Genomic DNA, 144,179 nt, shown 5'->3' with positions numbered 1-144,179 from the left:
AAAGAGGTGAGGCAGTTTCTGGGGCTGGCAGGTTATTACAGGTCATAAGTATTCAGACCCTTTGCTGTGGCTGAGCTCCAGATGCAGTCGGGAGAAAGTTCCACAAAGTCAACTATCACTAAGCACACAGCTAAAATAACAAAGGAGTGGCTTTGGAACAACTCTGTGACCATTCTTGACTGGCCCAGCCAGAGCTCTGACCTAAACCCAATTGAGCATGTCTGGAGAGACCTAAAACTGGCTGTCCACCAACGTTCACCATCCAACCTGACGGAACTGGAGAGGATCTGCAAGGAAGAACGGCAGAGGATCCCCAAATCCAGGTATGAAAAACTTGTTGCATCATTCCCAAGAAGACTCATGGCTGTACTAGCTCAAAAGGGTGCTTCTACTTGACACTGAGCAAAGGGTCTGAATACTTATGACCATGTGAAATATCACATGGTCATATTTCAGTTTTTCTTTATTAATACATTTGCAAGAATTTCTACATTTGTTTTTTCCTGTCAAGATGGGGTGCTGAGCGTACATTAATGAGAAATAAAATGAACTTTTTACTTTAGCAAATGGCTGCAATGAAAGTGAAAAATTTAAAAGGGTCTTTACCCCTTGATTCTAGACATTTCATTAGAAAAACATGTGTAAAATATTCATTTTCTGTGATATTGTTATCGGCTTTTTACGTAGACTAGATAAGGCTTCAGGCTATTGTCCCATTGTGTTTTCCAGTTCACAAGTCCCATTTATAGTCATCTACAGGCATCCATTTGCAAAGAAATGTTCAGGCGGAAATAAAAACCTTATACTTTAGTGTGTTCAACCTATATAACTCAGTGTCAGCAGCACTTAAAGTGATTCTGACTATCGAGGGAAAAAAGCTTCATAGTGTTACCTTTCAAAAGAGACCAATACCATGCATTTACTCCAAATAGTGCAAGTACAGCTTGCAATTTACTTTGGGTATACCTGGATAGGCGTTTTTCGGCAAATTTTACAGGAACGCTAAGAGGTTAAAGAGTCATTGATGCCACTTAAGGTCAGATCAGGGGAATTTGTCATTGATTAGCAGATGACACTTGAAGCTCCTTTGGTCCCACCAGTGCCCAAAGTACCTGAAGGAATCAATAGCGCACATATGGCTGTAGTGAGAGATTGAGAGTGATTCTACACCGGCAGCGTAATGAGAGAAGCAGAGACAGATGGACACTTGGAAGACTGATTGTCCACAGATGCTGCTCACCCTGAGGATATTTACACACTTACAAGCTTTGCGAGAAAAGACAAAAATATAGATGTATATATTTCTCCTCTGAGCACAGTTTTGAAGAAATCCACATATCTGATTATATATTTAATGTAAGACATTAGACTGTTCAATTTAACTAAATGTATGGATTTGGCTCCTCAATGGTGGAATGAGCTCCCCATTGACATCAGGACAGCAGAAAGTCTCTACATGAAACTAAAAAATATTTTCCGACGATACCTTGAATAAAGAAGGTAGCACACCAGTGCACTTAAGGCACTTACTTATAGCACTTTGTAGTTTGGCTTTCTTGAAGAAATTGTACTTTCTTGATTCTTGTTGTTGTGAGTTTGTACTTATGGTTGAATGGACTTATTTAGTGTAAGTCACTTTGGACAAAAGCACCAGCTAAATTAAATGTAATGTAGTCAACATCCCCTGATTGGCCCAGATTTCAAACTCTAAAAACATTTATTTTGGACATGATGAAAGATAAAAGCAATTAAAGCTGCAATCAGCGATGTACGGGCCCTTGCACCTTTGTTCACGTCGGGGCTGGCTGGACGCCGGCTCACGCGGCCAAGAATGTCTGGAACCGTTGGAGAAAGCGTCCGCGAGTTAGTCATGTGTTTCCTGCATGGAGTGACGCTGGAAATTATGCTTTGCAAACAGTCCAGCCTACCTGTCTCCACTGTGTGGAGCTAGACAACATGCATCACGTGGCTCTATATCATCTAGAGACAACATCAAATAAATGTCATGTAAATCAGACATTCAAGTCCAGTGGAGTTAAGAAACAGACAATTTGAGTGAAAATAATATGGACGTTCATGTTTATGCCAAAAAAATAGCAGGACAACGCAGGGAATCGAACCTCATCCCGGTAAACCAGGAGTACCATTACCAGTGCCTTTTCAATGAAGACATAAAAGTAATATACTTTTTGATGAATATTTAATTAGTGCAGTTTGCTTCTTGCCCAGTTGTGACGCTCGCGCCTCATTAATAGTGAAGTGAAACCTTTTCCCCCCCTGTTGCTAAATGAAGCTGAACACATATTAAATCTTCAACTGTTTGAAGTCTGAAGTTATTTGGCCAAGTCATCATCAGTCAAAGTCAGTTTTGTTTGTCACTTCTTCCATTAGTGCAAACATACAGAAGACTTGAAATTGTGTTTCTCTTCTGTCTGACAAAGTGAGTAGTGCAAAACAGTTAAAAAATACAACATGTATATATATATATATATATATATATATATATATATATATATATATATATATATATATATATATATATATATATATATATACACACAGGACTGTCTCAGAAAATTAGAATATTGTGATAAAGTTCTTTATTTTCTGTAATGCAATCAAAAAAACAAAAATGCCATGCATTCTGGATTCATTACAAATCAACTGAAATATTGCAAGCCTTTTATTGTTTTAATATTGCTGATTATGCCTTACAGCTTAAGAAAACTCAAAAATCCTATCTCAAAAAATTAGAATATTTCCTCAGACCAAGTAAAAAAAGAAGATTTATAACAGCAAAACAAAATCAAACATTTGAAAATGTCCATTAATGCACTCAGTACTTGGTTGGGAATCCTTTTGCACGGATTACTGCATCAATGCGGCGTGGCATGGAGGCAATCAGTCTGTGACATTGCTGAGGTTGTATGGATGCCCAGGATGCTTCAATAGCGGCCTTTAGCTCATTTGCATTGTTGGGTCTGTTGTCTTTCAGCTTCTTCTTCACAATACCCCACACATTTTCTATGGGGTTCAGGTCAGGGGAATTGGCAGGCCAATCGAGGACAGTAATGCCATGGTCAGTACACCAGTTACTGGTGGTTTTGGCACTGTGGGCAGGTGCCAGATCATGCTGGAAAATTAAATCCTCATCTCCATAGAGCTTTTCTGCAGACGGAAGCATGTAGTGCTCTAAAATCTCTTGGTACACAGCTGATTTTTGAGTTTTCTTAAGCTGTAAGCCCTAATTTATATTTTCAACTTTCACTCTTTCAATCTCTTTTTTTCCAGGTTCAAAACATGTTTTCAGATCTTTTTTTTTCAGGTTCAGACTTTTGGCCTGGATCTGGCGTGGTTTCAACTGCACGGGCGTGGTCTCATGAGTGACAACTTAACAATGAAGGCTGAGAACCAGCCTCAACTACGTTGCCTTCAGGTACCGTGAGCATTATGACTCACTATACCTTCATACAGCATTTTCACAGGATTGGCAGTAAACTAAATTGACGACAGTGACACAGTTATGTTTAGCTGCGGTTTTAGACCATACTTGGCATGAATGACAGTATAAGAGCAATAAACTATGCCAGGTTGTGCCGATCAAAAAACGACACTATAATATCTGACGTTTCGCACCACTGTGAACACAGCATACTATCCCTGCGACGGACTTTCATCTCTATCGTCATAACGTTAGTCTACCCTGTGCAGCACGCATTTATCCAGATTGCAATATAGTAATATTTCTACAGCATATTCTAACACCGGCTGCCTTTTCATCTTGCATAATTTACCAAAACCACATACGTGGTGAGCTACGTGCATTAACGTTGATGTGACAAAATAAAACGCAGGTAATGATGATTATTAGTGATATATTTACTAATCTGAGTGTTAAATTGATAATACGCTATCTGTTCTTCAGTTTGTTCTAGCTCAGTGCAGGAGACTCTTATGATTAGACGTCAGACATGATCAGCGGTTCAACTCTTGATGGGAATCGTCTGTCCACTGTTTTATTCCGACAGTCAACAAGTGATATCTTCGTCATAAAGATGAATAACTTTTCCTGATAATGCTGTCAAAATCCTAAATTAATGCTGCAGCAAGCCGCTCCATCGTAGTGTTTCAAAAGACACACTAACTCCTGTGTATAGTTATTCAATGCGTCATTATAGTAACACAATGAAAGTTAAGTAATGTTTAATCTGGATGAATGCTGCTGCACAGGGTAGACTATCGTTATGATGATAGAGATGAAAGTCTGTAGTCTTTAATATAAAACATTAGCAATTTGAAACAGCACAGTGTTGTATCACACGTTAATCTGTGTGGGTCATATTTCCACAGCTGACCGTCATCTCTCCGCGGTGTTTTAGTATATTTCTCTGACAGGTGTATGAATGCATAGACAGGCATCAACTTGACACCAACTTGACACCCTCACGGCCGGGTAGTGAAGTTTACAGCAAACTGATCTGTTTATAGTCTCAGAGGAACATCTGCCTCACGCAAAAATAATAAACCATTTAATTCAAAACCAGTTCATCCCACACAGCAGACGGCATCGCAGGGACAGTACGCTGTGTTCAGTGGTGCGAAACGTCAGATATTATAGTGCCGTTTTTGAAAGGCACAACCTGGCATAGTTTATTGCTCTTATACTGTCAATCATGCCAACTATGGTCTAAAATCGCAGCTAAAGATAACTGTGTCACTGGCGTCAATTTAGTTTACTGCCAATCCCGTTAATATGCTGAATGAAGGTATAGTGAGTCATAATGCTCACGGTACCCACGGTACCTGAAGGCAACGTGGTTGAGGCTGGTTCTCAGCCTTCACTGTTAAGCTGTCACTCATGAGACCACGCCCCTGCAGTTGAAACCACGCCCCCACACCAGATCCAGGCCAAAAGTCTAAACCTGAAAAAAACGATCTGAATCTGAAAAAAAGTTTTAAACCTGAAAAAATGATTTGAATCCGAAAAAAAGATATTTGAAACTGTAAAATTAAAGAGTAAAAATTGAAAATATAAAATCTGTTACTGAAAACTGAAAAAATATATAATTTTTCAGGTTCAAATCTTTTTTTCAAATGAGCAATAGATATGAACTGGATATAGCTCCATAGTTATGCAAGCACAGTCTGAGAAGCATAACAAAAGTGACCCCCCAAGACCTCTGATCATTTTCTTTTGTTGATAAGACAGACTTAGAAAAACAGAATAAAAGAATAACTTTACTGTAGTATTCCTTTCAAGAAGAGAGCTCGAGACATTTAATGACCTTAGATAATAGTGGTCAAATGGGCTGAAAGCAGAGGGGATTTTCTGCATTTGTATGTATGTGGGTTTTAGTAATTATCATGACAAGTAAGTTTCTTATTTAATAATAAAAAGCTGTAAATATTCAATATTTTCTTTCTTATTGACATATCCGCGCTCTCTATCCATTCAAAAACAGGATGTCAGCCTGTATGTGTGTGTGTGTGTGTGTGTGTGTGTGTGTGTGTGTGTGTGTGTGTGTGTGTGTGTTCACAGCGAGGCAATTGCCACCCCCATGTGTAAGTGTCTTTGTCTATTGTACTGCAGTAAAGCGTTTGAAGAAGTAGCCCTATGGCCTCAGTGGAGATCTCTCTCCTTATACATTCTTCTCACACACAGTAGCACATTATTATTATTGTGTTCACACTTAACATGGTTGGATGGGTTGACAGCTTTTGATACATTGCTGCCACAGGACACAAAAGTTGGGACTCCGGCACAAAAAGTCTTACCTTCTGGGGTATAAACACAATGCCTTATTTACACTAACATGGCTTCCCATGTAGTCATGAGTCTTTTAATATTGTACCAATGCAACTCCCATAACTTAAAAAAAAGAAGACTCTTGGTTACTAAAAAGTTTTCATTGCATCTGGAGTGTATGTGGCACAAGTTGAGTGCAGCAGAGAAAACATGACTTCATGGAACAGGCTGACGGCAACATAACAAATTAACCTAAACTATATCTTGATTATCAGGTGTTGGGAATTCACCTTGTTGCTGAAACAAAGCCTGAATTGGGTTAAACTGCGCCAACCCCCCCCCATCAGGCGTCAACACTGGTGCCTCATTGGACGAGAGCCACGGGAACCCCAGTGAGTTCCTATGAAGCACGCGGCCATGATGTCACCAAGGCTAAATAGGCCGGCGCATATCTTCACTCTGTACGTAAAGGAGGTGTATAACAATGTTATTTAAACATAAAATCTGGGTATTTGTCCTAAATTTGCAGCTCGGACTAATTATTAATAATTATAATGCATTTGATTTATACAGCGCTTTTCATAGTACTCAAACTCATCATAAAAGCTATACAATAAAAACAAATTAATGAAAATAAAAACATAGGGCACACAATCACATAAAAAGCAGTTCTGAAGAGGTGGGTTTTGAGATTTTAATATGTAAAGATCAGTGCAGTCTCGGATGAGTTTGGGGAGAGAGTTTACCTATAACTGATAAAATACAGTCCACTGACATGTTCTTGGTGGTGGATTTAAATTAAACAAAGCTCAAATTGAATTAATTAAATTACAGTATATATGTTCAATGGATAGACTAAAAAGAAAGAGGTTACATGTTACAAAGTTATACTTGTATACTCTTCTATGGTCTATCTACAGATTATTGTTTTTATGCATAAAATTGTGAGACAGCTGAATGAGACACGCCTCTACTTCAATCAGGAGAGACTTGTTCCGAATTCACAATGATTTTATTACGTTGGTATCACAAGGAATAGTACAACAATGAATATTGCAAAGTCTTTGGCGATCGGACTCTATCCTGAACCCGGATAAACAAGGGGCAGTGACTCTGAGTTCTGACCCGGCAGAATCCCCCTGGAGTCCAGACACTGGTGGTGGTGGTGAAGAAGGGAGTTGCTATCCTCCCGTGAAGTGAGGAGTTGACTACCTGCTGCCTGGAGGTGACTGGGGTGGAGGAGGGCCGCATTCGTTCCCGATCTGAAATGACAGACAACTGACAGCAGCAGAGCAGAGCACACCTTAAAGTTTGGCAGCAACGATCTGATTGGCTTAAAGACACCGTGACACATCTGGTTGGTTGCTTACAAGTGGACGCCCCCCCCCCCCCCCCCCCTTATCTGCAGTGGTAACATAACAGGCCAGGACAACTGACACAAAAAAAGAAGGAATTAATGTAGCCTACGTTTGCCGAATTAACAACAAGGCAAAATTGGTCAAAGACAGCGCTACACACAATTTTACAAAGGTTCTTCAAACTCAACAACTCACAAAATGGCATGATTGTGAAGGGATTTCCTCCTTTCTTAACTGTATTCTTGTGTCATGTCAAAAAAAATTTAGTCTGTCCAAAACAGAGAAAGATATTGTCATACTAGACTCTTTAAATGGTAAATGGACCAGTACTTGTATCGCGCTTTTGGTCTTGCGACCACTCAAAGCGCTCAAACACTACATGTCATACACATTCATACAGGGCAGGAACAGTTTGCAGGGTCAAATTGGGGTTAAGTGTCTTGGCCAAGGACACATCAACATGGACTAGTGGAGCCAGGGATCAAAGCGTTAATCATCTGATTGAAGGACGACCCTGCTCACCACTGAGCCACAGTCGCTCCTTCTTCCAATGAAATGTATGAACTCATTGTCCCAGTAGCTCGAGACTGACTAGCAAGTTCCAGATGGGCTCAGAATTTAGCATTTAGCTGGCCAACCGCAGTAATGTAATCAGCCGCTGAAAACATGACTTCTGTGCTTTAATATGCTCTTTGAGGTGAGGCAGTTCAAGTGGTAACAATTTCAAAGATTTCCTTCTCACAAACAAAGCACTTGTTTGCTGTGACCTGCTGACTCTGGAATATCAAGCTGAAAATTAACAACCTAAAAAAAGACATTCAAGTTACTAAAGCAGTTTAACATCCAACGCTGGTTGAATATGAACTGATAATGAATGTTTGGTTTTAAAGTGGAGAGGAAATGCAGCATGGATTCATGTTTCCCTTTCATCACTGACAGATGGAGGCCTTCAGGCCCAAATGCTGACAATGCACACAATGTTTCCTTCCTCTGGCAGAGAGAGAGAGAGAGACACACACACACACGCGCACACACACACACACTTTTAATTTTGTCTCCCCAAAAAAGGCGAGTGTAATCAGATGTATGTCTCCACAAGATGGGTAAAACATGCTGTCACTCACACACTTCTTACAGTCAGGATGACAGATCCGATGCAGTTAGTATGCGTCGAGAACTCTATTGTGTGTGCGTGCATGTATAGATAGCTGAAGGAGCACTGTATTAATTGTTCCTCATGTTCTTTAAATGAACAGCCATCTCTACTACTGTATTCATTGCTTGTAGAAGAATGCAGTCCATATGTGGAAACTGGTTGGACTGAAGTACTAATGCAACAAGTTTGATTCAACTCAAGTTTTATATTTGATTTGTTTTCTTAATTTACCAGCAATTAGGACCACAAACAACTTTCATTTATTGGAAAGATTTATTTAATGATCTACGGTTTCTTCCATTAACTCGTATGTATACAATTAAAGCTGGAAGTACTTTTTATATAATTTTCAGTCAGAGTCTAAAACTCTGACTACAGACCCGTCGCCCTGACCTCTGTGGTTATGAAGTCGTTTGAGCAAATGTTGTCTCACCTCAAAACCATTTTTGACCCACCCCTGTAACCCCTGTAGTTCACAGTTAACATGGCCCTCTGTTTTTTTCAAATCAATTGTTTTTTTTGTATAGCCCAAAACTGCCTCGGAGCGCTTTACAATTTGTACACATACGACATCCCTGTCCTGGGACCTCACATCAGATTAGATTTGTCGGCGACTATGGCTCAATGTTAAGCATGGTCGTTCTACAATCAGAGGATCGGTGGTTCGATCCCCAGCTCTGCTAGCCCATGTCAATGTGTCCTTGGACAAGACACCCAAAGAGCTCCTGTAACTGTGCCTACGCTGTATGAATGTTAGTTAATCCTGATGGGCAGGTGGCATCAGTGTATAAATGGGTGATTGAAAAGTAGTGTTGAAGTACTTTGAGTGGTCGGAAGACTAGAAAAGCGCTATACAAGTCCCGGTCCATTACTTTATATGACCCTGTTAGTGACGTCGGTCTTGTAAAAACTTATGCTCAAAATCCTGGGAGGTGGTGGAAAATAAGGTCCGGAATTCAAAGGAGTTATAGTAAAAGTATATTTAATAAAAAATGATAGACAGCTTTTGCTCCCGAATCGGGCCCTTTAAATCCACGGCGTACTTCAGAACACAGGTCCGAGGGGTTCGCTGGGCGGATGGAAAGAGGACGAGCGTTCGCGTACCGGTTAGTTTTCAACTCATTCGCGAGACTTAGAGTCCTTCCTATTGGTTAATGTTTGAATTACCTTTATAAACATATTATTGGCCCTGCCGTTTCAGGGGCGGAAATATACTTCTTCTTCCGTCTTCTTCTTCCCCAAAAAGGGTAGTGTCTATTGTCTCAAAAGTCAATGTTCGGCTCCGCCCCCTCAGGCGAACAAGAGAACTACAACTCCTTAAAGCGGTAGTCAATATATCATGCAGCATGCAGTATTTGTCTAACATTCATTCGCACATCAATCATTCTACAGTAATAAAAGTGACCTTCATATGCATACAATTACAAATCCCTCATAATAATATCCCTTATTAATTATAATATTTCATGCATTGTAATGTACACATAAACAACTTATCTTACATAGATGTGCAAGTCCAAATGTGACTTACAAAGCTTAAAAAACACTACAGTCTGCAGCGTTGAAACAATGTTCCAAAGATTTTACTTTATTAACGACAAACAACCCAGTTTAAAACATTACTTTAAGGTTGGAATACAAATGAAAGAAGAAATATAAAAGTGAAACTAAGGGATTGTCACAGATTGCAAAACTATTAAACTGTCTCATTGTTCACTTTCAAACATGATGAATTAAATATGTTCTCATATCCCTCTTTGTTGTTATGGTTTATATGTAGATTATAATCTGATCATAAGAATATGCAAACAATAGTTTATGAAACACCATACAACACAGTTTGACCTGGAAGTGTTGACTTGATAGTGTTTTATTGTATTGTGACAAAATAGTGATAATCAAAAACATGGCTCGTCAAGTTTTAAACTTGATCAAAGTTTCTGTAACTGAGTTCAAATCAAAGAATGAGGGCTAAGGCAGTACAACACCAAGGAGAGAATAAATGCAGCAGTTTGATCAGTTTACAGCAATGTAACTGTCACATGACCCTGTTACTCTCGTGAGTCTGGCTAGATATAAAAGAGGGCAACACGCTTGGCTTGATTTTTAATGTCCTTTATTTCTATGTGCACTCTCGCTGAGGGCACCCGCCTTCTCGTGCCGGCTGCTTCGGCTGTCTCGGCCGCGTCCACTCCGCTTCCAGCTCTCCCGTTCCACAGCCGCTACTACTGTTTATATTGGGGGGAGAGACACACAAACACAGATTGCCCCCAACTGAGGCCAATTACACCTCATGCCCACACCTGTTCCCTGAACCACCCCCTCGTTCCGTTCCCTCTGCAGCTGAGCGCAAACCCCGCCCCACTGTTCTGAGTTTTCCAGCACCTTTCCTTTGCATTTAGAGAATTTGAATAACTCTTATCATGGCGGCCACTTAGATACTTCCGGGTCACATGGCCAACTCCAACTGCAGGTAAATTACTGACTTCCTGTCTGACAGGAAGCAGCACAAAAAAGGCATTGCCAATGAATAATAGGTCAGTAGATACAACGTGACTTCTGTTAAATATTACACCTACTGTGTTCTATCTAAATAAAGAAACAGATAATTTTGTTGGGTGAACATATACATATAATTACATCTCTGTACCAGTAGGCCGTAAGGTGAGCCCTGTTATCATTTCATCCCGATCCAGTCGTGCATCTACACAATCTTTAGCTCATAAAAAAGAACGAGTCGTGCTAAGCTACCAAAAAAAAGTTTGTCGCTGAATTTCCAGTCGATTCTCGATGCGTCTGTTTTATGCAGAACTATTTTCTTCAGAGCGTAATAAGATCTTGGTCGCAAGTGGTGGCACGGTTCGACACGTGATCATGCTACACCAATAAGGTAGCTGCTTTTTGTCAACAGCATGGCAAGATGGCGGCTCCCATGGTTAGATACAACGTTACCGATAAAGAGGAAAACACCCGAACATCCTCAAAAGTGGGCCAAATGGATTCTTAACAGTGCTGTATACAGAGCCGAGAAGAACAATGAGGCAAATATACGATAATGTTATGTTTATGTTAAGTCATTTAGATCAAGTTGGAAATACCTGAGAATACACCTTACTGACGATCTTACATGGACTGTGAACACCCAGCACACACTGAAGAAATCAAGGCAAAGACTGTACTTCCTATGTCAGCTGAGGAAGTTCAAAGTATCAGCACCCATCAGCTGTGGATAGGTCTTTTTTTCACACTTGCACATGGACTGTACACACACACACTGCACTTTATACTCTCTCTTGCTATTCATGAAAAATATTTATTGATCTTTCTTTCTTCACAGAAAAAGCTTAACACCAAACAATTTCACTACATGCTTTACGTTAGTATTTCTATGTATGTGACAAATAAACTTCCTTCTTTGGATCAATAAAAGGCAGTATTTGTACTCATACCAATGACCATTTGTTTGTTCATTCATTCATCCACAAATGAAAATAACACTGATCAACGATAAAAACAATCTTTATTAAAACTATGAAATATGATATACAAAACTGTACATAACAGAATAAGGATTAACAGATTAAGGACACTCAGTCCTCATTGTCAGTGTCAGGCCAGTTATCTTCCAGTTCCTCAGTTTATTTTGTGTTGGCACAATTGCAACAACGACATAAATTTGTGCAACACAGTCCTGCAGAATAACAGGAACATCTGCCTGTCTCACAGGCAGTTTTGCAGCCGCAGTGTATCACAGGCAAAACACTGTCAGGGGCCGAATTTCTGGTCATCCAGGTGACGTGCAAGGTCCCATCCTCTATTTGCCAACCATATCCAGCAGGTGATGGAGCACTTATATTTTCCTTGACACAGGACCTCATTATTGCAGCCTGGTAGTTTGCCCTTTTGCAGTGCTGATGGAGAGCATCAGTAGTAGGGGGAATGCATAATTCTGGCAAGGCCGATGATGCCATACAGAAAGCCTTGTACCTAGCTTCATTTACATTTTTTCGGCAGCTGGCTGATCATATAAGTGACATACACACTGGCAAAGGAGTGCAAATGTTGACTGCTCCAAATAAAAGTTGGTACCTAAATATGAAGGTAGATTTGTGTCTTTATTAAACAAAAAAAAAATGTTTTGAGAACAAATTTCTGGTTTGTAACTAGAATTTCTGTCTACAATTAAAAAATCTTTGCTCTCAAAATAAAAACCTGCTCGCTCAAAAAAAAACCTGCGCGCTCAATCCCAAAAGTTACGAGTTGAGTTTTGGACGTAGGGGGCGGGGCATACACTGCTGAATGAGACAGGAGTTCCCATTGGTGGGCTCGACTGGGCTCTTGGTACACACACACTAATGGGACTGGAGGTTACGTGAGGAGGACACGGAAGTAAGTTGACATTATATTGCTCTGTTCGTCAACATTATTTCAAATGTAGCAGCACTTCTCTTTGTTTTCATGTTGTTAATGTCGTGGAGTCTCTTTCTTTAAAGAGCTACATGGAGGGCTGCTGTGTTGACATGAAGCCCCACGTTCTGCCGGCATGTAACGTTAGCCCACAGTGAGCTACGAGCTAACGTTACTTGCACCTTGACTACATTAGCGAAGGTTGTATGATACAATTTAAAATAAACCCTATGAGTTTTGGTTTCCCCACTGGGGTAGGTACGGTTGATGAGGTTACAACCATGTTACTGTCTTGTATTAAACTGGATGAAGATAAGCTGAAATTGAATGAGCCATTACATCCTTAAAACTCGTTAGCTAAAGACAGCAGCAGTCTCTGTCTGCCCTGCCGGTCTTCCTCTTTGTTGTGTGTGTGTTTTTGAGTGAGAGTGTTGTGTCACGGCCAGGCCGTGCCCCCTGCCTGCACTGTGTGTGGGAGGGGCGTGGTCTCCTGATTACGAACTCGCCTCACCTGCTCAAGTAACCAAGCTGCCTTCAATCCATCAATCACCCTGCAGTATAACTACCCCGGTTCTTCATCCACTCGTCGCCAGATCGTTGTCTGACTAATCTGGTAGAGACTGCGCCTGGCTGAGCGTCAGAGTGATTGTGTTTGCCTCACCTCTGACCCTGTCTTTTTGTTCACAGTCTCCTGTCCTCCCGGTTCACCGTCTCCTGTTCCCCGCCCAGATTCGTCACGCCCTTGACTGCCCCTCCATACCTGTTCCTCTGGCTATAAACACATTCTCCCTTCCACTCTCTGGTCGGCGTTTGGGTCCTCCATCATACACCGCAACAGAACGATCTGGCCAGAATGGATCCGGTCTGGTTATGCCATTTGGGCTTACTAATGCCCCTGCAGTCTTCCAGGCTCTGATCAATGATGTCCTTTGTGATTTCCTTAACCGATCTGTTTTTGTTTATTTAGATGACATCTTGATCTTCTCCTGAAACACTGAGGAACACGTCAGGCATGTGAGGCAGGTTATCCAGCGACTACTGGAGAACAAGCTCTACATTAAAGTGGAGAAATGTGAGTTCCATGTAGCTTCAGTGGAGTTCCTGGGCTACATCATTGAGAGCGGGCAGGTGAGGACAGACCCGAAGAAGACGCAGGCAGTGGCTGCGTGGCAGACACCCACTTCCCGGAAGCAACTACAACGGTTCCTGGGGTTCGCGAACTTTTACAGGAGGTTTGTCCGGGACTACAGCAGAGTGGCGGCACCTCTCACCCAACTCACTTCACCCGCCAACTCCTTCTCCTGGACTCTAGCGGCGGAAGCCGCCTTTGTTGAACTCAAGAGGCGGTTCACGACGGTGCCTGTGCTGGTACATCCGGATCCTATGCGTCAGTTCACCATAGAGGTGAATGCTTCTGACACGGGAGTGGGGGCCATTCTGTCCGAGCGCTCAGCCAAGGACCAAAAGCTCCATCCCTGTGCATTCTTCTCCCGCCGACTATCCCCCGCTGAGCGCAACTACGACGTTGGCAACCGAGAACTGTTGGCAGTGAAACTGGCTCTGGAGGAGTGGAGACACTGGCTGGAAGGCATAGCACAACCTTTCATCGTTTGGACGGATCACAAGAACCTGTCTTACATCCAGACAGCCAAGCGCCTCAACTCCCGTCAGGCCCTGTGGGCCTTGTTCTTCGGTCGCTTCAACTTTATGCTCACCTACCGACCCGGTTCCAAGAACCTCAAGCCCGATGCCCTGTCCAGAAGATTCTTGGCTGACAACCACCCAACAGATCCTGAGACCATACTACCTTCATCATGCGTTGTGGCAGCAGTGAGTTGGGAGATTGAATCCCTGGTTAGGGAGGCCCAGGGAGCCTTCCCAGATCCAGGTGGGGGTCCTGGGATTTGCCTTTTTGTGCCGGAACCAGTCCGCTCACAGGTTCTCCAGTGGGTTCACACCTCACGTTTCGCCTGGCATTGGTCGAACGTTGTCTCTCCAGAAGAGGCGGTTCTGGTGGCCGTCCATGGACAGTCACACGGGCCTTTATCCAGGCTTGCACAGTGTATGCTCTCAGTAAGTCCTCTCACCAGCCTTCCACGGGCCTACTCCGTCCCCTCCCGGTCCCGCGGCGTCCTTGAGTCACATTGGACTAGACTTCGTTACCGGACTTCCTCCTTCTCGGGGTAAGACCACCATCCTCACTATAGTCGACAGATTTTCCAAGGCTGTACATTTTATGCCCCTACCTAAACTCCCTACAGCCGCTGAGACTGCCGATCTCCTGGTTAACAATGTGGTCCGACTCCATGGAATCCCATCCGACATCGTCTCCGACCGTGGACCACAGTTTACATCACAGGTATGGAAGGCCTTCTGTCGAGCTATTGGGGCGTCTGTCCGTCTCTCGTCAGGATATCATCCACAGACTAATGGACAAGCGGAGCGAGCCAACCAGGACCTCGGAGCAGCACTTCGGTGTGTCACAGCCCGGAATCCCTCCTCCTGGTGTGAGCATCTCCCCTGGATCGAGTAACTGCTCACAACTCGTTGTCAAGTGCTGCCACAGGATTGTCCCCTTTGAGTGCTCCTTGGGGTATCAGCCACCCCTATTTCCAGTACAGGAGGAGGAGATTGCAGTGCCGTCGGTCCAGGCACATCTTCGTCGGTGTCGCCGGGTGTGGAAAGAGGCACGCGTGGCTCTACTGCGATCTGCCAAAAACAATAAGCGCATCACTGACCGGCATCGGACCCCGGCGCCGGAGTACCGGCCAGGTCAGAGAGTTTGGTTGTCTGCTAAAAATGTTCCCTTACAGACTACCTCGAAGAAACTTACTCCCCGTTACATTGGGCCTTTCGTGATAGACGCTATCATCAACCCTTCTGCCATTAGACTCAAACTACCTGCCTCCTTGAGGATTCACCCAACATTCCATGTCTCCCAGTTGAAACCTGTCTCTGTCAGTCCACTTTTCTGAGATTGGAGTGGGACACGGGAAGAAACTGAGGTTGTGATCATCTTAGCAATAGAAGATCTTTGACGTGTCGAGTCTTGGCTAATCAGCGTTAAGCTGTCTACAGCGGCTTCACTTCCCTCCCACCAGTTTTTTGATGGAAGCTAGTCAGCTTACTAACACGTTAGCTAACGTTGTTGGAGAGACAGCAAGTGAGATTACTGGCAGCGACGAGTCCGTGGCAGCGTGTGACGTCAGACAGGAGAGCGGCTCTACAGTTCTACCTACCGACACCTCACTACCAGTGTTGGGGTAGTTACTCAGAAAAAGTAACTAGTTACTAATGAAAATTGTAACTAGATTACTTTACTAGTTACTGCATTTGAAAAGTAACTTCACTACTAGTTCCTTTACTTTCCTTTTTTTAAGCAAATGTCCAAATTGACCGCAAAGATACCTGGACAAACATCATGGCCCTTTCATCACTTTATTTTCAATAAAGGGCATCTCTAAGCCTTTTCACATAGTGTATTGTAAACATGTAAAACAAAATGGCATATAAAACTCAGCCACTAACTTGAACGAACATTAACCCTGTTCACACTGTCTGACCAAAGAAATATGCCTCACTTTAAAATCCAAACAGGATACAAGAGGCTATGTATGGTGGGAACATTCAGGTCGGTCAAACAGCAGTAACACATTAAAAACAGGCTTTTGGAAACATGAGACCCCACTAAACCAAATGGGGGCCTACTCCTAAGAACAAAACCAGCTTGTTATAGGAATCACTGTAGTGGTTTTAGAAAAATAAATGGCACTTTTTCCCATAAAATAGAAACAGAAAATGCAATTAAATAAACATAATCCACTTCATCATTGCCTAAATAAACAGAAAGTGCACTATATCCTATGAAGTTTATAATTTTTCTCGATTCTTCAAAATAGCGACTGTATCGCATGAGTAAAAGTCTCTTGAATATTTTATCCGAAAGCCTGTTCCTCCTTGGGGTCAGAACAATACTGCCCAGGCTGAAAAGCCTTTCGACAGTGTTGTAACTTGTTTTATTACATGATTTACTCTTATTGTAAAGAGCATGTAAACAGGAAGTGCTTTTACTTTGAAGGCAGAAAGTACAATGATACGTGCTTATTGACGCTAACTAATGTTGATGTTACGTGTGGAAAATATATACATGTCGGGTGCAAGAGCGCGTTCTCAATCGCTTTAACAGTTGTAATACTGGTCCGTAGATTGTTCATGCAGGAAGTGTCGTGTGACTCGCTCGCCACTAAAAGAGAACTTTTCGGACTGATAAAAATGGCATGGGTAACGCAGGAAAGCGCGTTACTGAGGTCTAGTAAAGTAGTGTAGTTACCAATATTTTGAGTGTAATGCGTTACTTTACTTCGTTACCTATAATAGTAATATCGTTACTGTAATCCGTTACTTTGTAACTCGTTACCCCCAACACTGCTCACTACATATAAGTTCTACCTACCGACACCTCACTACATATAAGGAGAGGACAATGGAGATTTTATCAAACTTTTATTTTAATAAAAAAAACGAAATTACTTTCCTCCGTAGGGTGGCCGGGCTACTGTTTATATTTAAGGGTTTAAGATCTACGTGTAGGAAAAAGTGTATCCTCTAGTTAATTATAATCTATATAGTTATGCATTTATAATGATGTCACACAGAGAGAGGTGTGCATGTTCAGCTTTACTGGTGGAAACATTATTCAGTGTTCTAGACTAACAGTGACGTCTCCTCAAAGTAAAGTGGTATAACAGTATGGCATAATATGGTCAAATGAAAATAAAAAGGCTAGTACATTATACATACTATGGCATAAGTGTAATATTATGAAGTAAAATGTAGTAGTAGCAAAACAATATTCAGTATTGCATATTGTAAGTATTAAGTCTACAAAATATACATGATTTTTTTTATATATATATATATATATATATATATATATATATATATATATATATATACACACACACACAACCGTTAAAAAGTTTGGGGTCAAAGAAAAGCACTGTTTTTTTTTTTCAATGAAGATAACATTAAATTAATCAGTAATACTCTATACATTGTTAATGTGGTAAATGACTATTCTAGGTGGAAACGTCTGGCTTTTAATGAAATATCTACATAGGTGTATAGAGGCCCATTTCCAGCAACTATCATTCAGTGTTCTAATGGTACATTGTGTTTGCTCATCGCATAGAAGACTAATGGATAATTAGAAAACCCTTGTGTAATTATGTTAGCACAACTTAAAACAGTTATGCTGGTGAGAGAAGCTTTACAACTGGCCTTCCTATGTGTGGGCATGTGTGGGTTCCATTATATTCTCAAAATGGCCAGAAAAAGATAACTTTCATGTGAAACTCGCCAGTCTGTTCTTAGAAATGAAGGCTATTCCATGAGAGAAATTGCGAAGAAACTGAACATTTGTCTGGTTGACCCCAAACTTTTGAACGGTAGTTATATATATTTATATATGTTCGGCACTGACTCCCCCGTCACTGCACACACCCCCTCCCCCGCTGGTGTCACCTTTTTCACCCCTTGTTTGCAGGTCTGCATATAGGAAGGGGTTTGGTTTTGGTTAGACCCAAGCACAGACATGGGGACAGCAAGGTAGGGTGACGGTAATGGGTTTATTGAACAGAACACTGATGATTTGTATTCAATAACTAAATCAAATCGACCTACAGTTTAACAAGCAAAAACCTGCAAGCAAATAAATGACATGATACAACGTGATCATCACAAAGACATTTATTGATCATGTGTATGTAAACCTGCACAGACAACAAGTCATGGAACAAATCAAGCTAATACAAGAACTCATTTAAAGACTCAAGTCAGGCGTATTAACACATAAATAACAAATAATTTGATTTTAACAAAAACAAGGGAGACTCAAAAAAAAGAATGTGGTAAAATAAATACACTGCACAATTATTAAAGTAGTTTTTTTTTTTTTAGGATTAATTGTGTTATTGAACAACTACAGTGCTCTGTTAATCCAACATGTTAATAAACCTTAAATGTTTAAGATAGTAAAAGTGAGGTTTTTACTTTAAATGTTATTTAAATTGTAAATAACATTTAAATAAAGTACAAATTAAAATATAGCCTTATGATGTGCTTCAGCAGTCTTTATTTTTGCAGAACCATAGGTTGCTCTTCATATCTGTGACAGCTGGCTTTCACAGCACATTTGGAGTTGCCAGTCAGTGACAGACAGACCTTTTCTGCATCTGGAGTACATCGTCCTTTCTCTTGAAAATTCCCACCGGCTTTCTCACGAGTGTTGGATGTTTGGATACCGCTTTAGCTTTGAAGCCTTCAGTGCTGCGTTAGCTAGCTGAGGCTAGCGTTAGCCCACACTCCACAATCTGGGCTCAGGGCTCCGCCTCATTACCTCCGTTCACAAAGCCCTACTTCGTGAAGTCAGAATTATACTTGCACAAACATTTAGATGTTTGGGGTGATGTTCGGCAGCACTTTCGTCTTCATGTTTTCGTTTTAAATACTTTCGCTACAAGCTAGCTAGCTGCTGGCTGAGTCTTCTTCAGCATATTGGAGCCTGTTAAACAACTGACTGATGCATTGCCGCCACCAAGTGGTGGGAAGCTGTATTGTAACTGAGCGTCTCGTGGATAACAGTTATATCTCTGGTGTCTTCAATTCATTATCTATGCATTCCCGCGGCCCACAGGTGAAAACGGAACGTTTTTGGCGGCCCTCTATGTGGCGCTGGGGGGGGGGGTTAAGAATCACTGGTGTAGCGGATATCCACAGAATTCTCTTGATAAAACTGAAATAGCTATGACAAACTTATACACTTTGTCTAGAGACTGCCCTCAGGAACTTACACTAAGTGTTTATGGACAAACTCAAGGACTTGGAATCAATCATAGCACTCAAACTATTATCGCTGACCGAATAAAGCATCCTCCCATCTCTATCTTGCCTATCCATTCATTTATTATACATAAAGGTACACAAATATTGTATTTCTACATAGGTCTGTCATGATAACAATGTATATCTATGTTGTGTAATTGTTTAATAATAAAAGTCTTTAATTGATCAGCTTTTATTTAATGTTTTTTTTGTTTTTAACTGGAACGCTTTTTGTAGCTGAGATAGCCCACATTTCAAATATGGAAGAATTAAATAGACTATGTATGTAACTGATTAATTTGGTAAAATAGGGTTAATTTAAATAATCAAGATCGTTGTTAAGATGGGAGAAGTTGAGCTGTTTCTGCCATAAAACTGCACCCCCTTTCTCAAGAAGATACAGCAACGACAGGACTTCTCTCATCTTCCACACCAGACTTCTGTCCATCTGAAGATTTGAAGGCCCACTGCAAGCAGAAACATCTCCACAGTCTGGGAGGACCCCCATCCCCCACTCTACACAAACACTCATTTCCCCCTCAAGGGCCTCTGGGTTTAGCACCATATCGATCTAATCTATTGCCAGGCACTTTTAGGCCCATTTATGTTAATACTGATATGATCAATATTTCAGTTTGTGATTCATTTACAACTGTTTCTTAATTAGACCTTGACCTTAGAGTCAAGTATAGCAGGAATGAAATCTGTTAAAACCGCAGAGGGAAGAGGAAGGAGAGAAAGAGAGAGGAGGCCTGCAGTATTCAGCTGTCGACTATTCCATGCAGTGTTTTCACTTGTAGAGCCAAACTCACAGTAACTCAGATTAACTTTTACGTATCATGTATTTGTTATTTTGACATTTAATTTGCATCAAACTAAAATTAAATAATGTTTGGCGACAAACGTCTGGCTAACCTCCCGCCCGTTTGGTAGTCCACCAAGTCTATGGTTCTCTGCTCCACCCTGTCCAGCCCCCCATTCTTCAGTTCCATGACCACTCTGTCCCAGAAATAACTGTCACTTTCAAACCATGAAAAGGGATTAATTTTGAGATCAAATTGACAGTTATGTCATTAGTGGGGTGAAAAAAACAACTGCAACTAATGGAAAATGTTGTGTGCACACAGGACTGTGTGTAGGTGAACATTGCACATTACTACTAAACACTAGTAATCTATCCCCCTGTGTGCATCCCTGCTGTATTGCATTACCCATGTGAAAGAGCAGGAGTGTGTCTCCAATCCATCCACAATGGGTTCACATCTGTTGAATTTGGAATGACTGATCTCAAATCTGATAGCCCATTGGTGTGTGTCTATAGAGAGCCCCTAGAGAAGATGAAACCCACTTAGTTGGGAGTGTGTGCGCACGCAGTTTAGCCATTGGGTCTGTTGCCTTGTATCTGACCTCAGGGCTTGGCCTCTCAAATAGACAGTTTCATCAAATAGTCAGTGGGAATCAGGTTTGGACTATCACTGCTCTTATCTGAAAACCTCTTAAAGTTTAAGGTTGCCATGGCTGTGTCCTCATCCTGTGACCTGTCAAAGCTTCTTGGTTTTCACAAATACTGGAGCTGATTTATATATAATGATCAGTGGCGGCCAGCCAATAGAGGGCAACGGGGCCCCACCCACTTTGAGCTACCAAAAAAAAGAAATTATAATATTATGAATTATACAAATATTAATAGATTATACAAATTGTCAATATTTGTGTTTTTGAGCTATGGAATATACCCAGTAATATTTGTAAAATAGGATATCTGCGCCAAATATATGCTTTTCCTCCTCTGCTCATGCTCCTCTGCACTGCTCCAGTGCATGTATCTGCTGCTAGTGCACGTTGTGGGGCTAGATCGATTCTGCCCAAGGAAGACGGATCTAATACGCAGTTTAGCCAATCACTGATTAGAGAAATAAATGAATGACATACAATTTATCCAATCAGCGCCTTAAATACTTCCGGAGGGGCTATTCTCATCTTGCCCCACGGTGCGCTTTCCCGTGTCTCTGTTCTCTCAGGGCTCGTGTCTCGTTCAAATCTTGCATGTCTTCTTTGTCTTCTCGTCTCTTGTGTTCTCCCCGGGTTCTCTTAACTCGTAGCGGCATTTTAACGTCACCATGAGAATGGAACAGCCCAGCACTAGCACTACTCTTCCAAGAAGACTCAACCCAACCTCGATCAAATCTCTCCAAGACCTGTTTGAGAGAAGGACTTTGGCGGATAAACTCCTGGTGAAACAACTGGGCCCAGACCAGCCTCCTGAACTCAGCATAACACAACAGACCGTTGTGAGAGGCAAGCAATACATGCAGAGCTTCTGTACAGACTGGTACACGAGGAATGCTTGGCTAGCTGGATGCAGTCATGCTAACGCTGTATTTTGCTTTCCATGCGTGCTTTTTAAGTCGACGGGGTCAGATTCAGCATGGATAGATACGGGAGTAAGAGACATGAAACGCTTATCGGAAAACGGATTTTGTTGCGTCCCTTGACGGTGTATTGGAGGAGTATGGCGGCAAACCCCTTTCAAAATTAGAGCGCAAATGAGCTCCACGCGCGCAAATCAAACAGCTGCGCGCGTAATTTACTTTGACGAGCGCTTTTACATCACTACGTGAGCAAAATCCCCGCTCGCGTGAGCAAAAGTCTCTCTCAAAGCTTTAACCTGCTCGCTCGCGTGTCTGTTACCTGCTCTAGTAGATTTTCTTTTTGACAGTAAGTGGGCGTACCCAGTCACCATCGTATCTCTACATCTAATTGGTTACAATCCTCGTTTTCGGATTGGCTGGAAAGCATTTCGCAGCAAACGGGGAACAATGGCTGATGAGAAAACAAAAGTTAACGTTCTCTGAATACTACTGTTGTTGAGTTACAAAATGTAATTTTAGGATGTTTTCAGGCGAGAAGTTAGTTGTTTAAGCATCAAATCTGTGGTCGGTTTGTCAAGAATCAGCCTACTTAAAAAGATACGCCGACGGTTTGAGATCCTGCTCGCGGGACCATGAGCCCCGTCTGCACCGGGCGGTCAGCACTCTGCTGCCCGCCGAGAGCAGCCTGATCTCAGCAGGACTTTTTGAAATGATCTGCTGGCTCCGATTTCTCCGTAGCGGTTAAACATGAGATATAATTCGGTTTTGAGGATCTAATGAGCAATCTTTATTAGTTTATTATTTATTCACAGTAACGTTACAGCAGTTTGACGGAGGGAAAGGTTAAGATTTAAATTTAACTTTTACTTTGAACTACAGCGGTGTCTTATTACTTTTGACTAAATTGTTTGCAATTATATGTGTATATTTATAAACACAATATATATACAATTATATGTATTTCTGTATCTGTTATTTTGAGTGTGTATGTGTGGGTTTACCGTGTATTGATTCAAGATATTTTGATCGTCATATGCACAGATAACAGGCAGTTTCTGTACAACACTTCTTCCTAACACACAGAATTACCATTACAAGGCAACAAATAAATAAAAATAAGGCACAAAATATAGTGACAGTATTGCACAAAAATATGTATAAAGTGCACTATGCATTGCTACAATATTCAAAGTATGGCTGTGACATGAAGTCACAGCAGCAGCCTATCACAGTTCAGGTGTGTGTGTGTGTGTGTGTGTGTGTGTGTGTGTGTGTGGTTCACCAGCCTGATGGCCTGAGGGTAGAAACTGTTTGTAGTCTCGTGGTTCTGGACTCCTGTAGCGTCTGCCTGATGGCAGGAGCAAGAAGAGTCTGTGCTGGGTCAAGACAAAGCCAGTCACAGTCAGAACCTTTAACACCTGGACTGATGGGGCACAGGCTAGCCTGCAGGGCTGCTTGGAGGCCACAGACTGGAGCACTTTCAAAGAGGCCACTAACGACCTCCATGAATACGCAGAGACTGTGAGTGACAACATCAGCTGGAGCACGTCCATATATGCACCTCCCAGGACTGTGCATATGTTCCCCAACCAAAAACCCTGGTTTAACGGGGACATTAAACAGAAAATCAGGAAAAGCCTTCAAGTCAGGTGGAGTATAAGATTCAAAATTATGAAAGAAAAACATTATTTCGACAGCTACACCAAGCGTTAAACATAACTCTTATCAAGTACATTTCATTAATCTTTTCACTGTTTTTCCAGCAACTTCTTGTTTAAGCAGTGTCAGTTTAATTTGTTCATTTGTGAGAATTATTTGTTGCTGAGCCTGTTCCATTTCCACCTTAATAGAATATTGTAGGCATCCCCTTTCTCAGCTTGCCTTTTGCGCCTACATGGTGGTGGTGCTGGTGGATTCCCCATCTCTTCCAAGACAGGGCTCCGACTTGTGCAGGGCTCTTCAGGGCTCCACAGGGGTGAGGGTGATCATTTCAGCCGACAGGTTCAATGGTTCAGTGGGGTCAATTGATTCCCCTGTACCAGCTGGCAGTATACCAAACAGGGCTTGAGAACTCTCACCTCCAATAATGTCCAAAACAGTTTCTGTGAATTTCCCATGTTTTATGGCCTTGTTTCCTTTTTTGCCTCTGAATGGTCCTTGGTAGCCTTCTGCTTTAGGTTTTTCCACCTAAGCCGAACCTGTTCCACATTCCGCTTTTGGCCACTACCAGTGGCATTAACTTGCTTTGTTATGTCAGCCCACATTTTATTTTTAAGTTTGGATGACTGAGAACTCTGTCCATGGCCACTAAAAGCTCCAAAAAGGGCCTGATAATTTGCACGATCATCCTCCAGAAGTGCTGTCGTCTCTGCTGTGGTAAAATTGCTTCCTTTGTTCTTCTACATATTGTCTGAGAAAGCCCTATCACTAAGAAAGGCCTTTTATACCATAAAGCTGAATTGAAAGAAGGTGCGAAAGCACAGGTCACAGACTTTAAAACTGGGCTTGTTAAGGTCAATGACCTTTGCTTCTGCAACATGACATCCATTGTACATGTTTTGCGGCACCGTCAGAGACGATACAAGCATCGTCAGTATGTCCAACGAGCTAATCTTATTGAGCAGTACTTAAATGATGAGCTTTATGCACACTATAGATTTGGAAGAGAAGACATTTTGTATATATATATGTGATATTCTTCGCCGCCCACATCTACAACGTCCTACTAGAACGTTAAGATGCCTTAACTGTGGAGGAGCAGGTGCTTATTGCCCTACGTTTCTTTGCTTGTGGATCTTTTTATGAAGTTATTGCAGATGGCCTGGCTGTGACAAAGTCTACATTGGGACACGTAATGCATTCAGTGGCATCAGCCCTGGCTGGTCTAATTCATCAGTATGTGAGATTTCCGGACAATGAGCCAGGATGCCTAATACTATTGGTGTCATTGACTGCACACACATACACATTCAGGCTGGCCATGAAAGGGAATGGAAATTTGTGAACAGAAAGGGACGCCATAGTATTAATGTGCAGCTCATAGGAAATGCTGACCTTAAAATAACTAACTGTTGTGAGATGGCCTGGTTCTGTACATGATGCATGGATTTTAAGAGAAAGTCATCTCTACAGAAGATTTCAACAAACTGCTCTGGATGGTATCCTCCTTGGTAACAGTGGCTACCCACTTCTACGTTGGCTTATGACCCCCTTTGCTACTGTCACATGTGACTCACAGCAGAGGTACAACAATTCGCACAGCGCAACAAGGGGAACAATTGAGAGAATCAACTAGCAGGAAGAGCAGTTAAAGATGTCATGATCAATTTGTATTTCTCATAATGGGTTATAGCTCATAACATTTAACAGTTCACTAACTGTTTCTGCATCAGCATTGGTGATTACTGATAAGGCCTTTCCACAAACATATGTAAAGAAAAACAAATATTAAGGTTTTAGGGCTGTCCCTTTTGTTGACAACTGCTTCCTAAAAAGATATGTACAATACATTTTAAAATCTACACACAATGCCTTGCTAGTAAATGCATTAAAATGTGGACTGTGGACTGCAACATACAGATCTCACATCTGACCTTGAACATCCTCAGCTTTGCTCCGATTTCACACACACACACACACGAGAAGACTTTCTTTATCATCACACAAAATTATTCAAGCACGCTGATTATCAAGCGCTCCGCCCTCGCTAAACTATCAACGGATAAATTAAAATAAAAAGTCACGGAGAAAAGTAGTTTGAGGCTGACCTGTCTGCTGATATGTGGTGAGAAGTTAGCAAACAACAAAACATGTAATGTTGAAAGACTCTTCCAGAACAAACACAACATCTGATGAAAAGTATCAAGCTGCAGAAGAGCGATTTCTTAACTGCTGCAGCGAACTGAGCAAAGTAGATATACTTTCAGGAAGTGGATCACGTTTCCAAACTACACTACTGCTGCTTGCTCTGTGGCAGCTCATGAGACAGTGAAGCGTCCGCTAGTAAAGACGGATCGGTCCTCCTCCGTTTGCGGTGCTCTAAAAGTCCGGCAGAGTGAGAAAATATGTGTTTTAAAATGGAAACCTCACGTGAGGTGGACAGGGTTTGAACCTGCTACCTTGTGATTACAGGATGAACACCACATGAGCCATATATATATATATATATATATATATATGACTAAAAGTCTGCATAGTTGTCTTTTTAAATGGGCCTTAATGTAGCCGACGCATGACTTTTTTTTCTCCTCTTCATAAGAGTTTGATAGTTATAAACAGGTAAAATAGCAATGCCAAAATGTCTTTGTTCGTCTATAATTTCATGAATACAACAAACTATAGTTTTTTGTATATATATAAATAACACTTTATAAGCTGTGATATCAAATAGCTTTTGCGGCGAAATCAGGTCAGACAAAGAATAAGTGAAAGAAAGTCAAAAATAGGAGTAACGTTATATACAAAATATTTATTCACTGCTGGTAGTTAACTAAACAAAAAGGTTTTCTATGAAGTGGGAGACAAACAAAATGGCTTCTCTAAAAAATATTTACCAAAACAGATACAGAGGGAGCACCGACCAATAAACTAATGTTTCTAGACACAAAGTACCTACGTGTTTGCACACATGTACAGTGTACCCCAAACGTACCTACTTCCCTCAACCACTCACCTTCAAGCATAACAGTGCTAGTGTGTGCATGATAAGAAAGACCGGCCTCAAATTCTTCTGGCTTCCTGCTTTTAAAATGGCTGCCCAGCCGCTGATTGGCCTTCGCAGGTGGCACCCAATTAGCAGATTGGAACCTGCAGGGGGAAACAAGAGGGGAGGGGAGAACACAAAATACTGATGGGTAACACCAGGGAAATTTGTCTTGTGTTCAAGACAAACTATATACACTATACACTTGCCAGCATCACAATCCACATGAACACATACGTTTTAGCCAACAGATTGTCATTCTGAAACATCTGAAACACCTGGATTTCTGAGTTAAAAATATGATCTTCATGGCTGTTTGAGTAAGACATGCAAGCTTAGACTTTGACGGAACTCTCTAGAATCATGAGTTTGATATAAACAACAGAGAATCTAATGCCTTCCTCTGATAGAGGCACACAGGCACTTTTCAATGCTTTGAGGAGCTGCTCCTCAAACATAAACATTGTGGAAATGCAGATCTGCGTCGCGAGTTTCGGAAGTGTTAATAACCTCTTAACGTTCTGCCATCTCGCGGGCGTCCTTTACTGTACATTCTAGTGTACACTGTACATCTATTTATAGTTCGGTACGAGTGCCACATGTTTCTGGAAACCTACGATTCTTGTGATTCCAGCTGTGCACTCCGTTTCAAGATCAGACTACCACAGCAGCTACAAACAAGACTTTTGTCAGACAACAATAAACAAACAAACGATAGCAAAAGCCAGGCAACTCACCAATGACGCCTCATTTTGATCCATAAATCCATAACATTCCAACAACAACGACGTTGTTACGTCGTAAAGGTCCAATTAAAAAAAAAATCCCATGAAAGATTTAGTCCAAAACACGTAATTACATCCATAAATATCCACAAACTGGTGTTGCATCATTTCATATCAGCTGGAAGATATGAAACAATAACTTTTTGATTTTAGAAGAAAATAAAGTTTGCATGAGTTTGCATGCAAGTTTGCATTGAACCAATAAGAGCTTCATGTCCTGACTGACAGGCTGCATTACCCAACCAGAAGCTACGTTGAAGAACAGGCTCAGCCTCTCTTTTCTTACGTGGATCAAGCCTGTCACGTCATACGGCTCAGATGACATGCGTTTCGTACAGCCAATGAAATTGCCTAAACAAGAGGGGTTGGAGATGATCCGAACAGCCTTCAGCTTCACCAGAACAGAGCCTCAGTTTGTCATTGAATTAGCATGAAAATGCATTTATACTTCATTTTCTCTGTGTCAGCAATACTGGTAGTAAATATGAATAGTACCTGTATACATTTTCAAGACTATAAGCTTTTTTAATAGGTATATAGTATATGTATCATGAATATTTCCAGTCTCTAAATGGAAAAACAACATTTCATTAGAAAAACATGTGTAAAATATTAATTTTCTGTGATATTGTTATCTGCTTTTTACTTTGACTAGATAAAGCTTCAGGCTATTGTCCCATTGTGTTTTCCAGTGCATAAGTCCCATTTATAGTCATCTACAGGCATCTATTTGCAAAGAAATGTTCAGGCGGAAATAAAAACCTTATACTTTAGTGTGTTCAAACTCATAACTCAGTGTCAGCAGCACTTAAAGTGATTCTGAGGGGGAAAAGCTTTGGAGTGTTGCCTTTCAAAAGAGACCAAGACCATGCATTTACTCCAAATAGTTCAAGTGCAGCTTCCAATTTACTTTGGGTATACCTGGATAGGCGTTTTTCGTCAAATTTTCCAGGAACGCTAAGAGAGCAGCGTGTTGCTGTGAAGCCCCCAGGGAGCAACTGGGAGTTCAGTGTCTTGTTCAAGGAAACTTCGACATGCAAACTATGGGGAGACCAGGGATCAAACCGGCTACCTTGTGGTTTCAGGACGACCACTCCTCGAGAACTTTACATAGTAGAAAAGTACACGGACATAAAACGCTGTTAATATGGCGAAATGCTTGTACTTTCTTGGAAATGTTACACCGTTAACAGGTTATGCTTGCGCAGGTCACCGATTCTTGGCGTTTTGCCAAAAGCTGATCTATATGAGATCTCTGTGAGATCAGCTTTTCTGCTGTTGTGTCTCTCAAAACAGAATACAGATCTAAGGTCAACATTGAGCATGAATTGAGAGTGGCCTGCAACCCTGTTTTAAAAAGATTTGTAAAGGAAAGCAGGCTCATTGCAGCCACTAATACTGATACAACGTGATGGCTGACACATATCTGCATTCATTTAGTTTTTCACATGTTGCACGTTTGTTATTATCTTAAAAAGATATTCAGTGCAAAACAGGTTAATTGCAGCCACAAAAGGCAATTTTTTAGTTTTTACAAAGTTCTAACAAAGTGATTGCACATTTGATTTGTTTTTGTCTGATGTAGCAATCTGGTTTACTTGAAAGGGATTTCAATTTTTCATATTCTATTATTTGAAAAAACCTGGATGGAGTCACAAAAAAATATTTAAATAAATATTTAGCATGGACCTCTACAATTTTAGAGGGATCTGATTTATCTGTGAGGAGGCAGGCATAAAAGTCCATAACATGCAACTTTCTGTTGCTACTAAGTGGCACTCTGACTGATTCTAAATTGTCATATGGATGTCTTCAGGGTTAAGATATGAGAAATTTGGAGCAAATAAGACAATGTACGGCCGAGTTACAACAACTTCCCGTTTCATGATGAATGTTTTTGTCGTCACTCTACAGATACATAGTTAGATTTTTAAAATCTTTTGATAACTTTTTTCTGCAAAGGTCTCAAGCTCATACTAACCAAATTTAAAGTAAATCGGGTTCAATCTCTTGGAGGAGTTCGCAAAGGTATGGCGCCTTGAAATGGTCCAAAAACGTCATAAAATACCAAATGGACGACTTCCTGTAGAGTATAAGGCATACATCCAAGAGGATTTTGTGTACGTCCCATCACGTTACATACACCTACCAAATTTCATACAGCTAGATGAAACCCAATGTTGAGGCTACTCAAAAGGGGGCGCTATTGAGCCAATTTGTCATACCAACTTCACAGTCATTCATTCCAGCCGGCTCTCCCGCCATCTGATCCAGCTCACCACCAGGTGGTGATCAGTTGACAGCGCTGTTCCTCTCTTCACCCGAGTGTCCAAAACATACGGCCACAGATCAGATAATACGATTAAAAAGTAAATTATTGCTCTCCAGCCTAAGGTGTTCTGGTACCAGGTACACTTATGAGCCACAGTTTATGCTCGAACATGGTGTTCTTTATGGACAAACCATGGCTAGCACAGAAGCCCAATAGAGACAACACTCGGGTTCAGATCAGACAAGCTGTTTCTCTCAATCACTCCCCACCAGGTTTTTCTTTCATTGCCCATGTGAGCGTTGAAGTCTCCCAGGAGAACTATGGAGTCGGCAGTAGACACCCTGTCCAGGATGAAGGCGCCTATGGATACTCTGAACTGCTGTTCGGTGCCTAAGCGCAAACAGTCAGATTCCTTACTCCCCTTAACCCACAGGCGCAGCGAGACAACCCGCTCTTCTCCGGGGAAAACTCCAACACGGCGGCAATCAGCCGGGGACTCGTGACCCTGGGCACCTCCTGCACCAGCTCTGTCCCCGCTAGTCAAAATTGGACTTGCACATGTATATAATGATGTCTATGTGTATATTACACTACTTAAAATGGATTATTGTTTATCAGGTATGCATGATATAGTATTTATCAGGGTCACATGGAGTCTATACTAATGCCGTGTTCACACCCAAACAGTTTTCGCAACGCCACTTCGCCTATATCGCGCCGCAGGTGAAAAATTCGCTCTGTGGTTTATCCGTTTTTTCGCAACCATCACTGGGGAAAGGGGGCAGGGCTTATCTCTGTGTCTTGAAAACATTTACTATTTCCTTCATCCACCAGGTAAATAACCACTAGTTCTGCTTTATACTTGTTGAGGAAGTCCCACACACGTCGGAACATCAACCGCCCCCGTGTCTGGGTTCATAACATTATCCGTAGTCACACACAGCTCCTCCAGCTCCTCCAGGACGAGTGTCTGAATGAAGCCGCTTCCAGCGCTCCTTCAGCGGACCAGCAGCAGTTTGATTCAGTAACCGCAGGACGGCGGTGATGCCGGGCGGAGCTTCTATCTCCGTGTTTGTGAAAGCATTTACTATTTCCGCCATTCAGCATTGAAATAACCTCTAGTTCTGCTTTATACTTGTTGAGGAAGTCCCACACACGTCGTAACATCAACCGCCCCCGTGTCTGGGTTCATAACATTATCCGTAGTCACACACAGCTCCGACTCCTCCAGGACGAGTGTCTGAATGAAGCCGTTTCCAGAGCTCCTTCAGCGGACCAGCAGTTTCATTCAGTAACGGCGGTGATGCCGGGTGGAGCTTCTCAACGCTGATTGTAAAAATGTTCAAAGTTCATGACCAAAACTTGAATTTTCAGGTTAAAATCTTTTTTTCAAGTGTTCAAAACTATTGCCCTGGATTTGGCTCCATTAAAAACCCTCTTTAGTGAGAGACTCATACAAACTGGAAATAAAGAGTCGAACCTCCCATCTAAAACGGAATATCTCCATATTCCGTTTTATAGAAACCAGACAAGCTGCACACGTTTTCAGAAGAGAGCCTGGTGTTTTCATCTGGGAAAATACACTTTGGTAGACATGGCCCCTCATAATGCATTTTTGTACATGGGAAAGTGGAGCAATGCAAGGGGAATCATCTAAACTAGCAGTTTATAAGACATTTTTATTAGGGTTAATAGTTTGCTGCGGTAACACAGCAAACTATTAACGGCGTTAATTATTTGATCATGCATTAACTCGTTTTTTTGCATTGGGAGGGGCTTAATGCTGCCACACACAGGTACTGCACTTTAAATCTCTCCCAGACGGCGTAGTTCAGACCTGGGCATCTTACGGCTCTCCCAGTCTGGCCCGCGTGAGGTCAATCAAAAAAGAAAAAGAAAGAAATAAGATGCACGCCATAAATGCAATACAACGGCATTGCTTTTACTCTGAAGGCGATTTACGTATGCGTGCGCTTCCGCAGTCTCAGCGACCGGCTTGTTGCCAACAGACTGAAGCACGTATTGTTATGTAGTTTCTGTCCTCGGCGAGCACAGAGCTCTCACAGGAGCCTCGCGCTGCCTGCAGTCTCCAAGTCCAGAGTGAACATTAATCGCGCATGCGCAAAGCCACCGCTGAGATACCGGACAGCCGTCCTTCACATCTCCACCTCATTCAACCAGACTTCAGTGCACTTGTTCAAGCCAACACAGACTGGACTTTTCACACCGAGTAAGAAAAACTGAACTGAACAAGATCAAAAGCACTTATTGCTTTTGTATAATGTTAATCAATTGCTGGTCTTTAACATACATCTTTAAGGTAAGCAACAAACTGAACATGGACAAAAGAAGGAGGGGCTTGTCCCTCACAGGGAGCCTTACTACTGAACAGACTGTTTATGTTGTTCCCTGATAAAAAACTAAATAAAACTGTCATATTAGTTGCTACCTGCTGCTGTCTGGAAAGCTGCCAAACCACCAGACTTTAGAACAGCTTCTTTCCTCTGGCTGTGAGACTCCTTAACTCATCCTGCACCCTCCACACGTAATATAGTTGTTTGTGTTTTGTTTGTTTTTCTTGTGTCACAGAATGGGACTACATCTGCATTTTGTTGTGCATCTCTGTTGTACAATAAAATGTTTTTCTTTCAAACTGCACACAACATAAACTAGATGAGAAAAAAGTTTTGAAACTCACTTTCCTCTGGTTTAAATTATATTTAATTTGTTGCTTTGTACTAATTTTTTAAAGAGGAAACATTGTACTGTGGTCAAAGGCAAATAGTAAATGTTATTGTCTTCCCATACAGAACGGATCCCCGCATCAACTGCCTATCTGACAAACAGGATGGCATGTGATGCCAGACAATCCCACATGAAGAGCTTCCATCACAGTTGGCAGCTGGTGGTGATGATAGATTTAAATTGAAGCCACACCAGTGAACTAAAAAGCTGGTCTGCCCCACGTGTGACATCACTGCCTCTTTATTTCCTGTTCTGGCTGTCCCAGGGTCGGCTTCAAGGACGATTTGGACACTGAGGCTCCCAGGAAGCTGTCTGTTTCCTGACCTGAGTAAAAAAAAAAGCCCAGAGGTTAGGAATAAAACAGGAAGGAGGACACAATAGAGACAAAAAAAGAATTAATTTTGATGACTGGAAATGTAGAACATTTTGTTATTGGGTACTATACAAGTACAGATCCATTTTGTGCTGTAGGTGTCAGCCGCAGCTCTGCGGTCAAAGGAAAAGTGACCTGAATGTATCTCGTCTCACACATGGGCTACAAAGGAAATACACATTTACTTTTTTTGCTGAGAGTTAGATAAGTAAGTCTACCTGTCTCATGTCTGTTTCAAAATGAAGCATCATAAAGCAACAGGCTTTACTTAACATTAAGACTGGACACAGCAGTCTCCTGGAGTCCTGCTCATAACTCCTTTTTTTTTAGGGGGGAGTGTTATCCTTTTCCTGTGCGAGAGTTCTGGGACAGAGGATTTCGTATGTTGTACAGATTGTAAAGCCCTCTGAGGCAAGGGCTATGCAAATACATTGATTTGAATTCAACATGGCGATTCAACATGGTGGACTCTGGGAAGAGGACCCATTCTTATCTAATAAAAACACAATGATACTATGTTTCAAGTGAATATACATAAATGAAAACATAGTTATGAATATTATATTCCATGTCTGCCTGAAGGTCCCACAAACATTCTAGTCAGTGGCCCTTGGCTGGTGGTGTATTTCTGATGTCTTGAGATGTCTTTTGTTTTCCCCAATCCATCCCTGCTATCCCCAATCCCCCAATCCATCCCTGCTATCTCACTTGGCCTGGTATGCTGATTGCTCTGTGAGTGTATTGGGGTGCTGAATCTATAGAAGATGTAAGACAAAAAGGCCATTAAGCCATTAGACAGACACAACCCTTCTTTCTAGTAAGGATGGAAGGCACTTCTCTGGACACGTTGGCACCAGCGGCTGTGTGTGCAAGTCAGAGTGGAGGGAGTCGGAGCGGTGATGAAATTAATTCAGCTCAACACTGACCTCACGTGGTGGAGCAGATAATGACACAGCAAAGTGACGTTAATCATAGTTTAGTAAATGGTTTCCTCTTAATTAAACCCCCCCCCCCGTAGGGGGGGAAACTGAGTGATTGTTGTATAAAACTGTAAATCATATCTTGTTATACGAAAAGAAAAGCCCCAAACTGCTATATTTGGATGTATTGAACAACATAAATAATATAAAAGTGAAATATGTTTTTTTACATGAGAAAATTCAAATATCACAGATGTGCTCAAATGTGCCCCAATGCAAATTTTGGAGTCCTCGACTGAATTTTCTCTGACCCAGTGGTTGCAGAGTTACACCCTTTTTTGTTTAAGTGTGCAATTTTCGAGAAGAGGCCTAAAAATAGGTTGGTTTTCAAAAGGTTAGAAGCCAAGAGTCTACTCATCTCCATTTAACTCACTCAAAAGATCATTCTTTTCTATTCTCTCAATTGTGTTCAAAGTTCCTCTTAAGCTTCACTAGAGCACCTTCAACCACAGAGCCGCCTCTTTTTTAAATAAATTAAATTGATTTGTATATATGACTCAATATAACTAATCAGAAATTACTAATTTCTAATCATTTATAAAGCATTGTTCCAACATTAACACTAGTGATGTGTCCTTTCGTGTTGAGGCTTTGATGCGCGTGTCGAGTAATCCAGGTAGATTTTGGTGAAGCGCGTATCGAGGCTTGTGTCGATGACGTATGTGGTGACGTCCGAAGCCTCGCGAGCCGGCCGTACCACGTGACTGATTCAGAAAGTGGTTCGTATTTGGCGCGCGATTCGAAATATAAGGTGCGGCGAAACGCAATGGCTTCCCCAATCGCATTTTGTGAACGGGACTTTACTTTTGTGATGGAACCAGCAAGACAGAGGAGATTTTCCCCCGTCTGGGAACACTTTGAGCTGATCTCTCCTAATAAGGTATGCACATACTAATAATAACTATCATAATAAACTGTAAATAAATGTGACAACACAGCTTATCCCTTGTTCTAATGCATTTATTCTAATTTCTGGTATTTCGAAAGGTGAAGTGTCTGTTGTGTTCAAAGGAACTTGCATACAGCAATAACACGCAAGGAGACCAACCTAGCTGAACCAAGCTCAGGTAAGGCATAAAATTAGAATGACATGATATATTTACGTTATGTGGAGCTTTGGTGCAGAGGAATGAGTGTTAGACCTGTGACTACAAGGCAGCTGGTTCAATCCCCATAGTTTGTATTTGCATAATATATGTATTTTTTTTTCATCAGGAAAGAACAATGATGTGGATGAGGCCTTGGTCAATATGGTGATTGAGGATTCCCAGCCCTTCAGTATTGTGGAGGACAAAGGGTTCAGACAGCTTGTTAAAGCTTTCAATTCTACCTATGTTCTCCCCACTAGGCAGGTGTGTATGTGAGCACATGAAGCATTCTCCCTATTTCCCCATATTTGCCATTCTAAGAGTGTTATCTTCTTTCCTTTAGGCTTTGAAAGCTATGGTGGAGGACAGATATAAGGAAGCCAAGGAGAAAGCCAAAGTCAGTATGTCGAATGCATCAGCAGTTAGTTTGACATCAGATATGTGGACCTCCATCAACACTGATGTATATCTAGCATTGACATGCCATTTCATAGATGCAAACACCTCTTTGCATTCAGTTGTTCTTGGGGTGCTGCATTTTCCTGAGGCACATACTGCTGCAAATTTGGCTGCTGTAAAAGCAGAACTGCTGTCACAGTGGGGTGTAACAAACAAAGTGACTTGCCTTGTGACCGATGGGGCAGCAAATATGGGTGCTTGTGCCAAGGAGCTTCGTTTGCGCCACACAATTTGTGTGGCGCATATTTTAAATTTGCTCATAAAAAAGGCTCTTGCCCAAAACACAGTCTTGTCTGACATTCGGGCAAACTCCAGAAAGATAGTGGGCTATTTCAAGAGCAGCACCACTGCAAAGGTGAATTCCTTTATTTCACTGCAATATTCTAAATGACGCTGTTTTGTTTAAATTGCTGCAGACACTTGACCAAATCACTTTTTGTTGGCAAAATTTATAGGAGAGGCTGACACAGATGCAGGAGCAACTGGGCTTGCCAGCACTGAAGCTGATCCAAGAGGTGGATACACGCTGGAATAGCACGTACCATATGCTCCAGCGTGTTTACGACCTCAGGGAACCTGTAGGAGCATCTTTGGCAGGTCTACGCACAAACGTTGCGCCACTGTCGTCAGAACATTATGTCATTATTGCAGAATGTCTGAAAGTGCTGTCCCCATTTCATGATGCCACCGTTGAGCTGTCAGAGGAGAAGAGAGTGTCTGGATCAAAAGTCATTCCTCTTCTATCAATGCTGCACCACACGGTGGAGGAAGAAATGGGACGTGTCCAAAGTGCAGAGAGCATTGCAATGGCTAAAAGTCTGAGGAGACAGTTAAGGGAGAAGCTGTACACTATGCAATCGATGACCGCCATATCACTGGCGACACTGTTGGATCCCAGGTTTAAGAAGATAGGCTTCTTTAGCCCCAACAAAGCAGCAGATGCCGAGAGAAGGCTCACTTCTGAATGTGCTGGGATCCGAAACAGTGTGTCTTCCTCCTCCTCCTCCTCCTCCTCCTCCTCAGAACCACACACATCTGAAGCTTCTCAGCCTGTGACTCAAGGTAATGGATACTGGATACATTCTAATTGTGTTATTGTATGTAGTCTCTTACAGCCTGTTTGTCTTTCTTAGGGAGCAAACTGTGGCGTCATTTGGACACCACAGTCCTGCAGGCGAGGACCCCGAACGTCACTGCGGACGCAACAGTAGAGGTCCAAACGTACCTGGGGGAACCAAACATTGGAAGATTGGAGAACCCCCTTGAGTATTGGGAAGGACGGAAAATAGTTTATCCCAATTTGTACAAACTGGCGGTTGCTTTTCTCTGTACTCCAGCTTCATCTGTGCCCTGTGAACGGGTGTTTTCAAAAGCAGGCGAAATCGTCTCGAAAAAAAGAAACCGCCTGAAGCCCAGCACTGTAGAAATGTTGCTCTTTCTAAATAAAAATGGATAAACTGTTGTCCCGAGTAACATAAGCACAGTCTCCCCAATTTGTTTCCACTTTCCCTTTGGACCCCGCAATTGTATCATAAAGACAGACACCATATTAATAATTTCATAATGTATGTATTGGCATCACAAACATCATTTGTTCATTTATTAATTTCAAAGCTTCGGACTCCAAAGTCATGGTGTTGTTATAACCACTGCCTGTTTTACATTTATTATCCACTTGATGGCGCAGTGGAGCAAATGAAGCATCATGAAGCTTCGGTACATGAGCGAACCAATTCGATGGAAAGCTTCAACGCTTCAGGAAGCTTCATCTCGCCATCACTAATTAACACATTAGTATGCAATTCATAAATGGTTATAAATGTTGTATTCTTGATTAATAAGCTTGACTGTTATTCGTTTCAGGATTGGGTTTTCATACTTTATAAATGATGGATTCCCCATTTGTAAATTAAGTAATATATTACAAACCAATTATTAAGGCCTTACAGATGATTAATACAATCATTTATAAAGTGTTAGTAGATGATTAAGAAATTATTTAAATGTCAATTATTCATGCATATAATGATTTCGATATGCACTAAAGGTTAATCAGGGACTATGTTATGATGTGCTTTATAAACGTGTTTTAATACTGCAATTCATGATTCATTCAGGTAGTTACTAGTTAGTTGTTAGTTAAGTATTTTGAGTGACCCCATCTAAAGTGAGGACTATCTATGCTTTACAAAGCATTAATAAATGACATTGAAAGGCCAGCAGTGCCTCAAAGCTAACACAAGTCTCAGTTATCTTCCAGACAGAAAAAGGAAATAGACACAAAACAAAGTGATAAAGAACATATACATATTTATTGCAAGATGCAAACAATGTACTTATAATGTTCTCTGCTCATTTGTTTGCAAAAAGATTGCTTTCAACACATCAACTTGGGAAAATGGCAAATCCCACTTCCTACGTCATCAACGTGGGACAAAAGTTTTGCTCAGGAACTGGTGCAACAGTGGGTTTACGCTTTGGAAGACTCCGAACTAAGTCGAATGGGTGCACGGACCCGAGCCAGAAGGAATGCCGGCCAGGTGATGGGAAGCGATGCCCGTCAGTGGTACGATTGGCGAGTATGTTTCTCAATTTGCTGGCACGTACACATTATTGATTATGAGTATCTAGCTATCATCTGGATTGGTCTACTTGGCCTCCCCTCTCAGGACCTCTAGTTAGTAACTGGGTAGTCACTAACTAGAGGGCCTGAGAGGGGTAGGTGCCACTGCATCACTTCAGTTGGAAGTAGACTAGTAGGCCCTTTCGACCCTTTCGGAGTTTCCCATAGCGCATAATAGTCAAGTTTATTAATCAAGAAGAAAACTTTGTGTTTATGAATTCCATACTAATGAGTGTTAATGTTGGAACAATGCTTTACAAATGATGAATTAAGTTTTTACTCATACTATATACGAAGACAGACAAAAACCACAGAGAGAACCATAACGACCCCCAAAGAGACACAAAACAACAAGAGGCTAATCAAATAAAGTATGTGTGCTTTAATCCTATGGTGGGGACTATTGCATGTCTGTGCAAAGGGGCCCATAATGTTGAATATTCTGCCTGCCTATATATATATATATATATATATATATATATATATATATATATTCACTGAACAAATATTATAGAAATAAAAATGCACATGTATCGCTAAAAACTATATAAAAAATATTGCATTTGGCAGAGGAAAAAAGGTAAGGCTTAGGATCTATGGTCAGAGCCAATCAGAGGTAGGGGCAGATCAAATATCGCGGGATTTCTACAATCATCGCTTTAGTGCTGGTCACTTCTGACTCGGACTGAAAGCCTAGTAACTTCACTGCACAGACAACCTCTACTCTGAAGAACCCGAATGGCATTTAAGAATTATTACAGGTAGTTCCATAGACAATAGGTCATAAATATGAGCATCATTTGTGGTGTAAGGTTATTAAAAGTCAGCATTACACTAATTTACTGAAAAATATATTTGATCAAGTTGTGTTAGCTTTGTGGTCCATATTTGGTCCATGCCTTGATACAGAAGTATAATGTAAGATGATAATGCTGTACATTTAACGGTATCTGTAAATAGAAATTGATGGTACCTCTAGCTTCAAAATGGTAAGCTCACAAGGTAACACAATTTGAAATACTACAGAGAGGATTTACAGTGTTTCCCCATATGCTTGTTACAGTTACTGGTTTAATCAATGAAGAAATAAGTCATAGCTCAATAATGTGGCTTTAATAAATCATTTTGATTCTGAATTAATTTGGTTTTTGATTTTGGGGTGGTTTGTACGTGTAACACATTTATATCATATTGAATGGCCTTAAAATCAACTTGTAGGCATATTGAAAGTGACATTGACAGTGTAATCATAGTTCAATATAATAATAAAATTACTACATTCTACTATCTATTTAATTGCAATTTGCAGGTAAATAAACTGCACACAACTGTTTTGTTAAGCACATGGATCTTATTTCCCTTTCAGTTGGACCGGCTTGCTGCTCTGGGGTACTTTCCTCTTTTACTTTGGGGGGGGGGGGAAATGCAGGAACGCTACACAGCTGATGTCCTCACTAGCATGCAGATGAAGCTGAATGACTGCTTGAAGAAGACCTCAAAGAAGTTTATGGAAAATTATTAAAGTGTGATATTTCAGTCACTGTATTGACAATGTAATTGAATGTTTCGAGACAAATGTCTATATATTTGTTTGAAAATGTAATATTGGAGATTATTATTATTACTATTGTTTTTTCTTTATAGAGTACCCGTCAGAAGGTTTTTTCAGCCAAATCCAGAAACTAGTGACTAGTGTAGGACGGAGCAAGCTACAAGTTGACATTGTTCACCTTAACCTGTTATGTTGGACAGTTAATGCACTCTTTTAGAAACCAGGTAAAATAAAAACTTGGACTTAGTTCACTTTGAGATTCAGTCCATATTATATTTGGTAAATAATCCACAATGGTAACCCATAATGAATGGTGTTGGACGAGCTACCATTAAATATTTGGCTTTCTTATAGGCTTGTCACCTCAACAATTTATACTGCAGTAGGCCAATTTCACAATGAAAAGCAGTTTACTTTCACAGGTTATTTAGTAGGTTTATTTTGAAGTGTGTGGGCTCTGTAAAACACGATAAAAAGCCCAACTTCAAATTTGTTGTCCTAACACATTCTTTTAAGTTGAGTAAACAAATATCTCTGAAAAAAGTTGATTATTAATAAGGAGTGGAATCCACTGAAAATGTTAAATTGAGAAAACTTAGTGGTTTGGGCATCTGCTGAGGTAACTAAGGCCACTGCGCATGTATGTCAGTAAACACACACACACACATATAGACAGTGGGGAAAAAATGTATTTAGTCAGCCACCAATTATGCAAGTTCTCCCACTTAAAAAGATGAGAGAGGCCTGTAATTTTCATCATAGGTACACCTCAACTATGAGAGACAAAATGAGAAAAGAAAATCCAGAAAATCACATTGTCTGATTTTCAATGAATTAATTGGTGAATTCCTCTGTAAAATAAGTATTTGGTCACCTACAAACAAGATTTCTGGCTTGACCTGTACAGACCTGTAAGTGACCTGTACAGACCTGTAACTTTTTCTTTAAGAGTCTCCTCTGTCCTCCACTCGTTACCTGTATTAATGGCACCTGTTTGAACTCCTTATCAGTATAAAAGACACCTGTCCACAACCTCAAACAGTCACACTCCAAACTCCACTATGGCCAAGACCAAAGAGCTGTCAAAGGACACCAGAAACAAAATTGTAGAACTGCACCAGGCTGGGAAGTCTGAATCTGCAATAGGTAAGCAGCTTTTATCAACCGACCTATGTACAACTCTTCTCTGTATCGCGCATGGCAGAGTTCCGCTGCGATGCACACAGGTAAAAAAAAATACGTTGCGTGCTTTTCACAATGGGATTTGCTGCTTTGAGCCATCACTATTTTAAGCTATCAGCTATCACTTTTAAAGAAGTTAATGTATTGCAACAGGCTGCAGCCTGGAGCTCCAGAAATGGACGTTTTCTCTCATGAGACACGGCAGTGACAAAGCCTGCACACTTTGTGGTCGTTATTAAAATAAATGAACACGTTTCCTTTAAGTCGGTATTTATCAAACTGGGGTGGTATTATAGGTGGGGCGCAAGAGGAAATGCTGGTTTTTAAATGTTCACTATGGCGTACGGTGAAGCAGTGGCCATCTCCATTCCCAATTCCAGTGTTTTCTTATGATGTTGAACTGAGGCTAACAAAAGGGAATGAGTTGTTGAAGGAAAGTGGAGCACTTCTCACTCCACCAAGGGAAATGAGAATGGACATCTTGGACAACATAGCTAAGGCTGTTTTTTCCATCAAGGCTTATGCAAAAAGTCAGGAAATTGAATCAGTGGCTGCTGCTCTAATTGAGAAGCACCCATGTCTTAAGGACCCAGGAGTGGGAACAGGCTGCCATGGGTGGGCCATGAGTATTAAATATAAGCTTGGTAACTATCGTCAAAAACTACGGATGGCAGGCTATAATGAAGTCGGCATAAACCAGAAAAGAGAGGCAGAGGGGAACAGGCGTATAAAGAAAGCAAAAAGATGTGAGATGAACATTTTAGACAATCCAGTAGGGCAGACTAATGACTATAGAAAGTGAAAGAACTGCATTGCAGGAAGAAACTAAGAAAAGACATCCCAACAACGCTCATTGACTCCAAAATTGAAGTGACTTTTTCTCTGCGGAGGAAGGAAATAGTGGATGAAGAACCACTTGTTGCCAATGTCATGGAGAGGTGGCCTGGGTTGTTTTTGCAAGAACAGGTTGGTATTTTTTTTTTTTGTGTTAACAACATATTTTGCCTAATGTTCTCCCTTTTGAAAGAACCAACAACAAAAGGTTTGAATCAATTGTAAATAATATGTACATGAAAACTGTCACCTTTCTTAGATCTGTGCAGAATTCTTCAGACTTACACGAGTGGACCTGAAGAAGACCTTCCTGTTATCATTGGATGCACATGCATCGCAACTTATTAAGCTCAGAGGATCCTTCTAGATAACTTTGAACAGGTAATCAATGAAGTGGATTAACAGGGGTTCTCAATTAGATTTGCACTAGGACCAAAAACTAAATACCAAAAAACAACAGATCCGGACCAGAGCGGGTGCAGTCACACGTTTATTCACAAAAAAAGGCAACACAGGGAACAACAAGGACTTTCAGTGGCACCAAAGAAAAGAACTTAACAAAACCCACCCCCCCCCCCCCCCATGGACAGGTGCTTCGCACCCAAAAAGTACAGGGGGTGGTGCTCACTCTAACCTAGGGTATTAACAACAAGTAAACCTACGTGAGTGCAAGATGTAAACCCCAGGGTATCTTACCTGTCCTCGTTGGCCCTGTGCGCACAACAAAAGAAAGTAACAAAGACAAAACCAATGGACTGCTAACAGGAAATAGGGTAAACAAACGTGGAATGACTAAAGCCAAATCAACAAGTAACCAAACAAGCAAGCACTAACAAAACCTCAGAGCTCAAACAGGGCTTTGCCACGGCACAGCACAGCGTGCCGAGTCCAGCGTGCAGGGCGAGAGTGAGACTTGACAACGGAGGACTATTAACAGGGGGACTGGTTGATTGGAGATCTGGAACAAGTGGGTTGAGTGGATGACTGGAACCAGGTGTGTACATCTGTTAAGTATGAGAGACAACAGGAGGGGGAGACAAAGCAGCACAACACATGTGCGCATACCAGACCGGACACCGTCCGTAACAATCAATTATCTATTGCTCAAGTTTATTGTTCATCAATAAATCTATAGGTTACTTACACACACATATAGTATAAGGATTTATTTGAAGTGGCTCACTTGTGTTTTGTTTAGTTTTTTACATTGTGTGTATTTATCACCCTAATAGAATTTAGAACACTGAGAGTGCCACAGCTGACGGCATCCGGTCGCTGCTAATCGCCAAGGGCATCCCTAACTGGGCCGATCATCTTGTGGGTTTCGGAGCAGATGGAGCCAGCGTCAACTTTGGATCCAGGCAGGGCATCTACACAAAGCTAAAGAATGACATGCCATGGCTAATGGCATGTCAATTTTCAGATTGGTGGGTTTCTGTCTTTCTACACATCATTCTATCGAGGGACAGGGAAAAGACGACGGGAGCTGGACCAGCTGGCTGGCTGCTAGACCAGTGTTTTTCAACCTTTTTTCCAATTTCTACAATAGAAAAATCCTGTGGCACATCAACAACCAAAAATGTCACATTGTAGCATAATACAGCATATATGGTAGGTAATTATTGTGCTACCTACTGGCATGGAAGAGTATTCAGTGTTTCAAGTAAACCAGATTGCTCCATCAGACAAAAACAATAAAAATGTGTTGCAATGAAAATGAAGTTATATCTGTGCAAAAAAAACTAATATTTAGTTACTACTAAATAGCTTATTGTGGAAAACAATAAGCTATTTTTTTGCAAAACAAAATGAGTGCAGATATTGTGAGCCATCAAGTTGTATCAGTATTAGTGGCTGCAGTGAGCTGCTTTCCTCTACACATCTTTTTAAAACGGGGTTGTAGATTTGATACGGCCACTCTCAATTCATGCTCAATGTTGAGAGACGCAACAGCAGAAAAGTGATCTCACGGAGATCTCACAAAGATCGGCTTTTGGTAAAATACCAAGATTCGGCGAGTCGCGCATGCACAAGCGTAACCTCTTAACGGCGGACAGTGAACATTTAAAATCAGCATTTCCTCTTGCGCCCCACCTGTAATAAATACCGCCCCAGTTTGAATAATACTGACTTAAAGGAAACATGGTGTTTATTTATTTTAATGACAACCACAAAGTGTGCAGGCTTTGTCACTGCAGTGCATTTTTCGGGCTTTTGGAAGAATTCAGTGGCTTGCAAAAGTATTTATACCCCTTGAACATTTCCACATTTTGTCACATTACACGCCACAAACATAAATATATTTTATGTGAAAGACCAACACAAAGTGTCACACAATTGTGAAGTACAAAGAAAATTATACATGATTTAAAAATTATTCAGGCCCCTTTTCTCTGAGTGCAACCAATTGCCTTCAGAAGTTGCCTGATGACTGCTGAATGATTGAATGTTGACCCTGTGTGTAATCTAATCTCAGTACAAATACAACTGTTCTGTGACGGCCTCAGAGGTTTGTTAAGAGAATATTGGGGAGCAAACGGGACCATGAAGTCCAAGGAACACACCAGACAGGTCAGAGATAAAGTTGTGGAGAACTTTAAAGCAGGGTTAGGCTATAAAAAGATTTCCAAAGCTTTGAACATGTCACGGAGCACTGTTCGATCCATTATCCAGAAATGGAAAGAGTATGGCACAACTGCAAACCTACCAAGACACGGCCGTCCACCTAAATTTACAGGCCGAACAAGGAGAGCACTGACAAGAGATGCAGCCAAGAGGCCCATGGTGACTCTGGACAAACTGCAGAGATCCACAGCTCAGGACAAACTGCAGAGATCCACAGCTCAGGTGGGGGAATCTGTCCACAGGACAACTATTGGGCGTGCACTCCACAAATTTGGCCTTTATGGAAAAGTGGCAAGAAGAAAGCCATTGTTAAAAGAAAACCATAAGAAGTCCCGTTTGCAGTTTGCCAGAAACAATGTGGGGGACACAGCAAACATGTGGAAGAAGGTGCTCTGGTCAGATGAGACCAAAATTGAACTTTTTGGACTAAATGCAAAATGTTTATGTGTGGCGGAAACCTAACACATCACCCTGAACACACCATCCCCACTGTCAAACATGGTGTTGGTAGCATGATTCTCTGGGGGTGCTTCTCTTCAGCAGGGACAGGGAAATTGGTCAGAGTTGATGGGACGATGGATGGAGCCAAATACAGGGCAATCTTGGAAGAAAACCTGTTGGAGTCTGCAAAAGACTTGAGACTGGGGCGGAGGTTTACCTCCCAGCAGGACAACGACCCTAAACATAAAGCCAGGGCTACAATGGAAAAACATATTCATGTGTTAGAATGGCCCAGTCAAAGTCCAGACCTAAATCCCATCGAGAATCTTTGGCAAAATCTGAAAACTGCCGTTCACAAACACTCTCCATCTAATCTGACTAACCTTGAGCTGTTTTGCAGAGAAGAATGGGCAAAAATCTCAGTCTCTAGATGTGCAAAGCTGGTAGAGACATGCCCCAAAAGACTTGCAGCTGTAATTGCAGCAAAAGGCAGTTCCACAAAGTATTGACTCAGGGGGGCTGAATAATTTTGCACACTGCACTTTTCAGTTTTTTATTTGTGAAAAAAAAAAATTGAAAAACCATGTATAATTTTCTTTGTACTTCACAATTGTGTGGCACTTTGTGTTGGTCTTCCACATAAAATTCCCAAAAAATATATTTATGTTTGTGGCGTGTAATGTGACAAAATGTGGAAACGTTCAAGGGGTATGAATACTTTTGCAAGCCACTGTATGTTTCGCCGCTCTCTGTCTATGTCCACTGTGTGCTCACCTGTGTGCATCGCATCGGGACGGAACTCCACTGTGCCCGATACAGAGAGCAGAGAAGAGTTGTAACACAACCATGTAAAGACAGAAATTACATGCTGTTGTGTAGATACGATCAATGACATACGGCCTTTTAGTTTGTTTAATAACAGAACAAGGTGTAGACCTGTTCTATAGGAAATTACTAGACCAGCCACTATATTGCAGGCTCAGACGTTCAACAATGGAAAATTATTTGTGGCAACTAAATAATATTTTTTTGAAATTAGACATGTTCCCACGGCACACGGCACACGGCTCAGTGGTTGAAAATCACTGTGCTAGGCAAGTCTGTCCTGAGATCCACTAGAGTAGGTGGGACCAGATGGGTTGATCACCGCAGAAGAGCCCTTAAAGCACTTGAGACAAACATCCCTGCAGTCATCCCTCATCTAAGTGAGGTGGGAAGTGATCAGCGGCAAGATATAAAGAAAGCAGATGCTGCAAGAGTGAGAGGATTGTTAGGAACCGGACCACGGTGGCTGGACTCACAAGCAGACAACAAGGCAGTTTGATTCAAAAGAGCAAGTTTTACTAAGTACACATACAGAACGTCAAAAGACGAACTCGCACAGGACAGGGAGTTGACACAGACTAAATACACAGGGGAACGAGACACAGGTGGAAACAATGAGGGCGAGGCTTGCAATCACACAGGAGGGCGGCACACGAGGAGGGAGGAGTCTGGAACGAGAGACAAGGTGAGTGACAGACAACACAACATACACAGACAGTGAACACAGAACTACCCAGAGGGTCTGGGTGTAACAAGGATGGCTCAAGAAGGTTAGGTCCAATGCATTCCTCTTCCATACAGGTCTTTACATGGATGTTTTGGGTGAGTTGTCCCATCTATCTCTCCAATTCCAAAAGGACAGCATCTCGCTTCCCACAGCTGTGGAGGCTATTGAGACTTCCAAAGAGGTGCTAAAAGACATGGCGAAAGGTGATGGCCCAAAGCTGAGAGCAGTGAAGGTGGAGTGCAGGTGTGGTAGCTACAGCGATGTAGAGCTTTCTGACACTTATGCAGATGCTGAGGAGAGATTGAAAAGTTCCAGAGAGCCGCTCATCCATGACATTGTGGCCTGCCTTGATGACAGGTATCAAACAGACACAATCCTCATGGCCATGTGTAAACTGGACCCTAAGCACTGGCCTGAAGATCTGACTGAGTATGGCAACGAGGAGGTCTTGCTGCTCCTAGAGCATTTCAACGAGATACTGACAAAAAATGTCTGCGATGTAGAAAGCGTAATGGCAGAGTGGGCCCGTCTTAAGAAGGTCGTCAGGAATTACAGAGGTCTGAAGTGGGAGGAACTATGGGCACAGATTCTAAGGGTGTAGTCTGAGGAGTTCCCCAACATACTCCACATAAAAAATGGAAAAAATGGTTCCCCAGTGGGAAGAAAGCAAGGCGGCCTCACATAAAACCCTATGGGAAAAAGCAGCAGAACAGACGAGCAACTTCTCAAATGGCTGACACTGACACAGATGACGACGATGATGTACATATTTATTATTTTTCTACACTGTACATAATTTAATATGTACTTTTATATTTTCCCCTCAGCTCTGCTGAGTTTTTTGTTTGTAAATTTAATTTTTAAGAAAAATCTGAGAAAACACTTTGAATCTGTAGACTACTGCCTAATAGTCTTGTTATTGCCATTTGATGACAATTGCTCATATACTGTAAGCCTAAATAAGTAGGCCCTGGTATTCTGCATGTTTAACAACATGAAGAAACTCCTTCATCTCCAAACAGAACTCTCGAAATCTCTGCAGGAATTTCCCCCTACTAAGCCATCCCACATCAGTGCGTAGCAAGAAGCCAGAGTGGTCGCAGTCAGCCTTCTCCAGATGCGCACGGAACAGCCGTCTTTGAAGAGCTCTCGCTCGTATAGGCGATCTTCGTTGCCACATCCATGATCTCTTTCATGTGTTGCATTTTAGCGCATAATGCTTGTTGGTGTATTATGCAGTGGTAATTAAGAAAGTCGGGGAAAACATCATCCTCCCTGCATTTGGCAATAAATCCATTCAAGTGGCCGACCACTGCGGGCGCACCGTCCGTGGTGATTGACATTATTGTTGATTGATTGGCACACTGGGAGCTTGTCGATAACATATATATATTTGTTTTAATGGCATGCGATCTACCGTCTTGACGTATTGGGCACCCCTGGTCTAGATGGAGTCTAGATGGAGTCATATTCACTCAAACACTCAGGCAGTTGTTCGGGAGCAGACAGCTGGGCAGCAATCCTGGCTCGGACACCGTTCCCAGACAGGCAACTTTCATCGTTCTGGTCTATGTCCTCCTCGCTGTCATCTGGGCCTGGTACTGGCCCGTCCCCCTCCTCCAGGATGTCACCTGCTGCCAAACAAAGGTTGTGCATGATGCAGCAGGCACCAATGACCTTTGGGGCAAACAGCGGTCGGATCTCCAGGGCCCTCAGGAAGATGGAGCGTCCACTTCCTCTTGACCCAGTGTTTGCAGCAGGGACTACAATCCATCATGGCATCTGGGGAATAAACTACAATTCCCATAGTCAGCAGGGCAGTCGGGCCCCAGGCTGCTGCCCAGCTGAAAGAAATGAGGCTGATTACCCTGTGGATAGCTGGTGTGAGGGTGAACAAAGGACTGGAGCGCAGGAGAAGAAAGGGAGTTCTTATATTACATTCAAGACAATGAACCAGGAGAAAACTGAAGTACTTATGTTTGTTTTGTACAACAACTTTTTGTTGGAGTTAAGTTTACCTTTTGTTAACTCTTGGAACACTGAGGTAATTTTCAGTTGATTTTCTCGATTTGACATAATTTCTTAAATTCACCTTTTAAGGCACTTGCATATAAGATACATACCCATGCTTTACAACATAAATTGCAAAACAATCTCAGCTCTATATAATGAGGCACCATAGTCATAAGGCAAAAGTGTAAAGACAAAATATGACTAAAGCTGAAAAATGGAATCTCGATTTTTGGAAATTCTTCATATTGCTTGTGAAAACATAACTTTACTCAGGTGCTATATAGGTTTTGGTGATGGCAATTGGTTTACCAAAGGTTTTAGGTTCACAAATGCAGTGAAATATATTAATAAAATGGTAGATACATGTAAATAAATGTCTAAAACAAAAAACATTATCGTTTTTTTAGTAGAAATATGGTCTTTCACACCTTTTCACCAAAATTATAAAAATGGGACTGAGAAAGGACTTCATACTGCAGATAAAGCTTCATGGGGTGTGTGCAAATGAAAAATGACCATCACAACATTTTTTTTTAAATAAAAATATGCATTATAAATTAAAAATATATATTTACACAATATACATGTTCATAAATAGAAAACTGGCTGGCTGGTGGGGATGGCTGTGCTAGAGGGGGCTAGTGGTGGTGAAATCCTCTCTTTAAAATAAATGACTTTTGAACAGTTCAACGGGTGTGCAGCTGAGCTGTGTACCTACCTGGTATACAGTAGTGATAGGAATTCCGGCTCTTTTTAGAGAACCGGCTCTTTTGGCTCGGCTCACTAAAAAAAGCCGGCTCCCAAATGGCTCTTCAGATTTTTTGGTGCTTAAATTAATTTATTACCAACAATAATGTAAAATTATGCGCAATATGAATTACTAATGTAAAAAAAACATGCACTATATCAAATGTTTATTATATAAATACACTTTTATTCATGCACTCTACAGAGTGAAACAAAAACAAATTGAAAGTGCAAAAACAAACATTTCACTATTTACAAATTAACTTAACTAACTTAACTATTTTAAACTTTTATCTTTTTAATACTTAACACATTTAAAGTGAAACAACATACAGAAGCTTACAGAATCACACAACAAAATATAAATTAAAATGTGTAAAACAAAAAGAAAAAAATCAGCATCCAGAGTTTTGTCCTTCATTGAAGATTTACATTGAGAAAGACCAAGTGCCTCAGCTTTGAGGGGCTGATCCTGTTTCTTCTCCGTAATGATCTGCCCTGTTTTGGAGAAGCTTCTCTGTGAGGGGACTGAAGTTGCTACAATGCACAGTCTCCGTGCATCACATGAGTAAGGGGCCGTTCACACCAGACACGACTTTTAAAAGCGCAGTCGCTTCAAAAACGCGCTTGGCAAAAAACAGCATGTGGCGCGTGCCTGCGTGCTCAACCGGGCGATAAAACTTCATTTGCAAAATGGATTCAAGCAGACGTCGCACTCTTGCCCTTGCTGTGTTGTGGGATGAGGAGGAGGAAAAAGCCCCCAAAAAGCGGAGGTTTTGGGTTCACGACATTTAAAAAAAAAGGAAAGAGTACGGCGAATACCACCATCTATTGTGTCTCGATGACGAGAGCTTTCAACTGTACTTTTGGCTGAGCAGGAGTCAGTTTGAGCGTCTCCTGAGCATGGTGGGGCCAAGCATCGCGAGGCAGGAGACCAACTGGCGGGAGACTATCAGCCCATCAGAAAGGCTGAGTATTTGTCTCTGGTGAGTTTTTTTCAATAAATAAAAGTATATAGATTAGATTAATTAAACTTGAATGTCATTGCATAGAGTACAAGTACTGAGAGAACGAAATGCAGTGAGCATCTAACCAGCAGAGTATTCACAATGTATCGTGGTAATATATAAATAAATAAATACATAAGATATATACAGATGAGGTATATACAGTATGAAATAATATATATATATGCAGTATGAACAGTATTGATAGTATAACTGTTTGGACCACTACACTATCAACATCAAAGGAAACACGAAGCTACAAAAATGTATGCATTCTGTAGGTATAACTGAGCATTGTTTTGTGAATTGCAGATATCTTGCCTGTCGAGACTCCTTCAGAAGCCTGGGATTCAGCTATCGCATCGGCTTTTCAACGGTGGCTGGTATTGTGCAGTGTGTGGTCACAGCCATCTGGGATTGTCTGGTGACTGAATACATGCCAGTACCGACAACCAGAGATTGGAAGGAGATCGCTGGAGGTTTCCAGCAACTCTGGGACTTCCCAAATTACCTCGGCGCAATCGATGGGAAGCATGTCCAGATCCAAGCCCCAGCCAACACAGGATCCCTATTCAATAATTACAAGGGGCACTTCTCTGTTGTGCTCTTGGCTGTGGTAGATGCTCACTACCGCTTCCGCATCGTTGATGTCGGGGCATACGGGAAGAGCAGCGATGGAGGGACCCTGGCTGCGTCTGCCTTTGGGAAGGCCTTACATTCCCAGATCCTTTCACTCCCCCCAGATGTCCCTCTCCGTGGTGCTGCGGATCAGAGCCCGTTGCCCCACGTGTTTGTGGCAGACGAGGCGTTTCCTCTGCGGAGGGATCTCATGAGGCCCTACCCGGGACAGAACAACAGTAGAGAGAGGAGGGTTTTCAACTACCGGCTGTCCCGGGCCAGGAGAATGGTAGAATGCACCTTCGACATTCTTGCCAAACAGTGGCGGCTGTACCGGAGAGTTTTGGGAGTGTCTCCACAGGTGGCAGAGAAGGTCATCAAAGCCACCTGCATTCTCCACAACTTCCTGCACTGGGAGACGGAGGACCGTGACCTTCCCACCCTCTCCACTGTGGAGCAGAGAGCTGTCCAGCACCTGGAACGGGTTGGCAGCAACAATGCATCACGAGAAGCCCAGGGTGTGAGGGAGAACTTCACCTCCTATGTCTCCTCTCCTGCTGGTGCTGTCCATTGGCAAGACGGCATTATTTAAATATTGCTATTGAAAGGAATAAAAAAAATGTACACACAATCTAAAGGCATCTTTGAAATACTTGTATTTACATTCATTACATTGACATGAGATACTTTCATTTAAATTCATTACTAAACTTTTATATCAACAATAATTGATATACTAACAAAAAATAAACAAACAGCTACGACAAAAGAACATGTCACCACTGCATCCCTTCATTTCATTTACATTTAATTCACATATTTAACATTTAACGAGGTCCAAATTCTGCTTCATGGAGCATTCTCTGGAAGCCCATGCGGACTTCGGACCTTTTAACATTATCGAGCCTCTGGAATGCGGGTAAAAGGCTCAGCAAAATTGCTCGTCCTCATTAACGGGCTTGTTTAATGCCCTAAGGATGCTCTCTTGGTACTCCGTTAAGGTGCTATTTTTCCCAGGTGCAGCAGTGGAGGCCTTGCGGTAATAGGGATGGGGTCTCTTGGGGGTGGGTGTGTGTGTGGTGTGTGTGGAGACTGACTCTGCAGTGTCTAGGACTGCTTCAGAGGTGAGGAGAGGCTGGGTAGGGGGTCCTGGGCTGTGTGTGTCACTCTCCATGATTCCAAGAGACTGCTGCAAGCAAGTAAACACATTCAAAATTACCCATGGTGTAAAGTTTTGTGAATACAACTCCTCCTGTTAAGTCTCTTTACTATAGTGTCAGTTACCTGGGGTAATTGTGTCAGCTCAGTGTTAGATTCCACTGGTATCAGATGAGTTATCTGTTAAAAGACAAAGGACAGTTTGTTTAATAAATGGTTTTGCAGTAGTATTTAGACCTTGAATTGTAAAGTTCTTCGTAGTTGAAGATCGCTAATATGAATGCCTCGTCGGAGGTTGCCATTTTCTTTTGAAATTCCCAATGTCCATACCACACGAAAACAGGAAGGAAGTGGTAAAGTAATAAAGCCCGCCTCTTGCTTCATCCGATTGGCTGCCCTGGCCGAGTGTGACATTGATGAGCTGTGCGACTCCGCGCGGCGTTTAAAGTTGAGAATATTTCAACTTTTAAGCGCTGCATTTAAAAAGCGCGCATGAAGCGCGCATTTGTCCTTCACGTCCAAGAGCCGGCTCTCCGAGCCGTTTCGTTCGCGACCGACACATCACTAGTATACAGTGTCCGGGTCGTCGTCAGTCTTCCACGACGGTGGCTGGAGCGAAGCTGCATGTTGTCCACTGCTGCAGATGAATCCTCTCTGTAAAATAAATGACTATTGGTCACTACTAAGTTCACTGAAAGAAAGTTACGATTGCACACCAAAACCTGTAACAGAGGTCCAGCAGGGACTATGTTCAGAGCATGAGCTAACTGTGCTAACGGCTAATGTACGGCTATGTTACGCCAGACTCGAGCAGCAAGGGACCAGCTAAATGTGCTCACTCTGCTAGCGTAAATATGTTATTGCAACACAACGTGTAGTATCTAAATACACTTACACATCTTCAAATGGATCCCATCTGTCTGTATATTCCTCTTGGTCGCAGGAGTGGAAGCCTTCAAGGTCGTCCACGTCGGCAAGATCGGCGCCACAGCTTCCTCCGTACAATGTTGCAGGGCTCAGGCAGCGGAAGCAGGACGACTCCTCTTTCAGCCAGATGTGAAATTATATTTCTGCTATGTATTATCGCGACGCTATGAATATTTTAGAAACAGAGAGTGCGGACATAGGGTTTAGAATAATCTGAATACGTAACTTTGAATTAAAGAGATACATACAAACATAATCAAAGTCATAATCAAAGTCTCTGCTAGTGTTGCTTGCGTAGATACTTGGGAGCTGTATGGGCTGTGAGGGAATGATAAAGGTCTCTGATTCGACGAATAGTCCATTCATGCTGCAATAAGAAACAATGTCATTGGCTAGGGCGCACATTTGTGCGCCCGAAGATTTGCGTTTCATCCGCCAATGAGAAGCTGTCCTTGCCGTAACGACCGTGAAATGTTTGCTCGCTGCCATAGACCCTTTAAGAGGGGCGGCGCCCTAGCGCCCTCTATTGACGCACCGCCACTGCTCACAATCCCGACCTCTCAAGACATCACAGTAGGCCTATACAAAGTAAACTCAAGTCTGCATAAAAGTGAGAGGACAGGTTACAAAGAAGAATAGTGGGTATAACAGTTAACAAAAAGCGTAATGTTAAGACACACTTACAAAGTAAGAGAGACACGCTATTAAGGCCGGTCTCCTCGCCCTCTGCCGCATCTTGGCACTTCTTTCATCGATTTCCCTCCTGATTTGGGCAGCCTCCTCTTCAACTTCATGATAAACCGACCGATTACAACCGCAAGCCGGATTAGATCCATTACACACACATATATATATATATATATATATATGGAGGCGTGGAGGCGCGATACATCCCCAAACTCACCAATGATATAATTGACTGGCTGGATCAAAAGAAAGTTTGCACAGCTCTCTTTGTTGACCTTTCAAAGGCCTTTTGACACAGTGGATCATTCCATTCTGAAGCAACGTCTGCTTGATATAGGTTTATCCGAGCAGGCCGTTGGCTGGTTTAATAATTATCTGTCTAATAGAAAACAATGTGTTCGTTTTGAAGGCACCTCATCCACACTGCTAAATGTCTCCACTGGTGTGCCACAGGGCTCAGTTCTGGGCCCGATTCTGTTTGTTATTTATGTAAACACATTGGGCAGTAACGTCCCAAATGCCAAATTTCATTTTTATGCTGATGACACAGTTTTATACTGTTGTGGCACCACTCTTGCCGAGGCCCTTGGCAACTTACAAATTGCTTTTAACCTTGTGGAAAATCAGCTCACTGAACAAAGACTTGTCTTGAATGCCACCAAAACCAAACTGTTGATATTTTCCAATGGCAGGAAAGTGCCTGTATCTCCACCCAGCATTTTGTCATTGCAAGGGTATGAAATTGAACTTGTGAATTGTTACAAGTATCTCGGCATTTTAATTGATGATCGACTTTCTTTTAAACCACATGTAGAAAATCTGGTAAAAAAATTAAGAGTGAAACTGGGATTCTTTTTCCGTCACGAATCTTGTTTTTCTTTTTTTACCAGAAAAAGTTGGTTGCTACCACTTTCCTCCTTGAGTGGCCATCTCTGGCAGCACGCCGCCTTATACACTGGCATATTTTTTATTCATAAAGCTATCTTGGTCTATCTGCTCCCCCACTATTTATGAAACTACATCTCTAAATCCCAGAGCAATTACTGCTTACGTTCCAATGAGTTTTATTTATTAATCATACCCAAAGTTCATTCTGAATTTGGTAAGCACTGTTTTAAGTTCGCTGCACCTGCTGCTTGGAATGCATTGCAAAAAAACTTTAAAGTTGAAGGAGCTTATCAACCTTGAAACTTTTAAGACTCGTGTGAGGGAAATTGGAGCGGCTTCATACCGCACTTATTCTTGTTTTGGTATAAATCCGGAGTTTTAGTCCTGTTGCTTTATCTTTTAATGTCTTTTATCTGTTTTATGTGATTTATGTGTGTCTTGTGTATGTTGAAACTTTGTCTATGCTGCTATCTTGGCCAGGCTTCCCTTGGAAAAGAGATCATTGTATCTCAACGGGACCGACCTGGTAAAATAAAGGCTAATAAAAAAATAAAAACGTCATCAGTCGCGGCCCAAGTACTGTTCCAATTCAAAAGTCTGCTTCTCGCCAAGCACGGTGAAAATGCCCGGATGTGACTTGATACGCCCATTTTACCGGGGATGCATCAGAGCAGACTTGAGAGCCAATATCCAAGAATGCATTTCGGACCAGCAAACGGGGAACAATGGCAGATGAGAAAACTCATAACTGAAAGTTGACATTCTATGAATCCTACCATTGTGTACCATTTTATGTATTGAGTCACAAAATGTAATTTTAGGATGTTTTCAGGCGAGTAGTTAATTGTTTAAGAGTCAAATCTGTGGTCGGTTTGTCAATAATCAGCCGACTTAAAAAGATACGCCGACGGTTTGAGGTTCTACTCGCGGGACCGCTGAGCCCCGCAGCACCGGGCCGTCAGCGCTCTGCTGCCCGCCGAGAGAAGCCTGATCTCTTCTGGACGTTTTGAAATGATCCGCTGGCTCCGATGTCTCCGTATCGATTACACATGAGTTATAATTCGGTTTCGAGGATCTATCGAGCAATATTTATTATTTTATTATTTATTCACAGTCAATTAAATCAATTTGACGGAGGGAAAGGTTAAGATTTATAACTTAAGATTTTTATTTAACTTTTACTTAGAACTACAGCGGTGTCTCATTACTTTTGACCGAATTCTTTGCAATTATGTGTATCGATCTATATACACACACACACAATGATATGTGTATATATAAAACATTTATAAACACAATAATATGTTATGTATTTATAAACACAATATATATACACACAATGATATGTGTATGTCTGTGAAACCAGTGCAAAAAGAGCAGGGCTGTGATATTTTGTTTCACTGTACAAATACTTTACAGTGAAGAATCAGAGAATAAAACAGGATTATGGCAGCTGGTAATATACAATATAAATCTAAACAGCAATTTCTCAATTTATCTGCTGGCATAATCATGATCCTGTAATGGGCCTTGGAGGTGCTGATGTGTGGGCACACAGCCGGTCCCTCATGTGGGCTCCACTCCTCTCCTGGATGTCATCAAGTGGGGCAGGACTGGTCCTCAGGCTGGAGGTCTGGCTCTTCTATGACATCCCCATCTCTCAGGCACACATTGTGGAGGAACGCACAGGCCAGGGCAACTTCAGAGCAGAATTTGAGCCTAACCTTGAGCGCTTTGAAGAAGGTCGCCCGCCACCGTGCCTTTGACCCCAAATGTCCTCTCAATTACTGAGCGGGCTCTGGCATGCTTTTTATTGAAGCACTCCTGCATCCTCCCGTCTAATGGCTGTCTGAAAAGGGTTATAATACCAATAGGGAGCTTGAGACAAGGGTAGCCTCCATCTCCCAAAAGAAAATAACCAGGCGGGGCATAAAGAGAATTGAAATAAACAGGGCTGTTTCTCAAAATCCTTGTGTCGTGTACTGAACCTCCATAACCAACAAAAATGTTGGTTATGGAGTAGAACTGCTTGTAATTTAAATAATCTGCTTCGTTATTTTGGGGTGGTTTAATTCGTATGTGACAGCCATATAAGGCCCCTGCTGCCTCGTTGAAGGCCTCATGCTGCATGTGCATGTGTCAGCTGTCCAAATCCTCTGCCAACTTCCTCTAAGGTGTTTGGTTTGGGGAAGGAGATGACTTGATTTGTATCGGCGAATTTCTTTTGCGATCCTGTGCACAACTCTAAATATAGTTGATTTTGGCACATCAAAAGCCCGTGCCGTCACCCGGTAAGACACCCCATGAGCCAGCCAAAATACAAAGATGAGGATCTCCAAATGATGTCCCCAGCCATGATTGCTCTCCTGGTGCAGTATGGCCAGAAGATCGTTGAAGGCCTCTCTGGACATCCTGAAGGCCATCCTCATGTCTCTTTCTACATTCAAGTATAGCCAGAGGACTGGCACATGGCGGTTCAGCCTGGTGTAGGTGCAAGGGAATGCCTACATTTACACAGAAACACAACATTAAGGATTTAAGACGGTGCATAAAACACATTAAATTAAGTCAATGCAAGCATATTACAAAGTATATTCATCAATGTCTTAAAACGTTTGCTTTATGATGATACGTTGACATAAATAAGTAAATACATTATTTGAGAATTTACCAGTCGTCCAGTCTGCAAGGCAAGAGCCTGCAAAATATTCCAATCAGGCAGTCGACGCCTCCTTGGAAGCGAAATAAGCATTCCCAATCTCAGAATTTCACGCAACATTTTTGTCTCTCTATCAAGGTGACGTCACATGACACAAAGGGCTGTCCCATTCCTATTTATACCATTCCGAGCCTTTGCAGACTCTCACACCCAGGCATTTGGCAGCTGAAGTCAATTAAGTGCCTGAGGGTTCAGGGTTTAGGGTGGAGATTGAGATTGGGTCGATCTTTCACTTACCCAATCAGCTATTCAGTGCACCTGTTAGTCCCCCCCCCCCTCCAACCCCCCATTAGCTCAATCACTCTCACCTGCCTACTCTGATGCACCTTCTCCCTTTAGTATTTAAACCCCACACACACACAGACAGACACAGCCAAGGAAGGTACAAGAGGCTATGAATGAAGTAGAAAGATGGTCTTACGCATGGGGATTCAAGTTTTCTCTGGGGAAAACTAAAGCAATCTGGTTCACTAGGAAGTGGGTACTCAGATAAAGCTGTATGGACAAATTATTGAGGGTTTTTAGGTTTCTAGGTGTTTGGTACGATGATAAGCTAAAATGGAAAGCGCAGATTCACAGGATAGTTATGAAATGTAAAAATATTTTAGATGTGATGAGGTGTTTAACAGGGTCAGAATGGGGCACCAGCAGGCCTGCAATGAAAAATATTGATATTGCACCGATATCAGTTTTTGATTATGGGTGTGTAGTGTTTGGAACGACGGCAAAAACATCATTGAAAAAAGTTGGAAGTGGTGCAATCCCAAGTACTGAGACTCTGTTGTGGTGCTTTTAGAACAAGTCCTGTGTCTGCTCTTCAGGTGGAGGTCGGTGAGATGCCGCTGCTTTTGAGACGTAAGCAATTAATGTTGAGCTATTGGGCCAATCTGCAAGGGCATTCCGGAGACAAGCATCCAACCACAAAGGTGCTCCTGCCATGTTGGGAAAGCGAAAGGGATAAACGGAACTGCTGTAGTGGACAATTTGCAAGAGATATGGGATTAAATCAGTTAATATTCACTTCTATCGTATCGGTAACACCACCTTGGCCATTTCCCTCAGTATCAGTTGATCAATTTATTTTTTCTCATTTTTGAACAAAACCCAAGCACTTAAAAATATTGGTAATATTGCAGGAATGGTGGAGGATAGGCTAAAGACAACATATCAATAATTTACCCCAGCATACACAGATGGATCGAAAGATCCTAATACAGGTAGAACCGATTTTGCTGTCACCATCCCATCAGTATAAGATCAAACGGAGAACATCAGACAATCTGTCAGTGTATACAGTTGAGACATTGGCCATTTTAACAGCACTGCAGTGGGTGGAGAAGGTTCAGATAAGTAAGGTCATCATCTGTTCGGATTCTAGTTCAACATTATTGTCATTACAATCATTCACATCTCATAGCAGGCAGGATTTAATCAATGAAATATATACGAAACACTGGTCCGACTTAATCATTTGGGTATTTTGGTAGCATTTATGTGGGTGCCGGCACAAGGAGGGGTAAAGGGAAATGAAGTAGCAGATAAATTAGCAAAGCAAGCATTGGAATAGGGTGCTCGGGGCTTAAGGATGCATTAACCTTGGGGGCAGGAAAGGTACTGCAATTTCTGAAAGAAACAGGATTTAGTGTCTGCATGACGTAACACTGTAAGAACACGCATAAGTATCTCGGATGATCTTTTTTGTAGTCCATCTTTGGAACCTTGTAGTTTCACCACTGCAGACCGACGTCACTAACATCGCCTGCCGTCGCATCATAACTTGGTCAAAGTCGGATTCGCTTAACACTGCAGTTGTCGTTTCCTAACTCGTGAATTCTCCTTTCCATCTTTCCTTGATCCTGTGACGTTTTCCACAGAGGTCAAGGGAAGGTGGTTATGGTTAGATGTTAGGAGGTCATTTAATTATTCGACCACAACCGAATACAACACAGGTGATCCACAGAGAAAAGGAAGGAAAACCACAGAAGGCAGGGAGTTTCAAAATGAAACAAAACCAACATTTATCTTCACATAAAGGTGACTTCATGTTACCAACTTCCTGTATCTCTTATAGGAACATACAGTAACATCAAATCTAATTTGCATTTATTGATTATTTTCAGACAAATACACAACTATTTTTACTGATTAATGTTGGGATTATTCATAGATAAACCATTTCATGTGTATCTAAAACATACATTCCTTTGGGCACAGGCGGACAAAAGTTACACAAGCATGGCAATAACCACAAACATGTTAGCATGTACCAGTATACCAGTGGCATAGCAAAAAACGGCACAATACCTCCTGTCTCGATCTTTTTAAACCTAAGGATGTGCTTTCGGAAACTTTGTGTTCCTCTTTCGTTATATTTAAATCATATCATTCAGTATATGACAATGCATTATTCAGTCAAACAGTGCAGTTAATTAACATTGTCAAATATTCTCTAATCAACTGATTCAGTCAGAGAGCAAGTCCATTATGCTATCCTTTTAGCACTGCAAAGACTCACTGACTGCTGATGACACCAGTCTGTCCTCTGACATACTATTATTTCCTCATATTTCATTAAAGCTTTAGTAAGTGAAATATATATTTGTCCTACAGTGTTTTGCTTTGTACAGATTGTACAGTATTTAGAATGATTGAGAACCACTGTATAGTATGTTTGCTGTATATTTTCGATCAAATGCAGTGTGAAAATATCAAACGGGTAATTTAAATCGGGAAGTATCTGATAAAAGACATTGAGTAAACATGACTAACATGCACACACGATCACACACACACTGAGCCAGTACTCAACAGTATTGAGGTGTGTTATCTGTTAACTGTCATAGTTTACCGATTTTGCAGTTACTATACAAGCAATCCATACATGTTGTACACAAATCAAAAGATCATATAGCTTATGGTCATATAGTCATATGCTCACCAACAGATTTAAATTGTGACTTATTTAATTCAATTTTGTATATAATTATTGTTTTACTCAGTGCTTAAGTTTTTAAAGAACTATCTGCAAAAGCAGACAATGATACACATTAACATGTTAACACTGATAGCATGCTAGTATTCTGTGTCTCAGTTCTTTGTATTCAACCGGACATTTGCACAGTATGAACACATCCCAGACTCCCACTGCTTAGCATTAGTTGAGACATATTTAGGACACAGCTCTAGCTTTAAAAAACATGTGTAAACAGTTGATACTGTAATATATTTGAATTATATTGAATCAGTTACTTTAATGTTATTTTGTATTTATTGGGCTTGGTGGTTAGCTTGCCCGTCTTTCAATCAGAGTATCGATGGTTCGAGCCCTGGCTCCGCTAGTCCATTTTGATGTGTCCTTGAGCAAGACACTTAACCCTGAATTGCTCCCCGTTGCTGTGTCTTCGGTGTGTGTATATAGCAACAACAAAAAAGTAAGTCGCTTTGGATAAAACTGTCAGCTAAATGTAATGTTTTTGCAGAAATAGATCAAACACTGTTTCAAGATCTCTAATAATTCTTGGAATTGTAAGATTACCAGTTTGTGAAGGGACTGTTGAGATCTATGATTCTAGTTAAAATGTACATTTGCTCCTAACCTGTTTTTGGCACTGCTTCAGATATGAGAAAAGGCAAGGAGTGAGCGAGATAAGAGAGATAAAGTGGCGTTAACGCTGACAGGAAGGGGGGAGGGGGGACACAGGAGTCCGTCAATGAGATAAAAGCAGTAAAACAAGTCAGAAAACTAGCAGGAGCCATACAAGAGCGTTGACGTGTTTGTATAAAGGTCAGTCTGCAGAGCGGGACAATCATCCATCAAGGCTCCCTTTAAAAAAAAAATGCAGCAGCTGCAGCTTTTCTGATTAGCAGTCAGATTAAAGACACATATAGAACCACTCTGATCATCAGTCACACTGCTCCCAGCTACTAGCTGTTAAGTAAAGAGGCTGCGTGTGATTTATACCAATGTACTATGTATGTATTACCAATGTGAACCAACACAGCATCTCATGTTAGGCCTGTAATTGGTTTAGATAGGAGCTAAATGAGGATCTTTGACCAGAGACCCCTGCAGAGTCAAGCTTTAAGAAGAGGGAGGGGGAGGGACACTAATCCACAATTTAGTCCTTTTGTTTGTGTGTTCACCTGCTGCATGTGTGGCCGTGAGTCACATCAGAAGTGTGTTTGTGTGTTTTCAGTGTATATATATATATATATATATATATATATATATATATATATATATATATATATATATATATATATATATATATATTTTAAGACTGTTTGCCTGGTATCTTTAAGACAACTCTGTATTATTCTGTTCTGTAAACAACTCTAAACTTTTGTTACTGAGGGGGGAGGAGGTTATGAGTGTACTATACTGAATGAGAAACTATATTTACATAAAAACATTTAATGTCTTATTGTTTTTGATGACTTGCTTTTAACTTTTTCCTAGCTTTTTTTTTTTTTTCTTCATGAAGAAAAGACATCAGTTAAGACAGTTGACCATTAAAAACCTCACACAGTACGTTTTTAAAACACCATCGCTCCTCAAATGCCTCGAGATCGGAGATGCTATGATAAAAACCGAACTCGAGCCAAAGTCTTGACCGGAGGTTTGTCTTCCACACTGCCGCCGCTTCCTGCCCATCTCCCTGCTCTACCTTCATCTTCCTGCTTGTGTAGATAGCCAGTTTGGCTTGGGCTGAGAGGAAGTTGAAGAGCTGCCACTTGTTTTTACACCTTTTATTGTAGCCCGCTCCCATGATAAAAATCTTCTCTGTAAAAACAACGCCGAAGCGTATAAAAAACGATGCTAAAAGAAAGAGACTGGTGAGTCTCTTACACTCAGTAAAAACGTGGTAGACTGTCTCACGTAACCCACAAAATGGGCACCCGTTAAAAACGGCTGGATTAAGAACAGAAATAAAAACGTTGGAAGCGACGGCACCGTATAAGATCCTCCACTGGAGGTCGCCTGTTCGTTTTTTGAGGGGGGCTTTGTATAGGATCCTCCACTGTGGGCTGGGTCCATCCTGTCCCCATTTCTTTGCCCACACAGTGGGGGGGTCTGTTGCTCAGTCCGGCCTGGTTGATGTACTTCGCGCAGTTGCGGTATAGAGTCTCCTTGTCTGCTTTGTTTACTGTCAGTTTTTCAGTGTGTATGACTCTCAGGAGGGGGCCGGTCCTCTCTCCCAGCCCTGGGCTCAGGATGATGTCCGGGTAAGGGTCTGCAGTGCCCAAACTGCTTCCGGTCTGGTCGCTCATCAGGAGGTGCCATTCTTCTTGTGTCAGCCTCTGGGACCAGAGCTCGAGGATCCTCCCCACCACTCGGAGAGACTGCAGCCCCACTGCATCCACCAGCTGCTGTAGGATCAGGGTTCCAGACTGGATCAGTGCCGCCGTCAGGCCGTGTGTGGTGTGGTCGCTGACGTCCAGCCTGGCCCCATTGACCAGCTCAACAACCAGTGCAGAGAATTGGCTTTTGTGGTTAAAAAGGGCCTGAAAACACCCTGATAAAAAGGAGGCAACATAGTTAGTTTAAAAAATTTAGGATCTGTTAGAAACAGAGCATCATCCAACCCCAGGTTATTGGCACGCCTCAGGATGCTGCTGGCCACATCTCTCCACACCAGATCTGCCGGGCCTGTGAGGTAACTTTGAATAAACTGTAGTCTAAAAGTGACAGTCCGGCTGGCTAGGTGGACAAGGCCTTGTCCCCCCTCCTCTCTGGCTAAAACCAGCACCCCCTGCGGCACCCAGTGTAGACAACCCCAGAGGAAGTCCACCATCTTCCTCTGGATTTCCACAAGTAGGCCTGGGGGGGTGTCCACACAAGTTAACCGGTGCCACAGCTGGGATGCCACCAAGTTATTTAGCACCAGCACTCTTCCTCTAAGTGACATCTGGGGGAGCAACCATTTCCATTTTTTTAGTTTATCTTCAAGCTTTTCTATGACGGTCTCCCAGTTCTTCTTCACTATATGGTCTGCCCCTAGAAACACCCCTAGATACTTTAAACCTCCTCTCTTCCACTCCAGGTTTCGGGGGAGAACTGGGAGACCGTCGCGCCACTCAACGACAGCGAGGGCTTCACTTTTTCCCCAGTTGACCCTCGCTGCCGACGCTGAGCTAAAATCCTCTATGATACTCGCTAAAATGTCGACCTCATTCTGGGTTTAATAAAAGATATAATATCGTCCGCGTAAGCAGATAAAATCAATCCTTTATTAAAACCCGGATAAAACAACCCCTGAGTGCTGGCATGTATTCTGTGGAGGAGAGGTTCAAAGGCGAGAGCGTAGAGCATCCCAGACAGAGCACAGCCCTGCCTGACCCCTCTACATACTCTAAAAGGAGCACTCAGACTGCTGTTGATTTTCAGCACACTCTCAACATCCCTGTACAGCACCTTGATCTTGGCTATGAAACCAGCCAGACACTCATTAAAAACCTCTGAGACATCATATGCGATGGTGTCCCAGTAGGCCTTATAAAATTCTACAGTGAGACCATCAATGCCAGGAGCCCGCCGTCCCTGCATGCCCTGCAGGGCAGTCAGCAGCTCCTGCATCTGGAGGGGGCCTTCGAGCTGTGAGTTGGTCTCCGTAGAGACCTGGGGTAGTCCTCTGCAAAACCCCTCCAGGAGAGCTGGCTCTTCCTGGTACTCGGTGGCGTATAACTGTTGATTAAAAACTCACAACTTACGATCTAAAACTGCATCTTCTGTGCAGTTAAAATCCCTCCCCAAGAATAAGAAGTCCTCCGTGGAGCAACCATCTAAAACTTAATTCACTTTGAGTAAAAACTGCTTCCTCTCTGCACCGGATGTTGGAGCATAAACGTTGATAAAAACAGCAGAAAATTTGTCGAACCGAGCTTTGACTAAAAGAAGCATCCCCTTGATAAGATGCTGGACCTCCAGCGCGTTGGGTTTAAAAGCCCGTGAGAAGAGGAAGCCCACTCCTGCGCTAAGGGAGGTGTTGTGGCTTAAAATGACTTACCCTTCCCACTCCCTTCTCCAGTCAGACTCATTGCTAAAATCACTGTGTGTTTCCTGTAAAAAGAAGAAGTCTATTCTTTTCCCCCTGGCTCAAGAAGGCTTTGACATGGAGTCTAGCCGAGGCAATAAAAAGACCTAGGTCTGGAAAGTGGTCGCTCACTTTCACCTGCTGGCCCTTTGTTTGTGCTAAAAACGTTTTCAGTTTCTCGGCTGTGAGCATTCTCTTCTTCTTCTCATCCGTCACACACTCATTCATCGCCACCCCCCTGCTCGACCTCCTGCCCTTTACTGCACTTTTAGTTTGGACTTTGTTTGTTTCTTCCACCGCGTGTCCCTTCTCTCCACAACTGAAACAATTCATCCCCGCCGAAGTGGCAAATATCGTGTAGTCATAATCATCTACTTTCACAACGAAACGGAGGTTGAGCTCCTCGTCCCGGTTGTTCAGTATCATGTACAACTGTCTGCGATGAGACACCACGTGCTTCAGCAACGGAGACTTACATCCAGACAACATTCTGCGGATCGGGGACGCCACCTTCCCGTGTCTGGACACGGGAAGGTGGCGTCCCCGTCTCGACGACGGAGTTCACCTTCTCCACCCGGTCCAGAAAGACAACCACGGCCCCGCTCATGCGACCGGCCGACACGACACCGCTGTGACCGACCCTTTCCCCCACGGCGAGGCCGATGTCCTCCATGCTGCAGGCAGTGGTGGATTGGCCATAGGGAGTTGCTGCTGCGGGGGCCGGCGGCGGTGGCGTAGCCTCCGGGGCTTTGGCTGGAGGTGTCGTCGGACAGTGAAAGTGAGGCTACCGCTGCCATGGTGGTACAGTGTAATAAAGTGGAGCTTCTAATGAGGACCAAGACATGTCTGGTATGAACGGACTCACTCTACTGGTGAACTGCAGTATTACAACTGTTAAAGCATTGAGAACGCGCTCTTGCACCCGACATGTATATATTTTCCACACGTAACATTCAACATTAGTTAGCGTCAACAAGCACGTATCATTGTACTTTCTGCCTTCAATGTAAAAGCACTTCCTCTTTCCATGCTCTTCACAATAAGAGTAAATAATGTAATAAAACAAGTTACAACATACAGGAGGGGGCGGAGGAGATTGGTGGTGGTGATAGCAGGTGAGTGTGCTAGCTAACATGTTGATGTTGTGGATAAACACTCATTCACTAAATGTTCAGAAATGTTGTCTATGAACTTTATTTGAATAAATCTAGTTCTAAAGTATTGGAAAATTATATTAACCACCATTTTTTTCTGTCAGTGTTTATGGTTTATTGTCCATGCTTTTCTTTTTTGAACACTTATTTATGGCTGCAGGGGAACGTGGCGCAGAGAGAGAGAGAGAGAGAGAGAGAGAGAGAGAGAGAGAGAGAGAGAGAGAGAGAGAGAGAGAGAGAGAGAGAGAGAGAGAGAGAGAGAGAGAGAGAGAGAGAGAGAGAGAGAGAGAGAGAGAGAGAGAGAGACTCCACGGAGCGAGTTACAGGAATATGTGGAGTTTGTGTAAGCAGCAGCTCGGAGGGACAATGAGAGGCTTGTGTGAGGTAACTGCTCTGCTTTCACTCCTACTGCTTGTTGATGAGAAAATGCAACAAGAGCACTGAATCAACACCAGTTTTTAAATGAAGTCTCTGATACTCCTCTGTTTCTTAATACTGGTTTATTTCATGTGTTGCTAAATGTCTAGGTTTATTCTTGTAGTGTTTAACGTGAGAGGTGGAACAGTAAGATGGGGGGGGGGGGGGGCTCGGCAATTAAAGAAGTGACAGCTAAAGAAGAGGAGCTTCAATCGGGACATGTTGTGTATTCCTCAGCAGGAAAGCCTGTTCACTCTGTGGATGAACACGCCTGTGTGTGGTTTAAGCCCTTCACTTAATGATTATGTGATGTGAAGCTTGATTGTAGCTGACTTACTCGGCTTAGTGCACAGGAGAAGTTAGAAAAGACATAAAGGTGAAACATTTCTTTTGAAGAAATATTTACATATTTTGATGTATTGGTATCTCTGAAAACAAAAGCGCTCACAAAATTCCGTAATGCATCTTTAAGCTGGTATTTCATTGACTAACATGTTTTTAATATTAATTTACATTTCCCAGTGATGTAGTATGAACCCTTTTATTTTTAATTCTACTGCTATTAACATAGTTACAACATATGTGTAGTCGTTGCACTTTGAAAAACCGATGGGTGGAACTTATTGGATTGTACTGCCATCATCATTATATTGATACCTGGTTATGTAATTGTGTGTTTATACTATCTTAAACTAATGTTTGCATTACACCGTTGAAATCACTCACCGATACCAGATGAGGAATATTATTCTCCTATTTGAGACATTGTGAAAGTTAAGGTCCTTGACATAGTTTGTGAGAAGAGATAAATACGCCTGTGCTCTGTTTCGAATGTTAATGCAGTCATTATGGATAGAACTTGATGAACGAAATGGGTGGAAGTAATAAAAAGATGACACAATTGATGTGTTGGAAGCTGGTTTGACAGGCAGCAAGGACCAGTTTCACTCCTTCTGTTCTCACTTTTCACAATAAAAGCTCTAGCCATATACACTGTAACTGTTAACCAGAGGAAACGTAATACATTATCTTACAGTAGTTGAGGCTATACAACAGTTTACCTTGGACAGATTGACAGACTGGTCAATATGATCCTGCTAGTTGGTCCTCTGCCCTCAGGAATCTATTAAAACATGACACTATATATATATATATATATATATATATATATATATATATATATATATATACACATGCTGCAGTGGTTTTCTTCCCTGAGGTCAGACTCAGGGAATAAAACCACGGCAGCGCTGAGCTGAGAGAGAGAGGAGGTCCTGTTCAGCTTCGCTTTTAGTTAGTTTGTGCTCTGTGTTATGAAGTCTCGTCTGAGAGGTTTTTGTGTCATGCTGTGAGCTGAGCGACCTGGTAGCTGTTATGAGGGATTTTCTCGTGTTTGCGACCTGGTAGCTGTTATGAGGCATTTTCTTGTGTTTTGTTCGGACGGCAAAAATGTGATTGTTGAGCTAGCAGGCTAGCTGCTGTTTGCTTGCCTTTCTCTCCATTAAAGTTTTAGAATCTGCCTCGGGTCAATAAAAAAGGGGCCGCGGGCCGTAGTTTTATGTTATAATATATTATATGTGTATTTGATATATATATACTGTATATATGTAAATATATATGTACATATATATACAAATATGTATTAAAAGTGATCAAAAGCTTGAGGTTTCATGGAACGGCATGGAAGTGGTGTGTGACTATTTCATATGGTTCTTGATCATACAGCAAGCTGTTGTAACTCAACTGTACTTTGTCAAAACTGTTCCAAAGTTAACATGCTTTATGAGAGTCATGGCTTGAAGACTTCTGCATGCTAATATTAACTCATAGTCAAAGCGCCACCTACTGGTAAACTATGGCAATTTGAACTAGAAATGAACGAAGAAAATGGAATTGGCCGACTTCCGGTATGGTTTAGAGCATGGTCCCAAGAGAGTTATTTTTAAATTTATATGTAGTACATACGCCTATCAAATGTTGTATATCTATGTTGAACCTACTGCGAGGGCTGCTTTGTTGAATTTAGTTGAATTTTCTCCTTAGAAGTTCATTGGTCCTTTTCTTTTGAACAGGACCAATCTTTTGAGCTTTTTGATATATTGTGATGAAATTGAACCTGTAATGATCCACAGAGAATTTTGTAAAAATCGAACACAGCATTTAGGAAGATTTGAGGAAAAAATTGTTTTTCACAAAATTCAAAATTTTCACAATGGAAATTGTAAGTAGGCGGAGTTTAATGCGGCAGTGTACTTTTTTGTAGAGCAGTCACAACCGGACATGTGTGTCAAATTGCAGGTAAATTGGTGATAGGGGGCAAACACTGTGGGCTTCCACAACTCACAGGTTGTCAAAAAAAAAAGACGTTTATTTGGGGGGCGCTATCTGCCTTCCTGTACGGTTTAAAACATGGTCCCAGGAGATTTATTTTTAAGTTTACATACGTTACATATTCCTAGCAAGTTGTAGGTCAAACGTAGCGCTGGGGCTGCTTAATTGAATATTTGTAGGGGGCGCTATCGAGCCAAAGTTCCATTTTGAGTCATTCAAATCCCATCAGGTAACTACATCTTTGCCTTTAATTGTGTGTGCCAAGTTTAGTTACGTGTCGAGCATGCCTAGTCCCTCAAAAGTGACTTTGTTGTTGACCGCGAAGGATGGGTCGCCACGGCAACAGCGTTTCACGAAACATCAAAAGCTTTGTGGGTTGGCGTCATGAAAGTCTTATGTTTGTCTAGAAGTAATTGGAAGTTGATCTGATTGACTGCCTAAGAGAAGCAAGCCAAAGTATAGAAATATTTACTTCCTGTTGCCATTAGGTGGCGCTATGACTTTAATACAAAATTAGACTGCACATGTCTTCAGGCCTGGAGGCTGATCAAACATGTAAAACCTGAAAAGGATCTTATCATGTGGAGTCGAGTTACATCGGTTTATTCGGTCATGGCGAAGGATCAAACTTCTGCGTTCAACGGATCCTTACAATCTTCAAGGTGATGCATTATCAATGTCTGCGGGTCGCCGGCTCTCCCGGCCTCGAACATCCGCCTGGCACGTTCTCGGACGGACAAGCCGGCGATCCTTCGGCTTACCCTGACGTGCTGGAAGCGAGGGCCCAGTCACAGCTGCGAGCAGCTTTAATTTAGAGGGATATATATATATATATATATATATATATATATATATATATATATATATATATATATATATATATATATCAGGGGTGTCAAAGCGTTTTTCACCGAGGGCCACAAACAGAAAAATATATGAAAGTCTGGGCTACTCAGGTGAGGTATATGGCCAAATGAATCAAATGAGGTCAATGAGGTCAATGCTCGGGCCCAAATAATAAATAAACATTTGAATAACAATAGGTCCTCGACTCTGACTACGTCAGTGCTCGGGCCCTAATAATAAATAAACATTTGAATAACAATAGGTCCTCGACTCTGACTACGTCAGTGCTCGGGCCCTAATAATAAATAAACATTTGAATAACAATAGGTCCTCGACTCTGACTACGTCAGTGCTCGGGCCCTAATAATAATAAATATTTGCATTTCAATAGGTCCTCGACTCTGACTACGTCAGTGCTTGGGCCCTAATTATTTGATGGACAGGAAGCCAGTGCAAAGACCTCAGAACTGGAGTGATGTGATCCACTTTCCTGCATAATTATGATAACAATTTGTTGTATTTTTCATAATCTGAGCCATTGGAAGCATGTAGATGTTGAACAGAAGAGGCCCCAGTATTGACCCTTGGGGAATACCACATGTCATCATAGTCAGCTCGGATGTGTAATTGGCTACCGACACAAAGTATTGTCGGCCCTTCAAGTAGGATGAAGTTCTGACAGTGTCGGTGTTTAAGTGGATGTCGTTGATAGAGCAGTTTCAGTACTGTGGTGCTGCCGAAAACCGGTCATCAAAACAGTTATTTTCGACCAAGAAGTGTATGGTGTTTGAAGATCCTGGAATCTGCGCTCAATTAACAAGAATTAACAAGACTGTTTGAGGGCGGATCAACCTTAGAGAAACCGACATAGCCTGACATCAATCATCGCTTTAATTTAAGCTGGATAATAGGACATTTGATCAATTTTGTTGAACAAGGTACAAGAAATGGAGCCCTGGTCGTGTGATAGTAAAGGGGCAGCAGACACAGGAATCTCCTTCATGACCTAAAGAGGAATGTGGATTTCTGTCAAACATGGGGTTAAAAAAATATTCATATTACCTCACACATTAATGAATGTGAGGTTACCTTTCATTTATTGAATATTATATAAACTAGTGCTGTGTGGATGAAGATGAAGTGATGTTTCCTGCGGTAAAATGTGATACATTGCTCACTTGTTCTAGAGATAGCACAGCTAAGTATGAAACTTTGATCACGTGATAAGGTGGTAGCATATGGCAACTTATAAAAACTCCATCTGCTCGAGATGAGATTTCTACTGTTTCCAAGGTCAAGAACAAACTCTATATTGTTGTGTTCACCTTTTACTCTAGGTGTCTAAGCTGCGGACTGAATGAAGTGAAAAGAAGACAAGCTGGTCATCCTGGTTCATCTGACATCTAACTCTGAATCTCTCCAATCCATCACCAAAACAATCCATCCTCTGGAGATCACCAAAACAATCCATCCTCTGGATATCACCAAAACAATCCATCCTCTGGAGATTACCAAAACAATCCAAAGTGTTCACTGTCTCCTTTATCCAACATAGTGATTTCCTGTGACACTCACACTTCAGCAAGGACAGTGGATTGACAGATTCCTCTCATCCTCTTGGAATTTAAACACTTTCCTTCAGGGAAAATACTTTTGGATGCATGTCCAGACCATTTCCAACCTGGAATTAACCCGCTTTTTAACTTTCCACTAAATTTTTCAACAGCAATACTCCCTGATGATCACAAGGGAATATGCTCTGGTTCTGTTGGGCTCCTGTTTCCTGTTGGACTACAGCTCCCAAATCCCCCTGCAGGCTCTCCTCCAGAGCAGATCTAAGGCCAGGGTGATGTCAGCCAAGGGAGGGACTGGAGCCAAGAATGGGATGGCATCTTTGGGGGATGTGACATCATTAGTGAGCAGGAAGAGTCTAAGGAGACATGGGAGATTGAGGGTCCAGCGTATTAAAAGAGGATGGGTGTGGAACCAGTTCTTTATCCTGGAGGAGTACATGGGAACGGAACCACAGTATGTTGGAAAGGTAAGTAAACATTGTTTCCACCTGGGCCTTATTTCTCGTACCTGGCTCAACAAAGTCGAGCAAATGTCCTATTATCCATCTTAAATTAGCGAGATGATTGACGTCAGGCTAACTCTGTTTCTCCACAGAAGATCCGTGCTGAAACAGTCTCGTTAATTCTAACCAGATGTCAGTCATCAGGATAAATGTGCGCGCCCGCTCGTCTTCGGAAGGGATAATAATCAAGCACTGACACCACAATGTTCTAACAGTACAATGGCAAATAAACTCAGAGGAACCTTCTTTTTTTTATTTGTATTCTGAGAGAGAGAGCCAGCGCACTTCTGTTGTGTGTGTTCAGCTCCCATGTTTTCACAGAGGCGGCGAAACAGGCGTGCATTGCGTGGCCTTGACTATATGAAGTTGATCACTTTGATTGCCGACTGTCACTGGCCTCACCCTGCCCCTCTTTTCTTTTTTCTCCGCAGAGACAAATTAAAATATGCTTAAATAAAGCAAGGAAACAATAACACAAACACACGATTATAAACGTATTTATAATATGTCAAACACAAACATAAAAACAATAAAACAAAAATACATGTATAATCAACATACGTGTTGAATCAACGTATACGTGTATAATCAACGTATTTGTAATACGTCAAACACAAACATAATCAGGGAGGAGATATGTTTCTGATAAAACGTAATTGGGAATGCGTATTAGTTCTGGGGGAACGTAATTTTTAGGAGACAGGGTTGGTCCACTTCACGTCAGGGTTTTCTTCTTTAATGCGCGCTACGAGTCCTCGCTGCATCCGTGCAGATGCTGCAGCAGAATTTCCAGCTCATGCCGTTTTAACAGAAGAAGGTGTTGACAACATAAACAATGGCATACAAATCTTCTTTGGCACTCGTGCCTCTGTGATTTCAGCAGCATTGCTGCTACGCTTCAACCACGACTTCATTGTTTGAGTTTTCAGGCGGCAGTGATAGTTAGACGGGTAATGAAAGGTAGCGTGTGCCAGGTTGGGTCAAACCATCCTGATATGGGGGAGACTCTGGGTTTTTAGGATAATTAATTTAAACAGCCTACTTAATATAAAATTCAGTTTATGAACTTACACTTATGTTGTATTAAATATTTATTAAATAACTAGCTTTTTGAATGGATGCTAATTTTAAATAGATTTTTTTTTTAAAAATCTCACGTACCCCCTGAAGTGCCTTCTCGTACCCCCAGGGGTCCGCGTACCCCCATTTGAGAACCACTGGTCTATACAGTCTGTGAGACGGGCAATGGGCGTGTGGTGATCAATGTCCGCGGCTCGAGAAGCTCTCGTAAATAAATGATTCCTTGTCAGCAGAATCGATAGCGCTCGTACAGGACGTCATCCTGATGTGAGAACGGATCTTGGTGATCTCGAAGAACTCTCTCCCTATAAATCTAATATCGCTCCCTCATCAATGAGGAAGGGAGCTGCCTTTTTTGTCCGGTGGGAGTGGCCAGCTTATCCAGTGAATTTCAGTTAGCCTGCCCGGGAGCAGGTTTACATTTTTGGCTGTGTTGCTATGGTGATTCATCTAAACTTGCTTCGAAGAACCGAAAAGCCAGACGTACGTCATCTTATCCTGAAAATTAGCCAGCTAACTCAGTAAGCCAGGTATGAGAAATAGGGCCCAGATCTTTAACATTTACATTTGTCAGTTTTTTACAAGCTTCTAATTTGGTACAACTTTAAAACCAAAGGACCACTCTATTTATTTAGATTTTATTTAACCTTTATTTATCTATCGTAGTAAGCGTAGTAAGCATGAAACAAAAAAAAGTCAATAACAACAATAATATTTAAAATCAAGGATATTATTTATATATTAATATACAACTATATTATAGCAGTGTTGTTCAGTGCAAGGATGAGGGTCTCTAATTTGTACAGTTGCAGCTACGGATTTTTAGGGGTCAGTAGAGAACAAAGTAATATGGCTTCGTACAGAAACATTTTCAAATCTGCAGTTGTAGGCAAACCAACTTTCTCTTACAAACTGCAATGATGTGCAGAAAGGTAAATAAAAGACAAATGATAACAGTATGATTCATGAATCTAACTTATTGATGTTTAAGATGACTGATCGTGTAACTTGATTTATGCATATCCTTTCAGCAAAATAAAATTGTTTCTACAGTGGAAACCTAACATAACCCTCAATGCTCGATATGATGAAACTAGGGATGGTGTGGCAGAGGGGAGAGCAAGATATTGTCCTTCTTCAGCACTGTGCCCTGGAAGGTGTGCTCAGTACAAAGTGTTAGTGCTGAGTGTTTGTTGAAAAAAAGTTGTTATGACTGCTGCTGTGTGGCTTTGTTGAATGCAGGAGACTTTTTTTGGGCAGAAGCGAGAGAGGTCAGCATCCTGATGTATGAAGCTTTGATCCAGTCTGGTGGACTGGGCTTTTCCATCTGGGATCGTCTTTCAGATGGCAGTAAAGAACATCGTAATTATGACACTTATAAAATCAACAAACAAAAACACAAAAAACAGATATACACAACAATTGCTCCTCACATTGAATTAAAAAGAGTGTTCAACACTAGTTCTTCTCCAGCCACACAACATAGTATCTTATCGTAACACCATTTTTCAATAAAGTCTTGTTCATGCTGTTAAAAAACCTAAACTATACCCAGATTCGAGCCTTGACTCTTGAGATGAAAATAGGAAGAGCCTCCTGCCCTGCTCTGTCCTCTACTGTTTTTTTCTGCTCATATAAACAGCCAGTTTTGCCTCTCCAACCAGGTGGTTCAACAGCTTCCACTTAGAGGCGTTCACCTTTTTGTAGCTGACTCCTAAAATGAAGGTGGTCCTGGACCAGGTCTCCCCAAACCCTTTAAAAACCTCCCGCAATGCAATAAAAAGGTTACAGAGCCTTTTACAATAATACAAACAGTGGAACACGGTCTCTACCTCCCCACAGAACGGGTACATTTTACCAACGGTAGGATTGATGACAGAAACAAACACGTTCACAGCAATAGCCCTGTGTAGGATCCTCCACTGTAAATCCCCAGTTCTCTTCATGGGAGGTTTGTACAACACTCTCCAAACTGGTTTCACACCAATGCCCAGGTTCAGCATTTCCCTCCACACAGTGTCGGCTCTCTGGTCCAGTTTGTTCTTATTGAGCACTTTCGCACATTTTGTGCCCTGAGACCCCAGTCTCCCAGTCCAGGCCCGGTTACATCCAGCAGTCGCCTCAGGGTGGTGGTTCCGGAGGAGCACAGCATGCTGGTCAGACCCGGTGTTGTGCTGTCCTGGATGTCCAACCTAAAATGCAGTCTGTCACCTCCCTCCATACAACATCCGTTGGCCCTGCGAGGTACCTCTATAAAAACTGGAACCTGAACGTGGTTACTCTACTATCAATATGCACGAGTCCTTGTCCCCCCTCCTCTTTGGGTAGAAAGAGTATGCTCTGAGGGACCCAGTGCAGTTTATCCCAGAAAAAATATGTGAGGATGGCCTGTAGTTTCTGTGTGAGGCCTTTCGGGGGAGTGCATGCAGGCCAGCTTATGCCACGGAGCTGAAGCCACCAGATTGTTTATGATTAGAGTCCTGCCTCTATAGGACATCTGTGGTTTCAGCCATTTCCACTTAGCTAGTCTTCCCTGCATCTTTTCCACAACTCCCTCCCAGTTCTTTTTCACAATACATTCATTCCCCACATACACACCAAGATATTTAAACCCATCTACTTCCCAGGTCAACCCCCCTGGTAGACTGGGCAGCCCCTCCTTCCAGTTCCCCACTGCCAGCGCTTCGCTCTTTGACCAGTTAACCTTAGCGGCTGACAGGGTGCCGAAGTCTTTAACAATAGAGGTCAGTGTATTGACCTCTTTCTGGTTTCTAACAAATATGACAACGTCATGAGCGTATGCTGATAAAATAAGCTTGTTATTAGAACCCTTTAAGCCCTGACCTTCAATCTCCGCTCTGATTCTACACAACAATGGCTCAATAGCCAGCGCGTATAGCATTCCTGCGAGAGAGCAGCCCTGTCTCACCCCTCTATGTACACTAAAGGGGGCGCTAAGGCCTCCATTAATTTTCAGCACACTCTCAATGTCCTGGTACAACACCTTAATCATAGCTATGAGACCTGGACTGAGGCCAAAACTCTCCCTCAGCCGGTTGGCCAGTTCTTTAGACAGGATCTTGTAGTCAGAGCAGAGAAGGAACACCGGACACCAGTTCTTCATTTCCTGCAGGTCGCCTTTTTTCGGAAGCAATGTTATCACTGTCCTCCTGCAACTGAGCGGCAACATTATGTCTTCAAAACTCTCTCTAAAAACAGTTAAAAGATCCCCCCCCATATCGCTCCAGAACTCTTTGTAGAGCTCTACTGGGATCCCGTCAATTCCCGGGGCTTTGCCCCCCTTCATGCCCTGCAGAGCCGTGTACAGTTCATCCACCCCCAGAGGACCCGCCAAACCGGCGTTCACACCCTTCGGGACCCTTGGCAACTCTCCACAGAAAACAGTCCGTTATTTTCATTATATTCCTCAGAGTAGAGCTCAGAGTAAAAGCTTGCCGCTCTCTTCCGGATACCGTTTGTGTCTCTGATTTCTTGCCCCGCCTCAGATCGTATAGCATGGATGACCCTGCTCTGCCCATTCTTCTTCTCTAGTCCGAAGAAGAACTTTGATGGTGTGTCCATCAGCGCTGCATCCATGAAGCGGGACCTGACCAGCGCTCCCTGAGCCTTAGTGCCCAGCAGATCTGTAAGAGAAGACTTGAGATCTTCAATATGATCTTGATTTCCAATGGATTATGCCAAATTCTGCAACGCCATTTCAGTCTCTAGATCCTTCATAGACCTGGTAGTGTCCCGTGTGACATTGAGAGTGTAATGCTGACAGAGCTGCTTAATCTCCACTTTTCTATGATCCACTGTTTCAACGAGTTCAAATCATGCTTTGTTTCTTCTTCCTAAAAACCTCCTTAAAATGTGCATCTTCTAAGAGAGACGTGTTAAAATGCCCGTATGCGCTTTCAGGCTTTACGTTGGGGATAAAAAGGCCTCGTTGGCCGGGTCACTATGTGTTTCCTGTAAAAACATCACATCTGCAGCTTTGATTTTCATGAGCTGGTAGAGTAAGGACCTCTTTACAGAGTCTCTGACCTTTTAATGTGCATATGTTTAAAAGGCTCATACTTATAAATAATAATAAATAATAAATGAACGGACGCGACAAATCGTGTCGCGTCCGGTGTAAACACAGCATAACTTGAAAGACCTGCGTGTCACCTGACTGGCTAACTTGAAAGACCTGTGTGTCACCTGACTGGTTAACTTGAAAGAGCTGTGTTACAGAGGGAGACGGGACTGTGGTTTTTATGACAAAACAACTTTTCAAACTATTTTATTTGTTATTTGTGTGTGTAATAATGTATGATATATATAAGAATGTGTGTGAAACGTTTTTGTAGACTTTCAAATGTGAGCAGGTGTCTGTGGATGTCAGCTGACCAACGTTAGTTGGCTCCTCCTGCGTGTGTGTCACCCGTTGTTGTGTTGAAAGCCCTGATTGGCTAATTGGAAGCAGCTGTGTCACTAAGAGGGAAACTCTACTGTGGAATGATGTGGATTAATATCTCAATTAAATACCGATACTGAATAAACTCTAATCTATCTACTTAACTGACTGCGTGTTGAGACTCCACAGGCCTCTCAGAAGACACTCAGCACTCCCACTGGACTCAGAACACGAGAGAGAGACTGGATTGACGTTCAATTCACGTAGATTTATTTGCAATGAATCATTGTCACAAACAAAACAGGCTGGTTCCGGTAGTCTAAACCATCCTTCTAACAAAGCCCATCATCTTTCTAAAAAGCCCCTCACTAACCAAAGCCCCCGAACACCACCCGGACATAACAGTTATAACAAAATATCCAGTCCAGTAACGCTCCCCCGTTCATCCTCCTCATTACATAGTTCTCGTCATGTGTTGTTGACCACGTCCACCACTCAGTTCCCAGATGTTAGTGCATGATGTTATTGAGGCCTGCAACTCCCCCACCTCCCCCCCGTCTCCTTACTTGGAGCTAGGCCGCAGCCCGGTCACAGTGACTTTCCAGATAGGCTTAACTTTCGCCAAAACCATGTACGGTGTACAGAGAGGAACATTACGCTTACGTACGTGGGCCTGAGTGTTATTGCAGCTGTGGCTCGGCTGTTGTTCTAAGATTTTAACTCTTCTTCTACACCCCTGTGGATAAAACATCTCCCTTCATAGCTCTGTGATTACATAAACAATTTCCTCCAACATTCCCCCTTTGAGTAATGAATAACAACTCAACAAAACAACCACACGCGATTCTCTTCGTCCATTCTTCGGGGGCTCCGATCACTTTGCGTGAGTGGACCAGCCCCTTGCCTTGCCTTGCCTCGTCTCCTCTTTCTCCGACTCCCGGTCGATTTCTTCTCCCGGTGTCTCCCCAACGCACCTCTCCGTTTCTCTCGCCTCCGGTTCCTCCCTCTCTCTCTGTCCCTCTCCTCTTTTATTACTGATAGCTTCAGATGTCCCACCTGACAACTTCCCCGATTTCAGCCAGTTTAACATATTTTCATGGATGTTGCTGAATGAATGAAATGACGTTAGGTGCACAAGCTAGCTAGTGAGTACGTAAAAGACAGTCTATTTATTAAATTGTACGTTTTTAATTTTAAATCTTACAAAGGGACATTTCATAATTAAAACATCCTACTTCATTTTTTTATTTTTATTATGTTTAATATTAATTATTACACCATTAGACCACCATTACATTTTTCCTCTCGCGCACCCCCTAGAGGCAGCTTGCGCAGCCCCAGGGGTGCGCGCACCACACTTTGGGAATCCCTGCCCTACACGTAGCTATATGGTGTACATTTCACTGCTGTTGCTTAGGGTAACATGAATTCAATGGCAGAATATGCGTTTTTTCCCAGGAATTTAAATAAACGTAACTTTCCCACAGGTAAATTTATCCCTTAACTCAGTCTATGGCTATTGCATCCTCTTGCTAGGGTCCGCGTCCTCCTTTTGGGAATCTTAGGGTGATTGTGGCAATGTACTTCATGGCCAGGGCTTGTAGCCTCTGTAGGTCGGCTTAAAGGATGAGTAGATCACACAGGGATCTGCCCCTCGTGGATTACGACTCCACTCCTCCACGGCTGGTCTGCTGGGCTCCTGGTGTTGATGCTCCTGATCGCGTCTGTGGTCAAGTTGGCTGGTCTTGATGTGGTACCAGTGTTGTTTCCCGTCACCCTTCACTGCGGTGGGCGTGGTCAGCACCAACATGTAGGGTCCCGCCCGCCTTGGCTCGTCTCGCCTGGATGGACCGTTTTCTGCGGCTCTGGACCAGCGTGGTTCTCCTCCTAAACTCCTTTCACCTTCTGAAATTGTGCTAAATGTATACAAGTTGTACATTTGACATGGCTTTAAATTTCTTTGGGTAGTAGCTCCACCTGGGGAACCTTTATGAGGTCCTTTCAGGTACAGTGCAAGCATAGGCCGTCATGCCAGTATCTCATGCGGTTTTAGACGTGTAATGCGGTTAGTTTGCATTCTCCTACTCCTTAGTGAAAGCGGCAAAGCACATTCGATATTATAAATCAGTGTAATGTAAATGTGACCTTCACCCATGATACGACTACCTAATGGCATAAGGCTCACTTTTCCTCATTGTTTTTTACCCTTCTTAAGTATCGTATTCTACACATAGACATTCCTTATTTACATTGTAAGGCATAGTAAATTATTATAACTCCACAGTACCATTATCTTTTTGGGTCCTATAATAATAAAATCGATTTGTTTTTTCAATCCACTGGATGGCATTTAAATCACTCACCTGTGCTGCGATAAACATGATTGAAGTGAGATTAACTTTATTTTATTCAATAAAATATGTTGGCAAAGGTTTCCTTTGGGGACAATTTGCAGTTAAAACGGTAATAAATTGCAATACTCAACATATTGTAATATCGTAATACTATCGTATCGTGACTTAAGTATCGTGATACCTCTTGTGATTCCCACCCTTATTGATTACGCCAATTAAGGACAACAAAAGAAGTTTTGAACAGACAAAGTATTTCAAAATATGTTCCTAGATTTTCAAAGTTAGAAACTTAGCTCCAGTCATAGCCTCAGCTTCAGCTGCTGGTAGGCTTCCACCCATCTGCTACACATATCAATCACTTCTAAACAGGCCCGGTGTGGGTAATCGGAAGAGTTCCGGTGGGCCGCTTCACTTCTGGGCCGGTCGAGAATTTTATTTGTTGACATTTGTCACGTTAGTCCATCTTCTCTTTAAGTGGGCTACACACGTTCTGCATTCTGGCACCGGAGCCTCTGCATGGGTTGTACCATGCGAGGAAGTTCTCCCCTCCCAAATAGAGTTGGTTCGGTCCGTAGCCCGTCTTTTCCAAAAAGTTTTCTCAGATAGGCTACCGATAGCTGGGCCGGCCCGACCGCAGCGATACGCGTCAGGGAGGATGGACGGGAGGAAGAGGGCAGGAGGGGCTGAAAAAGCCAGGTTGAAAAAAAGAAAGGCATTGGAGGAGAATGCTGCCAAATGTGCCAAGCTTACCGATTTATTTTCAAGAGGACAAACACAAGTGGCAACTGGTAAAGAGAGACAAAGGCCTAATGATTAGCAACGTAACTATTCGTCTAACGTTGTAGCCTTGATTAATATCGTTGTAGCGTTGTCAACCTATTCCCAAGCAAAATATTAAATTGAATTAAAATATTAGCCTTTTTATATCACCCAAAATATGGCGACTCATAGACTTTGCAAATATTATGCAAATATTGATATATAATATTGATATTGATATTGAAGTATGCAGTAATATGACTTTTTCTTTGTAGCTTCGGAGCAGCAGATAAGACTCCTGCTGAAAATGATGAGCCCGACATTTGCAATAAGGAGGCCATGACTACAGGGACAGGTAGAGAGGATAACAGAGGAAACAATATGAATTAAATTTATATATTGTAAGAAAGAGCAGTATATGACAGTACTTGATGAACCAATATGCATTGTTTGCTCAGAAATGGGTGTAGTAAAGGAGTAAATCACCACTATATAATACTCACGCAGAAAAATTATAATGACCATGACAATGACAGCCCCCAATGAGGTCTCACTCCAACAAATCTGGCCTACTGCCTAATTCATGTTAATGTGCACAGAGAAGGAAATCCTCATGTCTATAAGCAACGACACAGTTATAGATACAGTGGCTGAAACCAGTGCACTGCTTAGGCAGTTACTGATGCTGTAGATGCTGTTGGTGCTATTCACAATGTAAGTGTATACTGTACTGTGAGTTGAACTGTAAACATTAGTTCAATACGCCTCTTTGTTGAAGAGTGGGATACGTTTCAAATGTTTTATTTATTTATTTCTGCTTTTGTTAATTTATCAACCTATACTTGTTGAATAGTGGAATATCTTTTGTTAACTTCTCATCTAAGTGGATTATTATTGTTGTATTTAACCTTTACATTATTTGTTGGACCATGGTATTAATACAAAAAAAACTACAGGATAGTAAGAGCTGAACTGTTGCTTCATTTATCCAATTTCCACTACCATGGAAAAAGTGGGCCGGTCTTGAGCCTGAAATTCCCGGGCTGAAAAGTGGCCCCACTCCAGCCCTGCTTCTAAAATATGTTGCTTCTTATTCGCTGGTCCGATTATATTTAATTAAAACACTAACAATATGCCTGAATGGACCTTCTGGAACTGGAATATGGCCTATCAGAGATGTTTATATTTGGATATTGTTTTTTCTTATGCACGTTGTTTTACCATACATATCTGGCGTATGACTGAATGATGACAGGAAGTGTTACAGAGCTTTGAGCGGTCCGGAGACTGGACAATAAACAATTACTCTAACAATTCTAACAATTATCACGTCTCTAAAGGAAGTGATCTCTCAAATGTACTGTTTCTCAAATCTCCTCATTAGCTTACTTCTTCTCAACTCTCTCTACATTCTGCTTGCTAAAAAGTTACTCAATCTGATACATTTTAATCCTAACGAAACATGGGGAAATCTTATTTGATTATTTCACCGTTTCATTGACTCGATGGCATATCAAAACACATTTTCAAAGAAATTGTAATACGAAAAATGTCTTAATTGTCTCAATATAAGTTATCAAATGAGGGATTTTCATGGTGATACCGCCCAGCCATGTTTTACCTCTTTTTTTTTAATAAAACCTGCTGTAACTCTTGTTTGTATTTAGAAATCATTACGATTGTCAGTATCTTTATATCTATATCTGTTCTGCGGAAATTGCCCATGACTGCAAAACATTGCTGACTGTGGGCAACATGTGTGGAGACCACCAAGCCTTTGTTACCTCCTCCCTGGCTCCATGGGAAACCTCATGAGCCACCAAGAACACCTGAGGAAGGAGTGAAACAGATGCAATACTTGCTGCTCCTCCCGAGAGGCAGTCGACTGAACCTCCACGAGAGCCCTCACGGGTTGTAGGATCAATGTCCTCAATTTCTTTACTGGGAGTATGCTCATGAACATCTCCTAAACGAGACATTATAAGACTTCAAGAGGACTCCAATAACGCCGTCAATTTAGCTGTGGAGTCCGCTGCATTATACCTATAGAGACAAAATCAGACACAATTTAACACCAGTCAATGAGGCTGGTAAAGTCTTAAAATGCAAAAGTTTTTGCAATGAGAGGTCTGTGCATAACTAATTTACCATCCGCACACATCTAACCTCTTTGGCGCCAAATCGCACCATTTAGGTGGCATATGCCATGTGCACATGCTAAATCCGTATATATGTTAATTATTCATTAAAACAATCTTTCAAACTATAGTATTTGACAGACAACCGTGGATCCCATCTTGAAAATAATGTAATCATGAGAAGCACAAGACTTCTGAGAACGTTTCCGTTTACTTAAATATTTGTAAGGATTTAGAAATGAGAGGGTAACTTTAGTTTATAAAATGCTCACGTTTGCGCAATGGGATAAAATTGTGGTCAGACTTAACATGGAGCTTAATGGAGGGATATAGATTTCATGTCGCTTTCAGGCTTGCTGACAAAAACGTATACATTTGTTGGATTCCACGACGCATGTGTACCACAAGCATAATATTTCCATAGTTTTCATATATAAATTATGCTTTAAAAGTAAATATTGTGGAGTGAATGGCAAAATACAAATATTTTTTCCACAAGAGTCTGAAGCTCATCCACACTCTAGCGATGACATCACCACTCTAACCTGCGCCATACACACACATTGTAAACTCTGAAATGGTCCCCAAATCTTCCTAAACTTAACAATAATTACATGACAACTGTGCTAGCTATAAAAAAAATGCCCAATTGGGCAAATAAACTCCAGACTTTTGTCAACGTTTTAAACTTCAAATAATTTCTCTTCGTTAAATTATGGCAAGTCACTATGGGCACAAAGATAAGTTGTTTTTTTTGCTCTCTTCACGCCGAAACCCCATTCAAGTGAATGGGACAATTTCTCGCAATTTTTCGCACTTTTCGGGAAAATGGCCAGTCGAATCTCTTAGAAAAGTCATAACACACGATTCCCAATCAGGCCGCACATTTTGATGTATTTTGACGCATGTGCTGGCAACGCTGCGGGAGGAGATAGTTTCTGGGACTATGATTAATAATAAGCCCGCAGGAGAACATGAAGTGTGCTTGCTGCAGGGGTCTATGACTCCTTGCAGCTGAGCCACACTTAATAACAATGTTAGTATTGGTGTAGCGAGCTAGACAGTTTATTCAGATCTGATTCAACTAATCAACAGCTATCTTGGAATGAAAAAAGTATGTCAAGCTGTCCAAATACACCAAAATGCTTAATAACTAAATAAGCTGGCCCAGGAGTTAGAAAATGTACCTTACTGGCTATCAAAGCATTCATACATGCAAAGCAGCTCACAGAAATGCATCCTAACTTGTGTATTGCTCTGCGGATCAGTGAAACGCTACCTGTAACAGTAGCTTCAGCCAAGAGGAGTTTTTCTAAATTAAAACTGTTAAACGAGGTTAGCCATGGCTCAAAAACGCCTCAGTGGTTAAGCATAAGGTTGGTGGTCAGGTTTCAGGATGTTATGACTTTTATTACATTATGTTACAATTGCATTATGTTTTGGGTATGTGCTTTTATTTTAAATGTGTAACACTACTGAGAAGTGTGGTGGTAATCTTTTGATCTTTGTGGATCAGTGTTTAACTTTGAACATTTTTATTGTAGCAAGGACTTGCTAGTCTTGAAATTTCAGGACATAGTAATCTTTGATCTTTGTGGAAGTCTAATATTTTTTCGTTTTTTTCTGGTAGAAGTAATACAAGTCTATGTTTTAGAGTTTTCAGATTTAAGTCAGTTAGCTTTCTCACTTAACTTACCTGACAAAGCTGAACCCCCAATAAAATGTTGAAAAATTAAGTAATTATTATGTATATCACTCAACACTACTGATATCATGGGGGTATAGTCTGATTTGAGGAGTATAATCTAGCCTAGGCCACTTGGAGTCAGGGGTCATTTTCTCAATTTTACATAATTCCTTAAATTCTCCTTTTTAAAGGCACTTGCGTATGATTGATACCGTGTGTAGATATGTGTTTTACATAAAAAACTTTTAGAACAAGCTCAGCTCTCTATATAATGAGGCACCATTGTCCTAAGGCACAAGTGTAAAGAGATAATATGGGCCTAAAACTGAAAAATGTACACTGGATTTTTGAAATTCTTCATATCTCTTGTGAAAACATAGCTTTACTCATATGGACGAACAGTTTTGGTGCTAGAAATTGTTTTAACAAAGGTTTCATGCTACTGTAAGCGACGTGGGTGTATCAGCAGGAATAAATCAGTCCAACACGTTTTGGGTTTTCCTCATAACTTTAGTCAACAACTCCACAATCCAACCGCACCGCACCGCCAAGTAGCATACTTTTCCTTTTTAAATGTCCATAACAGTCTTTCCCCTGTTCATGTTAACACGCTCGCTAATCTACCAGCAGAAACAAGCGAAAGTTCAGCCCACAGTTCCGTAACGTACTGGGGGACGCACATAGCGGCCGAACTTGGTCCTTACACCTTCGAAAGGCAGTACTACCGGAGACAGTTCACTGGTAGATTCTGTGGCAGTATTGTGTCCCACAGGTGTTGTGGTAGTGGCAGCCCCTTGAGATGGAGGACACACATGAGTCCGAGCCCTATCTGGAGGCACAGAGCATCTTGGTGGGGCTGGGCTCCAGTAAACATAAGGTCTGGAGCCTGAGAGTGCAGTAGGCAGTGAGTGGCCTAGGCTGTTTGCTGCTGTAGGTCCTCCTACAGGTACAGGCGGATCTTTCCCAGCTGACCAGGCAGAGCGATAAGGTTTTAGGCGGTTGTAGTGAATGACCTTAGGCTTAGCTCTTGGGTCCCGCTGATCCAACAGTTCATAGTCCACTCCGATGTCACCACTGCCTGAGCCTAAACTTCGCAGTATTTTGAACGGGCCCGACCACTTAGGTGACAACTTTTGTCTAGCAAGGGCTGGAAGGTCAACCCACACCAAGTCACCTGGCTCATAGACTGTGTGTTTCATCTGACGATCATAGTAGTGCTTTTGTTGAGCACCTGCTGCCTCGATGTTTTGTGCAACAGAGTGAAACGCAGCACCCAGTCTCCTTACAACAGAATTGGCATATTCACTCGGAGTACCTGGAGTGGCATTTGAAACTCCTGGGGCGTCTACAAGCAGGACATCAGCAGGTCGACGGCCTTCTCTACCATGTACCAGGAAGAAAGGCGTATGTTTGGTGGACGAGTGAACACTGGTGTTATATGCAAATTCAACCTGTTTCAGGTGGTCATCCCATTCACCGCCTCTTGTGTATAGGGTGTCAAGCTAAGCGAAGCTAGCGGGTAGCGCCCGTTAGCCTTTAGCTTCAGCTACTCACAAAGTTGAGCAGAATCCCAAGGGACGATATTCCACCAGAGGACACATTCCACTGCTGCCACCAGTGTAAGCGACGTGGGTGTATCAGAAGGAATAAATCAGTCCAACACGTTTTGGGTTTTCCTCATAACTTTAGTCAACAACTCCACAATCCAACCGCACCGCCAAGTCCACGTCTTCTCTCTACCCATCTCTTCTTCTCCCCCTCACTTTGCCCTCTCACCTCCAGACGCCCGAACAGCGCTGACTGTCGGGTCTGTGCATTGACTTTGCATGTAATCTGGTCGTGCGTCAAATTCGCGCCGCGTTCGTTGTGAACACAGCATTACGTGTTCAGACTTGGTCAGAAGGTTACCGGGCTAAATTTCTGAACTCACTTCTATTAAAAATCTACATGTAGAGAGGAAACCTGACCGAGCTCTATGGAGTTATATTTGTATATTGTAGCTTTAACTGTTGAAAGCTCTTTAATGTTCCGTGTCGCTCTGTGTATATTTTCCCTCTGCAGCTCCACACAGACATGGACATCGGAGACAATGCAGTCAAGTACACTCTGTCAGGAGAAGGAGCTGGCTCCATCTTCACCATTGATCCAATGACTGGAGATATACATGCACTGGTGGGGCTTGACAGGTTGGTACTCATCAATATTTATAACAATTGAGTAATAAGTGTCATGAATGCAATGCAGAGCTTCAAGTAGAGAAACTACTAGCATCACATAAAAAAAAAATATTTTTGCATAGAAGGAATTCATATCAACAATGTCTCCCTGTTTATTACATTGTAATCATTGAATAAAGAATACGGGTTATTATATCTATTATATAGTTATCTATTATTATATCTATATATCTAATGGGTTATTAGAAATGATCTGCTTAAAAAAATAGAGCATTAAAGAAACTAGCGTGCTGCTACCAACAATGATGAGCAAGGAAAAACAAACCCATTTAAGTATTACTCTACTTACATGTTGATGACATGGGAATCAATATGTTTGAAATGTCCCTGGATCCAGCTGCTGGAACAATAGGATGGCACCCAACTGTGACCAATGTCCTCGGAGCCAATTAGCATCTTTCTAGAATGAGGGGTCCTGTTTGTCTTTCTGGCCCCAGATCACTGGCTGTTTTAGATCCCAGCTGGGTTTTGGCCTGTGATTAGTACGGTACAGAATCCTGTCCTACATATAAAACATGATAGAAATGAGGATTCATTGTTGTCCAAGCTACCTTTATTGGTTGATCTGACTGAAGTTTGGTTTTAATGACCAAATTACAGTAACTTCTATCACAAAAGATATCTTAGAGCCTCACGACATAATCCTCATGTAGTCTCTGTTGATTAGACATATTAGTACTAGTGCCTTAACGCAGTGGTTCTCAAACTGTGGAGGTGCTGTTTTTTTTATTTTTGTAATCCTTCATTATCCCAGTGGAGAAATTATTCTCTGCATTTTACCCATCCTTTGTATTAAGGAGCAGTGTGCTGCTGTGAAGCACTGGGGGTTCAGTGTCTTGCTCAAGGACACTTTTACATGCAAACTATAGGGAGAACAGGGATCGAACCGGCTACCTTGTGGTTTCAGGACGAACACTCATCCCATGAGCTACATGAGATCTTCACATAGTACAAAAGTACAAAGTTCACGGACATAAAACATTGTTACACCCTTAACAGATTACGCTGACACATGCACGACTCGCCGATTCTTGGCGTTTTGCCAAAAGCCGATCTTCGTGAGGTCGGCTTTTCTGGTGTTGTGTCTTGCAAAACAGAATACAGACCTAAACTCAACATTGAGCATGAATTGAGAGCGGCCATATCAAATCTACAACCCCGTTTAAAAAGAAATTGTAGAAGAAAGCAACTAATTGCAGCCACTAATACTGATACAATGTGATGGCTCACATACCTGCACTGATTTTGTTTTGCACAGGTTGCACTTTATTAAGGGCGGCTGTAGCTCATGGGGATGAGTGGTCGTCCTGCAACCACGCCGGCTCGATCCCCAGCCTCCTCATGGGTCACATGTCGAAGTGTCCCTGAGCAAGACACCCAACCCTAAATTGCTCTGTGCTGATCAGGGCTGCCCACTGCTCCTTAATACTAAGGATGGGTCTAATGCAGAGAATACATTTCATGTATGTATGTAAAAGTAGGTACTATGACAATAATCAAATTTAATCTTCAAAATGTATTCAGTGCAAAACAGGTTAATTGCAGCGACAATAGGCAATTTTTTCGAGGTGGGGCATGAACATTATTCTTCCTCTAAAGTGGGGCGTGGCAAAAAAAGTTTGAGATCCACTGCCTTAACGTAACATGTGATATTTTACAGGGAGGAGAAGTCCTACTACATGCTGAAGGCCCAGGCTGTTGATCTCTACACAGGGCTCCCTCTGGAGCCACAGTCTGAGTTTCTTATCAAGGTGCAGGACATCAACGACAATGAGCCACGATTTCCTGATGGTCCCTACAGTGCCAGTGTCCCCGAGATGTCTCCAACAGGTAGAACTGCTAGAGGTTGAGTTAAGAGGGCATTTATTTATTTTGTATTATTATTTAATTTACTTTATTGGCATGAAAATTACAAGAAAACAATGTTGCCTGAGCATCAAAAAACAAAAGTACACACTATTAACTCAAGGACCAAGTAAATCTTTAAAACAGGTCTGGTGCAGCTAGAACCACTCCAGCAGCAACCCCTGGGAACCGGTAACTCAAAGAAACTGACTTAATTTACTGAATTTAAAGTTAATGAAAACTATTACAGCAAAATTGACAAGAAAAGTTAACTAAATGTTTGCACTCTAAACAGATCACTGCTGTATGTTATATATTATTAATATCTCTCTATATAGTTAGATATATATATCTATATAAATATATATCTAACTATATAGATAACTATATATATATATATGTATATAGATATCTATATATATAAAAAAAATCTGTGTCCAGTTATGAACCAGTTGGTATGTGTAATACATTAATGAAGTAAATGAAACAGATGAAAATAGTTACCACCATGTCTCAGTGCTTCAGAGTGTAGCAGCTGATGTGACCATCAGCCTTATGATTTTGGAGAGAGGGCAAGCTCAAATTGCGGCACGGCATCTTGTACAGGCACTTCCTGTGGCACCGCTCAGTTGCCACAGTGCTTGAGGCACCTGCCGCGGTGCCGGAGGGAGATGCCGCGGTGCAGGAGGGAGGTGCTGTGGTGCCGGAGGCAGATGCCACTGTTCCGGAAGCTGCCACTACTTTGGAGGCAGCATTTCCGGTGGCACGTCTCATGCGCTGCGAGCTGCCACTACTTTAGAGGCAGCATTTCCGATGGCACGTCTCAGGTGGCGGGACACTTACGAGTTGCCACTAGGTTTTGAGGCATCTGCCTGTGTTAGAGAGAGCGGTGCCGCAACTTGCTTAAGGTCCTGGAAGGTATATATTATCAGAGCTACCAACTCTCACGGTTTCGCCCTGTGACACATGCTTTTGCATGTTTTCACACGCACTCACGCCACACAACCAATTTCTCACGGCAAAAAAAATTTCTGATTTTGGACCGAGGCGCGTTCCTTCCAGCGCGCGTTCCTTCCAGCACGAGCTCGTTCCAGACGCGCGTTCGTTCCAAACGCGTTCCAGACGCGCGTTCGTTCCTGGCGCGAATACCATTGTAATCAAAATGTCAATCAACCTACCTTGGTCAAATCTTAAACACAGGTCTATTAATTAGGCTATATTGTGGTACATAGACATTCATTGAGGCACAACAATAGTTTTCTGGTTGAATGTTTAGCTCAAGTCTAGAAGGCCGCTGTGGCAGGTATTTGTGGCCACAGCTGTCATCGCTGCAGAATAGATTCAGAAGATGTTTTGGCAACTGCCTGTCACTATTTGTGGCTTCTGGTGAGATGCACAGATGCACAGTTTAAGGATGTCAGTCGTTTTGCATTCATTTGCAAGGTTCTTTATCATTATTTTTAACAAGGCATCCAATACACGTACATTGTACATTGTCCCTCTTGAACAAATAAAAAGAAAATAAATACAGTTTGTAACAGAAAGGGAAAATTAAGAGCACAGAACAGCCCTTTCTCTTTCACCAGGGCAACTTAAGGTTGTGATTCCATCCACACCTACTGTCCGCTGTACTGTTGAGAGTGTTGGAGGGAGACACTGAGCCCCATTAGAAGCCCATTGGTAGTAATGCTTAAGAAGATTAAAAAGCAAGGCCAATTAAAAAAATAACTTAATAATATCAGATAAATATTTACTGTTGTAAATATTTAAAAAAAGTTGTTGTAAGCAAATGTCATTATCTCTACATACAGTCATAAAAGACAATGACAAATAAGCATATTCAAATGTGGAACATAAACTAATAATGTTTGATTTCATATAATTTACAGGGTGGCAGTGCACATATCATTAATATTACTACTACTAATTATTATTATTAGTTCTGTTACAGTAGGATATTATGCATTGTATTTATTATAATAATACAAACAAGCTTGAAAGTCTTTCTGTTGAGTTTAAACCGATGAATAAAAACCTACCTAAAACGTTTATTTCTTCTGATCCAGAGAGATTAAATTAAAAAGAGAGATTAAATTAATAAATGCATTATTTAAAGACCAATAAAGACTTTGTACATAACTTGTAAATGCATACCTGGCTTATTTCTCAATTACAGCACAGTCATTTTTTTTTTTGGTCTGATTTAGTAAGGAGTTAAAAAAATGAATGGCTTGATTAAAATTGACAAAAGAATATAAATTATTATGAAGGCTGTATGACATTATTCACATTACAATACTTAAGTCTAACCAAAAAATGAATAGTCCTACATAATAAATATTAGATTTGGTTGGAGAAATATGAATGATGAGTTAAATTAGACAAAGAGGCAGATATTTGAGTCAATAGATATTCAATAGCCAGAATACCAATCTTTAATTTATCTAACCAATATCAATATAAATTCAGAAAAAAACATTTTAAAAGAGAAACATACCTGCATGTGTATTCTCCTGACAAAAGCGCTCACACAAAGGTAAACTCCCTCTTGTGGCCAAATGGGTCAATAACCCTCATCTTCAATATGTGCAGAAATACTGGTTTCAGAAGGAAACCTTGCAAATGAATGCAAAAACCACATGATGGAAATGCTACTTCTAGGGAGTACAACATTGACTACTGACATCCTTAAACTATGCATCTGGGCATCTCACCAGATGCCACAAATAGTTGTTTTCTTTATATTTGATTATTGTTTATTCAAGTGTAAAAATATTGTACATGGTTGTGGCAAGCTGCCACAAAAACTAGTGGCACATGATGCCTGGTGTCACAGGAAGTGCCTATACAAGGTGCCGGTGCCACGATTAAGTTGTGGCAATGCCGCAAAGTTGTGGCAAGCTGCCACAACAACTAGTGGCACCTTTAGTTGCCACTAGTTGTTGTGGCAGCTTGCCACAAAAACTAGTGGCAACTCTAGTTGCCACTAGATGTTGCCACAGGAAGTGCCTATACGAGGTGCCGGTGCCACGATTTGAGCTTGCTCCTACAGTGATTTTGTCATAATGATAAATATATATATATTTACACAGTGTTACAAATGCATTTCAACAAACTTGTGTGTGTTATGATATGTTGATTTACATTGACCTTTCTTTAATGGCATAGTAGTCACTAGAGTGGGCAGCTATTCATAAGCTGTTTCTTGAAGCATTGTGATGGTTTAGTTTCACATCAGCCACCACAGTGGAGCCTAATGCACATCAAGTAACAATTAAGGTGACGGTTGTTAAAAAGTCACAGTATTGATTTTATATTGGGAGAAACTTGATATTAATCTGTCTACTAAATTAAACATCATCCATCAATGGCTATAATATAACTACAAATATTACCACCACTGATACTCTGTTGTTATTGAAAATATGTTCATCTTTGTTACTCTAAATCAATAGATTTATGTTATTAGAGTTGTCATGGTTTTGCGTGGCTGGAACCAAGAGCAAAGAACAACGAAGCAGGTGTAGTTCAGTTATTTTATTAGTAAAATAACTGTGAACTACTAACACACTAATAACTACCATTAGTAGTTGTTTACTGATCCAGGGGAAAGCTGTAAGGGTCTGTGTCTGGCCTCGTATGTGGGCTGGACAGGCCGGGTGAGGTGTCGGGCAGGCCTGGGAGAATCCGGAAGCGGGCTGTTGGCCGAATGGGTCGGCAAGGGTGAGCCCATGGTTTCCGAGAGGAGCAGTGAGTCTGAGGCTGAGGGGAAACACAGGTTAGACAAAAGTTCCAACAAGCAATTGCCAGGAATTAGGTTTAGGCTGTCGCAGTAGTTCAGTGTGTGAAGACCGTCGATCTGGCGAGGACTGAGATGAAGAGCTGGGGCAGATATACTGTGGGCCCTGATGACTGGATGGGGGAGCCTTTGTGCCAGTTAATTGGTAGCAGGAGGGGAAGAGAAGGCCACGCCCAGGCAGGCAGGCGGGAGATGAAGGGAAAACTGACAGGATGCTAGGAGGGAGGAGAGGCACAGCAGAGACCATGACAAGAGTGTCACTTTCAGTTTTTTTTGTAATAGTGTGACAATTATTTGCTGTTATTTTTGTGGATAAAAAAAATAAATATATATATATATATATATATATATATATATATATATATATATATATATATATATATATATATATATAAAGAGAGTTCAACAGTTATATTGAACTGAGATGCTGAATGAGGGAGGGGCCAGGTCCAACATTAGAATATGATAAAATATGTGAACACACTAGTTTAACAGCATTGGTGCGTACTCATACGTCGTCACACTTTACTGGGATATGCCTGAGCAGATGCAGTGTCATTTGTCATGTTTTTGGTTCACCTCAGTTCTTGGTTCAATTTGGATTCAGTAAGTTGTATCGACTGCACACACACACACACACACACACACTCTAAGCCAGACTTAGTGGCCCATCTGTCAACTAAATGCCATTACTGAGAGGTAATTTAACAGCCAAGGTATTTAGGCTTTAAGCTGTTAATGCTTCAACTGAGGCCCAAAGTGCTTTAAGAGAACAAGTGTGAGCCCAGTATGCTTGTGTTGCAGAGAAATACAGCAACAAACTGTACAGCGGATTAGCTACGTTAGCAAACAGCAAGTGTCATATGATAAAAGCATAATCCTATCGATGAGGAATGGACTGCTAAGAATAGATGCAGCCATGTCTATGATGCTCTTAAAGGGGAAACCCTACACTCTCATACCGTACATGAAGCTCACTTTGCTAGTCATGTGGAGATCTACGTTGCTCAAAATAAACAACCATGATGATGTCATCGGAGGAGAAAGGGAGGTAGAAGTGAGTTCATGAAATGTTACCATGATGTAAATGTATGAGTGGCATCAAAGTTGGCAGATAAAGTTACCAGACATAAAATGTAAAAAACAAACATAAAAGGAAAGAACTTCAGAGTTATGAGATTTCACTCAAAGAAACTTTTGGGAAAACACAAAGCTTCCAATTATGTGTTTTATTAAACAATATCAGAAAGGGAATTTACTTTAAAATGTTCCATATAGTTTACCTGTAAAACACATTCATTTCCCAATGTATTTACGTGATATTAATTTGACCTTTTAAAGCGCTGAGACAGAAACACGCATGCTCCTGTTTTGTCGGGGCCCTTCTCATTTGTATTTAGGGTCACATACAGAATAGAGTTAGTAATTACTAGACTGGACATTCTATAACAATTACCCCTAAATACATTGTCACAATATTTCAATGTCTTAATTAATAAAGTTACACGACAAACATACCTAATGCATTGTACATTTTTTTTACACACTTACGACAAGCAAAAAGATAAACTCATCATCACATATTTTAGAGAATTATTTTCTCTAGCCCTTAATTAAGGTATATTGACTTTCCTGATGTTTATGTTTCGATACCTTATTTTTATATGAATAGTGTACTGTTCCTATTTCATTTGATTGACAGCTACATTTTACACACTGGTATCCTAATTGTGTAAAAATGTCAATTAACCTGCTGAATGTCTGTCTGTTCCCAATGTTCAATAAACACAATAACTTGCTATTGAGATGCTATACTATGATTAGTATTATCTAGAGCAGTGGTTCTCAACTGGTCTGGCTCCGGGACCCACCCTCACTCCTGAATGACAAGCCGCGGAACATTCTCAACTTCTGAAATGTATTGAATGAAAAGATGGTGCAGTTTGAACCTGAGATAGTACAGAATATGTATGCCAACACAAAAACAAAATTAATGATAAACCAAAACGACCAGCTGGTGGCGATGGTAGATAGGGAACTATTCCCTTTTATACTCAATTAGCTGCATTTTAATTAAAAAACAAAAAGTGCATCTTTAGGACAAGAGGTATTACAACATAAATTACAATTCAGCCATTTTTAAACAGACTCAACAGCTTTCATGGACAAACAAACAACAACTAATAAGTAGTGTTTTGGGTAGGGACAGCCAATCAATTTCAGCAAACATCCTAGTATGATTTAATGCAAAAAAAGGTATCAAAAACGCATTACTACTTTGCAGTTACACTTTTACCATTTATTCCAACACTGACATAAGGACATCTTATTGATACAATTCAGTATATATATATATATATATATATATATATATATATATATATATATATATTATTATTATATTATATATTATTGTTGTTATCTTAATTTTTCAATGAAGATAACATTAATTTAATCAGAAATACACTATAGATTGTTAATGTGGTAAATTACTATTCTAGGTTGAAACGTCTGGTTTTTAATGAAATATCTACATGGGTGTATAGAGGCCCATTTCCAGCAACTATCACTCCAGTGTTCTAATGGTACATTGTGTTTGCTAATCGCCTTAGAAGACTAATGGATGATTAGAAAACCCTTGTGCAATTATGTTAGCACAGCTGAAAACAGTTATGCTGGTGGGAGAAGCTATACAACTGGCCTTCCTTTGAGCTAGTTGAGTATCTGGAGTATCACATGTGTGGATTCGATTATAGTCTCAAACTGGCCAGAAAAAGAGAAATTTCATGTGAAACTCGCCAGTCTATTCTTGTTCTTAGAAATGAAGACTATTCCATGCAAGAAATTGCGAAGAAACTGAAAATTTCCTACAACGGTGTGTACTACTCCCTTCAGAGAACAGCACAAACGGGCTCTAACCAGAATAAAAAGAGAAATGGGAGGCCCCGGTGCACAACTCAGCAAGAAGACAAGTATATTAAAGTCTCTTGTTTGAGAAATAGATGCCTCGCAGGTACTCAACTGGCTTCTTTAAATGGTACCCGCAAAACGCCAGTGTCAACATCTACAGTGAAGAGGCCACTCCGGAATGCTGGCATTCTAGGCAGAGTGGCAAAGAAAAAGCCATATCTGAAACTGGCCAATGAAAAGATTGATATGGGCAAAAGAACACAGACATTGGACAGAGGAAGATTGGAAAAAAGTGTTATGGACAGACGAATCAAAGTTTGAGGTGTTTGATCCAAACACCTCAAACTGCGTCTCACAAAATGTTTTGTGAGACGCAGAACAGGTGAAAAGATGCTGGAAGAGTGCCTGACGCCATCTGTCAAGCATGGTGGAGGTAATGTGATGGTCTGGCGCTGCTTTGGTGCTGGTAAAGTGGGCGATTTGTACAAGGTAAAAGGGATTTTAAATAAGGAAGACTATCACTCCATTTTGCAACGTCATGCCATACCCTGTGGACAGCGTTTGATTGGAGCCAATTTCCTCCTACAACAGGACAATGACCCAAAGCACACCTCCAAATTATGCAAGAACTATTTAGGGAAGAAGTAAGTATTGCTTAGCAGCTTGACCATACGGTCAAGCTGCTAAGCAATTAGTGCCCATCAAGCCAATCCAACTTGTGGGAGGTGCTTCAGGAAGTGTGGGGTGAAATTTCTACAGATTACCTCAACAAACTAACAGCTACAATGCCGAAGGTCTGCAATGCTGTAATTGCTGCAAATGGAGCATTCTTTGACGAAAGCAAAGTTTGAAGAACAAAATTAATATTTCAAATAAAAATCATTATTTCTAACCTTGTCAATGTCTTGACTATTTTCTATTCATTTTGCAACTCATTTAATAAATAAAAGTGTGTTTTAATGGAAAACACGAAATTGTCTGGGTGACCCCAAACTTTTGAATGAGTGTATATATCATGAGTGTATATATCATAATATTCAGTATGATATATAAATAACATCATGAATATATTATAATAAAATATCAATATAAATATCATATATATATTAGGGCTGGGCAAAGTTGAACAAATTTAACTGATTAATCACATGATTTTTCTGCGATTAATCGCATTATGCGCCAAATTCAATAATGAATGAAAAACTAGTGTATTGCACACTTTTATTTTAAAGTAATGTTTTCAGAACAATATACAGACACTCTCGGAGCAACAGCTAGGTAACAACAGTATATATATATATATATATCTATATATATATATATATATATATATATCTCTGTTTTGAACAGGTACCAGGGCATCAGGGAACAACATAAACAGTCTGTTCAATAGTAAGGGTCACTGTTAGAGGGACAAACGACTCCTTCTTTTGTCCATGTTCAATTTGCTGCAGTTCTAATTCAGCAGCACTTGCTGGGCCCTATTTCTCGTACGTGGTTCAACAAAGTCGATCAAATGTCCTATTATCCAGCTGAAATTAGCGAGATGATTGACATCAGGCAAACTCGGTTTCTCCACGCCTGATCCGTGCTGAAACGGTTAATTAACGTTAATTCTAACCAGAAGTCAGTCATCATGATAATTGCGCGTGCCCGTTCCTCTTCCAAAGGGGGAGGAGTCAAACACAGATTTGATGATCTTCTAACGCTACAATGGCAAATAAACTCAGAGAAAGAGCGTTTCTTTTCTCCGTGGAGGAGCAGGAGATGATCATGACTACATATGATGAATTTAAGTCCATAATCATGGCAAAGTCTAATGGTGCGTTCACATCCAAAGCGTAGCTTGTTGTATTTATGAAATTATAGAACAAGAATAAAGACAATTGTTGACATTGTATTGCTATTTTACCTGTTTATAACTATCAAACACTTATGAAGAGGAGAAAAAAATAGTCTTGTGTTGGCTACAATGAGTCCTATCTATATATGTGGTAGAGAGTTCATCCTGTAACCACAAGGTAGCAGGTTTGATACCTGTCATCATCACGTGAGGTTTACATTTTAAAACGCATATCTTTTGCTACGTTTACACTGAGCCTCCACACTACGGACTTTTAGAGCAACGCTCTAAAAAATCCTGCGGGACTTTATACAACAGTATATAGAGCTCGGATACAAGCGGCCGAAATGAGCTTCCTCCGCAGGGTGGCCGGGCTCACCCTTAGAGATAGGGTAAGGAGCTCGGACATCAGGGGGGAGCTTGGAGTCGAGTCGCTGCTCCTTCGTGTCGAAAGGAGTCAGCTGAGGTGGTTCGGGCATCTAGTCAGGATGCCTCCTGGACGCCTCCCATTAGAGGTTTTCCAGGCACGTCCAACTGGTAGGAGACCCCGGGGAAAGACAGAGGACCCCGGCTGGCCTTGGAACGCCTAGGGATCCCCCAGAATGAGCTGGAAAGTGTTGCGGGTGAGAACCTGCTGCCACCGCGACCCGACCCCGGATAAGCGGCTGATAATGGATGGATGGATGGATGGATATAGAGCCGTGGGTTGCCGACCCCTGACCCAAATCAATCAGATTATATTCATTTAAATATGCCTGCTGGCAGTAGTATTATACAAATTAGTATATACTTGCTAGGATATATAAAAATATATATATATAATATATATAATAGGATATATGTACTGTATGCGCGTATGTATCATGTACTATATATGTGTATATACATGTATGTGTAGATTACCATATAACTAGGAGTTTGAATATATGTATGGCCGGATCAGTACCGTAATCATTTTCTACAATAATGATATGTATGGTGTACTAATAACACTGTCATATAATTATGAGTGCTTTAACACATCCATAAGTTTCTTAAGCGCTAAATAAACATTACGAACAGCACGGCATGCAGGGGCTTTCCCAACGTTCTCCGCATCGCAGACACTACAAACATGTACCACTTGCAAAAATGGGATCTCTGAGGAAGGGAGTTGACATTTTTGTCCGGTGGGAGTGGCCAATTTATCCAGTGAATTTCAGTTAACCTGCGCTGAGCAGGTTAAAATTTTTGGATGTGTTGCTATGGTGATTTTTTTCTCAACTTGCTTCGAGGAACCCGAAAAGCCTGACCTACGTCATCTTATCCTGACAATTATCCAGCTAACTCAGTAAGCCAGGTACGAAGAATAGGGCCCTGGACTGTGTTTGAAGGCCCACAACAGCAGATGTCTCGCAGCAGCATCATATTTATGCACTATCCGTGCTAAGTGTGCTGACTTTATTGGAAACGTTCCACTGCTGTGCAACACAAATAAAATTTTCCACGCACGTTTCTGCAAAATGTTTGTCTTCTGTTATGATGACAGTCAAAGCATGTGAAGCAGCACCCACAGTTCATCAATATAATGAACTGTGTAAGTAACTCAATATGTTAGAAAACGGTTTGTCAATACATTTTGTTGTTTTTGTTGCATGTTTTTTGTCTGCCGTAAGCAAAATGTATCTGGTTTCCTTTTATTTTGAAGGCGAAAATGAAGTTGAAACGGAAGTCACATAGTGCGCCGTTTAATGGCTAAAGCTACGGTCTTTACGGTCAATTTTGAATGAAGAAAGAAACGGTATTAGCACTCCCCCGAAGAGGCACAAGTTCTTACGTTGGTTTTGGAATAAATATAACACATTTAAAAAACATCTGTCAAAGTGCAAGACCATCTGTCGGAGGGGTACGCTACAAACTGTAACTCCGAGATAACTGTGGTTACATAGATGTCCAGTTGTCAGTAAGAGCAACTTTGTAGTGCGCTCCGTTTCATACAACTTGTGTATTCTCCTGACGAAGGACGTCCAATGCAAAAAAAGTAAAAACAAAAAAACATGCTGTTAATGCATGATGAAATAAAAAAAAAAAACTATCAGCCGCTGCATGCCGCTGTTCTTAAGTTTATTTAGCTCCTAAGAAACTTATGGATGTGTTGAAAGCACTCATAATTATATGACAGTGTTATTAGTACACCATACATATCATTATTGTAGAACATGATTAAGGTGATCGTGATAAGAATACAGAGAATCACACACAATTTATTTTCACTGCTTCAATTGATTGTGAATAATACATATATACTGATCCGCCCATACACATATTCAAACTCATATACACATATATAGTACATGATTCATACGTGCATACAGTACATATATCCTCATAAATATATATTTATTCGTAAATATAATCTGATTGATTTGGGTGATGAAGCACTTCAAATTAGCCGTTGCATTTTTTTCAACTCTGACGCATTTAACTTGTCTGATATATTTGCGACGCTTATGTCTCGCAGCCGGTGTCGCTGTTAAAGTTGCGTTCACGGCAACAATGTTGCAAAAACGTTGGAATATTCGCAACACGTTTGCTGTGAATGACTACGGTATTGACTTCCTCATATGCCTTTGTGATCATCTCCTGCTTCTCACTAGAGAAATAAAAAGAGGTTCCTCTGAGTTTATTTGCCATTGTACTGTTCAACATTGTGATGTCAGTGCTCCATTATAATCCCGAGCGGGCGCACGCATTTATCCAGATGACTGACGTCTGGATAGAATTAACGAAACGTTTCAGCGCGGATCAGCCGTGAAGAAACCCAGATAGCCTGATGTCAATCATCTCGCTAATTTAAACTGGAGATTAAGACATTTGCTTGACTTTGTTTAGCCAGGTACGAGAAATAGGGCCCAGGCCACATGCGCCAAACAAACAGTGGGGAGCATTTTACCTCCACTACCAGGTCTATACAATCTACATTTACAGTCCCTAGTTGTAAAATGCCTTTCAGCTTTCAACGCTGTATTACTATACCTTCTAAAATATCTCCAGATCAGCCTACACAATTCAATATGTCATTACATCAAAAGAGCAAACATCTTTGGTTTTATTAATAGAATAGAAGAAAGTAACCTATTTTTTCTCAACAAAATTCAAAAATAATCAACTTGATTTTGATATTCAATATAAAGACAGAAATGTATTATTCTGTTACACATACTGACATAACCTGTGTACATACTGTATATGTTGAAGGGATTGGAATCTCCTCTCCAGGAAATTCCTCGGGTGTTCAAGAATTGACAGTACAGGTTATATTACAATCAAGATTATTTATTTAAGCCATTATTACACACATACATGAAATGCATACCTAATACAAGGCCTTGGACTCAGCTCCCCTGATGGTCTGCTCTGCACACAGTCTGCACAGTCAGCACACCCCCAGAATGAGAGTGGGCCTCGTTCTCTAAGAACAATGGATATTTATGCCATTTCTGTGAGACACCTCCTTATCTGACTTTCATATTTGTCTCAGTCTTAGTAGCGAAAAAGGGAGCTAAGTCCGTCTGTAATTCAGACATCTAAAGGTCACAGGGTGAGCCACACTGAGCACAAAGGCGGAATCTCCCACACCCGACAGGAGCCAGACAACCGTCCCTGTGCCAGACCGATAATGGCCAAAAGCAAGCTTTATGTGTTAATATGCGGTAGCAAGGCATATAAGGCCACAGCGGCCTCTTTCTAATCTGTTTAGCCAAGGTCAAGAGCAACTGAGAACTAGACCAGTTACGATTTCCCATCAGCTTCGAGACACATTCTTTTAGTGCAAGCAGGACTTGAAACTTTAGTCAAAGTAAGGCAGTACAACATATAAATCATTAAATTCTCTTCAATGTGTATGTTTTTGTTAAGGAACCTATGTGACTCAGGTGACTGCCACCGATGCAGATGACCCCACATATGGCAACAGTGCACGTGTCGTCTACAGCATCCTTCACGGCCAGCCGTACTTCTCTGTGGACCGCAAGACAGGTGAGAGGACGTTCATGGCCACTATTACATTACTGCTGCCACAACAAACCAACAGTTATTCACAGCTCTGTGACTGCTGTGTGAACACACAGCTCAGAATAACACAGCGAGTGAGTTGGTCCTCAGTCCTGCTACTGAATGCTCAAACAACCACTAAAGATGTTCCGTCCTTTATCAGACATCTCAGCTGATCACATCACATTTAGCTGACGCTTTTATCCAAAGCGATTTACAAGTGCATTCAACCATGAGAAAAAAGTAAATTCAATTCTGTTTATTTTGTATAGCCCAGAATCACAAATTACAAATTTGCCTCGAAGGGCTTTACAATCTGTATACATACGACATCCCTGTCGCAGGACCTCACACCGGATCAGGAAAAACTCCCCCGAATAAAGATAATAATAACCCTTTCACAGGGAAAAAAGGAAAGAAACCTTCAGGAGAGTAACAGAGGAGGATCCCTCTCCCTGGATGGACAGAAGCAATAGATGTCATGTGTACAGAATGAATATTAAATAAATATGACAGAAATTATTCATATAATGAGTAGTAGGCATGGACCATGATTCAGATGACCACGATCCATGTCAGCAGAAGGAGGTAGAGAGGAGGGGCAGCAGCATGGCAGGAGGCAGGACCGGCTCCAGACAGCCACGAACCATGGAAACTTGAGGAGAGGAAGCACAGAGGCTCCCAGGAAGAAGTAGAGTTAGTAATGTGCATCGAAGAAACATGAATTTATCCAGAAGGAGAGAGAGAGAAGAGGAGAGAGGAGCTCAGTGTATCCTAAGTAGGGTTGGGTACCGAGAACCGGTGCCAGTCCGGTACCTACCGGACCGAAAAGCAACGCAGATTTCGGTCTGAGTTCTGTTGCACACGGTCCCATCATGATTGGACTGGTGTCTGTTCTTTTTTTAAATATATATTTTTATAGTTAAAAGGTTTGAAGCTGTAGTTTGAAGTGTGTTTTGTATGTACTTATTTATTTATATCTATAGTATACTTTAAACAGTTAATAATATTGTTCAATTTGAAGAAAAAAAATTGCCTTGGCAATAAAAAAGTATCGGTTCAGGCACCGTTTAGGCACCGGTATCATTTTAAAAGTATCGGTTTAGCACCGGTATCGGAAAAAACCCAAAAGATACCCATCCCTAATCCTAAAATGTCCGCCAACAGTCGAGGCACCAACCAAGACCTCTTACTGCCCCGCCATTCAAAGCAGACGAGAACCGGGCCTGTTTGAATATTAATAAACTTTAAATAAACTAGCAGTGGGGGCTCTGCAGAGTCATTTACTGCAGTTCACTTCTGCTGCAGGATGCTGGATATACTGATGTTACAACCAAACATAGCAGCTCTTCATCACAGAATAGAATCCGTCAGGCTGTGAAGCTGTGTCGTCTTCTCAAAAAATAGCTTCGCTCATGCTAAACTCTGTGAGAAATATGTTCAGATCCTGGGAGGTGCTGGGAAATGAGGTCCGGGATCCGAAAGAATTATAGTATAAGTATATTTAATAAAAAATGATAGACAGCTTATGCTACCGCACGGGCCCTTTAAATTCACGGCGCACTTCTGGACACAGGTCCGAACAGTCCGCTGGGCATAGGAAAAGAGACCGAGCTCTCGCCCAACAGTTAGTTTTCAACTCATTCGTGGGACAAAGTCCTTCCTGTTAGTTTAAAGTTTTATTACTTTCCTAAACATTTTACTGGCTCCGCCGTATTCAGGGGCGGAAATACTACGTCCTCTTCTTCTTCTTCTGTCTTCTTAAAAGGTAGTGTCCAATGTCTCAAAAGTCAATATTCGGCTCCGCCCCCTCAGGCCATCAAGAGAACTACATCTCCTAAAACACTAGTCAATATATCATGCAGCATGCAGTATGTCGTCTACATTCATTCACACATCAATCATTCTACAGTAATAAAAGTGACCTTCATATGCATACAATTACAAATCCCTCATTAATATCCCTTATTAATTGTCATATTTCATGCATTGTAATTTCCACACAAACAACTCATTTTATATAGATGTGCAAGTCACATGTGACAAACTAAGCTTAAAAAACACTACAACTCCCAGGTGCTCTCTCTTCCCTCTGACTCAGTGAAGCTTTTTACACGCATCATACGACACGTCCATGTTTAGATCTCTGATCTCGCTGTGAATCTCGTACGATCTCGCGGGCAGAAGGCAGAGGAAGCGGAAGTTCTACTGAATCTTGGAGACGTTGAGCCATATTTCTGTGCAGAATTATCGTGAAGAAATTAATATTTCAAAACGTAAACATTGTATACCGTGGAACTGCGGTCGCAGATTCCTAAGGGTTAATTAGGGTCTGAGCGACTGATGTTATTTTGAGTTTGTGGATAAAAGCTGCTCCTTAAGACACAGAATGTTTTCCACAGTGCAGCGTTGGTCATAGATTTAGTGAGTATTCTCAGCTAAAGTTACATCATTTTAGTCTTTTTGAAACTGCTTCTCAGTAGTGGACTTTTTTATTTCATGTTTGTGCATGAAAGTTGAGTCTGTTTTAAAAAGGCTGAAGTTACTGAATTGTTATGTGTTTTTAAACGACTATAAAAGGAACTAGTTTTTTTCTTGTTGGCATACTGTGATATCCTGTACTATGTCAGGCTCAAACTGCACCATCTTTTCATTAAATCAATTTGAGAAGTTGTAAATGTTCCTCGATTTGGGTCACATTTCTAATCCTCCGACCACTCATAACACTGTACACTTCATGTCATCACTTAACCATTCACACACAATCTTACACTGATGGCAGAGGTTGCCATGCGTGGACATCAGGACCCCTATATGGAAGGTTAAATCATCATTATCATTTTCATGAGTACCCTCTTCAACCCCTCCTCCTCTAGGAATCATCAGGACAGCTGTAGCCAACATGGACCGCGAGGTAAAAGGGGAGTACCAGGTACTTCTCCAGGCCAAGGACATGGGAGGTCACCTGGGGGGGCTGGCCTCCACCACCACCATCAACATCACCCTCAGCGACGTCAACGACAACCCACCGCGGTTTGCTAAGAGTAAGAAATAACAGTAGCTAGCAGCACTAGCTCTCAAATCATGCTAAATCTAGCAAGAAAGTTACCAAAGCAGCAACACTGACAGCATTCATGCCTCCCTTCAAATTATCATTATGAATGTACTACAAACATGGTTACTGATAGTACTCACAGCTGTTAAGCTAGCAGTTTGTGGAAGACTATGGATTACATTTTTGGACGGTCTTATTACTGTCCTGCAACAAACATAGATAACATTGTTTTATTTTGTCAGAGCATTTGATTCATTCAATGCTGTCAGGATGTAAGGAATTCAACAAATATCTCAAGAAGACTCCCATACCTGTCCTAAATTTGCACTTAATTGCTTTTCACTCTCCTCCCGTCTGTCATTCTCTCAGGTATTTTCCATCTGCGGGTTCCAGAGTCGGTGTCAGTCGGCTCAGCAGTGGGTCAGATTCAAGCTCACGATCTGGATGCTGGCAGCAATTCAGACATGAATTATGTCATTGTTCCAGGAGATGATTGCAACATGTTTGACATCCTCATGAATTTGACTATTAGAGACGGAGTTGTAATCTTGAAAAAGGTACATTCACTCGTTATCAGCTGCACATTAGCTGTTTTTGTCTGTACTGCACCAACTTGATATGCATGATGATTCTGTGTTGTCAAAAAATTGACATATCTAGCAGCGTGGCAGGTTATGCACTAATTAAGGTTCAAGAACTGGAGCCTTAACAAAGTTACGACTATTTGCTCTAGAAAGTCTACATCTTCTGTCGCAAACTAAAAACATCTTTTTTGACCTTGAATAAGGAAAGTAGCACTTAAATGGCACCTACTGATATCACTTTGTAGTTTAACTTTTATTGAAGAAATTGTGCTTTCTTGATTCTTTTTGTTCTGAGTTTGTACTCATGGTTGAATGCACTTATTGTAAGTCGCTTTGGATAAAAGCATCAGCTAAATTAAATGTAATGGAGCTGATCCCAGCTGATATTGGGCCAGGGCAGGGAACACCCCGGACAGGACTGACTGATAGCACGCTGACGTTCAATTCAATTCAGTTTATTTTATATAGCCCAACATCACAAATACAAGTTTGCCTCGGGGCTTTACAATCTGTACACATGACATCCCTATCCCGGGACCTCACATCGGATCAGGAAAAACTCCCCCAATAAAGATAGTAAAAACCCTTTCACAGGGAAAAAAGGGGAAGAAACTTGAGGGAGAGCAACAGAGGAGGATCCCTCTCCCCGGATGGACAGAAGCAATAGATGCCATGTGGCCAGAATGAATAACGTAACGGAGTTACAGCACATTCATTGAATGTGACAGAAATTATTCATATAATGAGTAGTTGGCATGGTCCATGATCCAGATAGCCACGATCCATTAAGCAGAATGAGGGGCATCCCAGGGGCAGTGGGAGGAGAAAGCAGGGCCATGGCAGCTGGCAGGCCTGTTTCCAGGTCGGTTGCATCAGCATGGCAGTAGGCAGAACCGGTTCCCGGCCAGTTGCATCAGCAGGGCCATGGTTGCATCAGCAGGGCCATGAATAACGTAACGGAGTTACAGCACAACGGGGTTCCAGGCAGCCACGAATCCATGGAAAAAGAAAGTAGAGTTAGTAATATGCATTGAAGAGACAATCATTTATCCAGAAGGAGAGAGAGGAGAGGAGGAGGAGCAAAAGAGGAAGAGAAGAAGAGGAGGAGCTCAGTGTATCCTAAAATGTCCCCCAGCAGTCTAGGCCTATAGCAGCATATCTAGGGGCTGGACCAGGGCAAACCTGAGCCAGCCCTAACTATAAGCGCTATCAAAGAGGAAAGTCTTAAGTCTAATTTTTAAATGAGGTGACCATGCCTGCCCCCCGGACTGAAAGTGGAAGCTGATTCCACAGAAGAGGAGCCTGATAACTGAAAGCTCTAGCCCCCAACCTACTTTTTAACACTCTGGGAACCACAAGTAACCCTGCATTCAGTGAGCGTAATGCTTTCGTGGGGTAATATGGCACTATAAGGTCCTTAAGATATGATAGTGCATCACCAGTTAAGGCTTTGTAGGTAAGGAGAAGGATTTTAAATATGATTCTTGATCTTGATCTTACAGGAAGCCAGTGGAGAACAGCTAGTACAGGAGTAATGTGATCTCTCTTCCGTGTCCTCGTTAGTACACAAGCTGCAGCATTCTGGATCAATTGGAGAGATCCAAGGGATTTACCGGAGCAGCCTGATAATATGGAGTTACAGTAATCCAGTCTTGAGGTAACAAATGCGTGGATCAATGTTTCTGCATCGCATTGAGACAGGATGTGCCGGATCTTTGAGATGTTCCGTAGGTGAAAAAAGGCGGTCCTTGAGATCTGTTTCACGTGAGAGCCAAAGGACAGGTCCTGGTCAAAAATAACCCAGAGATTCCTTGGATGCCAGAGCGATGCCATCCAGAGAAACCATATCATCAGATACTTGATTTTTGAGGTGTTCTGGTCCGAGTAAAATAACTTCAGTCTTGTCTGAGTTCAGCAGCAGGAAGTTGCAGGTCATCCAGGTGGGATGCTCCCCTGTAAGAGAAATTTAAATATTCCATATTTTAAAGCATCAATCGGATGCATTTTGAGATGCATTTTTTGCCAACCTGGGGAGAGCTGGAGGAACTTAACTTCAGCCAAATTATTATGGCCTCCTTACTAAGTATTATGCAAGCCATTTCATGCCAGCCTGTCACTGTGTCTAACATTTACAGTCAGACCTGCAAACTCATGAGGGGTGAAAAGATGACACCAGCGGGGCGGGGGGGCAGTGACGGGCGAGTCAGTGCCGAACAGCGTCACTCGTCAAGAAGCTGACAAACTATGATCATTATGATGACTGGACCCAAAAGCAAGGACACGGAGCAGGAGTTAAACACAATTATCTTTATTTGCCAGAGAGAGGTGTGAGAGCTGGGCTGGCGTCCTCTGCTGGCTGGTGGCTGGTTGGGGGCCAAGGCAGTTCTCCAGGAGAGTTCCGGGGGAGCAGAGAGGCTGTAGCTGGGGGAAGCACAAGGTTACAGACAGGAATGATATAACAAGTCCAAGAGGCTGTAGCTGTCGTTAAGGGAAAGAGAACAGACGATCTGGCGAGGAGTTGAGGGAGAACTGAGGCAGATATACTGTGGGAGCTTGATTAGGGAATGAGTGTGGGTTGATTGGCAGCAGGAGGAGGAAAGGAAGGCCACGCCCAGGCAGACACACATGTGACCATCTCGGTACCCCCCCCTCAACGGGAGCCTACGGGCGACCCGCCGGGCTTGTCCGGATGGGTCCGGTGGAACGCCGACGAACTCGGGATCCAGGATGAAGGACCGAGACACCCACTGCCGCTCCTCTGGGCCGTATCCCTCCCAGTCCACCAGGTACTGGTACCCTCTGCCCCGACGACGTACGTCCAAGATCCGTCGAACAGAGACGGCTGGGTGGTTGTCGACCACCCAAGCGGGACGCGGGGGATCAGAAGGAGGGCAAAGAGGGCTGGAAGAAACTGGTTTTAATTGCGAGACATGAAACGTGGGGTGGATCTTCATAGGGGGAGGTAGTTTTAGCCTGAGAGCAGTTGGGTTGATTATTTGTTCTATGACAAAAAGGCCAATGTAACGGGGTGACAGTTTCCTAGCGTCGGTCTTCAGCGGGATATTCTTGGAAGAAAGCCAAACACTCTGACCTGGTTGGTATGCTGGGGCAGGGGTCCGGCGGTGGTTAGCTATGCACCGGTTGCTGTCGGCAGAGCGGGGCCTCGCGGGTGTCTCTCCAGACCTTCCGGCAGCGGCGGTGCAGCATCTGCACCGATGGGACAGCCAACTCGCACTCCTGGGAGGGAAACAGAGGTGGCTGATAGCCCACAGAAGATTCAAACGGAGACAAACCTGTGGCAGCACTGGTCAGAGAGTTGTGGGCGTACTCCACCCATGCCAGTTGCGAGCTCCAGGTGGTGGAATTGGTGGCGATTACACACCATAGAGCAGCCTCAAGGTCCTGGTTAGCCCTCTCCGAATGGCCATTGGTTTGCGGGTGTAAGCTGGAGGAAAGACTGACTGTTGCGCCAAGAGCACGGCAGAATAACCGCCATACCTGCAAGATGAACTGTGGTCCACGGTCAGAGACTATGTCCAGAGGAATGCCATGGAGGTGGAAAACATGGCTCACTAAAACGTGGGCAGCTTAGGGAGGGCCACAAAATGAACAGCTTTAGAAAAACGGTCGATGATGGAGAGTATGACTGTGTTACCTTGAGATGGGGGTAGACCGGTTACGAAGTCTAGAGCAATGTGGGACCAGGGACAGCTTGGAACGGGAAGTGGACGTAGCAACCCAGCCGACGGACGATGGGAGGTCTTCCCTCGTGCATGCAGCAACATAGGCCCGGGTGTCTGCTTCCATGGATGGCCACCAGAAATGTTGTTTCAGGAGGGACAGGGTACTGTTCATTCCTGGATGGCAGGCAAAACAGGAAGTGTGCACCCACTGGAAAACCTGAGACCGGACAGTTAGGGACAACAAACAGTTTGGGGGGCAGTTACCTGGGTCTGGCTGAGTCAGTTGAGCCTCCCTGACCATGGATTCGATCTCCCAAGTAACTGCCACTACTACACAGGTAGGAGGAAGGATGGAGTCTTGGCTAGGTGGAGAATCCACCGAGACAAAGGCGAGACAGGGCATCAGGTTTCGTATTTCTAGAGCCGGGCCGATAGGTGAGGGTAAAATTAAAGCGGCCAAAAAACAATGCCCAGCGGGCTTGACGGGAGTTGAGGCGTTTTGCTGACTGGATATACGCCAAGTTCTTGTGGTCGGTCCAAACCAAAAAAGGTTGCTCTACTCCTTCCAGCCAGTGCCTCCACTCCCAACGCAAGCTTGACTGCGATTAACTCCCTGTTGCCAACGTCGTAGTTGCGTTCGGCTGGGGAGAGGCGATGGGAGAAAAAGGCACAGGGATGGAGTTTCTGGTCGGAGGTAGAGCATTGCGAAAGGATTGCCCCCACTCCACTGTCCAAAGCATCCACCTCAACAATGAATTGACGAGAGGAATTGGGCTGAATCAGGATGGGGGCTGAGGTGAAGCTACCCTTTAGGTCGTTGAAGGCAGACTCCGCCTCAGGGGTCCAAGCGAAGGGGATGGAGGTGGACTGGTTAGAGGAGCTGCCACCCTGCTGTAGTCTGATGAATCTGCGATAGAAATTTGCAAAGCCCAGGAAGCGCTGGATCAAGAGTGGGCTTCTTAAGAAGAGGTTTAATTACAGACACTTTGAAGGACTGTGGTACATGACCTATTAGTAAACTTCTGTCCTCAATCTACCTGTACACAGGATGTGTTTAGGCACAGTTTTGAGGGTAGGTCATCTGTGTTTTGTCAGCTCTCATTTCCCAACACACAATCACCTTACGTCTTTAAAACCAAAGAAAATAAACATAAAGCATAAAAATATGGGTTTAGCAGGAGTAAAGATGGCGTCAAACATGTGACACTGACGGCTGAAAAGCAAGGCTCGATGTTTCCTGTGTCGACACAGCGCTACAGTTCCCACATATTAATCGCAATATATTATAAGCTCTATTGTCTTATGGCTTTCTTTTCTCCATGTCTCTTTCTTTCTTTTTTTTGTGTTTTTGCAGACTCTCGACTATGAGACAAAGAAGTCATACACCTTTAAGGTTGAGGTGTCCAATGCACAGCTGGACCACCGTTTCCTCCACCTGGGGCCCTTCAAGGACTTAGCGACAGTCAAGGTGAATGTTTTGGACATGGACGAACCTCCTGTCTTTACCAAGCCATCCTACACCATGGATGTGTACGAGGACACTCCTCCAGGAACCCTCATTGGCTCTGTGACGGCTCAAGACCTGGATGCTAGCAGCAGTGCTGTCAGGTAACAAGGAATACACAAGTCAGCGGGAAAATTGACCCTGCTGTACAGTCCCTGTCAAAGGACACAAGGAAACCTAACTGTTTGTTGTTTCAGTGAGATGCATAGTCTAGATTTAGTTTGCGCCGAATAGCTGATCCACTGAAGGCGTAGGTAGGAAAATCCAGGGCCGGCCACTGATTATTAGTCATGGGCTCGCTGGACCAGCACTTCTCAGATTAAGTGGAGAGTTAAGCAAATCTAAAAACCTAGTTGCATGACGCAAACAGTTCTTTAAAGAGCAGTGTGTAGTATTTAGTGGATTCTGGTTCTAAAGTTGCAGATTGCCCGTCCCTTAAGTGTCATAGGACTTCAGGTCTTTTGGTATCACCAAAGTCTCTCTATAGACCAGTGTTTAAGCAATGGTGAGGGTCCTGTCCCCCCAGGTCCGATGCTTGGACTGGGTAGGTGAGGGGCAACGTGCCGTATTGAGAGCCAGTTTGTATTGCTGCATGTATTCCTTGTAAGACATGGTGTGTACTGTGAGGCCGGTTCTGTTGTAGAGTCTCTCTAGTTGCCGTTTCTGGGATTTCATGAGACGGAGTTCAAGTGTGAACCAGGGGGTGGTGTGAGTGAAAGAGACAGTTCTGATTTTGAGAGGGGCAAGCTGTTTGTCCAGTTAATGATTTAGTAGGAGCAGGGGTGGTTTGGTTGAGTGTGTAGTAGTCCAGATGTTTTTGCCATGTTTCAGTGAGACAGAGGATGTCAAGGTTGTTGTCAGTAATATATTCATTGACATTGAGGATTAGGCTTTTGTTTTTGTTTTGCTTCGTGACTGGGTGTTGAACAGAGCAAGTTTTTTCACAGAGTGTTTTGTGATAGGTTTTGGGGAATTGGGTAGGGTCCTCAAGTTGGCTGAAATCACGTGGGGTTTGTTATGATGATGCAATAAGGTAGTGGGCTTGCGCCAGTGCTGAGTCCACAGAGACGGGATTGAGTGGACATAAGTGGATTTGCAGATGATGATTTTGCACTGAGAGCCGATGTAAACATCACTGATATAAGAACAGTTGTTTCTGTTTATGGCTTTGAGAATACCGTGTGGAAGTGGCAGCCTGTCTGTCACAATAGTCTGAATGGGGAGAGCAGCGGCTGAGGGGGTTAATCACAAGTGGGGCCAGTAGGGGGGAGCAGTCGCGGGCAACTGTGCTTTGAGGTGGCAGCGTAGAATAAGAGGAAGGGTTCTGTGTGTGGAGAGTAAATATTCAGTTGCGTGGACAGGACTGCAAATAAGCCTTGAGCATGCTATTTTTAAAAACAACCTTGGTCAACTCAGAATGGTGGTCGGGAGTGTGTGCAGCAGGCGTGGCAGTTTCAGCAGGAGGTCGGGGGCTGTCGCTCCGGGGAAACAGTTTGTGGCTGCATTGAAGAAATGAATATTCCTAATTATTAGCGAAGATTTAGCCATTGCTGGAGTAGACAGAGGAGGACTGAGAGAACGGGAGACAGAATCTCGCCACGGTGCCGGTCTAAAGAGCGGTATAGTGCGGCGAGTCCTGGTGTGAGAGGAGGGCTTGGTGTAGCTGGCGTAAGGATCGCAAGGAGCCCAGAGTTGTGGGTCCCGCCAGGATGTGGAATGGTGGAGCAGGCTGGGAGTCCCTAGCTAGAGGAGGGAAGTCATGGAGGGCAATGATGTTGTATTTATTCTCCAACTGGACTTCGAAGTGGTGGGGGGTAGGAGAGGGATGCCTCCCTCTCAGGCTGCTGTGAATACGGACCAGGGACCAAGGTTCGTGGTGGGATGGAGTAGAGCTGAACAGGGCTTTAGCCATAGCCCCGAGTCTTAGCCAGGAATTTTCATGGGCTATGACCGTAGAAAGGGCAGCGGCATCATGAACACGGTTGCTGGTTATGTCGGTGGTTCAGGCTTAAGCAAAGGTAACAGATGATTCACAGGAGGTCCCGTTTTCAGTTTACCAATTGTAGAAACCCAGTATTTGTGGTCCCCGTAGCGTTAGCAAGCTGCCTGTGGGAGTCACTCAGATCTGAGCTCCAGCTTAGCACTATAACTTGTTTCCCTCATGTGGACCGCTCTTATCTCTGCAGGTATTCCTTGGAATGGCAGACGGAGTCCGACAGCTGTTTTGACATCGACACTGTTGAAGGGACCATTTCCATTATTGAATACCTGGACAGAGAGACAGCTGTTCAGTACAATATCACTGTAGTGGCAACCAAAGTCAGTAAGTATTCCACAGTGCAGAAACAAAACTTCCACAGCTGACTATGAACAATCTTACAAAGAACCAGAAGGAGTAAACATGGAATTCTACAGACCGACAGGGAACTAGATCAGACACAGACACAAAGACACAAAGCAGCGTTTACAACTTCAGACCTGTTAATCACGACAATAACTGTGCTGACTTGTTTTTATACACATGGTCTTATACAGATCAATTATAAGGTCGCTTCCTGAACAGATTTCACCATCAGCAGAATGATATATTAGTAGTTATCTTTTGAAATGACGGGGGCCCGCATAGGTTATGAATTGAAGACAGCAGAGATATCACTGTTATCCACGAAACGCTCAGTTACAATATAGCTTCCCACCACTTGGTGGCGGTAATGCGTCAGTCAGTTATTTAACAAGTGCCAATATGCCAAAGAAGACACTCAGCCAGCCGTTAGCCTGTAGCAAAAGTTATAGAGAAGTATTTCAAACAAAAACATGAAGACGAAAGTGCTGCTGAACACCCCCTACCCCCAAACGTCTAAATATTTGTGCAAGTATAATCCTGACTTCACAAAGTAGGGCTTTGTGAACAGAGGTAACGAGGCGCAGCCCTGAGCCTGGGTGGAGTGTGGGCTAATACTAACTAACACAGCACTCGAGGCTTCACAGCTGAAGCGATATCTAGAGACCAAACATCCAACGCTCATGGGAAAGCCGGTGGGATGTTTCCAGATAAAGGACAGTGTACTACAGATGCAGAAACGGTCTGCCTGTCACTGACAAGCAACTCCAAATATGCTGTGAAAGCCAGCTGTCACAGATATGAACAGCAACTTCTGGTTCTGCAAACATGAAGACTGCTGAAGCATATCATTCACAGCATAAGGCTGTATTTTAATTTGCACTTTGTTTAAATGTTACTGGTACACACGTAGCATGTTGTGTGCACACTTTTCTGCACACTAATAGTTGCCTAATAATTGTGAACACACAGATATTTTCCTAGGAAAGTAAAAACCTCACTTTTACTGTCTTAAAGACACAGGTTTGAGGTGATCTTTAGCAGACGATTTAGATTCTAAATCAGGGGTCTCAAACTCGCGGCCCGCGGGCCGATTTTGTGGCCCCCTACTTAACAAAGTTTAGTGTTAGTGCAGCCCGTGCGTTTTTCTGAGGTCCGTTCTGAGGTTTAAAAAATAAAATATATTTGCACTGTTAAAAACTATTATAAAAATGTATAGAAACTGCTGGTTGCCTTTTTTTAATAACAAAAATATGTTATGAATGTAAAAAAAAAATATTGAGCTTTCTGTGTGGCCCTCTGGTGAGATCACAATACCAGCGGTGGTCCCAAGCCAAATTGAGTTTAAGACCCCTGGTCTAAATCGTCTGCTAAAGATCACAATTGATTTGAAATGGCTTGTAATAACAATGCCATGTTGCCAAGTGCTAACAACGACTTCTGCTAACAGTTAGCTGAGCTTGCCAACTTCAACAACATGTGCAAGGCAGAAGTAGTAGAGCATAACATACCAGGTGTGATCACACTCCTGTGACCAATCATGCTTTAGACAGAGGTTTGGACCGCCCCAGCTCATTTGCATATAAGGACACATAAATAAATGAAGAAATACATGTGGACACATAAATAAATGAAGAAATACAGAAATGTTGAAATAGATTTATTTAATGATGTCCTGTTTAGGTATAACTTATATTTATATATTCCTGTATTTATTTATTCCTGTATTTATTTATACATTTATTTATTCCTACTTAAGTAATTTTCTGTCCTCCATATATCTGCTGATAACACGGGTGGATTCACATTGTATGAGATGCCGAAGGGCACTGACTGTCGGTATTGGATGACCACGATCACATGTGCGACTATGCACAATGAGGCTGTAAAGGTGGACTTGTCGGTGGGACGATGTTTTTGATATTTCTTAGCAACCACCTTTTTTAAAGATATATAAAAGCTTCAAAATTCACCAGAGAGGTTTTTACTGTCGTATATTATATCAGCGAACAAAATGTTCAAATCTCTTCAGCTTGTTTAAACCACAGACTTTATTTCAGGTATGTAACCAAAAACCCATTTAAAAACACGGAACTGGAAGTGACTCATAATTTGGTTATAATTTTGGTTAGTTTCAGGACTCATTCCTGCAGCTCTCTATTCCTGTGTGAGTCTTTGCGACTAAATACTTGTAAAGTGCTTTGTGTTTTGTTGCTTTCCCACACTCGGGGGGAAACTTGACATTGTGAGTATGGACTATTTCCACAAAGCAGCCTCAACCGAAATGACAAATGAACAGTCACATCTCAAAGTAAGATATCAGTGTCACAACCCGGCTCCAAGGCTGCAACAAAACAGGAACACAGACGAGCAGCTGCCAACAAAAAGCTATTTATTTAACAATAGCACAATCAAACTGACTAAGGTGAGAGTAGGAAAACAAAGGTACAAATTAAAAGACAAAATGGTGACAAGGCCAGCGATACACCAGAGGTCCTCCACCCCCCAGCGAGTGTGAGCCAAATCCAGAGGCCTTTTTATGGCCAGGCCACACCGGCTCAGCTGTGGCTAGTCTCGGCTGACGACCCGCCAATCAGCACCTGTAAAGAGGATTGAAACAGTGACACCTAGGGTATGGGAGGCGGGTCGTCTTTTAATTCATTCATTGTGAGTTCTGTGCTGACATTTTCTCAAGAAACTGACACCGGGGAGTACATTCTAATGCGGGGAATGGGTTTAAATATCCTGCCAGTCCCATTGCATAAGCTGGGGCTTGACTGTGGTTTCGTTCAGGGCGAGGTGGCCATGGGGGTACGTCCTGCATTGCCAATTAGAGGGGAGGATATCATTCTGGGAAATGATCTGGCTGGTACCCGGGTATGGGCTGACGGTTCGCCACCTCCTATAGTAACCTCTTTTCCCTCGGTTCCAAAGATACCTGATGAGAATGCGCAGTCGTTCCCTGGTGTCTTTACAGCTTGCGCTGTTACCCGGGCTATGTGCCGTGGAGAGGCAGAAGCTGAGGTTGAGCAGACTATCACAGATGAGAGTTTGGCGGCTGAGCAGCAGGCTGATCCTGCGCTTAGGGAGCTGTTCGACCAAGTGCTCTCGGGAGTCGATGGGAAGAGTGCTGCAAAGGGTTATCTGCTGCAAGATGGTTTGTTGGTGAGAAAATGGATGCCGCACAGGGAGAACTTCGTGGGTAACCCGTTTTTTCATGTTGTGGTTCCATCCAAATTCCGGGAAGAGGTGCTGAGGACGTCGCACGATCAATCTGGGCATTTGGGGGTTCGAAAGACATACTATTATGTTCTCAGGTATTTTTTTTGGCCTCGAATGAAGAGGGATGTGTCTTGTTGTATTAAAACATCTCATACATGTCAGATGACCAGACCATCAGGCCGGCTCGGTTGCGTTGAGTTAAAGCAAGACTGGGAGGGGGGGCTTCCCTGGTTGCTGTTAGCTGCCAGAGAGGTTGTGCAGGAGAGCACTGGGTTTAGCCCGAACAAGCTTGTGTTTGGGCACCGTATGTTTGGGCATACGGTGCCCGGGCCACTTACTTTGCTGCATGATCCGGTTGCCCAACCGGAAGCCCCTCGAAATTTGATCAAATATATTAACGGTTTCCGTCATCGGTTGTACTTGGCTGGAGAGAAGGCTAAAGAGAGTTTAGCCTCTGCCCAGGAAAAAATGAAGCGTCTATATGACCGAAGAGCTGAGATCCACCAGTTTAGTCCTGGCGATCAGGTTCTTGCTTTGTTGCCGTTTGTGGGTTCACCATTTCAGGCAAAGTTTTATGGTCCGTTCACAGTTTTGCGTCAGGTTTCCGAGCAGAACTATTTGTTGTCGACACCAGAGCGGAGAAGGAAAACTCAAATGTGCCATGTAAACCTCTTGAAATCCTATTACACTCTTGGGTCAGAGCCTGTTGCATCGGGGGGAAGTGGGCAACAGCAGGCTGTCAGACCTGTGCTAATGACAGGTACTGTGGGAGGACAGTCGCTGGTTAATTTGACGGTACAGGAGGGTGATGGGGTGGTTTGCCCTGATGAGAGTTTGTTGCGGGGCCAGTTGAGGAATTCTGAAATGCTGGGTGGCCTGGATTCCTTGCTTGGGCACCTGTCAAAGGAGCATTTCACGGAGTTGACTGCTCTGATTAACAACTATTTGTCTTTGTTTAGTGACGTGCCAACTCAAACACATTTGAGAGCATGAGCATGACATTGACGTGGGTGGGGCGCAGCCAATCCGCCAGTGTTTTTACCGGGTGTCAGAACAGAAACGTGGGGTAATGGAAAAGGAAATACAGTATATGCTCGACAATAATATTGCGGAACCTTCTTCTTCCAGCTGGGCGTCTCCCTGTTTACTTGTGGATAAAGCGGATAAAAGTCTTCGGTATTGTACAGACTACCGTAAGGTAAATGGGGTAACTAAACCCGATGCTTATCCATTGCCGCACATGAAGGATTGTGTGGGTCAGGTGGGCTCGGCTCACTTTGTCAGTACATTTGATTTACTCCTTTTTTTACTCTCTTATTCAGTGATGAGCCTTGGGCTGCTGAACGCACCGGCGACATTTCAGCGTCTAATGAATATGGTTGTGTCCGGGTTGGACGGCTGTGCGGTGTACCTTGATGATGTAGTGATCTACAGCAATACCTGGGAGGAACATGTCTCCCGCATCGGGAGGCTGTTTGATCGGGAAGGTAGTGGGCCATGAGCAGGTGCGGCCGGTGACAATTGAGCAGTATTCCATGCCCACCACCAAGAAAGAGTTAATGCGATTCCTGGGGTTGGTGGGGTACTACCGCAGTTTCTGTCGCAATTTCTCCACTGTAGTAGCTTCCCTGACAGACCTCTTGAAAGCTAGAGCAAAGTACATCTGGTCAGATTCATGTCAGCAAGCTTTTGAAAATGTTAAGGCTGTACTGTGTTCTTCTCCTGTCCTTGTGGCGCCTTGCATGGATGCAAGTGATGCAGGTATAGGGGCGGTGCTGTTCCAGTATGATGAAAATGGGGTGGAACGTCCGGTGAGCTTTTTCTCGAAGAAATTTAATGCCTACCAATTAAACGATTCGGTCATAGAAAAATAGTCTCTTGCCCTTATATGGGCACTGCAACATTTTGAAGTATATGTTGACTCTGGTGTTCCTCTGGTGGTCTATACGGACCACAATCCGATAACGTTTCTCCAGTCCTTGTCTTGCCCTAACCGTCGGTTGATTCGTTGGTTTTTGTTCCTGCAATCTTACTGTTTAGACATTTGCCACATCAAAGGCTCTCAAAATATTGTGGCGGACGCTTTATCGAGAGCCCCTTGCTCTTGAGATGTATGCTGTTCCAAGGTAGTCTACGGAAGTTGCCCCAGAATTTTGTTGTTGTTGCGTCATGTCAGGATCCCTGATGGGAACCTTGTTCTTATGGGGTGGGGTGTGACAACCCGCCTCCCATACCCTAGGTGTCACTGTTTCAATCCTCTTTACAGGTGCTGATTGGCGGGTCGTCAGCTGAGACTAGCCATAGCTGAGCCGGTGTGGCCTGGCCATAAAAAGGCCTCTGGATTTGGCTCACTCTCGCTGGGGGGTGGAGGACCTTTGGTGTGTCGCTGGCCTTGGCACCATTTTGTCTTTTGATTTGTACCTTTGTTTTCCTACTCTCACCTTAGTTAGTTTGATTGTGCTATTGTTAAATAAATAGCTTTTTGTTGGCAGCTGCTCGTCTGTCTCCTTGTTTTGTTGCAGCCTTGGAGCCGGGTTGTGACATGTGGGGGCTCGTCCGTTCTTTGATCCGGTGGGACGCTAAAAGCTCAGCTGTGGTAGCAGTTCACGTTGTAGCGTCACATGGTTGGCTGTACGCCTTGTTTTGACTGGGTTTTGTAATCGGTTGTTTGGGAGACATTTGAGTGGTAAGTCGACTGTTCTTTGTGTGGTGATAACGTGCCCTGTTTACACGGTGAGTTAACTGCTGTTTTCCTGTCCCTATTAGGCTGAAGAGCGGATTTCCTTGGAGTTCGTTGTTGGGGTTTTTGCTAGTGTGGTGCCAAAAATGGTTGGAGCAGTTGTCTCGGGGGCACATCCGAGGCTGCAGGTGGGTTGCCAGTACATGGTGGCTTTACCGAGCCTTCGGGCTTAAGTGCGTAAATACCCACCATAAGTAACACCTGAAGACTAGGGGGGAGGGGGGGAGTTTAGCTAGTCTCTGATTAGGCAGTTAGAGGGATGGGATTTCAGTGTTGTTTGGCTGTGTATGGGACGTTTGATCTGGGGTTGTCATGGCTAGTGTACCTCTTGATAGCTCCTTTGGAGGAGCTCTTGGACCGTTGTTCGCGAGAGCCGTTGGTGAAAATTGCTGAGCATTTCCGACTGGATGTGGGGGATAAGCGTTTGAAGGAGAATATGAAGGTCATCTTAAAAGAAAATCTGTTTGGCTCTAAACTGGATCCTGGTGGTGCTGCGTCAGACGAGGTTGGTGCATCTACTGCTGGTGTGAGTGGTGTTGCAGAGTTGACTTTTAGGGAGCGCAAGGAGTTGCTGTTGTTGGAAATTAGAAAACTTGAACTGGAAGAGCGCAGGTTGGGTGTGAGGGATAATCATGGTCCTTCACGGGATTTTGATGTTGCCTTTAATCTGAGGTTGGTGCCTACATTTTGTGAACAAGACCCTGATACTTTTTTCTTGCTTTTTGAACGGGTAGCAGAGAGTAGAGGCTGGTTAGATGCTGAGCGTATGTTGCTTTTACAATGTATTCTTACGGGAAAGGCGCAGCAAGCGTATTCTGCGCTCAATGTAGCTGATAGTAAAATGTACGTGTGTCAAAGCTGCAGTGTAAAGAGCCTATGAGTTAGTGCCTGAAGCATACCGCCAGAGGTTTAGGTGTTGGGAGAAGTCTGGGAAGCAGACTTACATGGAGTTTGCCAGGGAGTTAACGACTCACTTCAGTCGTTGGTGCACTTCACTGGGGGTTCATTCGTGTGATGCTTTGTATGATTTAAAAGTTCTGGAGCAGTTTAAGGATACTGTTCCTCGTCACATCGCTACATATCTAAGGGAGCGTAAAGTCAAGACAGCGGCACAGGCTGCCATTTTGGCAGATGAGTATGTGCTGACGCACAGTATGCACGAATGCTCTGTACAGTGGGAACAGCGGTAATTTTCGACCCGTAGAGAAGAGGTGGGAGAAAGGAGGTGGTCCTCGGCAGGGTAGACTTGAAAGGGCCGCACGTGGTCAGTTGCCGGTTAAGGCTGGTAACCAGTGTCATTACTGTATGGGCAGGGGACATTGGAAGGCTGAATGCCCTGTTAGGACAAGTTACAAAAGTGGGTTCGGTGGTGGGAATGTTAAACCTTCCGCACTGGCTGTGCCGGTCCGAGCGGTCAGTCATGTGGTTCCTCCGTGTGTTTCCTTCCTGTGAGCAGGTAGACCCTGAAGAGGATTGAAACAGTGACACCTAGGGTATCTGTATCTGATGTCGTCACATCAGATACAGATTGAATATACCTGGTGGAAATACAGTGTAAAACAAAGGCAGACTTGATGTTCACTGCAATTGATCACACAACTAAAGCAAGTTTTTGTTATTGAAAAAACAATCACAGACCAAATCCATTTTGTTGCTGCTGTTAGTTATCATATTCAATGATCTTCATGAGCAGATGGAGTTTGTTCCATTGTCATGGTAACGTGTTGTTCATTTCCAGTTTTCCTGAGGACTTTGAGACAGAAAGCTATGTCAATTATAATTGAAATACATGAACAACATCACTGTCAAATCTGGCCCAACTTGAAATGACCTGGTACATATGATCCAAAAGACGCACGGGACAACTCTTTTCCAAGCCAGCTCAATCTCTCAACACAAAAAGCAAAAAGTTATAGAACCAGAATTTAAATAAACTTTAAACAATTTTCTCCAACAAATTAATAAATAATAGCTACAATACCAGTGGCTTCTTTGGCTGTACCATCAGTTGACTCCTTCCCTCTCTCTGTCTCAGCTGAAAACTTTGCTGTCAGACCTTCCCAAATTAAGTAATCAGCAGCCTGCACTGGCCCACTGGCGGTGCATTCTTTTTTTTTTTCTTTTTCTTCTGGCAAAGGAGCGTAATTTGACATAATAATGAATTAACGAAATTAATGAATGTGTCTATTTAAACTCTAGGGGAAGCTGTATCTCATACATTCTAACTTCAACAGCAGTTTGCTGTGCCTCTCTCTCAGTGCAGCGCCACTGTTTGTGGTGGAGACTAAATTGAGAACATTTGAGCAAGAAGGGCCCCATTTCTCGTAGCTGGCTTACTGAGTTAGCAGGCTAATTTACAGGATAAGATGACGTAGGTCTGGCTTTTCGGTTCTTCGAAGCAAGGTTAGATAAATCACCATAGCAACACAGCCAAAAATGTAAACCTACTCCCGGGCAGGCTTACTGAAATTCACTGGATAAGCTGGCCACTCCCACTGGACAAAACAGGCAGCTCCCTTCCTCATTGATGAAGGAGCGATATTAATTATATTAGTTTTATAAGGAGAGAGTTCTTCCAGATCGCCAGATTCGTTCTCACATCATCATGACTTTCTGTTTGTGGCGCTATAGATTCTGCAGACAAGGAATCATTTATTTACGAGACCTTCTCGAGCCGCGGACATTGATCACCACAGGCGCAGCCGATTGCCGTCTCACAGACATAGACTATCAGCCACTGCATCTCGCGCTGTTCTTAAGTTTATTTAGCACTCAAGAAACTTATGGATGTGTTGAAAGCACTCATAATTATATGACAGTGTTATTAGTACACCATACATATCATTATTGTAGAACATGATTAAGGTGATCGTGATGAGAATACAGAGAATCACACACAATTTATTTTCACTGCTTCAATTGATTGAATTTCTGATTATGAATAATACATACTGATCCGCCCATACACATATTCAAACTTCTAATTATATGGTAATCTACACATGTATATACACATATAGTACGATTCATACGCACATACAGTACATATATCCTCATAAGTATATATTTATTCGTATACTACTTTCAAATAAATATAATCTGATTGATTTGGGTGATGAAGCACTTAAAATTTGCCGATACATTTTCCCAACACTGACGCATTTAACTTGTCTGATATATTTGCGACGCTTATGTCTCGCAGCGGGGGCGATGTTTGAGCTGCGTTCACACCAAAAACGTTGGAATATTCACGTGTTTGCTGCGAATGATTAAGGTAATGAATTCCTCATATGGGTTCATGATCATCTCCTGCTTCTCAGCGGAGAAATAAAAGAAGGTTCCTCTGAGTTTATTTGCCATTGTACTGTTAGAACATTGTGGTGTCAGTGCTCGATTATTATCCCTTCCGAAGAGGAGCGGGCACGCGCATTTATCCAGATGACTGACGTCTGGTTAGAATTAACGAGACCGTTTCAGCACGGATCTTCCGTGGAGGAACAGAGTTAGCCTGACGTAAATCATCTCGCTAATTTAAGATGCATAATAGGACATTTGTTGAACCAGGTACGAGAAATAGGGCCCATCTTAACTCATCCAGACTCTGTATGCACCATAGGATTTCCACCTGTACGCGTATTGAATAGGCAAAGGGCTGCTAAGTCACACATCTACCAACCTTCCTGATTTGAGCAACTAATATATATATATATATATATATATATATATATATATATCTCCTCTCACTCAGTTATAGAGCAGAAAACAAGACCGTGTGAGTTAGAGAGTAAGATGATCCACACACACACACAAGACTTGTATCTGGCTCTACCTTGTGGCCGAAGCTGATAATTCAAATGAAATCAACAGGCCAGAACACAGCTGGTCACACTGATAGACTGTCAGTATGTCGTATTTAAGCAATAAGGTACTCGAGGCAGTACTGTATCGTCAATAATGTACTGTTCAAGGGTGTTGCCGGCAAACCCTTGAACTGTACATTATGTAGATACAGTACTGCCTCGAGTACCTTATTGCTTTTATAATACAGTTGCCTGCGACTTTATAAATAGTAATAGTAAGCTCTCTTTAATAACCCAAAATCCCAAAATAGTTGTAGCCACCAAACGTTGTGTATCGCATTTCAGCGACAGAGGAAATAGTCCCGTATGTGTATGCCGGTTGCCGCCATACTATAAAACTGTAAATCACAGATTTACTGACCAGGCCGGTTGAAAGCAGGGTGGAGGATGACACTCAGCCACCGATGTAAAGAAGTGCTCTCGCTGCTTCTGTCTGTCTTTTATTCGTCATTTTTCTCCTCCATGATGCTTAGAGAACTTGCCTTGCGTCGGGAAATTACCGACGTAATTATCACTTACTGGAAATTATCACGATTTTGTGATCAAACCCTTTTCATTCGACATCTTAGTTTCCGGTTTTATGCACTTGCTCCCCGCTAACTAGTCTGCTCTCAGTGTTATCTGCTCTGCTCTCCTGATTGTAAGCCGTATCAACGTTTGACTGTACAGCAGGAACAGGGACCACAAATACATTATTCACTGCTGACACTCATCAAAACTCATTCCCTCCAAAATATCAAAGTTTACACGAAACATGTTTGGTAACTGTCAAGCTTGAAATGACAACTAACGGTCGCGCAATTTAAACCTGTTATTTTAAATGCGCACTGATATGGAACGCTCTAAATGTAAACAGGCTGTACAGTACTTTATTGCTGAATAAAGTACACCCCGTGACTCACTCTCAACCAATCAGAATGCTTGATTTGATCTACCTGTATTATAATAAGACATGAGTCTGTGTCACTGAGTGTGTGTGTGTGTATGGCTTCATGTTACTTACAGACAACCCTTTGCTGTACACTAAAGTGGCAGTGGCAGTCATCGTCCTGGATGTGAACGAGTTCCCTCCTGAGCTGGCGGTTCCTTCAGATACCTTTGTCTGTGAAAACTCCAGAGTGGGACAGGTAAACTAAACTGTCTCTGCTCAAAATGATGTGCTGATTAAAATCTTTTATTATTATTTTATTAAGATGTATCTTTACGGTTCCTTTATTCAATGTGCTAAACAGATTATTTCTCTGTTCGCTTCCTAACCAGGTAATCCAGACAGTCAGTGCTGTGGACAAGGACCTTCCTGCTGTTGGCCAGAGGTTCTTCTTTAAGTCTCCCAAAGAGCTTAGCAACAAGAACTTCACTGTTCGAGATTTTGGAAGTAAGCAAGAAAGGTTACATGTTGTATGATGCCTATTTTATTTAATTAGCAAAGTACTTTAAAATCTAGATCTTTATAAGTACAATGTATTAAATGTGAAAGCAATGTGACAATTTAGAAGGAGTCACTTTAAGGGATGAAACTAGAGCTACTTTTTTGTCTGTCTCTTCATACAGAGGCTTTGTAGCACACTTGGACACAGGGTTTTAAAGAACATCTGAAAGCACAGGAATACCAGCAACGCACTGCATGCTGCAGGCTGTTTTAGTCTACTACTGAATGAATCTTTTTTCTTATACATACAACATATCTGCTTATACTGTCACTCTAACAACTTTATTCACACAACTCTCATTCTCACAGGCTACAGGTGGGTACTATGCTGTTACATCGCACCATATCCCCCCCCCCCCGACACGTCATGACATTCAACTTGCAAACTCCGACATACATTCATATTTGCATTACTGACGGTTATGATCCATGTGTCGCTAATTTTATACCGCTCATCACTTTTTCCCCACCTGAAAGCACAGGAATACACTCAGATCAGCAATGCACTGCATGCTGCACAAACAGTTTCCAAGTTGACCTCAACACAACTATCAAAGAACACTGGTGATGATTAGGTCAGGAGGTGAATGCAGGCTGCTGGGCTGAAGTGCAGACACAGGAATCCTGGAAACAGGGGTTAGTAAAAAATGTCAATGCAAGATAAAAACCACAAGAGTACTCCAAATCGTTGCAAGGCATCTGCGCGTCCGAGCATCACACTACCACGGAAATGGCGACATAAACTGGCAAAGGTGAGAGGGAAGCCGGGGTATTTGACAGGAGGGATTGATGAGAAGATTGCAGACAGGTGTTGGGGATGAGCCCAGGTGTTGAAAGCCACGCCCACGGCACACACATAACACAGGGGGGAGACACAGGGGAAACACCAAAACCGGACCGGGGTCACAGCCGAGCCGATTTTTTTTGGGAATATTTTATTTTTCCAAATATTTCCACAATGCAAGAGAACATGCAGAGCATACAGAACACACTACATCAAACATTACAGGAAAGTTAAGAAAGAAAATTAAGTGAATAAATAAAGTTGTTAGCAGATGTGGTTTGTATAGCGTGTATACCCAGTGTTAACCCGAATATACAAATGGTGGAATAAGACAACGTGGGGAATCACTTCAGTTTCAGTGGAACTCTGTTATCCAAAAAGTAAAACTTTATTTGTCACATGTGACAACTTGAGCACCTCTAATTGGCTGTTCTACTTGTCCATCAAAACAGTATCTGGATTAACCCCATAAAGCCTGCATATGGTAATATATATATATATATATATATATATATATATATATATATATATATATATATATATAATCATTTAGGAACACATTTTGTGTATGTTAACAAAAGTAAATAGATAAATACCCCCCCACAAAAAAAGGTTTCATTTGGAGCTTCATTAAAGACCCGCTGAAAGTTGTGAAGTTTCCCAGTAAACATAGCTCAGGATCCAATGGAAAGGTAATCCCTGTGATCTTAGTTAAGGCCTTACAAAATTCGAAAGTCTCCAGACGCTTCTGTTAACCTGCCAGTGATGAGCTTCATTACTGCTTTAATTGGTCATTTTGTTATGGTTTTATCATTTGGTTACAGAGAATTTACTACCGAAAGAAAAATAAAACACTTCTTTTTGATACCCACTTGCTGGGAGCTTTAACAAATCCTTTCCCGCTGAATAGAGAGTGTCTGTTGCCTTTGCATGTTGCACTGGAATGTTCAGCTTTTACATATCCGACCCTGACATTTCCTGTTTTCCACTGCAACACCTCACCAACAAGCATTGTTATATTGTTGCGTGTTTGTACATATACAGTCAGCATCAAGTCTGATAGACTCAGAGACATAGGTCTGCAGCCACCAAGGATAACTGGAGCGTGTGTGTGTGTGTGTATATTTGCAACAATGGGAACACCTTTCCAACAGTGGACCACTATGCCGTTACACATTCACCACAGTCTATTTCTTGAAATGTACAGCATGAATGCAATATTGCGATATATTGAGTATTGTGATATGTTGCGATTTATTACCTTTTTTTTCAACTGCAAATTGTCCCCAAAGTTAAACTGTCAACATATTTCATCTAATAAGATAACGTTTTCAGTCTGTTCATCTCACTTCAATCATTTTTATTGCAGCAAATGGGACAAACTGACCAACACTTTCATAAATGTTGCACCTGACAAACTGAACTGCTTGTATTACAGTCTGCATAGTCACGTCATTAGGTTCATTCGTTAGAGCTGCGCCTCGCCTGGAATCCAGACGAGAGCAGGCGGCCACAGCAGGAGGCGTTGTCAATAAACTGAAATCAAGTCGGGCAGTTTTCAGCTGACTTCAAAGTATACACAGGAAGTCACAGAAAAAATGACTTCCTGTTAGTTCCGAACTTTTGTCTACTTGTAGTTTGCAGATCACGTTTGGATTCATTCATGTGTTTGTAAATATATATTTATGTAGAAATGTGTGTGTAGCTGCATCCTTTGTTCTTTTTATGTCTGCCTGTGAAATACATTACTACTCATTTTGATATGTGTTATATAAATACGATTTTGTATTATCAACCACACAAGATATGTTTTTAGATCAAACATGAGACGAATGGTCAACAAACCAGCGTTAAGTATTACAACTACACATAAAATGAGGATTTTCTCCAATACGTGGTGTTTGCTGTCAGATCTAAGAGCCAATCAGCTCTCTGAACATCATGCACTGGGCCACGCAATCCGTGGAGAGCTACTGCGGCGCCTGACTCTGAAATCGACGGCCGGCTTGATCTCGTGAGAGTATCGTTGATCACGTGTGCATGACGTCAGAGCAAGTCGAGAGCAAGTCGGACACAAATCTAACCGGCGGGCATTGCGCGCCGATCGCCGCCGATCGCCGCCGATCGATTCTGCGTAGAACTGGCTCATCTCGAACAAGCCTAATATTACAGTCAGCATAGTTGCGTCATTCGAGCTGAACGCACCGGAGAGGGGGCGGGACTTATCTCTGTGGTTTATCTCTGTGCAAATAAGTTTAATTTCTGCCATCCACCATGAAAATAACCACTATTTCTGCTTTATACTTGTTATGGAAATCCCAAAGACGTCGGAGCATCAAACGCCCTCCTTTCTGGGTTCATATTATTATGCGTAGGAATTTCACCGACTTCTCCAGGAGCTGCGTCGGGATGACGGTGTTACGGATTACCAGACGGCCGTGTTAACTGGTGACTTTCGGCCGAAAGTCGCCAGTACATGGCCGCCTGGTAATCCGTAACACCGACCGGCCAGCGTTATGAGAGTACCAGCAGCCAGTTTGATTTATGCATTTTTTTAACGTCTTTAACCAGCGCTGTGTCGTGGACTTTGTCCTGTGCGGCGTGCAACAGCTGTGCGAGCAGCGGCGCTACGAGTGACAGGAAGTCCAGATGTTTGACGGCGCATTTCTCATTTATTTCACCGATGCCTCCCATAATTGATTACATAAAATATCGATACTTGGCTTCCGTGTATCGCTACAATATCGCCACGCAAACTATCGCGATACTACCACCTATTTTTAGGTTCTTTCCTGTAAAAAATTGCATACCCAAATTAAAAAGGGTCTTATCTTGGCAACCACTAGGGCTATTTGAATAATTCTCACTCACGTGGGGAGTAGAAGGGTTTGCAGTGAATGCCAGCCTTTGGCCAGCCTTTGTGTTCATCTGATCCAATTTGAATCACTGCTATATATATATATATATATATATATATATATATATATATATATGTATATGTGTATATATGTTGTTTTTTTTAACACTAGCTCTAAGCGTGTATTGTTTTGTTTGAGCTTTTACCGTGGTATCACATTGGCCATCGAGAATCATGGAATTTCTCTGGTATTGGTATTAACTACTAATATTCTGGTATTGAGACATACTTAATCCGACTACACGACATTTATCAAATGAAATAAAAACAATAAAAAAATGCCTCTTGTTTGTCAGTGACCTTCTGAAAGAAAAATAAATATTCTTATGTTTGCTGTTTTTAAGGTCCTGTGCTGTTTGAAATCTACAGAATGGGTTGGGAAAGTCAGAAGGTTCCACATTGGTGCTTTTGGTCTTCAACTTTCTTGACAATAAGAAAATAAAAGACAATCCTATAGTGTATTGTATATTAGTATTATTGTAAACTGAGCAGGCTAACACTTCAGCTATGCTAACGCTTGATATTCTCCAGTGTCGATCATATTTTTCTCAGAGGATGCTGTGAGAGTGAACATAGTTCCTATCTGGGACATTGTCCGTGATCTAACATCACCCTCTGTTGGTTTCCAGACAACACCGCTGGCATTGTCTCTCGGCGTATGGGCTTCCAGCGGCGGGTGCAGGATGTGTATGTCCTTCCTGTTGTGGTTGAAGACAGCGGTTACCCTGCCCGGAGCAGCACAGCCACCCTCACAATTCGAGTGTGTTCCTGCGAGGGCGTCGGCTCGCTGCTGAGCTGCTCAGCGGCGGCCATCTTTCTGCCTGTGGGTATCAGCACTGGAGCTCTGCTGGCTATCCTGCTCTGTGTAGCTCTGCTGATCGGTAAGCTCATTGTTCTACGACGACATGATGATATAATGAAACACCAAACACTGTTCATGGGCCGAACACCAGCTCCTTATTTCACCTGCCAGCCCAGTCTTGGGTTGTGTTAAGGTGTACTAGCACATATTTTAACTCTGTTCACTATGACAACTATTTGGGTTGTTTGCTGACAAAAAAACGAAAAAGAATCACCTCTTGATCTTTTTGGTTAATTGTCTGCTGTCAGTCAGCTCACAAATGTCCTTCATCAGAGCGTTTATGACAGCAGTAAACTCTTTTTAATGGACAACATGTGCACACCTGCAGGTGTCTCTAATCGCCACCAAACAAATACAAAGTGATTGATAATAAAATAAAAATATCAAAAAACAATATCCGATACTGCAGTGAATGAGTAATTTCAACCATATGAGATTTTTGCAATACATTTGTCTCTCTAGAACATTTCTCTTAGAGACAGAGGTCACACAAGTATGACTTTTAAAGCCTTGTGTAGGTGAGGAGAGGGCAGTGGTGAGGATGTCAATACTTGAAGAGCCATATTACTCTACAGAGTTTCAAGAAGTCAGACGCAGACAAAACATATGCTGGACCGTTGGTTCCATTTGAAAACAACACTTGTACAATGTCGTAGCAACATATTTTTCTGTCTTGCTGGTCCAGTGCCCGCATACACACCAAATACAGAGCTCTGCTACATGCACATATTAGCTCCGCTATCAGATGTTACATCACTCATTCAAGTCAATTTTGGTGGTAGCCAAAAATATAACCGCCAGTGCTTTTCTAATGATGTCTCGTCCGTCGGCCAACTTCGGTTCTGACTCCTCAGACTCTGCTGCTGCTGAAGGCTTAACGGGGTTACTGCTCTTCTTTTGTTCCTGCTCTCGTCTCTCTGCACATCTCCCTCTACCTTCTACTTCCTCCTTAGGGCACTGCAGTTGTCCACTTCTTCCATTCTCTGACAACATTTCCTGTACCTGTACTTGCATCGCACTTTTCTAGTCTTTCAACCAGTGGGGGGCCGTGCATTTTCTACCTGGGCCTTCTGTGCCGTCTGATATCGTATACATAAATATGCGCATGACGGGATGCTGCGTCATCAACCCAAATAAAGATAGTAAAAACCATTTCACAGGGAAAAAAGGGAAGAAACCGGACGGAGAGCAACAGAGGAGGATCCCTCTCCCCGGATGGACAGAAGTATCATGTGACCAGAATGAATAACGTAGCGGAGTTACAGCACATTCAATGAATATGACAGCAATTAATCATATGAGTGGTAGACATGGTCCACGATCCAGATAACCACGGTCCATGAAGCAGAAGGAGGTAGAGAGGAGGGGCATCAGCAGACTAGCGACAAATCTAAAGACTTTTTTGTGTGTTATTGGAGACTTTCTGGTGTCTTGGAGACTGATAAGAAAGCATTGCACGTATCGTTGTGCAGTTACTGTTCTCAGCGAGCAGTGGGTGCTGCCGTGAGCCCCACCCCCTCCGCCGTCCCAAAGTGGCCTGACAGGAGCCGAGCGAGTCGCGCAGCAGTAATGGCAGAGAGGAGAGAGACCCACACGTCTCCGCGTCCAGACTAAAAATGAATTGCGCATGCGCAAAGCCGCCGCTGATCCCGCCCTGGCTGGATGTAAATGTTTCTTCACTGTTATGCCGTGTTCACACCAAAACAGTTGCGAATTTTCGCAACGCCACTTTGCCTATTGTTGAAATATTTCAACACCGGCTAAAAAGCGGAAATCGGATTTGCGAATATTCGCAACGCCACTTCGCCTCTATCTCGCCGCCCGGCGAAAAATTCGTTTTTTTCGCAACCTAAGGCAACTGTGCATTGACTTAACATGTAATCTGGACACACGAATATTTCGCAACTCTTTTGGTGTGAACACTGCATTACACTAAAATAAATGACCTCAGTCCCCTTGTCCCCTTTGTGTGCCTCTCTGTGACATCAGCTAAACATATCGTCATCATGTCTCAGTCTTACGGAAGCGCATTGCATTCACTGGATGAAAAAAAATAGACCCTTTTTCTCGCAATTACGACATCCTGATCTCGTAATTACGAGATCTTTTCTCGTAATTACGAGATCAGGATCTCGTAATTACGAGATCAGGCATCAGATCAGACATCCTGATCTCGTAATTACGAGAAAAGATAAAGAAAAAGGAAACATCTGTAAATCCTCTCTCAGTGGCAATGATGGCGCTATCGCAGTTAATGTGCTATTATTACCTTCTCGGTTTGAGACACTGGGAAATACTGATGTTTCTAAAAAATGAGGATGGTATTACATTGAGTATGTCAACACTGCGCAGGCATCTCAAGGCGTTAGGATTGTTCAGGCGGAAAGCCCAGTCTGACGTGCTGGATGTCGCTCTGTTTCTGCACGAGCAGTTGAACGAATACGGGATGCTTCATGGATACAAATTCATGCATTTGAAATGCATCCAATCTGGTTTGGTAGTGACTGTAACGGACCTCTGAGAGTTTAAAGTATTGTAATAGTTTGTTCCTTTTTTTTTGTCCGTTTTGTTACTGCAGTCGATGCATTTCCAGTTGCGCTCTTATATTGAAGGTACAAAAAACGGAAGTTGTTAGTAAGAAATGGGCAAAAAGAAAAAGTTGCCATAACAACGGAAAACAGTGATAAAAAGGTTACGGATGTATTAGTTTAGCACCTGGCTGATATGGGCACAAGGTTTGCACCTTCAAGTTCATTTTTTGAGAAAATATTGTTTTAGATGGTTACGTTTTTTGTCTGTGTCAGAGCTTAAGCTAACCAACTGCTATTTCTGTTTTTCTTCATAGTTCTTACGGTGAATTCAATAAACCTTTACGAACCATCACTTAAAGACTCCAGACTATAATTCTGCCGGGGATGCTACAGTGACTCAAAGAACTGTGCGGCACCTGTTAAAAATCCTAGATCCCCAAGGAGTAGCTAAGGCAACGGAACCGTCTTTGAAGACGCCTGTACACATACATGCATACAGACGCCTGTACACTTACATGCCATGCAGTGGCCAGTATGGCACCTTTCGTAATCAGGTCAGGATCTCGTAATTACGAGATCAGGATGTCGTAATTACGAGAAATGGGGTCTATTTTTTTTTAATCCAGTGAATGCAATGCGCTTACGTACAGTCTATCTGTACGCTCAAAAATACAGGAGTGGGAATCAAGTAGTAGCAAATTCCACCTTAACTGGGATCAGAAGTCCTTGAAATACCTTGGAATACACCTACCAAGAGATATCTCAACATTGGCAGAGATAAACTCCACTCCCCTCTCAACAAAAATTAAAGAGGATATACATCGATGGAACTCTTTCTTTCCTCGGATGAAGCCATAGATTTGACTCTGTAAAAATTAACATTCTTCCACGATATCTGTTCCTATTTCAAGCACTCCCTGTAGAAATTTCCCCCGAAACAATTCTCTGAATTGGATAAAATCATTTCAAGATGTATCTGGCAAGGGAAAAAAACAAGAATTACATTTAAAACTCTACAACTTCCAAAAGAAGAAGGAGGAATGGCTCTACCCAACTATAAGGATTACTTCTATGCTGTCCAGGTTAAACCCTTAATTAACATGTGTACCTATTCTTATTGCGCCAGGTGGAAAGATATTGAACTCTCTATTTTTAATAACCCCCCAATTCAAGCAGCATTGGCCCACAAAACCTAGGAAAACTTAGAGACAATTTACAAAACCCATGGATCAAATTCAATTTAAAAATCTGGAACATGATAAGAGGAGAATATAAACTAGATCATAAACTACAAATACTTCAATGGTGTGTCTATGACCCGGGGTTTAAGCCAAATGAAATGGATCATAGATTTAAATCTTGGATCCCAAAAGGTATAACAACATTCTACTCTCTGAAAGAAAAAGGGCAACTAAAGGACTTTGAACACCTAGGGGAAAAATATTGCCTTGAAAAATCAGATTTTTATAGATATCTCCAGATACGCAACCATTTTGAACATAACATTAGAAATACAATAGACCTTGATGAACCAATACTGAGAATATTTCTCTGTGCCTACCAAAACGAAACAAATAAGGGTATTATCTCTAAATCCTACAAGGGCCTTATGACGAAAAAATCCCACACTGCAGTATATGTAAAAGAAAAATGGGAAAGAGATGGTAACCTCTCAATATCAAATGAGGAGTGGTTAGATGTGTGTAAATTCCAATGGAAATGCACCAATTCTCATATATGGCGGGAATTTGCATGGAAGTGTGTTATTACACCGAAGCAGAAGGCACGCTTCACGGGAGGGGATGCCACATGTTGGAGACGGTGTGGGGCTCATGAAGCAAATCACTGGCACATATTTTGGGAGTGCCCTGTGGTAAAGCCTTTCTGGGCAGAATTTCATAAAACATTAAAAGTCATACTTAACACCGACTTGCCCCTGGAATTTTCAACTTTATTCTTATTTGATTTTCAAATTTGATTTTCAAGCAGGGTGTCGAGATAAATACATGTTTGGCATTTTAATGCGTGCAAACGTTGCTAAGCTATCGTCAACAAACTAATGCTAGTTACGGTCTTACAAACACATAATGGAGATCCAGTACTACTAGTCGTATTATGTTCACTGAAAGCAAATTAACGGTGATAGGGACAACAGTTGATTACGCACCGTTCAGTCTCACAGAATCGCTGTAGCGAGCTATCTGTCCCATTAGCTCCTTGTTAGCGAATCCTTCAGGCACTGAAGCTGCGCCATCCGTCCTCTCCAATATAGCTTTGCTCAGGACTCTTTGCTTGGCATCTTCTGACTCACAGTGAAGCTTTGCACACGTCATACCACGTCCATGTTTAGATGCTTAGACGTGGAAGTGGAAACCATATCCGCCAGATTTGAAACCATATCTCTGTGACGTATTATCGCGAAGACATGATTTTATTAAAAACGTAAACATCTGCCCCATCTGCCCGCCCCCAAAGTGTTAACAATACTTAGATGATTAATATTGATTCAACAAAAAGTGTGATGAATAGGTATTGGTTAAGAAGCCTGGTGGTGGCCTTTAAATAAACAACAGTGGAGCAAAGAATAACCTGTATGTAGAAGCGCTAAAGGACTTTGAGGCTCCAAACAATAGTCTGAAAGTCATTATGGGTAGCAACAGTAATCTTGTAGCACTGCTTAACATTTTGTTTCTTGTTTGTTCCTTTCTGTCAAAGCTTTGACACACATGGACGTGATGAATAAATGAGCCGAAAATGCAACATACTCACCTGTAAATATTACATGTCTAAGGCTTTTAATGTGAAAGGTAACGGACAAAGTTGATCTTGGCTGACTTTGTAAATAATAAATGGACTGTACTGTATAGATCTGTTCTAGTCTTCCGACCACTCAAAGCGCTATAACACTACTTCAATCAGGAGAGACTTGTTCCAAATTCACCAATACATTTTATTACGTTGGTATAACAATGAATAGTGCAAAGTCTTTGGCGATCGGACTCTATCCTGAACCAGGATAAACATGAGGCAGTGACTGCGAGTTCTGATCCGGCAGAATCCCCCCTGGAGTCAAGACACTGGTGGTGGTGGTGGTGGTGAAGAAAGGAGTTGCTGTCATCCAGTGATGAATGAGGAGTATGACTGCCTGCTGCCTGCAGGTGATTGGGGTGGAGGAGGGTCGCATTCGTTTCCGAGCTAAAAATGACAACTGACAGGAGAGCGTTCCTGGAAAAATTTGCCGAAAAACGCCTATCCAGGTATACTCAAAGTAAATTGCAAGCTGTACTTGAACTATTTGGAGTAAATGCATGGCCGTGGTCTCTTTTGAAAGGTAACACTCTGAAGCTTTTCCCCCTCAATAGTCAGAATCACTTTAAGTGCTGCTGACACTGAGTTATATAAGTTTGAACACATTATTTCCGCCTGAACATTTCTTTGCAAATAGATGCCTGTAGATGACTATAAATGGGACTTATGAACTGGAAAACACAATGGGACAATAGCCTGAAGCCTTATCTAGTCTAAGTAAAAAGTAGAAAATGTATATTTTACACATGTTTTTCTAATGAAATGTCTAGGCGTTTTTCCATTTTGAGACTGAAAATATTCATAATATATATACTATATACCTAAAATATATACCTATATTAAAAAGGCTTATAGTCATGCAAATGTATAGAGGTACTATTTCTATTTACTACCAGTATTGCTGACACAGAGAAAATTAAGTATAAATGCATTTTCGTGCTAATTCAATGCCAAACTGAGGATCTGTCAGCAGCTGGTCTGTTCTCATGAAGCTGGAACCTGTAGTGATCATCTCCACCCCTTCTTGTTGAGACCTGTTTTTTAGGCAATTTCATTGGCTATACGAAACGCCTGTCATCCGAGCCGTATGACGGGACAGATCCACGTAAGGAAAGAGAGGCTGACCCTGTTCTTCAACGTAGACTCTAGTTGGGTAATGTAGCCTGTCAGTCAGGACATGAAGCTCCTATTGGTTAACGTGGGGATTCATTCGAAAGGTTAGATTTCGGCGGACATTTTGGTGGTCAGTTTTCATCTGTGCTCTCATGCAAATTTGTTTTGCATTTAAAAACACAGAGATACTGTTTCATATCTTCCAGCTGATATGAAATGATGCAACACCAGTTTGTGGATATTTATGGATGTAATCACGTGTTTAGGACTAAATCTTTTATGGGAGTTTTTTTTATTGGACCTTTATGATATAACACCTTTGTTGTTGGAATGTTATCAATTTATGGATCAATATGAGGCGTCATCGGTGAGTTGCCTGGATTTTGCTATCGTTTGTTTGTTTGTTGTAGTCGGACATTAATGTGAACTGTAGCTGCTGTGGTGGTCTGCTCTTGAAACGGAGTGCATAGTTGGAATCACAAGAATCATAGGTTTCAAGAAACATAAGGCACTCGTACCGAATTATAAATAGATGTGCAGTGTATAATAGAATGTACAGTGTACAGTTGTAAAGGACGCCCGCGGGAAGGCGGAAAACTAACAGGTTAAAGTTTGACAGCAATGATATGATTGGCTTAGAGACACGGTGACACATCTGGTTGGTTGCTTAAAAGTGGATGCCCCCCAGATCAGCTGCTACCGTAATGAATCGCTTGGAGAATTAGACTGAGATATATGAATGACCCGTAGTGTAGGGTCTTCCTTCCTGAAATACCGCTTAAGCTCCATTTGTCATCATTCACCCACTCACACACTGATGGGAGGGGCTAAGGAGCCACCTGCCCATCAGGACTAACTAACATTAATATACACATTCACCGTAGGCAGAGCTACGGGAGACATTTTAAGTGTCTTGCCCAAGGACACATGACATGGACCCTACTCACCACTGAGCCACAGTCGCCCCATTTTAGGGATTGGATTCATATTCTGCCCTTCTTCGGACTCTCTCTATCCTGTTCCTGCAGTGGTTTTCTTCACGTCTTACACTGAGTTTACACCAAACGGGAAGCAAATTTGCGCCTCATTACTCGCAGGAGTTTGATCGCAGGATCATTTGGGTTTATTTACGTCTCACGTGTTTACTCACGCTCTAATCAAGTGGGGACTCTCTCCGTGTAGACAACGTTTCATCATACGTGTACTTTGTACTTTTGTAATATGTGAAGTTCTCAATAAAGGTCTTGAAATAAAGAAATTCTGCATTCCCCCCACAGTTTGAGAACCACTGATGTAATGTAACATAGCGTAACTTAATGTAGCCATGATATAATGTAGGATAAGGTAATGAAACGTTTTGACATTTTTTATGAGGGCATTTTGAGATGACAAATTGGACCATGACAGCCCGTTTCCAATTAATGCAGATGTAACACTAGAGGGCATCAACAACCCACAGAAAGCCACTAATTATCACAGGAAAGTCTTTTTTTCTTCTACCATCTATACATTTTATTTCTGTCTCTGTTACATAAACACCTGTCCAACACAGTGAAAACATGCAGATATTTATCCTGCTTTCACAACTGATTCACCGCAATCATGTGAGATGCGCACGCGTGTGTGTGTGTGTGTGTGTGTGTGTGTGTGTGTGTGTGTGTGTGTGTGTGTGCGTGTGTGTGCATGTGTGTGGACTGACTGGTATCATGGCAGAGAAGAATCACAGCCTCCAGAGGACATTGTGCCTTCTTTATTGATGTCCTCTGAAGAGAGGGAGGAGAGCTGAAAGAGGACATAAAGGAGGAGAAGGGAGGATGGGCTAATAGCTGCTAACACATCTACATTTTTCTTGAGTCTTTTCCTCTCATACTGTATATCAGGATGGCAATGTTGGACTTTGTTGTAGAGGAAGAGGCTTGAAATCAGGGCTGAAGCAATCCTGCTTTGGTGTTAATTACTGAAGAGTTACTATCTCAATATTTGTGGCTAAAATGACACATCTAAAAAGAGTATATTTTTACAAAGAAGGTTTCCTGTTCAAGGTACAATAGAAAATTGACACTGCTGGTACATACCAGAACAGATGGTGGGATTGTCTTCCTGGAGAATGGCATGTTATATTCCTTTCTTAACATTCTCTTGGTACCTACAAGGCAAAGAGCAGCGGGCGGACTGGGAAGATCTAGGCCAGATGAAAAGATTCTGTCCACTGACTAAGAACATTTGGACATCAAGACCAGACTCAAGCACTGAGGCAGTTAGTTTCATTTGACACTAGTCCTATTGAAGAGGCATGTCAGCCAATACAGGCCAACAATGTCCAGCGCCTTTAGCATCTCAGGGCAGATCTCATCCACCCCGAGTGTCTACCTTAGTGGCCTCCGCCAGGGATATAGGACCACCCCCGCCGCGTCCACAATAGAGGCTTTGAACATGATCCAATCGGATCCCATGTCCCAAACCTCCCTCGGGATGTGAGAAGCTCTTCCGGAGGTTGTAGTTGAGGACCTCCAAGACAGGATCTTCCGGCAGACGTTCCCAGTTCACCCTCACTAGATGTTTGGGCTTGCCAGGTCTCTCCAGCCGGCTCCTCCCTCCGTCTGATCTAACTCACCACCAGGTAATAAACGGCTCTGCTCCTCTCTTCACCCAAGTGTCCGAGAAATACGGTCGCAGATCAGATGATGCGATTGCAAAATCGATCATTGATCTCCGGCCTAAGATGTTCTGGTACCAGGTACACTTATGAGCCACCTTATGCTCGAACATGGTGTTCGTTATGGACAAACCGTGGCTAGCACAGAAGCCCAATAGCGAGATACCGCTCGGGTTCAGATGGGGCACCCCGTTCCTCCCGGTCACCCCCTGCCAGCTTTCTCTGTCATTGCCCTACGTCAGGGGTCACTAACAGGCAGACCACGGCCTGGGTCTAGACCCAGACGCCGTTGTTTCTGGACCCTGGACCGAAAACCAACTATCATTACCGAATTATTAACTATTGATGGATCGGTTCTATTTCATCGGAGGTCCAGAAAACACACCAACCAATCACACGCCTTGTAAATCCTCTCACGTGATGCTACTCGGCCAATCACATGTGTGTATTCTGTTAAGCCCCGCCCTCGACTCGAGTGCCATATTCACACACACAGAGCGACAGGAGAGACCCGATAGTTGGAAAAAAGTATGTGAGTCAGAAAAGTTATTTCACTTGGCGCTCCAAAAAGAGAAACGTGGACATCTTAACCAGAGCCTTTAACCAGGAATGGACAGACTCTTATATGTTTATTATTCCCACAACCAGTTTAAGAGCAGTATATATTTCTTTTATTTCAGACTCGTGAGTCCATATAACAACAAACAGAACAACAACAATATATAAAATACAATACACTACAATACAAGGACACAGGTATAATCATTAGTTAAAAAGTCACTCATGGTTAAAAACATACAGACACTTGTTCCCACAACCAGTTTAAGAGCAGTATGTCTCATGTTCAGTGATATTAAAAGCAGCGATGTAAAGCGCCACTACGAGACCAAGCACAGATCTTTAGAGCAAACGGACCGACTCACATCCCAAATTAAGGCACAGAAAAATAAACCTAAGAGCCCAATATGATCAGAACCCTAACACATTAATGAATATGATCAGCACCCTAAGGGGCCGTTCACACCGCAGTCGCCTCTAAAACGCCTTGGCAAAAACTCCACAGGCGTTATGGGCATAACAGCCAACTTTTTTTCAAATAGTTTTTTTTCAACTATTTCAACTTTTAGGCGCGCTGAAAAAACGCTAGAAAAACGCAAGCTAACACATGAATTAATATGATCAGCACCCGAACACATGAATTAACTGACCAACAATGATGTGAACAGAGAGGAGAAATGAGCTGAAACAAGTGGTTTAATGACCACAGATAAAGTCCCTCAACACACATTTCTCTTTTTAGATGACAAGAATATAATATCTTGGCTCTTTTAATTGACAACACTTGACGCCCGAATAAACTGAATGTGAAGCTGCATGACAATTCAGTTAAATATTTTTTTCTAAAATTATTTTATTTATTTATTTAATTTATATAGTCACATTTTTCTAAATCTTTCCGTTTTAAATCCAGCCTTTATTTCTACTTGAAATAAGAGAAGATAATGTATGTATTATTAGAGTATGTATTATTTATAATTATTCCATTTAAATTGTAAATCTGTAATAATAAATATTGTTTAGATGTTAATTAATTGAACTTTATTTAAATTGACAGTCAGTTGTTGACTACATACAGACGTTAACTGTTGGCTACTTCAAACTATGATGCTACACTGCGGTCTCAGTTAACACATAGTTAACGTTGTGAATTCAAACTAAAACACTATCTTATGTTTAGACAAGTAAGTAACAAAAACACATAACTTCAAAATAACTCCAGAACTTTAGTTTATCTCCAGGTTGAAAGTTCTGTGTTTGTCTGACCCTCCACCACCCTGTGTGCATTCCTTTGGTCTTTATACTACGTCATTTTCTCTGAGTGTCTAATAATGACTTGTTGAAAGCTCGGGGCATCTCAGACAGACACTAAGGAATATTTTGTCTGTTGGTATCAGATGCCCTGACAATAAGAACAAGCTGGATGAGCTGCTGGTACCCAGATGATCAGTTTTGTTTCATTGTGCCTTATTCTGAGTGGGTCTCAGAAGGGCTGTGTGTTGGTTTTTAATGATAGAAAGTAGCGTTCATTAAAGCCTGGAGAGATTTCAGTTACTTACCGAGCCAACTGCAACAACACACCCTCCTCCTCCTCTAATGCTAACACACTGTCATTCTCCCACCTGCAGCATGATACAGGACTGTTGCTGAAACAGAAACAGTTTTTTTTATTGTTTAGTATATTGGATTATATGTTTCATATTGTATCCCTTTTGTGTAGATGTCTTGCACAACTGTTTAGTGACACACTCCAACAAACCAAATATTGGCTTTAACCTGAATCAAGAAAGCAGCCAATGAACAGCACTTGACTATCAGTTGAGGCATCTTTCACAGACAGATTGCAGACTGTGTGTTCTCTTTTGAATTCCTCTCTGACCTATAACATTATTTCTGGAAGTGTGTTGGTTCCTTTTTACAGTCCTCAGGTGTACTGTACTTTAAATTCTTCTTTCCTCCAGCAGCCAACAGCACAAAAGCCCTGATACAGACATTTGATGGCTTTCTATTAAGTCTCCCAAAGAGCTGAGCATGCAGAAACATCAGCATGCCCTAGTACATACCAGCAGCCTCCATTAACCAGCTCCTAGTGTACATTGTGACATTGTTTAGTTTCTATAGTACATGTTGTTCTATGCACTGATCTGCCTCACAGATCATTGGTTTATAATGGAAGGAAGTGTGTGTGTGTGTGTGTGTGTGTGTGTGTGTGTGTGTGTGTGTGTGTGTGTGTGTGTGTGTGTGTGTGTGTGTGTGTGTGTGTGTGTGTGTGTGTCCTGGGGGTGGGGATTTTTTGACTATATATATTTATAAATATAGAAATACTATTGTGAATACTGTGAATACATATTAATGATGTGTGACTGAGTGGTGAACCAAGATAAATGTGCAATGTGTCCCCCTCATATGGCTGACAATAATTTAAGATTTAATTTTAAAGGGAAAATCTGCCACCTTCTATGTGGACATTCAATAAGTGTTGATGGTAAATGTAGTTCATTGAAATAGTAAATACCTCAACGCTATATTGACCCACAAAGCAGTTTTTCCCTGCTCACAGAGGCCTGGCTGTGCCTACATGTACCAGGATGCTCTGCGCACAATCTTCTGATACCCAGAGGTTCCCCAACAGTTATATTGGCCCAATCCCAGTCTCCACCCTCACGGACTCACAGACTTTGTCGGGCTTTGGTTCTGTCCTGCTGTCACATTGTCGAGTGCGTGAGGTCTCTCTGGCAGACATTTTGAGCCCTTTATGAACTGTTTCCTTAAGTCAGCATTAGTGCCGACTTTGCCTAAGGGAATTCCCCACAATTCATTGCAATGTAACGCAGTTACCAATGGAAGAATGGAGAAAAAAAAGGTAAACAAAGAGGAACGTAGGTGTTCAGCCCGATAAATAACATTTACACAACATTAAGGATTAAAGATGGAACATAAAAACACATGAAATCAGAGGAATGCAAGCAGAGATTATATATAATCATTTTTTATAAACTCGGACGTGCCTGTGACTTTTGTGTCGAGCTCTGCCTTTTACCGTGATTTGTCGATTTTTTTTTTGGAACAAAAACTGTTGTAATGTTCATTTTTTATTTGCACACACCCCATGAAGCTTGGTCTGTAGTATGAAGTCATCCCTCAGTCCCATTTTATCTCAGTCCCTCTCTCATTTTGGTGAAATTAGTGAGAGACAACACTTTATTTACATGTGTCTACCATTTTATTCATATATTCCACCGCTTTTGTGAACCTAAGACCTTTGGTTCGTCCACATGAGTAAAGTTATGTTTTCACAAGAGATTTGAAGAATTTCAAAAATCGAACTTCAGTTTTTCAGCTTTAGGGCCATAATATCTCTTTACCCTTGTGCCTTAGGACAATGGTGCCTCGTTATATAGAGAGCTGAGATTGTTCTGCAATTTTTGATGTAACACATTGTCAGGATCTGGTAAGAAGGTGGACCCAAAATTCCAACAAACTGTTCAAAGTCAATTTAACATACAAACAAAACTCAGGTCAGGCTTAAAACAGGCCGAGGAGTCAAAGAGTCAAAGAGCTTGCTGGGGAGACTGCTGGGAACGGGTCGGTGATGGCGAATCTTTGATGTGGAGGCAGCCTCACAGGGCACTTTCCATTCATTGATTGTCTGGTTAAAGCAATGGCCTTAGTTTCCCTGCTCATATTGGTTATACAGTAGTAGACAGGACACACTGAGGACAGATTCAATTGGAAGATAGGATGAGTGAGTGAGTATATAAGAGGGAGAGAAACAAGGACCACAATATATATTTAACTGTCAAGATGTGATGACACCGAGTCCAAAGCCAGAACTCTTCACATTCATGACCAAGAACCCTGGGTAGTAAACGGGAAGTATTCTCAAATTAAATAAAAAAACAGTGCAATCAGTCTGTTGAGGCAAATAAACAAACTTATATGCAAATTATTGATGTATGCAGACATGTTGGAGGATACTTATTAATGATATTCTTTAACTTGTCACATCTGTGATTTACTTATTCGCTTTTGGGTGATTCTTTTAGGTCTGGTTTCACAATAGGCAGTCTTTAATGGCCTAATACACAAGAGAGCTTGTGACCTATTGGTTGTCTTGTATTTCATCTTAATCACTTATGTTGATTTCAAACATTGTTTCTTACCCGTCTATTGTCAATGTCTCCTAGCTTCTGCAGAGCTGTTTCTGCTTCAACTCGGACCAAAAGTACTTGCCGTAGTTGTGGGTTCTAAAGATTTGACAAAAAATATCTTCCACTTATTCCAGAGCTTTCAGCCTCATGTCATGAGGTTCCTCCATGGATGGAGTAGTTGTCATTGTGTGAGCCACATTTTTTAAGTTCTTTGTGACAACTGAGCTATCCCCATTTCAATCAGGAGAGACTTGTTCCGAATTCACAATAATTTTATTCCGTTGGTATAACAATGAATAGTACAACAATGAATAGTGCAAAGTCTTTGGCGATCGGACTATCCTGAACCAGGATAAAAAGGGGCAGGGACGCTGAGTTCTGACCCGGCAGAATCCCCCCTGGAGTCTGGACACTGGTGGCGGTGGTGAAGAAGGGAGTTGCTGTCCTCCAGTGATGAGTGAGGAATTGACTGCCTGCTGCCTGGAGGTGACTGGGGTGGAGGAGGGTCGCATTCATTTCCACGCTGAAATGACAACTGACAGCACAGAGTAGAGCACACCTTTAAAGTTTGACAGCAACGATCTGATTGGCTTAGAGACACCGTGATGCCTTCGGTTGGTTGCTTAAAAGTGGACGCCCCCCCACCCGATCAGCTGCTACCGTAATGAAGAAATAGACTGCGATATATGAACGACCCGTAGTGTAGGGTCTTCCTTTCTGAACTACCGCTAAGCTCCATGACAACTGAGTGATCTCCATCCACTGAGGAAAACCATGTGGTTGATTTTTGTTTTCTTCCGATAAACAGGTGATATAAAACTGGGGATGTAAAATCTAACCAATTATGGGTCTCATATATATATATAACTTTTAATTATAAAATAGGAAACAAGGAGAAGACATACTGTTGGAGTGGTGTACCTTGATGTGCTTTGACATGGCTGTGGATGAGATTATTGTTGTAGTTTCTTCTGCATGTTCCTTGTCTCCAAGATTACAGATGCAAAACCAAAATCCAAACCTATGCAATCAGAATCAATTTAAAGCTACTATAATCACACAAACTATCAACATACAGGTTTTTATAATCATTTAGTAGGACCAGAACCAACGAAGAGTCAGGCAGAAAATATTAGATTTATTATGCTAGTATGGATCATTTTCTAATAACTCATCATTTATTGTCTTTGTGTCTGGTAGTCATGGCAGCATTATACGTGGGCCAGAGGCGCCACAAAGAGAAGGACACTCTGATGACATCAAAAGAAGACATCCGTGATAATGTCATTCACTATGACGATGAGGGCGGCGGCGAGGCAGACACTCGTGCATTTGAGATGAGCACCCTGCGCAACACACATTCACAGCGCACCAGCTCTCACAGCAGCAGCTCCAAAAAGGAGAAAAATGGCTACGGAGATGGGGTTCTGCTGCACCTCAGCAGCCGCTGTGACGATGTCAGGTCACCTGACGTCCACCGTCAAACGGCCAGTGTAATCGTGAACAACAAGCAACAACTGACCGAGGACGATGCTGAAATGATGAAGGAGTTCATTGCACTGCGGCTGCAGGAGAGTCAGCAGGGTTACGCCGCCCCGCCCTATGATTCATTGGCGACCTACGCCTACGAGGGTGAGGGCTCCGTGGCCGGCTCGCTCAGCTCTATAGAAGAGTCATGGGTTATTGACGATTCAGGGGATTTTAGCTCCCTTGGTGACTGGGGACAACCGTTCAAAACACTGGTTAGCATCTTGGACAGATATCCGCCACCTCAGACTGAGGAGAGCTGAGAAGAAGCTAGACAGCACACTGGACACTTTGGGAGGCCATGTGGCAATCGGACAACTTTTGTTGACATACTTTTTTACTGCGACAGGCCCTGACTCGAACGATGTGAGGACCTTTTTTGGAAGCTGACAATGTGAAGTAGACTTGTGAACTGGTTAACTAGAGCCGCGGTCCCCAACCTTTTTTAATAAATATGACGTAATAAATATGACGTAATAAATATGACGTAATAAAAAAATAATAATAAGACGTAAATGATACGACCGGCATAAAGACAATTAAAAAGTGCTTGAAGATACAACTCACCATTACGCCGAATTAGTGGGAGCCCTGAGCTTGTTGTTTTTGGCGATCTCAGTATACTCTGCCTTGATTTTAATCCAGAACACCGAGTTGAAACAGACATTTAAGTTTCATTTTTGGGGTAACGTATCATGGAACCTCCTTAAATGTGTCAAGATGTTACGTTTGAGGCTACGCACAGACGGATGTATCCGGTCATTTTTCAAAATAAAAATGTTTTCCAACTTTTTTTTGACTTTTTTCATAAATTCTTTCTCTGCGGCCTGGTACCAAGTGACCCACGGACCGGTACCGGGCCGCGGCCCGGGGGTTGAGGACTGCTGAACTAGAGAACACAGAATCTAGCTACAGATATGTAAACAGGTAAAGTTTATGGTTCCTCAAAGTGCCTGAGGTACTATATGTTTACATGTATTTTAATTTACGTTAGTTAATAAAAACATCTCCTCATGTGGTGATTTCAACATCAGATCCTTAAGTCTCATCAAAACATTTCCAACATTGGTCAGCCGGTTCCTAACTTATTCTCTTGCATGTCCATGAGGTTTCCATTTTGTTTCAGAGAGAAATGCTGCAACAGCTTCTATGCAATTTGGTACAGACAATACAAGTCCATTCAGGATGAATTGATAAATAGTTCTCTAGGGCCATCTTTAGGTCAACATTTAAGTGTGTGCAATACTTTGTTTTATGACCAAATATTTGCAGAACGAATGGCATTCCCAGCCTCAGCCTCAGCTGTACTTTACCAGAGGGTATCAATAATACAAATTAGAGGCATATAAAACAACAATTTGAAAAGAATGCAAAATATACAACACAGTAGGCATGTGGAAAAGTGACAATGGTGTTATTTAAGCAGCAGAGTCAGCCAGTCTGTTTTAACAGTGTATATCAAACTAATATATGATATGCTGAAGTAATGGTACTTCATCATATCATATATGATATGATGCTTACAGTCTTTAGATGCTGCCATTTATCTCAATATTGTGAAAAACCCTGTCAGGAGGATTTACTCAGCCGTTACTGTGAAGCAAATACGAATAGTTGAGGAACCATTTTGTTTGTCCTTCTGAAATTCGCAATTCAATACCTGCCTATATGCATCAAATCCATCTTGTCCTGTGCGGCTGCTGTGATGGAAAATAGATTTTGTTGATTGCTACGGCATAACAGATAGCCTCAGACAGTAAGATGACCTTCATTTTATCAAGCCTTGATCTCAGCTGGGACAATACACTCGGGTTGACAGGACAGAGTCAATTCACTCCTGAGTTCATTTTGATTTATAAGGTAAATTACGGCCGTGGTACCATCGTTCCAATCAGAACATGACAGGGCGGGGAAGCGGTTGATACTTAAACTTGAACTATTATAACATGTAATCTTTTTACTATAACCATTGAACATATATACTGTTTTAGTTCAATTATAGTTTGTGATT

The 144,179-nt window shown here is 42.1% G+C and overlaps 1 protein-coding gene across 1 annotated transcript; it reads left to right on the top strand.

The window, feature by feature from the left end:
• Positions 1-70,418: 70,418 nt before the first annotated feature.
• LOC306741967 (cadherin-12-like) lies at positions 70,419-142,431 on the top strand (the record flags this gene model as incomplete). The annotated part of the gene is made up of 12 exons (XM_079224303.1): positions 70,419-70,721; positions 85,239-85,363; positions 87,075-87,244; positions 99,709-99,828; positions 102,720-102,887; positions 103,268-103,455; positions 108,520-108,773; positions 110,856-110,992; positions 121,838-121,959; positions 122,093-122,207; positions 126,592-126,843; positions 141,842-142,431. The coding sequence occupies 12 exons, from the start codon at positions 70,419-70,421 to the stop codon at positions 142,429-142,431; spliced, it is 2,544 nt and encodes an 847-aa protein (XP_079080429.1).
• Positions 142,432-144,179: the final 1,748 nt, after the last annotated feature.

This window comes from Taurulus bubalis (genome assembly GCF_910589615.1).
Source record: "Taurulus bubalis genome assembly, chromosome: 1".
Classification (NCBI taxonomy): domain Eukaryota; kingdom Metazoa; phylum Chordata; class Actinopteri; order Perciformes; family Cottidae; genus Taurulus; species Taurulus bubalis.
This window is presented reverse-complemented; position numbering and strand designations above follow the sequence as displayed.